Here is a 121,896-nt window from a genome sequence, read left to right as displayed (position 1 = left end):
AAATATAGAACCAAATCCTGTTCATAAAGGGGCAGTCTCCATTAACCAAAATGAAACGCTAAACATGTAGCCACTTTAAAAAAAAAGAACGTCCAACTTCACTTCTGAAAACAATGGTGCATATAAATTCATTCCAATAATTCCTGTGGGATCTTTACATTAATTTTTATATATGTATTTTTAAAAACATCCTATTGCAAGTGAGCAGGAGCGTTTGAACCCTCAAAACCCCAGCACCACCTGCTTCCCATTCAGCTATAGTAGCAACCAGTAAGGAGTAGTCATGCTGTTATGAATTATATGGGCCACTATGGGCAGGGCAACATGAATTGCAGGGCCAGTAGGTCACCCGCTATGTGTAAGATGACAGTGAGATGCTGGGCATTGGGCTTGTTTTTTTGCTGGGTGCAGGGCCTGCCCCAGCCTCGCCCGGTGCTCCTGGGGCTGTGGTGCTGTGACAAGCGTGGTCCAGTGGTCACGGGCAGCGAAACCAAATGTAACAGTGCCCCTGGACAGGCCCAGCTGATGGCAGGCTGGGTGGGCAGGCTGGTCTGGACCCTGCCCCTGGCATTGCTGAAGGGGGGAGAAAGGCCCGCCTCCTCTGGGCCATGAGGGGGCAGTGCCACTGCCCATCATACTCTCTGCAATGGTAGTTGGCTGCAATGGCTAGGCAGCCTACTCCCCCCCCCCCCGGAAGCTGATTGGCTGCAGCCCCTAAGGGCGCCTATGGCTCAGCCAGTCGGGCGTCGAGCTGAAGAGGGGAGTCTGGCGAAGAGGAAAGGAAGCCCCGCCCCTCATTGTCCCGCCCCTTTCCGCGCCCCCCTACCCGCCGCTGCTGATGCTGAGCCGAAGAGCGAAGCAGCTTCACGACGCCTCCCTGCTCCAGCCAGGGAGGAACACTAGGCGCATGCGCCGCCGCTCCCCAGGGCCATGCCGTACGCGCTCCCTCCGAAGTGGCGTGCACGCTGGGCACGCCGTGCGCGTCCCCCTGAAGCGGCGTGTCGGCCGCGCGCTCCACGCTGCCCGCGGTCTATAGCCGCTGCGTGCCGGGTGCGCGCCTCGCTCGGGCACGTGCCCAGCCCTGTCCCTGCGCCGCCTGCCGCGTACCTACCGGGCACGAGCACGCAGCGTATGCGGGAGCTCGGTGACGCGGGGCGTGCGGGCGCAGGCGCGGAGCTGTGCGTGCGCGGAGCGGGGAGTCGGGTTCAAAGGAGGAAACATGGCGGAAAACAAAGGAGGCGGTGGGGAGGGGGCCGCGGAGCCCGGCCCGGACGGTGGCGGCCAGGAGCCCGCGGCCACGTCCCCCTCCGCCTCCGCCCCGCCCGCGCCCGCCGTCGCCCCGCCCGAGGAGCGCGAGAGCCCCGGCGCGGCGGCCGAGAAGGGCCCGGCGGAGGCGGAGGCCGCGGCAGGCCCAGGTCCCGGCCCCAGCCCGGTGCCCCCCCTGCCGGCGGCCGCGCCGGGCCCGCTGTCGCTGCTGGACACCTGCGCCGTGTGCGCGCAGAGCCTGCAGAGCCGGCGGGAGGCCGAGCCCAAGCTGCTGCCCTGCCTGCACTCCTTCTGCCGCCGCTGCCTGCCCGAGCCCGAGCGCCAGCTCAGCGTGCCCGTGCCGGGCGGCGCCAACGGCGACATCCAGCAAGGTGAGGCCGGGGCCGCCCGCCCGCCCGCGGGGCAGGGAGCGGCTCGGACGGAGCCTCGCCCTGCGCTCCTGGGGCCGGGGCCGTGGGGGGTCCGGCTCCCCGCCCTTGGCCACAGCAGGTGGCGCAGGTCGGGGTTTGGCTCTAGACGCGCTGTTCGCGACTTGCCCGGGAACCCCCGGGCTGGGGATGGGCCGGGGTCCGAGCTGCCCGGAGATCCCTCCCCTGCCGTGTGTTTACATGCTCAGCACCTCGGCTTGGGGCTGGCACGTTGTCCCCGCTCAGCCTCCTTCGAGTCAGAATTGTTCTGTTCTTTGGGAAATACACAGCACAGCACATCCCTTCCAGCAAAGCGCCCAGGGCTGTCTGCCTTCCCCGGGCACCTAGTGCGGCTGCTGGGCCGTAAACTTGGTGGTAGAGGAGGTAAGGCTGAGCCTCTCTGAACAGAGGGAGAATCCCGAATCTGTCGTGTGAGCCTTTGGGGGCTTATTAGCTACAGCTCTGTTGAGAACTACCCTCTCATAGTCTCGAAAAATAGACTCGTTTAAGAAACCTAGAGAGCTTCATGGAGTCTGATTTTTTTTGTCAGTTTTGTCTTAATTTAGTTCAGTTTGGAACAGCCTTTGTTTGTAAGTAGCGGGGTAGGATAAGAATTAAAATCTATGCACCCTTATGCTGTTGTTTGGATGTATTTTGTTGGTTCCACCATTTAAAGAAAACGGTGTAATACGCAGTCGTAATTTTATGTTTGGTTTGGGAAGGATTGTGTATTTTGGGCTACCTTTAGTTTGCCAACCTGTTCATTCACAGACGTGCTAAAATTGCATCTTTGTGTTGTCATCCATTTTGGCACAGTTAGATGGAATGAGGATGGCAAAACTCATGTACTAGGTATGGTGGTTGTTTCCTTCTGTATACCCCTTTTTTTGAATGACCTATGCGATAGTACATATGACACTCATACTGTATGTCCCTGGAAGATGACAATCTTCGCATTGTAGTTAAACAGACACTGAAAACTTTCTTGGCTAGTCTTCTCAAAGAATTTCGTCTCTGGTAGTTATGATGTGAATACCAAGCAGGAATTTGGAGAACTTAACTTTATTTGAATCCTGATTACTACTTGGTTTCTTTCTAGAAGAATCTGCATGTGCTTGTTAGAGATGCTGTGTCCATTGGTATAATATTTCCATGCCCAATTAAAATTGGGATACACAATGGAATTTATTTCTAAACTTGATTAAAACTGAAAGTTAGCATATGTTTTGAAACTTTCCGGTTTTTAGATATTTAAATTACCGTTTTAAAAGCAGTTTCTACAAGTAGTTATTTTGGTTTGGTTATAAGGAACACTAACTTGGGGACATGTTCATGAAAGGGCCCCTTTTCCAGTTTTACAGCTGTTTAAAAAATTTGCTCATTTAAATGAAATCTAATGCACCTCAATGCAACTTTTTGTAAAACGCTATATATTTTCGTCAGTATTCAACAATAAGAAATTATGTAGGGCTGTCAAGCGATTAAAAACATTAATCATGATTAACTGCGTGATTAAAAAAATTAATTACGATTAACTGTGCTGCTAAACAGTAAGAGAATACCATTTAAATATTTGAATGTTTTTCTACATTTTCAAATATATTGATTTCAATTACAAAACCGAATACAAAGTGTGCAGTACTTACTTTGTTTATTTTTTATTACAAATATTTGCACTGTAAAAAACAAAAGAAATAGTATTTTTCATTTCACCTAATACAAGTACTGTAGTGCAATTCCTTTATCATGAAAGTTAAATTTACAAATATAGACTTGTGTACAAAAAATAACCGCATTCAAAAATAAAACAATGTAAAACTTTAGAGCCTACAAGTCCACTAAGTCCTACTTCAGCCAATGGCTCGGACAAATAAGTTTGGTTACAATTTGCAGGAGATAATGCTGCCTGCTTCTTGTTTACAATGTCACCTGAAAGTGAGAACAGGCGTTTGCATGGCACTATTGTAGCTGGCGTCGCAAGATATTTACGTGTCAAATGCGCTAAAGATTCATATGTCCCTTCATGCTTCAACCACCATTCCAGAGGCCATGCGTCCTTCCAGATGACAAGTTCAGCTCGATAATGATCGAAAGCAGTGCGGACCGACGCATGTTCATTTTAATCATCTAAGTCAGAGGCCACCAGCAGAAGGTTGATTTTCTTTTTTGGTGGTTCAGGTTCTGTAGTTTGCGCGCCTGAGTATTGCTCTTTTAAGACTTCTGAAAGCATGCTCCACATCTCATCCCTCTCAGATTTTGGACCGTACTTCAGACTCTTAAACCTTGAATCAAGTGCTGTAGCTATTTTTAGAAATCTCACATTGGTACCTTCTTTGCGTTTTGTCAAATCTGCTGTGAAAGTGTTCTTAAAACGAACATGTGCCGGGTCATCATCCGAGATTGCTATAACATGAAATATATGGCAGAATGCGGGTAAAACAGAGCAGGAGACATACAATTCTACCCCAAGGAGTTAAGTCACAAATTTAATTAACACATTTTTAAAACGAGCATCAGCAGCATCAAAATGTCTTCTGGAATGGTGGTCGAAGCATGAAGGGGCATATGAATGTTTAGCATATCTGTGGCACGTAAATATCTTGCAACGCCAGCTACAAAAGTGCTATGTGGATGCCTATTCTCGCTTTCGGCTGACATTTTAAATAAGAATCAGGCAGCAGTATCTTCCGTAAATGTAAATAAACTTGTTTGGCTTAGTAATTGACTGAACAAGAAGTAGGACTGAGTGGATTTGTAGGCTCCAAAGTTTTACATTGTTTTGTTTTTGAGTGCAGTTACTTAACAAAAAAAATCTACTTTTGTAAATTACACTTTCACAATAGAGATTTCACTACAATACTTGTATGAGGTGAATTGAAAAATACTATATTTTTTATCATTTTTAAAGTGCAAATATCTTTAATTAAAAATATGAAGTGAGCACTGTACACTTTATATTCTGTGTTGTAATAGAAATCAAAATATTTGAAAATGTAGAAAAAATCCAAAAATATTTAGTAAGTTTTAATTGGTATTCTGTTTAACAGTGTGATTAATCACAATTAATTTTTTAATCACAATTAATATTTTTGAGTTAAATCGCTTTAAATCGAGTTAACTGCAATTAATCGACAGCCCTAAAATGATGTCATTCTTTTCATCGCTGAAACTTTTCAGACATTTGTGTTCGCAACTCAAGCTGCTTATTTTTAATGAAACTTGGTTTGGCCTCAGTCTTCAATAAGAATGAGTGCTTTTGGCATGTTTGAAGAATTTTAGATTAGAAACAACATTAGATATTTGTATATGTTGTGCACATGGTATGTAATACACACTGAGATGCAGAGCTCCAGCTACATACATATGATCTAAAAAGTAGTGGTTCTCAACCAGGGGTATGTGTACCCCTGGGGGTACATCAACTCATCTAGATACTTGTCTAGTTTTACAACAGGCTACATAAAAAGCACTAGCAAAGTTAGTACAAACTAAAATTTCATACAGACAATGACTTGTTTATACTGCTCTATATACTGTACACTGAAATGTAAGTACAATATTTATATTCCAATTGATTTATTTTATAATTGTATGGTAAAAATGAGAAAACAAGCAAGTTTTCAGTAATGTGCTCTGACATTTTTGTCTGACTTTGTAAGCAAGTAGTTTTTAAGTGAGGTGACACTTGTGGGGTACAGAAGACCAATCAGACTCCTGAAAGGGGTACAGTACGCTGGAAAGGATCAGAGGCTCTCAACTACAGTATAAACCAATGAATACAGTAGTTCACCCTTTGTTTGCCTGCTGGTCCACCTTAACCTTGCCTGTTCTTGACACTGCCTATACATCTGTCCCATATGGTTATGTGAATGAGTGAGGGTTAAATTTGTGCATTCTGTGCTGTGTGCTCTTGTAGAGTGCACAACTTGAATTTGATATCTTTGGGGGTACAGGAAAAGAGTAGAGAACCCATCAGATGTTCTAGCAAATGGTATCAGAAGGTCCATCTTAAAATGAAGGTTCATTAAATCTTATTTGAAGGACTCTGATACATCTGTTGGCGTTTTTCTGAGGCCAGATTCTAAATCTTGCATGCTGTATAGGTTATACTGTACTAAAGGACGTAGATTATCAAGCCAAATTTTGCATGCTTTATCTAATAATGGCATGTTCAGATAAACAAGTGTCCAAGTATAGAGAATTAGTAAAGAGTAACTTCTGCAGAAAATAAATAATTAAGTTAAGGATGGAAAACAAATTCCAGTAACGTTCTCTTAAAGAACACTAGGCCATATTCTGTGCTGATGTAAAAGGCACCTTACCTGTTTGATGGGGCAACTTAGACACCTAACTGATGTGTAAATTGAGACGTGCAAACATCCAGTACTGTGGTTCATCTGGCTATGGGTATCTAAATTGATTCCCATGGATGGCTCTGAAAAATGTATCAACTGCATGGGCAAGGAAGTATACAGCCCTGTTGGAAGCTGTGGAGGACAGTGTGCAGCATTGCATTGTCAAACTTCCATCAGCCCAGCGGGTTCCCTAGGAGTAAAACCAGAGGGCTATAGATATTTGAACAATGCTGGTGTTCAATGGACACACATTCCTACATACTACAGATGGAACTAGCTAGATGGCAAGAAAATCATGGCATTTGTGGGAATAGAAAATTCTTGCACCAGAGGCAGCTACAGCATTGCTGAGCAGTGTGTGGTGCAATCATGGGCAATGTAAGCTACCTTTGCAGAAGCTCCTTTTCTTTCATATCTAATTCTGCAATCCATATGGCCTGTTAGCTTGCCATGAGCAGCTACTTTCCCTGTCAGCCTTGATAGTTAGCCATGCCCACTGCTACACCTGAAGCATCCTGTGCAACTGCAGGATACCACTTTCAGATTACATGCTCCATTGTGTTTATTTTACATGTATCTTAATTTACATCATGCTTAGATGATGTTTACAAGATTTTGCCCACCTAAGATAAGATTCTTAAGGGCTAGTGAAAACATTGGTTATATATTTTTTTTCTGGTAAATTTGTCCTGTTACTGTTGCTAGCTTGTTAATCTCATTTTTCACTCCTTAGATTCCTTAAAGGATCTCAAGTTTTAAACATTAAGTAGGATATAGGCCCATAATTTCACAAATTGGCCACGTGGCATGAGGGGGAATGGCTGGTTTTACTCTACCCTGGAGTGTAAACAAATACTGTAAAAGAGCCATTTTCATGTCTTTCTGAAAATGACTGATATGGGAGAGTTCCATTTTATTATCTAGATGGTAAAACAATGACCCAATCATGCATTCTGCTGTATTAAAGAAAGAAGTACTTTGAAGCATGCTTACCTTTGTCCTTCAAGTGATGCCTAATGCTGAGTGAAATACTTGGGGGTTTAATATATTTCACAATTGATAATGAGTTGAAGATATTTAAATGATGGAATGTTGGGTTTCCAAATCTAGAACAAAAATGAACCAAAAAGATACTTGTTTTTAATGTCAACACTTCAGTGCCTCATTGGGTGATGGTTGAGTTCCTGTAGTTGTTTTTACTGTCCAGATGGAGGCAGTTTTGTGCAAGGCTGGGTTACTGGTCATCTGCACAACTACTTGTTTACATTTTGACAGTGATATTTTAAATATGGAAAAATAGAAACTTTTTTTCAAATGAAAGCTTAAAATTTCAGGAAAGGAGAGCTCTCTTAACACTTGAAGATTCACTTTTATGTTTGTTTGTTTTGTTGCACCCATGATTTTCTTCTCTCCCTGAGAAGATAGTGAAATTCTCAGAACAACCTATGTTTCAGTGAGGTATTTGCAATCTGTTAAGAAGATTATCCCAGTATGGAGAATGTGCAGTTCTTCCAGCCCCTTATGAACACCACAAAGGGTCAGGACTTCATTAGGCTACTGAAATCTTAGCCAGTGAGCCCACAAGGAGAAGTTTTCTGAAAACTTTAGGAAAACATAGACACTGGGTTAAATGAAAGTGTGTATATAATCAGATGCATTAACACTTCTTGTGGTGAATGCTGTAATTTGCAACATTTAAATTATAATTGCTCTAAGAACTGTTACTTTTAATTTCTTGTCTCTTGTGTACACAGTTCCATTCGTAACATTTCATAGACTTTTGCATTTTGGGCATTTATATGACAGTGATGGACATCTAAGAAATGTGTGCAATATCCTTTTGTTTAAAAGGAAGACAAAAACGGACTGCACATGTCAAACTAGCACAGTCATGTATGTGATGTGACACTCAAATACAATGAACTGTTCTGTCAGCTTGTATGTAAGCATCATGCGTTCAGTAAAGTGAGACTCAAAGTAAAAACTTCTGTTAAATCACAGACTATTGAAACTGCAGAAATGGTTATAAATTAGTTTATTTGCATTTCATTTAGCTCCGACACTGACACAACGCTGTTCTCTCAAAGTACGCCGGGGTAGACAGATGAGCTAGCTCTGCCTGAGCTAGAGCACTACAAATAGTGTGGACCTGGTGGCACAGGCAAGCTACCTGAGTGCAAGCCTGCCTGACCCCTAGAATCATACTTGGGTGGCTAGTCCATACCAGCGCCCTTGCCGCAACATGCACACTGCTATTGTTAGGGTGCTCGCTTGAGCAGAGCTCGCATGTGTCTGTCTCCTTGGCCTGGGAGGCAGGTTCTCAGCTGCAGTGTAGACGTACCCTCACTTTCTTTCTTGTGCATAATTAGGAAGGTGGTGTGTGCAATGTTGGCTAAACTTCAGTGGAGGTTTAATTCTAAAAAATGTTCAATGAAATCCCTTCTTTTAGGTTTTGTATGATTTCTTATACTAGTGAAATACAAATTTCTGAGCTCTTTCAATTTAATACATTTTCATACATGAATCTGATTATTTTTAACCTGTGTGTTGCAAATGTCTAAGATTACTATAAATTACAGGTTCCCATACTTTTTAATACGTAAGTGTCGTGTGAGCCACCAGTCATTGCATTGATTGTTTTGTGGACAACAGCTTTTCCTGTTCACGATCCATAACATCCTTGTGGCAACTGCTTACATAAAAAAGTGATATGAGAGAGAAACATGAAATTCTAAGTGTCTTTTAATGAATTTGGCAACTGGAAATCAGGGGGAGCAGCCAACACCACTGACCAGTCATCCAGCTATCTATTGATGACACTTTGGGAACTTCTGATATAACTGATGGTTTTTTTTACTCCCTCTCAGTTTACTTTATATGTTTGATAGCACTTTGTGCTAGTCAGTTTTGCTATTTCCCATTCGGGTCCCAGCCTCAACTGGGCTTTCTAGGATCTAGTGCGATATCACTTCTTCGCTTTTGTGCAGGTCTTTCAAACAGCTACAAAGGAAGATCAATCTTTTTTTTAAAAGATCAATTGCAATATCATGAATATTGCCGGAGACATTTAGATGTAGAATTTGAAATTACTTTAAATTTTGTTTAGATGTCAGGCTGATGGTGTGACATTCTAGCGACCTGTGTGGGTTTATTTGAATGTCTAATCAATTCAATTAGCACAGGTATTTTGATGTGTGGCTATCAGATATGTGCATTTGATGAGCCTTGAAGCTGGCGAGAGAAATGATGACATATTATACATGTGCAAAACTACTTACTCGTTTTGGCTATCTCAACCAATATATCAAACTTGGCAAAATACTCATTCTTCAGAGGGCTACATGTATGCCAAGTTTCAACTTCAAAACGGAAGTTTGAGTTATTAGAGAACACAAATGTGTTTGAAAATATTTCCTGAAGTGTGTAACACTATTTTTATCATGCTTAGAAAAAAGTAAACAGCTGAAGGGATTTTCTTTAAATATTGTGATGAAAAATTCATCTTTGGGTTGAGAACAAGCATGGGACACTTCAAAGGGTAAATTTTATTACAAAAGCTGGTTGAAAATAGAAGCTTAAAATGGGGGGCCTTTGGATACACAGCTATAGCTCTTTAGGCCAGTGTTAACTAATATGGCATCTCCTATGTATCAGTGAAAAATTCTAAGCCACTTCTCTAAAGTGAATGTTCTTGGATATTTGCTATATTAAGTCAGTCAGTCCTGAGAATAGGTCTCTTCCAAAATGTGTGATCTCATTTGTTTTCCTTTTTTTCATTTTTCCATTCTGGGGTGTTGTTTTTTTTGTAAAGTACAACAATGAAGAAACATACAAAGAAATGTTATTCATTTTAACTTTTGGCTTGTATGTATGTGTAAATAATTACAAAGAATAGGTTACATAAATAAGCCACATTATTCAATACAATAAGAAATGTGCTTACTACATACAAGTAAAATGCATCTTTATGCAGTGAAGTCCAGGCTTGAATTCTGGATAAGCCTTATAAGAGGTACAAAACTATCTCTTCTGACTGGCCATACCATCTCTGGCTATGATCTCATCTGAATCCGTGCCTAAGCATGATGCTGAAGGGTATGTGTTCTGCTGGAGAACATACACTTTCTGCCAAGATGTCAAAGAAGGCCATGACCACATGTGATTGTTAAAGATATTGTTTCTTTTTGTAAAGAGAAGGAAATGTTAACCCTGTTGTCCTGCCTCAATTTACCTTCTATTTAGACGTAATAGGTGTGATAATACTGGGATGTTGAGGCTTTATGTTTGTAAAATATCTTGAGGTCCAGAAATGCAAAGTACTTGTGACAGTGCCTTGCAGTCTTGGGTCCTCTATCATTGTGCCTACAGTAATACATTCAAGAACAGGCTGCAGCATTCTCCTTGCCCTTTCCCCATATGCATACTCTCACTTTACCTTTCTTTGCTTTTTAAGAGGTCAGATTAGCTTCCTTTGAGTGCTTCAGCTGGTGGTATTCAGGAATGTAAATCAGTGTCAATTCTTCTTGGATTAAATAAATTTCTTGTCAGTTTACAGAAAAACACACCTGATACATATGTCATGAAGTTTTAAGTGGAACTGCATGTAAATTACAGAGTATAGGTATATGTTCTGTGGTCCAAGGAATATTTCAACTCCCTAGCAGTTCCAACTGCAACAAAGTGTTGCTCTGCAAGGCTGGATTTTTCCTTTCTAACACTTCTCCCCCTGCTTCCCAAAATCACTAAGGCCTTGTCTACACTGCCAATTTACAGTGCTGCAACTTTCTCGCTCAGGGGTGTGAAAAAACACCCCCCTGAGTGCAGCAAGTTTCAGAGCTGTAAAGCGCCAGTGTAGACAGTGCACCAGCACTGGTAGCTACGCCCCTCGTGGAGGTGGGTTTTTTTAGAGCGCTGGGAGAGCTCTCTTCCAGCGCTGCGCCGTGACCACACAAGCCACGTTAAAGCGCTGCCAGTGTAGACTAGCCCTAAATAAGTAAATTTCACCACAGGTGTTACATACAATAATGTGTTTAAACTAAATGACCTTGGCGCTTCCTCTGTGATCATGGGTTAGAAATAAATGTCAGTAAAGTGATGCTCTTTGGCTTATTGTTGCTGTGGTAAAGAGAGGATCTCAAACTCTGGTTTTCCCAGCTGTCAGTTAAATGTTTTTTGATGGAGATGTGGCATCAGGTCTTAGACTCTTTCCTATGGGGAAAAAAATGAGTTCCTTTAATTGTCTGAGTTAGAGGAACAACTTGAGTTGCTCCTCCTCTTTAGGGGAAAATTGACTTTGAATTCTGTTATGACCCTAATTGTGTCAAGAGGGAAAACTGGGAAGAAATTCCACTACATGTCACTAGTTCATGTAATCACTTACTTAATGGCAATGTCCATCTGTCTTTGAGTTTGATCCAGTTATGCAAGAAATTATTCAGAAAATGTATTCAATAGGAAAGTGGAGTTCTTACCTGTTCAGTTCACTGAGTCAGACTGACCCATGGGTCTGAACTCTTTCAGAACTCTTTCAAAGCCATGTCCATCTGTTATGGCACTGAACATTCGGTGTAAGGCTGCTTAAAGGTTGGACTGGCTAAAAAGACTTAAGAAGCTTCTGTAGTAGACTCTTCCTGGTGACTGTGAGAGACAAGAACATTTTCTTGATTCTCCTAATCTACTATATTTATGCTTGTTAAGCTTCTGGTGATTAGATTTTAATACTAAGACAGTGTAATTTTTATGTGGTGAAAGAGAATAATGGATGTGTGTAGTTAGTTTACTAGGGAACAGCAGAGGTAGTTGAAAATACTCCTCCTTGAATGCTCTAGCTAACGTTAGGCAGTGGCTATAGCACTCTAGTTGGAGCTGGTAAACATGTGGTATACTTTACCCTGCTACTTTTTAGAACAACAAAAGAAAAATTATAAAGGCCATTATTACTGGAAATATGCTGTTATATATTTACTTGTTTGGTTCCTTTGTCATACTTTGGTTTCAGATTCATAATATACTGCTTTATTTTGTGAATTGTAGTTGTTGCACATCATGAGTTTTTTAGCTATTGCAGTACCGTCTGCTTTATGCATGTTCATATCTAAAGTGACTATAACTGAAGTCTGCTATTGCATGCTACTTCATCCTGTTTCAGGAATGGGGAAATTTGAAACATAAAGAGGATCTGACACCATTTCTGTGTGATTGCAGCTAATTAGCTGTTACCCATTGTATTTAGTATTAACATCAAACTTAATGTTGAATTCTGTAATTTAAGCCCTTCCATCCGGGAGCTGTAAACATGATGGGACACCTGCTATCCAAAGTGAGATATAAGAGACTAGTATTGGGGAACATGCTAGTGAAGTTCATGGGAAGTGCTGCCTCCGCTGCTGTTAGTGTGAGGTGTGTGGGGTTTTTAAAGAAGGATGGTTCAGTGTGTAGGGCATTAGCTTAGGACTTGGAACCTAGGCTGGATTTAAGTTACTGCGCCACAAGATTTCCTGTGTGACCTTGGCAAGTCAATCACTCTGTGCCCCAGTTGCCCATCTTTAAAATGGGGATGATAGCCCTGCCCGGCCTCTTGGGTGTTGAGGATAAATACATAAAAGGTGGTGAGGCAATCAGATACTGCAGTAAAGAGCTACCATACAAATACCGAATACATTTATAGCAGGGTGCTGTCTTTGGACCCTTTTTTTAGGTGCTCCATCTTTTACATCAAATTCTGGCTCAGAGAGTCTGAAATCTGAAGTTCCAAACCCCCTCCTTCCTTACCCACATTCTTGCCTTTTCAGCAGCTAGAGCTTTATCTGCTCTCTCATCTTCAGAGCCTCTTGGCTGCTGTCAGAGGGAAGGGAGGAGGTCTCTGCTATACCTCCCTCAGCAGACATTGGAGCTGCTTTCCCAAGTAGTAGCAGCAGCCGGGTGAAACTGACATCATCCATGACATTTTCACTGGTGTTTGAGATAGAAGCCCTAAGGTTGATCAGAATAAACTTCATTGAAGCAGGCTGTGCACATGCCACATACACGGTGTACTGTCATTATTCCATATTTAGTATTTGATTAGGTCAGGTTAGCAACATTTTACATGAGGCAAAGAGTCTTGCCCAGTGCCTCAAGGAAGTTTGTGTCAGCGCAAGGAGTAAAGGGATTCCTAATTCTTGGTATAGTACTCAAGTCATCTGATTGTTTCTCCTCTCCAATGTTTTTCATTGGCACTGGTGTAATAGGAGCAGCTGAAATTATTTCTGTAGTGACTCTTTATATTGGACAAAATCTGTTGGATAGAGAAGTTTTGTGAAATGCTTTCTTCCTTTAGTCTAGAATTTTAAGTACTCTTTGGCAGAAGTCTTCTGTTACAAAGATGCACTGATATGCAGTCTGTTTGCTGTTGGATCAGATATCACTCTGGCTTGCTGAATCACTATAAAAATAATGAAATACAAAGTATTGTGCTGTTGTTTTAAGTGGCAGCAGCCTTTAAGGGGAACTGTCACAAAGTGTACTTTCCAGTTGAATTTCCAGTGTTTCTGTGATACTTTCTTTATGCTGTTAAACATTTAGTGGAGCTAAAAATTGAAGTCTCATCTAAAAGTAATTAAATTTTGAACAGGTAATATTCTTCTGACCCAGGGATCTTGGGGTGCCAACTGGCAGAGGGTACAGGAGGGGGGTAGTGACCTCTGGGTGACATGCCTCAGACATGTGCCTTTCAGGCAGGAGGTAACAGGCGCTTATCTCCCTGTCTGGTCATATGTGAATTGTGTATTGTCTGCCTCACAATGGAGGCCTATTTGCATACTGAGCCTGGTGCTAGCCAAGAGGTTGCAAAATCTACAAGAGAAAAACTATAGGAAGAAACAAAGCGGGGTTGGGGGGAGGTCTGTCTCCCTCTGTGTCCCCTTTATGCATGAAAACAAAGGCTGGGACTTTTTTATTTTGGGAGGCAAGGGAACACGCTGGGTCCTTCACCTAGAACAGGGGTCGGCAACCTTCCACACGCGGCCCATCAGGGTAATCTGCTGGCAGAAGAGACATTTTCTTTACGTTGACTGTCCGCAGGCACAGCCCCCTGCTGCTCCCAGTGGCCCTGGTTTGCCATTCCCGGCCAATGGAAGCTGCAGGATGGGGCAGGCCGGCGGACGGTCAACGTAAACAAAATGTCTCACGGCCTGCCAGCGGATTATCCTTATGGGTAGGGTTACCATACGTCGGTTTTTTCCCGGACATGTCCGGCTTTTTGGTAATCAAACCCCCGTCCGGGGGGAATTGCCAAAAAGCCGAACATGTCCGGGAAAAATACCGCCGGCCGGGCACTTCCCCTTTGGGGGCTCCGGCTGCTGTGCTCTCCCCTGACTCTTCGGCTCTGTTTAAGAGCCGAGCGCTACCGGCTTCGGGCAGCCCCCATGCCTCCGGACCCTGAGCTGCCGGCCGGGCACTTCCCCTCCCGGGCTCCGGGGGCGCAGGCATGGGGGCTGCCCGAAGCCGGTAGCGCTCAGGCAGCTCGGCTCTTAAACAGAGCCGAAGAGTCAGGGGAGGAGCACAGCAGCCGGAGCCCGGGAGGAGAAGTGCCCGGCCGGGGGCGCAGGGTCCGGAGGCATGGGGGCTGCCCGAAGCCCGAGCGCTACCGGCTTCACAGTTTGCCGGGCAGCCTCCAGACCCTGCGCCCCCGACTGAGCACTTTGCCTCCCGGGCTCCAGCTGCGCTGGGAAAGCGCCGGCCGGGGGTGCAGGGTCTGGAGGCTGCCCGGCAAACTGTGAAGCCGGTAGCGCTCGGGCAGCCCTTTTCGCGTGGCTGGGAGGGAGGAGGGGGAGTTAGGGCGGGGACTTTGGGGAAGGGGCGGGGAATGGGCAGAGTTGGGGCGGGGCTGGGGGTGGGAAAGGGGTGGGGCCAGGGCCCGTGGAGTGTCCTCTTTTTTTATTTTTTAAATATGGTAACCCTACTTATGGGCCACGTGTTGAAGGTTGCCAACCCCTGTCCTAGAAGGAGACAAGCTTTTCTGCGTGTCTATCTCATGAGAAGAGGCTCACAGCCAAGCCTGGCTGTAAAGTTCTTCAAGGCAGGGCCAGCTCTAGGCACCAGCAAAGCAAGCAGTTGCTTGGGGCGGCATATTTGCAGGGGCGCAAGAATCCAGCATGGGAGCTGAGAACCAACAGGGAGCCCTGGGAGCTGTAGTTCCTTGGTTAGCTCCCTGCCTATAGAGCCAGCCCTGGAGCAGGGAAAGAACTACATTTCCCAGCATTCCCTCGGCCGTTAGTAACAGGAAAGGGAGGGGGAAGGAGTGTGGAACTGAAACCTCATGCTGCAGCTTGCTGTGAATGGTAGGGACAGAGCCAGCTCTAGGTTTTTTGCCGCAGCCCAGCCCAGCCCTGGGCTCCCCCCTCTGCCCTGTGTTGCCCCAGCCCTGGACTCTCCCCCACTCACACCCCCTGCTGCCCCAGCTCTGGGCTCTCCCCCAGCCACACCTCCTGCCGCCCCAGCCCTGGGCTCTTCCTCCCCCGTGCACCCTCTGCCGCCCCAGCCCTGGGCTCCTCCCCCCCCCCCCCCCGCGCACCCTCTGCCGCCCCAGCCCTGGGCTCCTCCCCCCCCCCGCGCACCCTCTGCCGCCCCAGCCCTGGGCTCCCTGCCGCCCCAGCCCTGGGCTCTCCCCCCCCACCCGCACCCTCTGCCGCCCCAGCTCTGGCCCCCACCCCCTGCCGCCCCAGCCCTGGGGTCTCCCCCCTGCAATCCCTGCCACCCCAGCCCTGGCCCCCCCCGACCCCCTGCCGCCCCAGCCCTGGGCTCCCCCCCCTACCCGCACCCCCTGCCGCCCCAGCTCTGGCCCCTACTCGCACCCCCTGCCGCCCCAGCTCTGGGCTCTTCCGTCCCCCCCCCGCACCTGCTGCACCCCCTGCCACTCCAGCTCTGGCCCGCACCTCCTGCTGCCCCAGCCCTGGGCTCTCCCACAAAGAAAGAATTGGGTGGACTAAATGGACAGTGCCCTTCTCTATCTGAAGCCTAGCAAGGGAGGTACGTGGATCCCACTAGCATTTAAAATGAAAAGTAAGGGAGGGGAGGTTCTACTAGACTGGGCAGCTTTAGAGAGAGTACCAGACACATAGGAGGATTTCCACTTCTGAGCCATGGAAGCAGAAATTGACTTTTCTTTTCCAGATTTGAACACCCTCAAAATTCAGGAGTGCTCAAGCTCAATTTGGGCAGCTGTTACTTCATGTCTCCCAAATCAAATATACTGATCCACTGTAACTTGCTGTAGAAAAAGTAGAATAAATTGAGCAAGAAATGCTTCCCAGTGGTTATTAGGACTGGAATTGCTATTTTCAACAGCCATTGTTTTTTTTGTTTGTTTTTAGTTTTATTTGTTTAAAAGGAAGACCGTGATATTGCATTGGCAAATTCCCCATAGAAACAAAGAATGGAACAAAAGAATAATAAAGGCACCTCAACTTTTCCTCATAATATGCATCCAGATATCCTCCAATCACACAAGCTGAAAATTGTTGCACTTCACTGCAGTTCTGTAACCATATGGGAACCAATCCTGTCTGTGATCTGTGCACATCCAAAATTCCTGCTGAATGACATGCCCTGGGAGCGAGTTACCAGTGACCCAGGGCTGCGGCGGAAGGAGGGTGCAGTTGGGGTGGGGGAGGAGAGAGCCCAGGGCTGGGGTGGGGGGCAGCTAAAATTTTTTTTGCTTGGGGCAGCAAAAAACCTAGAGCTGGCCCTGCTTCAAGGACTTTGGGTATGCATTACTTTATCAGACATGAGTGTCTAGTTAATTCAGTCTAGGTTCTACAATGAATGTTACGATTTTTATTTTATATGTTACCACCCATTTGTTTCCAATACTTCTACTTACTTACAATACTTGTGCTTATCGCTAACCTATCAAGAAGCAGCAGAGCAGGGCCTGTGAAGCCTCGAGGGGAGTGCTTGTGTTACCCATGGCCACTAGGGTTAGGGAGCTGACCCCAGGCAGGCACAAACAAGGCTTCTTTACGCCAATGGCAGGTGGTAACAAGGTGCCTCACAACCCTGGGTATACCCCAGGAAGTATCACAGTGGCATAGTTGGCAGGAACTACACCCTTGCTGGTTAGCCAAGGGTCACAATCCACACACTTGTATACCAGATAGCACAGATACAAAAAGATTTAAAAGTGAGAAGGTTAGAAACAGGTAAAGAAAAAGATTTCCGTTTATTTTGGGTAAGGGAAATAGAAGAATGGAGAGGACAGAATGGATAAGCCAGAGACATATGCTAAGCATACCAGATCACAGTTGGGGAAAAACTGTGTGCAGACCGTGACTTGGAAGCTACAGGGAAAACCGGAGAGGGGATGAAATCTCTACTCATGGAATATGATAAACATCAGGGACAACTGATTAATCCATTGAAAGTGCCTGTGGTCGAGGGAGGCATTGGCTTAGGAAACCAGCCTGGCCCAAGTCCCAGTGGGGGCAGTCCTGCAGTTAGAACTGGACAAGATAGAGATCCAAAAACTGGAAATAGAAGAGAGAGCTAGAAAGCGGGGAAACAAAGCAGAGTGTCCAGGACAGGGAGATGCTAGCAGAGAAGCGAAGGTGACAGCCACAGACCAGGCTTCCTCAAGCTAAGGGCATGTGGTGGTAGCAAAGCACCTCACAATCCTGGGTACCTCCGGGAAGTCTGAGTTCAGAGTCCGTTTATATGGTCTCATCTAAGTGTTTGTATCAATTCCAAATTGTACTGTTAGTTGTTTCTTAGTGGGCGCTTCACTAGTTTTGGATTGTGTTAGTGCTGTGTTCTGAATCTTTTCATAAGTTTATTTTTGTGATATGAATGGCATTGCTTTTCACATGGAAAATTCATTACAGTTCCCCAAGTTTAGGTGAATACTGTTGTCAAGTGTGTTTAGACTGTAGTTCCTGCTGAACACATTATGGCAATTTAAGTAAACATATACATCTAAATTGTTAAGGATGAAACTCTTTAACAGGAAATAAGAAAGAAACACCGCTACCTCAATATAACGTGACCTGATATAACACGAATTCGGATATAACGCGGTAAAGCAGCGCTCCGGGAGGGCAGGGCTGCACACTCCGGTGGATCAAAGCAAGTTCAATATAACGCGGTTTCACCTATAACGCGGTAAGATTTTTTTTGCCTCCCGAGGACAGCGTTGTATCGAGGTAGAGGTGTAGTTGTGGGTTAGTCCTCTCTAATGTAATTGAGTGGTTTAAAATGTAACAATAGTACTATGTCAACACTTAATGCATCCTCAGCCAGAATTGTCAAGGAGGAAGCCTTGGTTACCTAGCACGAGTATTAATCTACTCCGTGTGAAACATAGCCTTTGTTAAAAATGGTAATTATATTGAACAGGATGGACTCTGGTGCAAATGTTTGAAAATTATTTGGTGCTCCCTACGTTTGCTATTCCCTTAGCATGTTGAGTAGGCATTCTGGGAATCAGCACCTTCTGTTACTGAATCAGTACTGCTAATATGAAATGGATTGTTTGCCGCAAAATTGGCAGCTCTTTTGCAGCCATCAAAGCTTGTGAAGTTCTGAAGCTTAAGTAGATGGTTTTTAGCTGAGAACAGTGACGTTTAAATTTAATCAATGTAAACAGATTTTTCAGCTTTCTAATTGTGTTTAATTTTTGTGTTTATGGGATTTTTTTCCATCTTGGATATTATGACATCTTGCTTATAAGCAAATACGTAATGGCCATTTATTCACATTTCTTCTTTGTTTTATTTTTAGTGACATTTTCATTACATTTTTCAAAAGTTTAATCCAAGATTAAATGTCCAAATAAAAGCAATTTAGCCAGGCTTATATGCTCAGTGTTTGGACTCTCATAATTTACTTTCTACACCCTACTTTTATCAATGTAGCAAATAAGTGTATTTTGTAGCCAGATGTCTTTTTGTTCTAATCTAGTTTTGCTTTTAGGAGCAAGAATTTTTTATTTTTTATTCTTCTGTTTGCACGGTAAGATGAATATTTTCCTTAGCAACACACTTAAATACTCCTCCTCTGGGAACAAGCTAAGGTTTGAATTTTACCTTTCTTTGTAGCATAGTGCAATGGTTTTACTTTGGGTTGAATTGTACATTTTGTCTGGTTTAAATTATAAGTAAAATTGGGTTTTTAAATAGAGAAAACTAGGTACCTTTAAGTTTGACTAATGTTGAGCTCATATTATCATCAGTACTTCACATTCTGTTGTCAGCTGGATAATCAGTTGCATCAAAAATGAGTCTAGGAGCAAGCTTTAAATAAAATAACCAAAGCTGCAAGGGAACATGGGAAACTTAACAATACTGAAATCATCTAGGGAAAAGAGAGGAAATGGCACAGTTCACATGATCTGTTCTCTCAGGAAACAGATTTATGGTGTTTATGGTTTACCAAAGAAATGTAAAGGGGGAATTCCCCTGAACAAGAAATTTGTCAAGGCACGTGGTCTTGGAATGGGGGAAAAGCATCAATTTATAACTAAAAATGGTCAGACTTAACCTGCTAATCTTCTTATACCACATTTATAGTCAAAAGGCTCTACTAGGATCAGAAAATTCAGCAATTATTTTCAAACAACTTCTCAAATAATCTTGTGCCCATTGGGCTAAAAGTCCTCTTTGTTCAAGGTTTCCTAAATGTTCACTGTCTGAGTGGGCAACCTCTTTCTAGGAAAAGAATCCTTGAGTGTGCAAATTTCTAGTAAAGAGATAAGAAAATCTTGTAATGAATCTTTTTGCTCCAAACTTTTTAAGAGGCTTTTAGCAAATATTCAGAGCTTTTCATGAAACAGAACATAGAAAATGGGATTTTCAGCTGAGTTATCTTTCCAGTTATTGTTTCCATAAACAAGACTCTAGAAACCCTACTCGTACTGATTATTCTCAAACAGCTAAGATGATCCTGGCCCATAGACTTATTCTTGGGCTAGCCTGCCTGAATTTCAACTTCTCTAGAAATCTTATTCACATTGGCTTGGTCTGCGAAATCCTATTTGTTTGCCTTGATTTACAGATTATGAAAAACCAGGACAGATGGGGGTGGACACACACACATAGTTATTGGGTAAAATGTATTCAAATAGAGCAAGGTGCGCTGGTTTGGATTACTCCGTTTGTGGACTGGAACTCTTTTTCCTCCTTTTCATACAAGTGTTTTACAAATGCCTTAAGTAAGAGCTTGACTTTCTCCTTCTTTTCCCCCTCGACCCCAAGTCAGAACATTGTGCTTGGTTGATAATGGGCAGGAGACTTACCCTAATGAATGCTGTCTTGAAAAGATTCAGCTAACTTTATCCCACAGCACGAAAGGTCTTTGTAGAATTCAGCTTTTTTTCTGGCTGTTTTTCAGATCTTCTAAAGCATTAAAGAAATAGAGAACTTTTTATGAAGTCATGGTGAAGAAGGCAGAATCTGAGTAATGAGTTAGATGCAGTTTATTTAAAAGGACAAAATTAATTTGAAATCTAGTAAATTTATAATTAAAAATACTTTTGGGTATTATACTTGCCACCTCTATGGTTTACGTAATTACATTTTTTATTAAAAAATTCTCTCCTGTATTGTGTGAAAGACCCATGCAAGCAGCTATCAGGGGAATCTGACTATTCTGAGAAAACATTGATGCTAACTATAGGCAAAATACTCATGTCAAATCACAAAATAAAATGAAAAATATGTTTAAAGACATTTTAGATGTTACTTGACAGTGGTAGGTAAAATTTCAGATGGGTACGATTTTTATGTCAATGTCTCTTTAATACCCTCCAATATAGGTTAGTGTGGGATTTTAGAACCTATTGTAAGGGTTAATGATCTTCTTTTCACTTCTATGAAAATAGGAATAGTGACTTTCCTTACTATTGTTTTGAATATTTTTGAGTCCTTCTGTAGTAAAGCCAAGGTTTTAATTTAATATACTCTGTTATCTGAGTTATAAACAATTAAAAGGGCTACAAAAAAAAGCTTCCTGCATTGACATTCTCTTAATAAAATCTTTTTGACCCCACAAAATGAATGTGTAACATGAGCTCTAAGCAAGACTTGACTTTCCAGCCTTTTTGCAGTTATCTAACAATGTAACGCTCCTGGTATATAGTAGAACTACTTCTGCTTGCATCTTTTCCTTCATCTCAACAAGGCTTTCCTTCATGTGGATGTTCTATCTTCTATTTCAGTCAAGAAGGTGAGGAAATAACTTCTATCTCTTAAAAATATCATTCAGATAGCTGAAGAACCGTTAAGATGTCCTTGCTTCTCACGCTGCAGTTTCAAGATTGTAATTCATTGTCTGATTAATGGAGGCTCAAATTCCCTTTCTTGGGTCTGGCAGCTGACTAGAAGGATAGTGACAATTCTTAGAAGGTGACAAGAATTCCCTTCATCCATCCTCCAGTGGATTCTTTTTTTGAGTAGTTTTAATAAGTCAGATCATTGTCAGTATGCAAAATCTACAGAGCAGTTACACAGGACTGAATTCCTTCATTAAACACTATGTACCCTAGTTCTTCTCACTCACAGGTGCCTCCTTCACCACACAGTTTTAGGGGCATATTTTCCCACCTTTCCTCCTTCATGATTGCCTTCTGCCCATATTAGTGTGTTAGGTGAATTACTCCTCCTATTGGGGTCACCTGACCCTTGTTAGGAACTTGTCACAAGGGATCTGGGAGTTTCTCTTCTCCCTCTGTTGCAGGCTTTGGAAACACTCTCTCTCCTGGTGCCATGACAGGGAGGAGTGGCTCATGATGCGAGAAGATGGCAAGTGAAACCTATCTCCATTTGAGTGTGGTTGACAGTGCCAGGCAGGCTTTCCCTACCTGCTGGATTGGTGACTCAAACCAAATTTTCAGGTAAGAAGTTATTCCTGCTCCTTGATTAGATCAGACTTAGCTAGGGTTACAGGAAAGAAACAAGAACCACTATTATCTGTGGTACTAATTTACATAGCAGCTGTGTGTTTTTGTGTATGATACAATGAACTCTTAAGGCATATCTACACTTTAGTGTAAGCCCAGGGTTAGAGGGACTCAACCCAGCTGACCCTGGGTTAGAGAACCCAGGGCTTTAGGGTCTACACTGATTGTTAACTCTACGTTCACAAATTTTCAAACCTGGGGTTCTGGCATCCACACTGCAGCATGCAGACCCAAGTCAAACCAGTCAGATCCCAGACTACCTAGTGGCCTCCCACAGTGTGGCTGCTCTAGCTATTTGACGGTGGTGCACTGCAGGAAAACGTCACTGACCACCCTGCACGTTACAGGAAGTTTGAACAGCCGCTAACACATTGTGCCAAGCACTCAGTTTGGTCTGTGATGGTTATAGCATCATCAGCTAGTTTGAGTCTATGTCTGTGTTCTGCTCCATCATAAGCTCTGTTAGGTGCCTTGGGTGGATCAGAAAACAGCACCACCACGTCCACCAGCACCTCAGGGAAACGGCCTGTTTCCTGAAAGCTCTGCCTGTTTCCTGACAGGAGAGAAAGTTGCCTCCTGTTGGAAGACTGGAAAGGAAAACCTCCTTGTGTTCTTCTGGCTTCATGATTAAAACATTGAGCCATAAATAGCTTAAGTACTAGGGGGAGGGATAGGTCAGTGGTTTGAGCATTGGCCTGCTAAACCCAGGGTTGTGAGTTCAATCCTTGAGGGGGCCACTTAGGCATCTGGGGCAAAATCAGTACTTGGTCCTGCTAGTGAAGGCAGGGGGCTGGACTCGATGACCTTTCAAGGTCCCTTCCAGTTCTAGGAGATAGGATATCTCCATTAATTTAATTTAATTTAAAATACACTTGTTTTTCTGTTAATTTGGTTACATGTTGTGGAAGTTTTGATGGTAGTGACCAGTTCCTCCTGTTTTTTCTTTTCTATAAAATAACACCATTTCCACATTTTTCTCATACAGAAAGCTTATCAACAACGTTTGGGAGAATGGAACTTGGAGTCTTAATAGTTAAGATAACACATAGATTTACTGATAGATATGTATTCTGACTGGAAGAATGTGGGACACAGGCTGTTGCATTTTGCATAATATTGCACAGGATATATGAAAACCACTATTATTGAAAATAATGAAATCTGAAACACGAAAATGACATTTAATGTGCAGGCTGAGCAGATAAAAACTTTTTTTAGAAGGACTCTGTAATCCGCTGAGTACATGAGTGCACTCTTACTCTGGCTCTAATGAACATAATCAAGAGTATAAATCTAGTGTTTCAAGGAAAGTTCTGATATATCCTCCATACCCATTACTTTGGTGTGGGCACTTCATGTGCAGTCACATCTTTGCTTATTTACAAGGTCCTTCTTGTGATCTGAAATTGTAACTTGTTGTTTCTACCTTTTCATAGGTGGTATGTTTTTTGTCTCTTCTTTTTAAAACATTGACTTTCTGCAGGTCACCCTAAAAATGGTGTGAAAATAGATTTTTTTCACATGGGATCTCAAGAAGTATTTGGCTCTTTATGTGAAAAACCCTTGAAGTACAACTGTTTTTCTTGAGTCTTGTGATATCACCCTAACCAAGATTACATATTTTTAGATGGCTAAATCCTCTAGAAACATTTGAGGCTTGTTTATTCCCCCCTCATTTAATTTTCACAGTGAGAACCAGAGGCTGTTTTTCAAGAAGTGTATTAAGCTGTGGGACCTGACTACAGAGAGAGCAGAGATTTTAGACCTCTGGTTTTATTAATTTTCCTTCCACTGTCTTGTGATTAGCCTAGGAGAACTGTAGTAAAACCGAGGAGGGATATGTGATCTGTTTCAGTTTGTCAAGGGGATGGTGTTCCACTGAGAATACTTGTAGTGGTAATTGTTTAGTGAAACCATTTTTTTCCTCTGTATATCTAGACTCTTGGTTTAAGTACCTTTTTGGAATTATCTCACATGGTTGTCCATCATTAACTGAATCTTGGCTTTTAGTATGAAGAAAATATCAAGGCTCTCCTCACCTTGGAGACTTCATTATATAAACAAGTGAACACTTGTACACCTAGACAATATGAAACCATTGGTTATTTCTGCAAATCAAACCATTGGTTATTTCTGCAAATCTAACCCTTGGAACAGTCCTGAGTTTGGGTTGATGCGATATCTTGTCATCCTAGATTATTTCCCCGGAATAAGTTCAGTTGCATGTGTACATAATACCAACTATACATATAAAACGAGGGGGTCTAAATTAACTGCTCTCACTCAAGAAAGAGATTTTGGAGTCATTGTGAATAGTTCTCTGAAAACATCCACTCAATGTGCAGTGGCAGTCAAAAAAGCGAACAATGTTAGGAATCATTAAGAAAGGGATAGATAATAGGACAGAAAATATCACATTGCCTCTATATAAATCCATGGTACTCCTACATCTTGAATACTGTGTGCAGATGTAGTCGCCCTATCTCAAAAAAAGATATATTGGAATTGGAAAAGGTTCAGAAAAGGGCAACAAAAATGATTAGGGGTATGGAATGGCTTCTGTATGAGGAGAGATTAATAAAACTGGGACTTTTCAGCTTAGAAAAGAGATGACTAGGGGGTGGGATATGATAGAGGTCTATAAAATCATGACTGGTGTGGAGAAAGTAAATAAGGAAGTGTTATTTACTCCTCATAATACAACAACCAGGAGTCACCAAATGAAATTAATAGGCAGCAGATTTAAAACAAACAAAAGGAAGTATTTTTCTCACAATGCACAGTAACCTGTGGAACTCTTTGCCAGATGATATTGTGAAGGCCAAGGCTACAATAGGGTTCAAAAAAGAACTGGATAGGTCCATCAGTGACTATTAGCCAGGATGGGCAGGGATGGTGTCCCTAGCCTCTGTTTGCCAGAAGCTGGGAATGCGTGACAGGGCATAGATCACTTGATGATGACCTGTTCTGTTTGTTCCCTCTGGGGGACTTGGCATTTACCACTGTCAGAAGACAGGATACTGGGCTAGATGGACCTTTGGTCTGATCCAGTATGGCCATTCTTATGTACGTCAAGAATTCTGAGGCAGTGACCATTAATTCTAGACTAATCTGAAAGCTACTCCCTCAAAAGGTAGATATAATAAAGTAAATTCATAGATTTCAAGGCCAGAAAGGGGGGGCGGAGGGGCATTGTGATATTCTCTTTTGACCTTCTGTAGGGCATGGACCATCGAACTTCCCAAAATAATTCTTAGAGCATAACTTTTAGAAAAACATCCAATCTTGATTTTAAAATCATGAGTGATAAAGAATCCACCATGACCCTTGGGGCTTGTCTTCACTACCCGCCGATCCGGCGGGTAGCAATCGGTCTATCGGGGATCGACTTACCGCGTCTAGTGAAGACGCGATAAAATAGATCCCTGATCGCTCTGCCGTCGACTCCGGAAATCCACCACGGCAAGAGGCGGCAGCAGAGTCGGCGGCAGCGGTCGACTTTCCCCCGTCCTCACAGCCAGGTAAGCCGACCTAAAATACGCAACTTCAGCTATGGTATTCACGTAGCTGAAGTTGCGTATCTTAGGTCGGACCCCCGCTGTAGTGTAGACCTAGCCTTAGTAAATTGTTCCAATGGTTAATGTGGTTAGATGTTTGGCTGCATGTGTGTGTTCTCCCTGTGTGCTGCCCCAGTTCTGCGCAGGCAGCTGGCACAGCAGACTTAGAGCAAACCGCCCAATGACCACAAGATCCGTTAAGGTACAAAGGCGCCAGGCCAGGTTTATTGTCGACAAAGCACCGTAATAGCACCTGGCAGACTCTACGAGGATGCTAAGACGTATGCACGTGACAATGGACGCAGCTCAGTGCATGGCAGGACTTTCCATTCCCCCCTCAGTTGGACAAAGCTACTCCCTCTGAGATGCATCTTTATACCCTGATACAAACAAGTTAGTACTGCCCCCGATGTGGCTAGTTTTTACCCATCACCTTGTACATGGGGGTTCGATCAAAACATCTCTATTACGTACTGTCATCCTGACCTGATCTTTTAGGAGGGGTCAGTGTGTTCCTGTTATCCTTGTGGAATGTTTTTGTACCATCCTTGATATCTGGATGTGTTTGTGTGAGTACTATGTGCTTAGCATTTCTTACGAATGTGTATTTCTGCAATATTAGCCTGTTCTTGCCAGATTTTGTGAGACGGTCCTGCCTCATACCAGGCCTCTGATACAAGGGCTTATGTCTCAGGCTCTCTTCCTACTACATTCCCCTGCTTTTTGTCTTTTTTTGTGGGAAGAATGTTTACCCATTTTCTTTCTTTATTAATCAGTTTATTAAATATTGCTGTGTTAGTATTTAGTATTGATACCCAGACACTGAACAAGATTGTTTTTAATAACATGTGCCTTACTTAGGATGCAGTGTTACTGATCCCAAAGTGTTACTGCTACTACCAGGGAATTTGTTTACCCCGTTTGTAGTTACTATGTAACTTAATTTTTTTTTTGGGGGGGGGGTTTGGTTTTTTTTGGCCTTTATGTTGTTTGCTGCCATTTGCTTGTTGATATTTATTTGTGTGTTGGTTAAACAGTTTAGCAATGTTATGCACATTGTAAATGGTGTACAACAATCATACAACAATACAACCAGAATTGCTAGAAATAGGTCATGCTAGAGAACATCCCTTCTTGAAGTTGGGTGGAGTGTTGTAATGCCCTACCAAAGTTCCTGAAAACAGGAAATTACTAATGTGACATCATATTATCTAGCTACATTCCCATTTAGTTTAAATACTGTATCTTCCAAAACCTTGCTTCCAAGTGCTTGGGCTTCTAGGTTCCGTTATTGATGTCTTTCTGCTGTGGCAGTGACTTAACTGATCTCCACTGAAATAGCAACATCATCTTTTCCTGAAGTTCCCAGCTCTGTTGTTAAATATCAGTTTGCTCACTTAAATATACAGGATATTTCATCTGAAAATTCTTCCATCTAAAACATGAAATAAAAATATTTAATTTAACTCTGAGGCATGACCATTCAAAATGTCAGTGCTTTATTCCAGTACTAACGTTAAGCTTATGTAGGGGACACATTTAGTCTGCTCTGAGATTTCTTTTCTTTTTCTGGTAGTTTCATTGCAATTCATACTAATTCATAGTATAGAACGTAGCAAGACTAATATAGCTAGGGTAATGGCTGACTTTTGTGCTGTTAAGGAAAACGCTGGTTTTGGGTTTAAAAATCAAAAGATTTTTAGAATATCCCCATGGTATTCTGGTAAATCTTAGTGGAAGCATGTGATTGAGGTTCTGTTGCCTGCAATATTGCAGCTAGGAACGGTCTGCTGGAGTACATTGTAGGCATTTAAAATCCTTAATGTAGTGTGGAATAATTGTATCCATATGATAAGAATTCAAATTGGAGAGTATGGAGACGAAGTCACTTGGTCTTAAGGCTCCTTTGACATTTAAATTTGTGTAATGGATCTGAGGTGTAGGGAAGGGATGCAATGAGTAAAATAGTTAACCTTACTTAGAAAGAAAAACCCATGTAGCCAAGACCAAGTCATTTAACTAAATGACGTACTATACTTGGATCTTGTTGGGAAAGTCTCTGAATGATTGCATCACAATTCATACCAGCTGGGCTTGGCCCCCCTGAAGGGAGGAAAGTCTCTTTAGTGGTGTTTGGTCCTTCATTCTAAAGGTTTGGGTGAAACTTCACCATGTTTGGCCCAGTGTGGGTTTGTTAGGGTGTTGATATTAATCCTAGAGTCTGGTTTTCACTTAGCCAATCACATTAAGCGCTCAGAAGATGGTTTTCTTTGTTCATTCTGGTCACTTGTCTTTTAAACCCACTTGATTCTGTCACATTGACTGTTATAAATTTGACTGTCATCATTTTGTTTCTTGAAACCAAGGGAATATCAAACATTTCTTTTCTGTGTTGCAGTTGGTGTGATCAGGTGTCCAATATGCCGCCAGGAGTGCAGACAGATAGACCTGGTGGATAACTACTTTGTGAAGGACACTTCGGAAACACCAAGTAGCTCTGATGAGAAATCAGAACAGGTTTGTTTTTCTACTTTTCTTACTGCAAGTTAGGTACTGTTTGGTGTATGTGCATCTTGTAGGTATATGTGATTGAGCATCTAAAGAAATGAACACTTTTACTGGACTTTACTTACATGCATATTAAAACCCCACAGGGAAATTGAATCTTTGTAAGTAACTATGTTGACTTGTTTTGTTCCTGCTTTTAGGTGTGCACTAGTTGTGAAGATAATGCTAGTGCTGTGGGCTTTTGTGTGGAATGTGGGGAATGGCTGTGCAAGACATGCATAGAAGCACATCAGCGAGTAAAATTTACTAAAGATCATATGATCAGAAAGAAAGAGGATGTCTCCTCAGGTAAGTTTGCTGATCTTTTGCCCAATCCTACCTGTAGTCTAGGAATAAAAACTACTTGGAGGTTTCTGGTGTGGGTGAGCGTGTGTGCCCATACAAACCAAGAGAGGAAGTATGAGTTGTATGTACTTATCTTTAGTCTGCGACTTCCCTGGAAGGTTTTAGAGAAAGATATGGGCAAGCCAACATGCAGTCAGTGAGCCTTGAAAGTGGAAGAAACTTGTACATGTTAAATAAATTAAAATGGCTTGTTCTGGTAATACTTAATACTGTTAAAAGGGTCTGTGAAGGAAATGCATGAGTATAGAACAGAAAAACAGGGCGAGGCTTCTATTTTTGTTTGGGTTTGGGGTTTTTTAAAAAGTGTGAGTGGTGCACCACCTTAATCAACAGAACTGATGTGTATTCTGAATCATACCAGATTACCTTAGTGACAAATGTATTTATTAACACTGAAGAGCTAGGACAGATATGGGAGCGTGAACTGGATTCTGTTTTGGCTAACTTCCAGTTGCAGAACCTTTCTGGTTCTATCATTGCTAGTAACCGAGCCAAACTACATTTCAAGATCCTAGGATGTATTTTCAGGGCTGGTAGTTTAAAAAAAAGGGGGGGGGGAGTGTAAAACAGGTGCCAACTCATCTGGTGGAGAGGACTGGAATACACCTTTAATTATGGTCTGTGGACCAGGGCTATGAAGTTTGTCATACTGTACCACCCTTTATACGCAGCAGGACTCCCACAGGAGGTTTACATAAAGATTGAGCATAGAATATGTCCCTTGTACAGAATGCCAAGTTACTATTGCATCAGTATCACTAAGTGGGGATGCAATTGGCAGCACACTTTCAGGACCATCACTGTTTCTGCTTAGTATCTTTCACCAATTACATGTGCAATTTCACGCCAAATTTGTGCACTCAGTTAGTACAGTAGTACCAGCAAACTGTCTAATTGCATATCTAAAGTATTGAGAAATGTGGTCCTTAATTTGTCATCATTAGGCTTTGCAGTTCACAACCTACTGAAATAAATGGGGACTCCTCTTAGAGCCGTTTTCGGGGTATGTAAAACTACTGCATTTTCATTTGGAAGGTTTTCTTTGCAAACGAGGGACAAAAGATTTTTAAATTGAAGCTTAGATTCTGCAGAATCTAAGTCTGTCATGTCGGCTGGTCAAATTAAGACAGTCAGTTGTTCTGTTCACAATAGTGATATCAAATAAGTTGAGAGTATGTAACTAGTAACCTCATGATGGCAGTTTTGGTCCCCTTTTAGTGTAGTTGCACTTTAAGTGCTTTCCAGGAACTCCTGGTCTATGCCAAAACTGTATTATTAATGACTTATAATGCTTAATATTCATGAAAATTGGTTTGATTATCCAAAAACTTGTAGTTCTAGCAGCAAAATTAAACTTTAAGAGGCTTTTTGATTTCTGCCTTAAATTTGACATTTACTAATTCATAAGATCTTACATTGGTAAATTTTCAAACTTCTGAATCTGACTAGGTGGCAGTGTGTCCAGGTAAAGCCACAACAGCATGGCTACCTAAAAAATGACATTCTTAATGTAACACCTACAAATAGCATGACTTTGTCAGGATGGCAATACAGCCAGATTTACCCTTCAACACTTTTCTGCGAATGTAGAGTGTTAGAAAATATCACTTCCATATTTAGGACTGTTTTAATACAGTCATCGTTCCCTAGAAACCGAACCACATAGTGATTCTTAGGCCTTGTCTACACCCAGCCGCTAGTTCGGCGGCTGGGAATCGAAGTTCCGGGTTCGATTTATCGCGTCTGGTCTGGACGCGATATATCGAACCAGGAAGTGATCGCCGTCGACTGCGGTACTCCAGCTAGACGAGAGGAGTACCGCGGCGTCGACGGGGGAACCGCGGCATCGACGGGGGAGCCTGCCTGCCGCGTGTGGACCGAGGTAAGTTCGAACTCAGGTACTTCGAACTTAGCTACGTTATTCACATAGCTGAAGTTGCGTACCTTAGTTCGAATTGGGGGGTAAGTGTAGACCAAGCCTTAGTGATATCAGCTGTGGTGAATTATTTACTCTTCATGTACTTGGAAGAAATTATCTATTATATGTTTGTGATGGTTTGTTAGACCATGTGAAATATATCTTGAATACTTTAAAATTTCTTTAGTGGAAGACCCAACTTTGTATTCATGTGTGCTGTCTTTTCTTACAATAACTTGCATCATGTAACAAGCTTCAGACAGTACTTGAGGATGCAAGGAAACATCCACTTACTACTTCTCTTTAATCCTGATCTGCTTCATCTTCCAAAGACTGCTTTTCCTCCACAAGTGTCTTCAAAGGGTCATTGGGCAATTTGGAATCTCAGAAAGAATTTTTTTGCCTTTTATCCTTTGCTTGTGTGTAAATTTCTATTATCCAGCCCAACTGCAGCTCAGATGACTAGATGTTGTCCAAAATGAAATTCCCTAGTAGTAGTGGTGGTGGTTACTTTGACATTAGTTTTCCCATTAAATGTGATTTACTGCTATTTTGTCAGGGTTTTAAAGAGGTAATTTAGAAGATCCCTGGGTTCTTGACAATACAAAAGTTTGGTGGGTGTTTGAACCTTCACATAATGAGGGTGAAATGACATGTGGCTTTACAGTCAAACAAAATAGCTTGATTTGGGGTTTTTTAAGGCAGGGAAGGGAAAGCAATCCTCACCCTTTTTTTGCTTAAAAGTAACACACCTTGAACTACTGACACTGTAAATATTTTAATAAGTACATATTTACAGTAATATGCACTGACTTACTTGAGAATAGGTTTATAATTATCCTGGCCTGACTTCTTAAGTCTTACCCAGCATGGCAGTTAGAGATTTTGCTCTTCAAACTTTATTTTAAAATGCAAAAATGGTTTGTTTTTAAAAACAGAGGCCGTGGGAGCATCCGGTCAACGTCCTGTTTTCTGTCCTGTCCACAAACAAGAACAGTTAAAACTTTTCTGTGAAACATGTGACAGACTGACATGCAGAGACTGTCAGTTATTGGAACACAAAGAACACAGGTACAGTTATTAACATGTTTTACCTCCTTGGTGCATTTTCTCAGAGCAGGAGGAAGTGAAATTAATATCAAGCATTTGTGTAATTAAATATTGCTGTATTTACTGTTCATTAGACTGAAATGCTCTCTTGGTGAGGGGAACTCACTAGGCCTCCTTTAAGGTCCTGAGTTCTACAGGTGAGTTAGGTCATAAGTATAAATTAATATTTTAGTCTCATCCTCATCTGTGGTGGATACTTATAACAGTCACACAATGCTACATGGCTGGCTGCCTGCTTATGTCTGGTGTAGCAAAGGGTCCTGCGACTTGTAAGGGTGGTGCATTGGTAGAGCTATGTGGGACATCTAGGACTGGATGCAGAGAATTGCTGGTCAGGGCTTGAGGTGAATTGACAGTAGAGGTTAAGGTATAAACTTGCCTGGCACTCAAGTGGAGCTGCCACTTTAAGGTGTACACAAATGAAATATAATAAAACATAAAACTGGCACAAACCTGGATTTTAAAAAGTGGTGCTTTGAATGGATGGAGGCTGTAGTAGTGAATGATGGGTGAGGTAGTAATTTTCTGGAAAGGTCATGTTTTAATATGATGCATACTGTATAATTTTTAGGCTAAATTACAAAGCTTATATATAAGGTTTGCATCATGGATGAATGTACTTGCCTAATACAGTGGGCTGAAGTCTGATCCACTTGTCTTGGTGTGTTGCTTGTCTGAAACTTATCTAATTCCAATTAAAAATGGTGAGGCTGGTAACATATAAAGAATGTAAGTTTTCCTCTCATTTTGTATTAGTCTTAAGAAATTATCTGGTCCACTGGAGAGAAGGAGCTGTTGAAGAGCATAAAGTCTTTGAAGTCTTATGGTTGTGCAGTGATTTGAATGATGCTGTTTGGGAATTTTGGTAAGTAGTTATGCAGTGGTGTAGTAAGGATTCTAATGTGCAAATATATATTTCAAGTAATCAACTATAGAAATAAAACTCTGCACGTTGGGAGCTTTAGCAGACCATTGCAGAACTGCTTACTGCAATCTGTCTCCAGACAGCACTTCTCTGTAAAGCTGCTCTTTCAGTTTATTTGGACAATGGTTTGAAACAGCTGATCTAGCCGTTTTTAGTACCTTTCCAGCATAGTCAATGACTTCATAGAACATTAAAGCAGCTTAATAGAGAACTTAACTTCTTTAACTTCTAACAGTTACTGACAGTTTCATAATGTAAGCAATTTTGGCCCAGGTTTTTTTCATGCTATTTGATTGTAAATAGCCTCAAAATACAATTACCAAGAATATTGACGTCTAGGATTTGTTGACGAGCTTTTGCTTGGTAGCCTGTTTAACATTTCCACCTGTTGTGCACTTAACACTAACTGATTAACAATCCATAAATAGACACATCTTGTTCTACAGTGTATTCTCTTCCATAAGACTTCACTAATAACCTGCTTTCAGGTGCCACTAAATAGAAACTTTTATTTAAAATATCTCTTTCTGGGTGCAGCTGTAAATTACAGATGGACAAGATGTCTGCCTCTACTTTAAAATAAAACTGGGATTTTGTTTATGGAGCTCTGTGAAATGTTTAAGCAAAATCATGTCAGGTGAACACACACACTGTTTTTAATCTCCTGCTTATTCCTCACCTGAAATCCTAATCCTCTGAAACACAAGAGGCTGTTGAATCACTATCTGAATAGCCGCAGGGCACACTGTTCAGACTCCAGAGAACTTTGAGGGAAAGAGCTTTTGGGGATGCTGTAGAAAGCTGAGATTATCTTGTGGCAATAGACTGACATGAACTAGTTGGTTTAGGTTCCTTCCAACCCAAATATTAGAAATTAGAGTAAAATCCAGTCGTTCTAGATAATTTAACGGCAGTGTTGTGCCAAAAGTTTAGCAATAAATAAACTCAGTAAAATTTCTTTTTTGCCAAAGGTGATTCTCTTAATCTTTTTATCAGAGACACTGCATGAGAACAGACAGAAAATTCCATGCAGATTGAGTGATTTTTTTTTGGTATCTGTGGGCCTTTAATATATATTTCAGGATTTGTAAGGTTCTTTTCCTTGTATATGGAAAATAACATTGTTATGCTAGTTTTGAGGGAGGAGGCTCTTTTAATTCAAACCTGTCCATTGTTAGTTCAAAGTAGATAGTATTTTGCCAATACAAGAACTAAATATACTGGTCTAAGTAGCACACTTCTTACTGTGGTTTCCTGCACAAACGTAGACCAGAAGGAGTTGAAGCAAGTAATGCGGTTTGTGCATACTTTAAACACTAGATGCAGACATTTCTCTGAATTGGTTAGACAGATCAGTTGCCCTTCTAGATTTCAAATGAGGCTCATTTACCCTTTCAATGGTAGTCTTTGAGCAGAGTATAAATTACTTTTGTTCCATCACTAGAGCTCCCTGACCTCTTGAAGAGTGCTGTAATTGCCTCTAGTGAGGGAGGGGAGAAGCATATTCTGGGGTTCTCTTGGTTAAGTTTCCTAACACTGTTGCTAAGCTGCACTTCAAAAGCTTGGGATTTATATACAACTAAGCCACAATAGAAGTAGCGAGTGACCCTCTGGCCTTTTTTATACTATGAAGTTAGGTTGAGGTAAGTAGCCTTGCATTGACCTATTTGTGCCTGTATTGATGCTCAAATTTGTCTCTGGCTGACATAAGTTCCCTGTTAAAATGATGCAATAAAACCACCTCCCTGAATGGCATAGAGATATGGTCTGTGAGTGTAGACACTGCATGGCCTGTGTTGGCCCTAACAGACTCCAGCAGCTGTCCCACAGTGCTCCGTTCCCTACAACAATGACTGCAGTGGTCACAAGGTTAAACTCTGCCCAGGGATCACAGAGGCTGGAAGGCATGCCCTTTAAGCTCCCCTGGGTGGTGTTGAAATACCTTTTCCTGATTGCCCCCCTTGATGAGCATACCTAGCGGTTTGCCATTGTGTGCAGCTGACCATGCCAGCTCTGTGCACAGACAGACAGGTACTAAAAGCTGTCCTGCCTGGAGTAGATAGGAAGTAATGGCTCTCTTGGTCCTGTGGGGCGAAGATGCTGTGCAAGAACAGCTGTGGACCAACCACAGGAACGTGGACATCTACAGACAGACTGCACTGGAGATGCAGGCAAAGAGGTACGACAGGGATCTGCAGCAATGCCATGTGAAAGTGAAGGGAGCGCAACAATAGATCTGATGCTGTGCCTCAGACCTGCCACTTCTACAACCAACCACTTGGCAGAGACCTCACCAGCACCCCGCCAGTCACTGTGGATACCTTGGAGGAGCCTGACACAGAGACCCCTGCCATGAACAGCGAGGAGTAGAAGGAAAAGACAGTGTGGGACTCCAGCCATGTCATGAGCCCTGGACCAGTTTGAGACTGTATCACAGTCTAGCCAGTCAAGTGCAGATTAGCCTGATGAAAAGGAAGGGGACTTGGAAAAGTGTGTGCATGCCTTTTTCCTTAAAATGTTCATTATAGCTGTCTTTTGGCCCACCCCCAAGTTAACAAGACAAAGGTATCAACTTTTCATTGTTTTGCTTGTATGAGAAGAGGTAGATTTGGCATGTGATTATCATTCTCTATATTTGGTTAGCTGGGATTTGTAGAAGACTTTGTTTAGGTACATAGGGATGTCCTTTGTATCCTCCTAAGAGATCTCAGTGGAACTTTCATCGAAATGGTCTGCAATCCTCTCCTGGAGGTTTCTAGTGATGACTCCCTTGTTTCTTCCTCCATGGCAGTATGCTTTCCCATGCTACCTGTGATGAGTTTGATTGGCACCATTGCAGTAAACAGGCTAGCAGCACGTGAGCCCAGGTGGCTTCGGGACACCAGTAGCAACTGTGTTCTCTGTGCCTTTGTGACCCTCAGCTGTGAGATATTCGCTAAAATCACCACCACCTGTGGAAAATAGTGCCAATATTCAGTGCTGTTGCCCTGTACTTGTACCCATGGAATAGGGATTGAAATTTTATAGCTTCATGCAACAGGAAATCCTTCTACCCCCTCACCCCCTTGTCTCTAGCGGGCCATACTCACAATCGCCGGGGCTGGAAAGCAAAGCATTGTCGGGACACTCCAAAGCCAAAATGTCGATAAATGTCTTATTAAAAATGCTTATGAGAACGAGGGATGGGAGTTTGGAAACTTCTCTCCCTTTCCCTTGTGACTGTAAATCCAATGACACATCTGTCTGTTTTTATCAGTAGTTGCTGCCGTTGCGGCCTTGAGGGGTGCCCCTCCACACCCACAGAACACCTCACTTCAGTGAGGTGGAGAAAAAAGACTAGGAGTGATGCACTCTGGGAGAACCTGCAGGCCAGTACTGCATTGGGCCATGAACAAAAGACTTGGAGCAATATGACCAAGAGCATGAAGCAAGACCGAGAGGACAGGGAAAAAGGCCTAGGAAATGCACCAGGACATAATGGGTATGTTTACACCACAAGTAAACACCTCTGGCTGGACTGTCAGCTGACTCAGGCTATGGGGCTGGTTAATTGCTGTGTAGACATTCAGGCTCGGGCATGGGCCAGCCACAGGTGTTTAATTGCAGTGTAGACATACCCAGTGGGTCTTTTCAGGCAGCAAACCCAAATGCTGCAGATCCTGCTTGACCTACATGTCCAAAAATACCTAGCTGTCCACCCTTTGCAGTCCGTGGAGAACTCCATTGTCACTGCTTCCTACATAACACGTGGCATCACAGGGCCCGTCATTACCCTTATCACTCCACGCCGGGGGACAGCACGGAAAACCACAGCTCCACATACACTGACCTGTGAGGACCCCGGTTGGTGTGCGTATAGCCACAATGGGTTACATTTGTTTACTCAAATGGACATAAATGTTTACTACTTTTATAATTTTAAATTTTCACCCTGTTGTTAAAAACTTGTATAACTCTGCTTTTTGTTTTGGTTTTTTTTTGCGTATTGATTTTCTGTATTGCTTTTTCTACTGAATAAAAGTTCTATTTTTGAAGAATCAAATTATCTTTATTCCAAACAATATTGCATATCAATTGTCAAAACACACCAAGCCTCACATAATCCATAGCTTCAGGAAAACATGCAGTCATATTTATCAATGTACAATAAGTACTACACAGTTCTTAGCAGCACCCAAAGTATTTACCACTTTGCCTCACAGCTATTACGCAGGACATAACAAGCAGCTATAACCATTGGGATATTTTTCTCACCAAGATCCAATCTAGTGAGCAAATCAGCCAGTGTCCCTTCAGTCTACCATTCTGCACCTGCTGAGCCAGTAGTTTAATCTTTCCTTGGTGCTGTCTGAGTGGCTGGTGTATAACTTCATAAGCTAAGGGAGCAAGGGGTAGACTGGGTTCCATTTCAGTATTGCCAATGATAGTCTGTTGGCTGGGAAAGAACGTCCCTGCTTACAGCTTTCTGAACAGTCCTGTGTTCTTACGGATGCAAGCATTGTGCACCTTCCCTGACCAGCCTACAGTGAAATCATTGAAGCGTCCATGATGATCCATGGACTATGGAACAGTAGCCCTTTCTGTTGATGTACCCGGTGGCACTGTGGGCTGGTGCCAAAATAGAGCTATTCCAGCTATCGCCCCAGTGCAGTTCGGGAACCCCCTTGCTGCAAATCCATCCACTGTGTCTTGCACATCGCCAAGAGTCACAGTCCTGCATAACAGGAGACGATTAATGGCCCTACACAGTTGTATGAAAATGTCCCCCACTGTGGGTTTTCAACTCCAGAATGACTTCCTACTGACCAGTAGCAATCCAGCGCTGCAAGTTTCCAACATGCAATTTACCACTCACTTCTCCACTGTCAGTGCAGTTATTCTAGTGTCCCAGGGCTGGGGCAAGTCTGGCGCGTAAATCCAGGAATGTCACCTTTTGCATCTGAATGTTATGCAGCCACTGCTTGTCATCCCAAATCTGCATTACAATGCAGTCCCACCAGTCTGGGCTCATTTCTCAGGTCCAGACAAGATATTCCCACCATCTGCAGCAGCTCCCTGAAAGCCATCAACAGCCTTGAATTGTTTTCTCGCTGTGTCCCTCAGCAAATTGTCCTTGAAGAAATCTTTGTGTCCTGGATTTTGCAGCACTTCCTTAAGGTCTGGAAAGACAGGAGAATCCTGCATCCTGTATTTGTAGCATTCATGGGGCTAGCTCTGTGGTTCCCATGCTTCTGTCAGAGGTTGCAAACACTGAAAAGGGCCTTGTGGGTTCATGGGATTTTTTTTTTTTTTAAAGGAGCAAAATTATGGGCTATATGGATGGCTTTATGGGATGGAGAAAGTTGCATGCTGGGAACTTGACCCTTAGCTCTCAGAGATGCCTGGGCGCAAGTGCTTACTGTCCCACAAAACATTGCAAAAATGTGCCCCAAAGGCATTGCATTGCATTGGAGGGCAGTGTGTAGCACACTGGGATACCTCATGGTGTATTGTATTTTACATCAACCCCAAGCACTCTTGAGGAGTACATGCAGCACCAATGCAAACAGCTAAGTATGCACGCACCCAAGCGATCTACAAATTTGGCAGGTGTACGCTGACGTAACTTGCGTCAACCAATGTTTGTAGTGTAGACATGGCCTTAGTAATGGGATTCATTAAGCAGAATCATGGAGGGTTGGGAGGAAGATACCTTACTAGCTTGGACACCTGATTGGAAAAGATCACAAAATCTTGAAAGTATTTCTTAAATTCTCCTTGCCAGCCTTAAATTAAATGTTCTGCTTTTTATGTTGTCAATCTTATCTTGCCGTGCTCTGCACTAAGGAGTGAAGCATCCCTAGTTTCTTCCCCTGTCTGATACTATAGCTGCTTGTCGTCTTTTCTGGTAATACTAAGTGAAGGTGCTTTAGAAGTGGTGTCTGTTCAGTCAGAGAGATTTGGTGTGTGGGGAGTTGTGAAGTAAAAAGGTCCAGAAGAACCAAACAATTCAGCTGTTAGAATGTAACTGCTTTAAATTTACATTACTGTTACTGAATATGAACGACACAGTGTAAAAGGTGAAATTACCTGTCTTAGGCGGAAGTCTATTCTAGCAGTCAGTATATCTTTAATTTTTGACTGGTCTTTATGCACTGTGCATCTTGTCCATACATATGTTTTCTTAATAAAAGAAAATAACTTAAATTTATTTCCCACATAATAGACTTTTAAAGGAGTTTTTTCAAATATTGACAAACGATAAAATGGTTTGTGAGCTTTATTCTGCTGTGTCCCCTTTACAATAATATCCTGTAGCTTATTATCTTGTGAACAGTAATGCTTCTCATCTTCTCCCAATGTATAGAAAATTTAAAATGGCGCACAAATGACTTCTAAGGATTCTCTTTCCTTGGGAGCTTTATTGTGCCATTATCAGAAGTATTGTAAATTGAGCAGGTTTTGGCTTAAATCACTACTTACCAGTAATTCTGCCATAATTTGTCACGCTTTTACTAGCAAATATAGGTTTAAATCCATACTGAGACGTTTTAGTTTCCGTGCACTGCTCCACAGTAATTGGTATCCTGTTTTGTGGCTTGGAAAGGTATCAGTTTTTGGAAGAAGCTTTTCAGAATCAGAAGGGTGCAATTGAGAATCTGTTGGCCAAACTTCTTGAAAAGAAGAATTATGTTAATTTTGCAGCTAATCAAGTGCAGAATAGGTAAGTACCTACAAATAATATTCAAGCGTTGATATTGCATTGTGCATTTACTAAAGCCTATTGTTCATACTTTTGTAGGCTCCTAATTCGGTGGTTTAAATTCTAGTTGGTCCCTATGTCAATTATACTGGATTTATAGTTGGAATGCTTTATACTTTATTATGCTTGTCCACGACACACTGTTGCAACTACATAAAAGTAGATGACCTTTTATGGAACTGCTGGTACTATCAAAGGTGTGGCATGATTTATTATAGAGTAAAATAACCTCTACTGCTCTGGTCTTGGTCAGTGAGAACTCTGTGGGGGTGAGAGACATACTGGCCATACAGTTTAATATATACATATTTCAGATTAGAAAAGACGAGCTGGAAATATTAAAATAAGAAACTAGAAGCAGAGAATTAATACTTCACACTAATTCAAGCAAAACATGAAAGAGCAGTTAAACATAAAAAGGTGGACAGAAAAGTCAAACCATTAAGTTATCAAATCAGGGTCAGACTTTGTGTAAACTTTCTCCTTTATTTGCCAAGAAATAAATTCTAGATGGTTTATCTGTAGCACTGGGTTAGCAATGTTTTATCTGTTAGGTAGAAAGTAAATAAGCCATACAATTCTGCGTTTATCATATAACTTTAAAAATACAGAAATTGCTTCTTTACTTTTTATGTGAGAAAAATTACTGTGTAGTATTTTGAGGCATAGTATAAAGTGATTGCCTGATAATACATTTCTCTTTTTTAGGATAAAAGAAGTAAATGAAACTAACAAACGAGTAGAACAGGAAATCAAAGTGGCTATTTTCACCCTCATCAATGAAATCAATAAAAAGGGAAAATCTCTCTTACAGCAGCTTGAGGTACAGTTAAGAACAAACAAACAAAAATCAGTTCACAAACTAGCTGTTTTAAACACCTATTGAGAACTTGCATTCCATACTTGAGTGAGAAGTTTATTCTGTGCAGACACAGGTGTTTCAGTGGTATGCCACTCAAGTGTGATATGCTTGGAGTTAAATCTCCTGTGATCTTTTCATTGATCTAAAATGCTATGGCTTTCTTAACTTGTACATCTGTGTTGTATAGCCCCATTTTAAACTTGCTCTTTTTCATAGATAAATGTCTGGAAAAAGCCGTCTCTGACCCAAAATGCCATGTTCCTAACCTAAAACATACTACTCCTGAAGTCTGTAAACTCTAGTCCTTTAAGAGGATCATGTGTACAGACTCTGGAATTAACATGACTCATAATATCACTGCTTATTTGCTTGCTTTTTTCACTTCCTCTCCCAACGCCTTATCTAGGAGTCACTCTCTTTAGAATGTCAGCTCTTAAAGGCAGGGATCTGCCTTAGTTTTTTGTCTGAAACACTTAACAATTGGTGTTGTATAAAGGGCAAATATTTGCCAATTGTCTATTTGCTCTGCAGTTTGTGAGAGTTAATACAGTCAGAACTGGATTCTCCCCTCTCCTTCTGCTCTTCTGAGATGGTAGTGGCAAAGGGGAGGTAGCTCAGAAGACTTCTAAAGTCATCCTCCTTGCTTGAGGCTATTCTTCCCTACTTAACCTAACTTGAGCTTATCAATATACCTCTGACTGTACAGTCTGTGGTTGGGACTGAAATTATTCTCACTCCGTAAGGCAGTAGCTGAATGTGGCTGAAATGTGATTCCTCTGTGTTCATAAATCTACTTGTCTCCACTAGGAAAGCTCCTCACTTCAGCTTCAGAACTCCTATATATGACAGAGTGCACTGCTCCCTGTTAAGCTGTCTCATAGATGTGGCTTGTTGTTACATACTTTTAAATTGTGCGTGCTGACAAAAGGCTGTTTGAAAGACACCAATAAATGACTCAATAAATTGCAATTAAAATTTACCAGCCCAAGCCAGGACCTACTCGTCTACTCCTACAGCTCTGTTGGCAAATGAATATTTTTCTCTCAGGGAACTGTCTTGGGGGCAGAGGGATGCACAGGGAAGGGAGAGAGACTAAAAGTAGGATTCTGCAAGGCTACATTGTGTAAGGAGCGTGTACGGCTACTTTGTACTGCAGTAGAGGTCTTAATATCAGATTATGTACCCTTGGAGTTGTGAAAGTCATCCTTCAGAATTGACACTGTAATTCCTAATAACTAAAAGAGCAGACACATTCCAAATAATGGATTCAGAAATCTGGTAGTATAGGTGTTGCATATTTTTACATAAATGTGTAAAGCACCAATCTTAAATTACGTAGTTTAATTAAACTCTTAAAGCATGTGATGTCTTTATAGAATCATAGAAATATAGAAGTGGAAGGGACCTCAAGTTTTTCCTAATGTCTAATCCAAATCTCCTTTGCTGCAAATTAAGCCAATTGCTTCTTGTCCTACCTTCTGTAGACATGTAAAACAGTTGACCACAGTCCTTTGTAATAACCCACCCTGTTATCAGCTGCTCCTATATCCCCCTCCCTCATTCTTTTCTCAAGACTAAACACACACATCTAAACTTTTTATCATTTTTGTTTCTCTTCTCTGGACTCTCTCAGATTTGTCCACATCTTTCTTAAGATGCAGTGCCTAAAACTGGACACAGTACTCCAGCTGAGGCCTCAGCAGTACCGAGCAGAATGGGACAATTGCCTCCCATGTCTTACATATGACACTCCAGTTGTCAAACCCCAAAATATTAGCCTTTTTTGCAACTGCATCACATTCTCATTCAATTTATGATCCATTATACTCTTTAGCAGTACTTTTGCCTATTAGTTATTCCCCATTTTATATTTGTGCATTTGATTTTTCCTTCCTAGTGAAGTACTTAGCACTTGTCTGTTGAATTTCATCTAGTTGCTCTCTGACCAATTCTCAAATTCATCAAGGTCATTTTGAATTCTAATTCTGTCCTCCAAAGTGTTAGCAACCTCTTGTAGCTTGGTGTCATCTGCAAACTTTAGAAGCATAGTCTCCACCCCATTATCCAAGTCATTAATGCCAACACAGAATAGGACCAGACCCAAAGAAGACCCACTAGATATGTCCTCCCAGTTTGACAGCAAACCATTGATAATTACTCTTTGAGTACAGTTTTTCAATGTGTTTTTCACCCCCACCCTTAAAGTAATTTAATCTAGACCACATTTCCCTAATTTGCTTATGAAAATGTCACTTTGGACTGTCTCAAAAGCCTTACTAAAGAAAGGTATATAACATGGACTGCTTCTTCCCATCCACTAGGCCAGTAAACCTGTCAAAGAAGGAAATTAGGTTGGTTTGGCATGATTTGTTCCTGACAAAATCCATGTAGGCTATTTATCACCTTGTTATTCTCTAGGTCCTTAAAATTGATTGTTCAACAATTTGTCCCAGTATCTTTCCAGGTATTAGACTTGACTGGTCTGTAATTCCCTGGGTCCTTTTGTTCCCTATAATTCCCTTCTCCAGTTCTCTAGAACTTCACCCTAATGGTTGTGAGACTGCTTCAGACAGCTCCTTAAGTAGTGTTTGTATTAATTTAAATGGAATAGATAGGCCCAAAAACTCAAAGATTTTAACATGACCCCTGAAACTGTCCAGCATTAAGCAGTTTTAAACGAAGTTTGGGATTTGATATACAGAGATCTCAGCCTGCTTAGCACCGTGGCAAACACCATTAAAAATCCTTTTTAACCTTTTATTAAAGATACAGAAAGGAAAAACAGTTATAGCATTTGAAATGTAAAATATCAAATAAGGCTTTCATGTTAACAACACCCCTTGTTCCCTTTCCCTTTAGCCATTTTGGAAGGAAAAAAGGGGAAATAAAAGAACAGCAAAGATTAAAAAATGCAGCTTCTGTCCCTGGTGTTGATTCACTTGCATTCTCACTGCTGGAGAAACACAGGCTGAGTATGCTGTCTTATCAGCTACTCCGAGACCTGGCAAACTTGTACCAGTATCAGGCTGTTTAGGGCATTGCTTTTAGCTGCCCCTTTCTGGTCACAGGCTCAACAGCAGTGTAGCAAAATGTACAGCCTTGGCTGGCTGAGCCACTCTTAATATACAGAAGGAAAAAGGAGAGATAAGATAGAGAAGAAGTAAGGTCAGGAAGGAAAAGGACACATTAGAAATGAGGAGGAGGCAGTCTCACATGCTAGGTGGTGGTCAGAGCCAGTGGAGGTGACAGTGTCATCTGGCGCCCACTCTGATCAGAATGATGAAGGCAGAACAATGTTGCACTGGATTCTGGGGTCCCAAAAGACAGCAGGGGTGGCAGCCATGATGGTGAAGCTCACTCCTTCCCCTTTCAGTCAGTCAGTGTTGCAGTAGCCTGTGTCTATCTGCATTTCCCCCCAAAGTCTCTCACTTTTTTTAAGAACCCCAGAAGGGAGTGGTGGGTGGAATAACCCACCCCTCATTATTTTGTTCACCAGTTAGGCCTAATTTCCGACACACCAATTTTGGTCCATTAATTTCCTGTCCCACACTTCTGTTGTTTACCAGGCATGATCTTAACACAGACCTTGTATTATATCAGTAGGCCTTTTTGTTTGAACTAATTTAGTCTTTTGCACATTTTTCCCATCAACATTTATTATTATAGGTTATTGTGACATTTTATAAACGTCGTCCTAGTTTCTACAGTTGAGCTCACAATTAGGGTAAATTTTTAGGCCCAGTTATCACAACGGTACCCTGTGGTGAATTTAATCAGGCCCTGCTCACATGAATACATCTAACTTATCTAAATACTCTTTTACCTGTTCTTTCTGTAGTCTGGCTTGTCTTCCTTCTCCTTTGTTAATATTAGTAGTGACCTGTTGCTGGGACTGTGTGCTGTCGTTATGGGGGAGCCTCTGCCTTATGGTGCTGAAATAGGCCCCTGGGGCCATTTGTTGCATCTGGGGGTGAGGGTTGTTGGAACTGGGGGGAGTCCTGCCCTGTTCTCTTTCCCACTACTGTACAGCTGCTCTAGCTGTAGCTTGGCTGGCTGCTCCCTGGGTTCCCAGTATAACAAGTGCTTTGGTGGCAGCATGCTACCAAAATGTTACTGACAACCCAGGGAACAAAGAGGAAATGACCATTTGCAGTGGTTCATAACTCTGCTAAACCCAAATAGAATTTTGTGGGACCTAAAACGTTCTTCTCCAACCTCAGGGCTTTTTCTCTCCTGAATTTTGAACACCTGCTGCAAAGAATTAGCCGTGTTAGTACTTCAAGAATCTTTCGTAAAGGAAAGTGTTAAGTAACTTAACGATGTCACTGCCAGCTCCTCCTACAATGTATATTGTTTTTAATTGTGTGCATTAGAATTTTGATATTAGTATAGATGTTTTTTAAATCTAATAACCTGATTGAGCTTCTGTTTCTTTGTAGAATGTGACAAAGGAAAGACAGATGAAGCTAATACAACAGCAGAATGACATCACAGGGCTTTCGCGGCAGGTGAAGCATGTGATGAACTTCACCAACTGGGCCATTGCAAGTGGTAGTAGCACTGCATTGCTATACAGCAAGCGGCTGGTAAGGAAACCTGCCCCTTCCAGAATTTAGAGTAGAGTATAGCAAAAATTTTGGGATCTTAATATGTTTGTGCCTCCAACCTTGACAAAAGAGAACTTTATGGTCAAAAGAATTTTCAAGACATGGTTTAGTTTCTCCAGATCACTTACAAGGAAAGGAGAGCCAGTTAATCACACTCCATCTAAAACTGTTGGCTTCATGATTTAATAGTAATAAAAACAGGTTTGCCAGTGCACTGACCTCTCTCTCCTTGCTGAAAGAGTTAGGGGGGGATAGTTGTGTGGTTGTTTCTTTTGTAGAACTTTGTGCCATCAGTGTTGTCACAGTCTCTGGGTAAACTGCCCCTTCTTGAGACCCTTTTCCAGTCCCCTGAGTACACCCTTTGAAGTGGCAGGACCATGGTTCTAGTTTTTGGAGTGGGACCCTGTGAACCAACCATATCAAGTTACACCCAGTGGTTGCCAGCTGTGATACTTAGGAGGCCCAATGGTCTTGATACTTGTGAGAGTTTTCCTTCAGGAGCCTATAGATAATGTTCAGTGACACAGAGATGTTTTTTTCAAAACAAAGGATGAATTTTGCACTAGAGAAACCAATTTAAAACAAGAGACATATGCACGTACTCTTACCTTAACTTGGCATTTCCCTTAAGCACCTAAGTGGACATAATTTAGTCTTTCTGCCACAGATCCTCCCGCCTTCTCTCGGGCACCAAGTTACAGCCTGTTTGCTGCATGCCCCCACGTCTGTCGCTCTTTTAACAGAACATGGTCTTTGAGCTCCAGATTCTCAACTGTGGCAAAACAGCTGTGTCACCAGGATTGTATCTCAGGCATGATCATAGCTAAAAACTTGACTCTTGTATTCAGTTGTTTACTAGGACACTTTTTACATTTCCTGTTTGATTTCTTTAACAACCCCTTTTGATCTAACTCTGTGCATTCAAACAGGGTAATATATTACATACACAGTGGCATATATGTTTATAAAAACTAATATAAATATTTCCCAGTTCTCCACAAGAATCATGGAGCTACATTTTCTTCAGTAGGAAATGCCTACTTTCTGACTGGAAAACAAGTTATAAAATGTTGGCTTTGGGAATTGAGGGACAGCATTGTGTTTAAAGTTGTCTTTATGAATGCAGAAAATCTGGTTCTGCTGGGGATTCATTTACTAAGTTAGACTGAAATTATGTTGTGCTTTGTACTTGCTGGTAAATTATTCTTGCTATTGGAGGATCAGATGGCTAAATAAGAACATGAGAACGGCCATACTGGGTCAGACCCATGGTCCATCTAGCCGAGTACTCTGTCTTCCGACAATGGCCAATGCCAGATGGTTCAGAGGGAATGTCTTTTGCCAGATGCTCTTCAAATTCTTTTTTCACCTGCCTAATTATACTTTTACACTTGACTTGCCAGAGTTTATGCTCCTTTCTATTTTCCTCCGTACAATTTGACTTCCAATTTTTAAAGGATGCCTTTTTGGCTCGAATAGCTGCTTCTACTCTGTTTAGCCATGGTGGCATCTTTTTGCTCCTCTTCCTTTTTTTTTTTAATTTGGGGCATTAATTTAATTTGAGTCTTTAGTCTGATCGTTTATAAAAAGTGTCTATACAGGTTGCAGGCATTTCAGTCTTGTGGCTGTTCCTTTTCATTTCTGTTTAGCTTCATCATTTTTGTGTAGTTCCCCTTCTTGAAGTTAAAGGCTACTGTGGTGGGCTTCTTTGGTATTTCCAACCCACAAGGATGTTAAATTTAATTATATTATGATAGCTATTACTGAGTGCTTCAGCTACATTCACCTTTTGAACCAGATCCTGTGCTCCACTTAGAGCTAAATCAAGAATTGCCTTTCCTCTTGTGAGTTCCAGGACTAGGTGCTCCAAGAAGCAGTCATTAATGGTTTCTAGAAATTTTATCTCTGCATTCTGTCCTGGGGTGATGTGTATATGGGGATAGTTGAAATCCCCCATTATTATTGAATTTTCTATTTTTATAAAAATAACAGGAGTACTTGTGGCACCTTAGAGACTAACAAATTTGTTAGTCTCTAAGGTGCCACAAGTACTCCTGTTATTTTTGCGGATACAGACTAACACGGCTGCTACTCTGAAATCTATTTTTATAGCCTCTCTAATCTCCCGGAGCATTTCATAGTCACTGTTGTCATCTCGGTTAGGTGTTCAGGAGTATATTCCTATTGCTATATTGTTGTTGTTCAAGCTTGGAATGTCTATCCATAGATTCTATGGAGCATTTTGTATTTATGATTTTTACTATATTTGACTGTGTTTTCTTTCATATATAGTGTAACTCCCCCACCAGCATGACCTACTCTGTCATTCCTGTATATTTTGTATCCTGGAATTACTGTCCCATTGATTATCATCGCTCCACCAAGTTTTTGTAATGTCTATTATATAAATATCCTCATTTAATATCAGGCACTTAAGTTCACCAATCTTACTATTTAGATTTCTAACCTAATGGCAGAAAGCATATCTGCTGTTTTATTGACTTGAAGAGGGGGAGATGCTGTGGAGCACACACCTTTCTAGTCCGTTAGCATTGGAGTAGGAATTTCAAGGTGAACTCATTAATATGAATTCCCAGAACTACTTCTGTGTAATGTTAGAAGTCATATTTTCTGATGCTATCAAAGGGTGAAAGTTCTTTAAATGATTCAACTGAAGATAGTTAGAACGTGTTGAGTTTAGAAAAAGTTCAAACTAACTGGCAGTATTCTAAGTAATTGTTACAGATCATCAAGCTGAATCACCTGGATTTATAATTTAGCATAATTTATTTCTAAAGTGAAGAGATACTCACATTTGTAAGTAAAATGTATGCGATATTTTCTAAGAGCAGAATATGGTAGCTATGCCCACTAACAAAATAGACCCTAAACCCTTGTGAATTGTATTTAAGGTTTCCTACATTATGATAAAAGGAGTAACTGTTTTTAGGCAAGCTTTTTCCCTTACAAACATAAGAATTTCTAAAACAGTAGTTGGATTACACATTTATTGTATAATTGGGTAGAAACAACTAGTTGAGAACATTTCCTGAAAGCAGGTGAGCAAACTTAAAGGTTAGAAATTGGACAGTACTTCATAATATTAGCTTTTTTGGTTAATCATTACTAATTAAGTCCTGGATTAATGAAAGAACAAGGGGCCTGAATATTTTGCATACTATCAATCTTGCATTCAGTCAGCACTAAACAGATGGTGTAGTCTGCTGGAAAGCTGGGAATCTTAGTGAGGCAGGCCATCAGACGTCTGAAATCACATCATTCTGATTACTGCTATTTTCCTTCATCTGTTTAGCACTGCTGATATGTGCTATGAAACTGTATGAAGTGAGTTGTATGGTGGATGCACTAACTTTTCACGAATAAAACTCTACTTGGATGATTAAGAGGGAATGCTATCCAGCAATAGTTTTCTTTGGCAGTGACCTAACTGACTACTGAAAGTCATAATTTTATGTGGTAACTGGCAGCTCTTTGCTGAACAAACTGTACACGTCTCACTAACATGTTCACTCTTTGCTCATACATTCAGTGTCATAATCAATCTTAATTTGTTTTGTGTCCCATCAGATTACGTTCCAGTTGCGTCATATTTTAAAGGCACGATGTGATCCTGTTCCAGCTGCTAACGGAGCAATACGCTTCCATTGTGACCCCACATTCTGGGCAAAGAATGTCGTCAATTTAGGTGAGAAAATAACACATAAAGTGTTTCTGGGAAGACTGGATTGTATGGGGAGTTTTCAATGTAATACTAGCTGGTATGAAACAGAATTAAATATTTTATCTTTTCTATAGTCAGACCCTAAAGGCAGTCATGATGGAAACAGCTTTGGTCACTTTGTATTCCATTTTAAGTATATGGTCACTGTAGCTGGTCACACTGATGCCTGGTGTCGTCTCCTCTTGGGCTGACCTTGCTTGCCTGTCCATTGATCCGGGATCTCTCTTTTCCATGCAAGAGTAAGAGTCTGTCTAGTTTTGGTATGATTATCCGGTCCATCAAGATTTGCCTGCCATTTGGAGATTGAAATGTACAAAACATTTGTGATGTGACATGCTGTTTGATGGTGCCTGCTGGCTTCGCTCTCTCTTCCTTTTACCAGCTGATGGAGACGCTCTTCTAATTGCTGAACCCAGACTTTTAGTTTGTAATTCTTAATAGACGTGTTCTGCAGACCTTTTCTTTTGGCAGGATTACCTAGTTTTAGATTAGGGTAAACTTGGTCAAAATAGTGAAGCCTAAATACACTTCTACTAAGTGGGTTCTCTACATTTCTGAAGTCTATTTATTGGCAGGTAAATATGCAAAAGTGGCCTTATAGGGATGAACTCTTTGGACTTCTTATTTAGCCGTGTATCGGGAATAATATTAGATTTGGTTTTATCCAATCACTAGACGTCTTACTGTGTTTAATATGGCTTGAGCCAGTATAACTCTTAAGAGGCCTGGATGACCCAGTTAACCTAGTTGACTGGTTTCAAGCTAGCCCATGTCCTATTGTCTCAAAGGTAAATGAATTAATACACAAAACTTTGTAAAGTAGTTTTGGTTGCTACGCATACAAAACCACAAGGCAAAGAAATGGAAAGTTGAGCTACGAAGTAGCGCATGGCTTGTGGGTGAAGGAATACAGGGCTGGCACCTCACAACTGCCTACACCACAGACCATGCACTGCAACTGTAACTTTGCCCCATTTTCAGCTATTCTTTTAACTGCACCCGGCTGCTAGACGTTCCCCCAGCACTATTCGTTGTGGGTGTTTGGTGTGATTGTTGTGATGAGAGAGAGAGAGAGAGTAAGTAGTTTGGAAAAGGGGTTATGTGTAAAAGGGTTAAGAAAGGTTAGCACCCTTGTGGGGTTAGAGTTAATGTTGCAGTGCATGGCCTATGGGGTCCATTAGTTGTGGTAGTAAGATATCTGCTTGTGGATTCAAAGTACGGGCTTATGTACTGGTAAGTGGCTTAACTTTCTGAGTTGTCACACATGGGGAGGTGGGTGTGGCAACACTAATTACTTACAAAAGTTTTCCAGTGATTAATTTCCTAATTTATGCTTATTTGGGGGTTGGCTTTAGAGCAGGTGGGCACAGGCCTTAGGGGTAGAAATGCAACAAGAGTATTTATAGGTTCATGCACAGCGGCTGACCATTCTCTGTTGTAGGACAAAATCTGACAGGAAAGTGTAGCTCTTCATGGTGAAGGTTTTGTGTGAACCCACTACCTGCCCCCCAGCCCCAAATCAACCAACCAAGTTTGTGTGTGCCCAGCCTCAGTCAATCAGGTTTGTGTGCACAACAAATACACTTTTACTTACCCTTTTAAAAAAAAAAACCTTTTCCCCTTGCACCAGTTCTCCTCAGGGGCTACCTCTCAGCCAGGTTTCGTGAAGATTAGTCAGCAATTAAAAGGACTATCAAGGAAAATTTCATCCAGAGCCCAAATTCAAAGGGTTCCTATTAACACCTTATGAAGAGAAACCAAAGAAAAGCTGCACAGAAAATTCAAAGAGCATAAAAACTAATCCTGTGTGAAATTCCACATTGGCTACCTACATTGATAAAAAAGCAGGAATTTATATCCCATTTTAAGCTCACTTTAGAGCAGAGCCCAAACTATTGAGTTACCATAAGATGCCTCCATAATATTCTTCCAACAGTGTGAAGTGAGTTGGTGGAGTTCAGTACAGTTCCTGGTGCATAAATTTCCACAGTGTATAAAACACTATCATATTCATAAGGCCCTACCAAATTCAAAGTCCATTATGGTCAATTTCACAGCCATAGCATTTGAAAATTGGTAAATGTCACATTTTCAGATGTTTACATCTGAAATTTCAGTGTTGTAACTGGGGGGGCCCCCACCCAAAAGGGGATTGTGGGGGTGGGTGGGTTGCAAAGCTGTTGTTGGGGGGGTCACAGGATTGCCACCCTCACTTCTGTGCTGCCTTCAGAGCTTCCTGCAGCTGCAGGAGGTTCTCAGAGGTGGAGGTGGGTCTGAGCTCCTCTTCCCCCCCCTCCCAAGAGTGGCTGTGCCGTTCCTCAGTGCAAGGGGAGATCAGACCCACCTCCACAAGCCTCCTCCAGCTGCAGGAACCTCTGGGCCTGCTGTCCAGTCCCAGAGCGTCCTGCAACAGGGGAGGCACCTGGAGGTGGGTCTGAGCTCCCCCTGAGAGTGGCTGTGCAGGGCACTCCTAGCAGCAGGGGGAGATTGTGACGCGTTTTTCACAGCCGTGAAATTGGTAGGGCCCTACATATTTAATTCTCTCAGCAGCAGCCAAGGATTTGAATGGACACAGAAAAAGCTACTCTCTTGTATCTAGAGGCAATCTCTCTCCAAAGCAGAGCTAAGGCTTGGTCTACACTTGATGGTTCTACCAATGCAGCTTTCAGGGGTGTGGTGTTTAGTTTTTTAGACAGATAGTTATATGGATACAAGTCCTAGTATGGCTGCAGTTATAGCAGTATAAAGGAGGTGCCTTATACCAATATAGTTATTCCCCTTCCTGCAGAGGAATAGCTATCCTGGTATAAAGCTCCTTTGTGCTGAGATAATTGTGCCCACACTAGGGGGATTGTTCTAGTGTAGACAAAGCCTAAGGCACAACAGATAGTGCCCATTCTGCCCAAAATGTACCTCTTCCCAAAATAAATTTTAAGACTTCAGTCAAAGTATTTCACCAGGGCCCGGTCTGTTGTTATAGAATCCTAGAATATTAGGGTTGGAAGAGACCTCAGAATCTCATTTAATCCAATCCACTGCTCAAAGCAGAACCAACATCAACTAAATCCTCCCAGCCAGGGCTTTGTCAAGCTGGGCCTTAAAAACCTCTAAGGAAGGAGATTCCACCACCTCCCTAGGTAATCCATTCCAGTGCTTCACCACCCTCCTAGTGAAATAGTGTTTCCTAATATCCAACCTAGACCTCCCCCACTGCAACTTGAGACCATTGCTCCTTGTTCTGTCATCTGAGAACAGCCGAGCTCCATCCTCTTTGGAACCCCCCTTCAGAGGTTATAGAGGATATCATTGGGGGGGGGAAAGTTTAGTGGTATAAATGTGTATGTAACTTGATCTGAGCTGCAATTATTGTGGAGTGATGCTGCTTTATCCTGCTTTAGTGTACAAACTAGGCCAGTTGAGTAACAATCCAAGCTCAGCCCTGGCTGGCCTGCGTTTAGACTAGATCAGAGATACTTGCAAATGGCTGTCAAGGAATCCACATTTTAATTTAGACTTAAATTGCTTTCTTACTTTCATGTAAAATACTGAGGAAACTGAAGTAAAAAGTTCAGAGATTTCTGTTTTGAATCTTTATCAGTCATTGAGTTAAGGTGGAACTTTTGTAGTTCACCAGCTTGCTTTTCCTCTATTCCTTAGGTAACCTTGTTATTGAAAATAAACCAACCCCTGGCTACACTCCTAATGTTGTAGTTGGACAAGTTCCTCCAGGAACAAACCACATCAACAAAGCCCCTGGACAAATTAATCTAGCACAGCTGCGGCTCCAGCATATGCAACAGCAGGTGTATGCACAAAAACACCAGCAGTTGCAACAAATGAGGATGGGACAACCAGCTGGGCCCCTTCCTAGGCAAGCAGGCCCTCAGATGTTACAGCAACAGGCAAGTTTCCTGAATACCTTACCTTACATTGCAGTATAACACTAAGGCCAGGTCTACACTAACCCCCTAATTCGAACTAAGGTACGCAACTTCAGCTACGTGAATAACGTAGCTGAAGTTCGAAGTACCTTAGTTCGAACTTACCTCGGTCCACATGCGGCAGGCAGGCTCCCCCGTCGACTCCGCGGTACTCCTCTCGTCTAGCTGGAGTACCGCAGTCGACGGCGAGCACTTCCTGGTTCGACTTATCGCGTCCAGACAAGACGCGATAAGTCGAACCCAGAAGTTCGATCGCTCGCCACCGAACTACCCGGTAAGTGTAGACCTACCCTGAGACTTAACTCTGCTTCTCTCTGACATGAGCAGATACCTGCTTATATTATACAGAATTAACTTAAAATGTATGAGCAATCCAGTCTTATGAAGTTTGACATTCTTTAAATAGGGCAATGACTGGCTTTTCTAGAGATTATGGAAATTATCAGTAATTGCACCTACTTCTATGGAAGAAGATTTGCTTCTCATTTCCTTGTTAACAGCAGGAATTGTTAAATAAAACCAAACCCTTGTAGCCTCCTAGGTTGATCAGCATGCAGACCATGCAGAGGGGTAACTTGAACTGTGGGGCTTTCCAAGCACACCAGATGAGAATGGCTCAGAATGCTGCTCGTATACCAGGAATACCACGCCATAATGGACCACAGTACTCCATGATGCAGCCGCACCTTCAGAGACAAGTATGTACTATGCATACCTTTTTGTGCCCCAGCATACCAAGCTTTCATTTAAAAGCATACTTAATTCACTGATAGCTATCTCCAGATTGGTCAGTTCTCATATAGATAAAAAAAGTGTGTGTTTGTGAATACATGAATGTATATATTTCAGCTGTATGGAAACTACACTTGAGTGGCTAACCTTTTTCATGTCACATGCTGTCTGATATTTCAAAGTTACGCAAGTGTGAAAAATCTAATAACTACTTTTCATTGTTTTCATTCTGCATTTTAGTCAGCTAAGAAGCTGAACCAAGAATGACTGGTTTCACTTTGTGGTGGCTGGGCAGCTGCTGAGTTTCTTTCTCAAATTATTGCATGAATAAAAATTGTCATGATTTTTGTAAGACATTTTTTTTAAACTAAATGTTACTCCTGAGCTACAGTGGGTATGACCCTATATCTGAAAAAAATGTGATGCAGACTTTTGATAAACATTCAGAATAAAAATATCTGTAATAGTGGGAGTTTCCTTAATTAGAAAAGCAGAAGAAGAATTTTTTTAAAACATATCTTTATTAATGCTTTTAAAACATCACAGCTATGAATATTGTGCAAATGCAGGCTCTGCTAAAGAAGTCTCTGGATTAAAATGCTGCATGTCTAAGAAAATACTCTCTCCCCCCTCTTTTTTTTTTCTCCTCTCCCCCCTCATGTGCAACAGTAAGGAACTAGACAGGAGGCCATGGGAAATCCACACTGTACACCAGTATCTCTAGCAATTCAGAGTTGTTGGTTGTCTTTTTTTTTTCCATTCCATTCCAATGTTCAATGCTGGTTGGTTGTTTACATTGCATTAGATTGTAATTTTCATACAGAAAAGTGACTCCATGTTTCCTGCAAACATTACTAAACTAGATTGAGAATAGCTAGTTGGGTGTCAGAGACCAGCATGTAGTTTAAAGTCCTACAATTTTACACCCAAGGTGAATATTTTGCTGCCTTTAGCCTTAACACAATATTTGTCTATTTTTCCTGACTCTTCCAACAGCATTCTAACCCAGGGCATGCCGGGCCCTTTCCAGTTGTTTCAGTGCACAACAACACTATCAATCCAACTAGTCCTACGACAGCTACCATGGCAAATGCAAACCGTGGTCCAACAAGTCCATCTGTTACAGCAATAGAACTTATTCCTTCAGTCACAAACCCAGAGAATCTACCTTCCTTGCCAGATATTCCACCCATACAGGTTAGTGCAGAAGATCAGCTCATTCTGCTATAGATGAGGTGATCACTGACTTTCCTTCATTAAGATATTTTTTCTTCATGTTTTTTGTATTTGCATCATTACTTGAAGATTTTGTTAAGGCTGTTACTGTTTGAGATCATTCTAAGTAGTAAGAACTGGAATTTGCAGTCTTGTGTTGGATATACCAACTGTTGAACCATCCAGCGCTGATCTACTCAGCTTTTAGTTACAGCATACTAATGGGGTGTGTGTGTGTGTGTAATGCTTGATATAAAAGGCACACTTGGAGTCACAAGAAAATGTCAGTCTTAGGTGACTGTTTTCAGTTACTTATGGCTTGTCTACACAGGAAAGTTATATTGGTATAATTATGTTGGTATAATTAAACCAATAGTTATTTAAATGCCCAAAACTTGAATGCAGAACTAAAGTTGCTAGTGGTGCCTCATTTCCTTCCAGAATGTGCAGAGTAGCTAAAAACAAACTCTGAAAAGAAGGAAATATTGAGTTAAGATTGCATTTTGGGGGTTTATTTTAACTTTGTCCTATTTGAGCCAAGCCCCAGCACACCAGAAAAACATACTTGTCACTGTGCCCTCTCAGCTGCTACAGAACATGTAACTATAGCATGTCCCCTTTAGCTATTCCATTACTGTGACAACAGACTGCCTGGAAACTCTCTTGCTTGAACAGACCCTAATCTTGCCGCACATGTATGTTTCACTCTTTTAGGTATGTCAGTTTGGCATACACTGACGTACAGTTTGTGCCAAAGTTTGTGAAAGTTTGAGTTACAAACTTCACCATTAACTTTTTCTGTATTGCTTCCCCAATACTAGCTGAGAGAAATCCTGAGCAACTGAGATCAGTTGGGGGAGGATCATAGCTATAGTTTAAGCCAGGGGTTCTCAAACTGGGGGTCGGGACCCCTCAGGGGGTTGCGAGGTTATTACATGGGGGGGTCACGAGCTGTCAGCCTCCAATCCCAAACCCCGCTTTTCCTCCAGCATTTATAATGGTGTTAAATATATAAAAATGTGTTTTTAATTTATAAGGGGGGTTGCACTCAGAGGCTTGCTATGTGAAAGGGGTCACCAGTACAAAAGTTTGAGAACCACTGGTTTAAGCCCAGTTGTGTGCACAAAAAAAGTAAAAGATCATTTTGTAAAATGCTGTTATGTTTTTGGGGTGTATATCTCATAATCCACTGGCTCAAATGACCCCAAACTTGGTCAGCTAACACTATCAAACACCCCTGTGAGACACAGCAAGCTTAAGATAGTGAGCACTTGGATTTTAGAGCACTTAGAATAGTCCACCTTTAAAACGAAAGCAATGCTGAAACTTAACTATAGAAAAACTAGTGCTCTAATACTGGTATAACTCCCCATGTGGTCACTCTCATTCCAGTATGAGTGGCTTTTTTTAGTTTAGCTCAAACCCCTTCCAAAATGATCTAAACTACATAAAAAGGCACTCTTATAGAATCAGAGAAATGTAGGGCTTGAAGGGACTTCAACAGGTCATCTAGTCCTTCCCCAATGCTGACATAGGATTTAATGTACCCCCGTGCAGGGGGATAAGCTATATTGGTATAACTATATTAGTTTAAATTCCCACCTTCGCTTACTTCAGGATAACTTTTCCATAGAGACAAGCCCTAACTTAACTAGAACCTATTTTGCTATTTGGTCATCAAATCAAGTAATTTACTTACCTAAAAGCATATCAGGAAACAGAGAAATGTGCAAAGGCTCAAGGACAGCTATAGTACATATCTGAGGTGATCAAATTGGTCTGCAGCGCTGAAGCTCATTATTGTTGAGCCACTGGAAAAGAAGAGCTCACTAGACTATGGCCGTGCAGTTTTAAACAAATTTTATGGCCACCAAGGTAGAAGAGTCTGGTGGTATGATATGCCATAACATAAGCTTAACTGGGTGACTTTTGGGTGTTTTGAAAATGTAAAGTCTTCTATAAATGCTGTGTGTACCTCTCCTTGTGATACCTCCACCAGATCTTTCTTCCTTTAGAGAGACAGGGTATAAAACTAACTCATGACTACTCTTACAAATATTGGCTTTAGTGAAATTGAGGGCGATTAAAAAAAAATCATGTTTTAGTCAAAATAGATTTTTATTGACGTTACTAGTTTTTTTCATTTTATAGTTTTAAATTGTACTCGTTTCTAATTTTCCTATGTTAGTAAGAATTCAAATTTTACATGTGTCTTTTTTTCTGTTGAAGTTTTCACACTTAATTATTGTGTCTGGTAAAAAAGAAAAGTCTAGTGTGTCATTAGCATCCTTACTGCGAGAACAACACAAACTCTCACAATATTGATAAGCAAATAGCTGGTGCTATATGTGCAACTACCCCTACCTTTTGACAAGTTGAACTTGCCCGGTCAAAGAAATGTGAAATGATTGGACCAGGCTATACTTTACCCTCAGGGCTAGCACCCTGAAGTCAGTGGGGTTTGTATTTCTAAGTCATTTAAGTGCTTTTGAAAATCCCATCCTTTTGTTCCTAAGTATAGATTTAAGAGCCAAATTTTAGGCTCCTATTTTTGAAATTTTGAGTCTAACAAAGTTATTGTGAACTTTTTTATAATGTATTGAAAGTCTAAACTTTTTGTTAACGCTGAAGCAATTTTATGTTGAAGTGACCGTTTTTATGCTACTAAGAGAGTTTGTAATAAAGATACAGTTTTAACCCTGACATGGAAACACTTCTGCGTATGCTTAACTTCAAAAGTATGTGTAGTCCCACTGAAGTCCATTCAACTATTCATGTGAGTAAAATTACACACCTGCCTAATAGAATTAGGGGCTTAGTTTTCAATATTTGCTTTTGCCTATAACAGTTTTTGTAAAATTCAAATAAGATAAATACTGGTAGGATAGCATTTTTTAAAAGCATTTATAATTTAATCATTACATATTTATAATCTGAAGTTGTAATATAAATTCTCTAATTGATTTAATCAGGGACCTAAAAAAAGTCTAATGCAGGGGTCGGCAACCTACGGCATGCGTGCCAAAGACGGCACGCGAGCCGATTCTGAGTGGCACGCAGCTCCCTGCTGTGGTCCCGGCCCCCAGCCCCACTCAGCCCCCCCGCCCACCGCTCTCCCCTGCGGGGGCAGGAGGCAGAAGCTTGGTTCTGCGGCAGCCAAGCTTCCCCCCTGCCCTGCTTCTTCCCCCAGCGTGGTGCTTTCCGGCTCCTTCCCTGCGCCAATCAGCTGATGGCCCTAGCAAGGGGGAGGGGGAAGAGCGGCAGCGTGCACACAGCTCTGTAGAGGACGCAGAGAGAGGTAGGGACGGAGCCTGGGGGAAGGGGGTGGAACAGGGCATATCCCTTCCAGCCCCCTGCCATGAGCCACTCAGGGCAGGGGGCTGGGAGCACCCCCACGAGCCGAGCACCCCAGCCTTCTGCCCTGAACCCCCCCACCCCAACACACACCCATCCCTCTGCCCTGTACCCCCACAGCCTCAGCGTTCTGCCCTGTACCCCCCCACACTCTCAGCCCTCTGCCCTGAACCCCCCCACCCCAACACACACCCAGCCTTCTGCTCTGCACCCCCCACAGCCCCCAGCCCTCTGCCCTGAACCCCCCCACCCCAACACACACCCAGCCTTCTGCTCTGCACCCCCCACACACACCCCAGCCCTCTGCCCTGACCCCTGAAACACCCCTCCCCACCCCCCCAGGTCTGGGGTCCCGGCCGCAGGCCCTGATCAGCCCTCTGCCGGCCTAGGTGAACAGAACCCCAGGCTGGCAGCGAGCTGAGCAGGCTGGTGGCATGAGATCAGCATTTTAATTTAATTTTAAATGACGCTTCTTAAACATTTTGAAAACCTTGTTTACTTTACATACAATAGTTTAGTTATATAATATAGACTTATAGAAAGAGAACTTGTTAAAATGTATTACCGGCCCGCGAAACCTTAAATTAGAGTGAATAAATGAAGACTCGGCACACCACTTCTGAAAGGTTGCCCACCCCTGGTCTAATGAATTATATTAGTCATTTTAAATTGCCTTGATTTTAATTGCTCCACTTTGGTGAAATTAGTTTCTTTCTTATACTATGAAGACATTTAAGTGAATAATTGAAAGGCGAACTTAAATACCAGGTCCCCTTATATGCTTGCCAGTGAGTCTTGACTATTAAGGCTAAAATTAAAGCATATCAGAGCATCACAAATTCTGGTACAGTTTTTTTATTAGGTTTTGTCGACAGTTCAGCGTTAACAGGTGTAAGAAATTAACTTGCAAGTACAGAAATGTTCTCTGAATGGAGATTGTAATCCTTAGAAGATATAGTAAATCAATATTGCTTATCTTTATTAAGTGGTAATAATTGTGTAAGTGTTTCCTCATAAGTACTGATGAGTTACACTGGTAGAAAACATTTTCAAATTTAAATTTGGTAAAACAGTTGTCAAGTAACCTAATATGCATGTATATTTACATGTGCAAATAGATGAAAAACTGTTAATGGTTTGATCTCATTTGACTTCCCCAGCTCAAATTTGGTTTTGTTTGATTTGTTTTCAGCTGGAAGATGCTGGTTCAAGTAATTTAGATAACCTACTAAGTAGATATATCTCAGGCAGTCACCTACCCCCTCAGCCTACAAGCACCATGAATCCTTCCCCAGGACCCTCAGCCCTGTCTCCAGGATCATCAGGTAAACTGGAATGAGGGTGGTAGTATTTTTGATATTTTAAGCTTAAAATCATTGGCAAGCAATTTTCCCAATGTACAAGAAAGTAATATTCCTCTCCTTTCTTGGTATGTTCACCCAGAGGTTCTCTCAACAATTTTTTTGGTGGCCTCAGAGTTTGGCCACCAACTCTTGCTGGTGGCCGCTCTGACAATTTTTCCTAAAATACTTAATTAACTTTAGGAAAAACAAACAAATATGCACATATACGTGTCCAAATCATTGTAATTTATTTAAGTAGGTTTTTTTGGCAGACTCAATAATAAAAATAATGTACAGTTGTCTTTTTTTTTTTTTATTGGACCTAAACAGAAACACAAATAAAATGCTTTACATGTTTTGCTATTTTTGGTTGATTTTTTATTTTTTTTTAAGACTTGCTATCTAGTAAATCTGCTATTGTGAAAAGTGATATTTGTATATTAAATATCACTTTTCACAGCAGATTTACTAAGTCCTAGGTGGGGAGGGAGGCAGAGAGGACCAGTGGTGATGTGGGGGTGAGCCCGGGGCTGGAGCCCAAAACACTGCGGCTGGGGGATGGAGACCGCTGCCACATGGCCAGAGACTGCCACCCACTACCCCAGGGCTGAAGCCTGAAGCCCAAGCCCGACTGCCCCTGGGAAGGTGGGGAACTCTAACTGGTTGCCTGCTGCTACAGTGTTTGTGGCTCCAGAATGGGGCTGGTGGCCCAGGGGGGAGGGGCAGCTGCTTTGTCCCCCCCGGGCTCCTCCCTTACCCCCCATCACCACCCAGGAGGCTGTGGCTACAAGAAATGCCCCTGATGGCTACATTTTGAGAAACACTTGCCTTTCCTCATAAATCAAACCCTCTAACACCCTGCCCTTTTCCCCCCAAATGATGTTTTTATGGGAAGGAAGTGCCCAGGGGAGGGATAGCTCAGTGGTTTGAGCATTGGCTTGCTAAACCCAGGGTTGTGAGTTCAAGCCTTGAGGGGGCCATTTAGGGATCTGCAGATTGGTCCTGCTTTGAGCAGGGGGTTGGACTAGATGGTCCCTTCCATCCCTGATATTCTATGATACCATGGTGATGAGTTCACATAAGTAGAAGGGAACACAGTATTCCAGTGGCCCAGAGAGGGACCAGCACCTTTCTGTGCTGTGACATTATACTTCTCAATGTTCCTCAAAAGTCCATTGGTCCTTTTTGTTACCATATCACCTTGCAGACTTAGATCTGAGTCCACAGTTCAGTTCGAATGATTTGACTTAGGATGGAAGAATCCCATGCACTGCTACAGACTAGGGACCGAGTGGCTAGGCAGCAGTTCTGCAGAAAAGGACCTGGGGTTACAGTGGACGAGAAGCTGGATATGAGTCAACAGTGGGCCCTTGTTGCCAAGAAGGCTAACGGCATTTTGGGCTGTAAGTAGGAGCATGGTCAGCAGATTGAGGGACGTGATCATTCCCCTCTATTCAGCAATGGTGAGGCCTCATCTGGAGTACTGGGCCCCAAACTACAAGAAAGATGTGGAAAAATTGGAAAGAGTCCAGCGGAGGGCAACAAAAATGATTAGGGGACTGGAGCACATGACTTATGAGGAGAGGCTGAGGGAACTGGGATTGTTTAGTCTGCAGAAGAGAAGAATGAGGGGGGACTACCTGAAAGGGGGTTCCAAAGAGGATGGATCTAGACTGTTCTCAGTGGTAGCAGATGACAGAACAAGGAGTAATGGTCTCAAGTTGCAGTGGAGGAGGTTTAGGTTGGATATTAGAAAAAACTTTTTCACTAGGAGCATGGTGAAACACTGGAATGGGTTACCTAGGGAGGTGGTGGAATCTCTAGAGGTTTTTATGGTCAGGTTTGACAAAGCCCTGGCTGGGATGATTAGGTTGGGGATTGATCCTGCTTTGAGCAGGGGGTTGGACTAGATGACCTCCTGAGGTCACTTCCAACCCTGATATTCTATGACTTATGAAGCTCCAGTCCATTCCAGGTTTTGTGAAGGGAACTTACTGAATTTCATTACATACCCCACTTAGGGAGAGATTCAGAGTTATGTAAGGAGTTTGCTATTTGTGCAATTCTTTTAGAAGTACATATAATTGTGAACGAAGCTTTAGTTCTGCATCTGAACAAATTACATTACTGAAATCACCTAACATTCCATAATGCAAATGGCCATTTCAAAAATACTGGACACAAGAAAAACTGGTTTCAGCAATTCCATACAGGTCTTTCCATCATTTAGGTCTTTCCCTGCAGCCCTCCAAGTTTACTTGGTCTGAATTGTGAGTTAGTGTATGCTTACAGTATAAATGTATTTTCTCTAAGTTTACATGCAAAACACATGCCGTGGGTCTCCCTTTCTGCTGACTTTATTTGCAATAGCCAGCAATCCAGCTGTGTTAAAACAGATGAGTAGAAAGTTGGTCCTGAAACATGGGTTGAAAATAAGACTAGAAACTTAAAACACAAGTGACAACTTTTGTTCAGAGACTTGCATTTATTTGCAACAGACGTTGGTGGCGATGACCAGATCAGGATAATTCATAGATAAAAATAAGAGGCATTTAGATCAAGAATATGGCTCTCTTTTATATTTGCATTAAATTAGGTAATCACTGGCATTCTAAATGAAAAGGCAATCGACAAACTAACGCAAACATGCCAGATTCTGTATCAGATCTGCTTTTCTGTGTTTGAGCCAATGACTTAAACTAGCAGTGGTTCTCAACCAGGGATATATGTACCCCTGGGCGTACACAGGTCTTCCATGAGGTACATCAACTCATCTAGATATCTACCTAAAGTAACTCCTCACTTAATATCGTCTCAGTTAATGTTGTTTCGTTGTTACGTCGCTGATCTATTAGAGAACATACTCATTTAAAGTTGTGCAATGTTTGCTTATGTTGTTTGGCCATGGGGCGTTGGAACCAGGGTGGGCCGGCAGCCCCCCATCAACTCCCTTCCACACACACCCCCAGCAACTCCCCCCTCCCTCCCTGCGCCTCCCGCCTGTAGCAATCAGCTGTTTCACGGTGTTCAGGGGGGAGGGGGGAGAGCGAGGATGCGGCGTGCTGGGGGGAGGGGGCTTGTGGGAAGGGGTGGAGTGGAGGCGGGCCTGGGGCAGAGCCAGGGGTTGAGCACACACACAACCCCCAACACTTTGGAAAGAACAGCAAGAGGAGTAGCCAGACGATCCACCCTTTTTCACCATCAGACTGCACCACATCAACCAAACTTCACAATCATCATTGCTGAGTACAGTATTAAATTGCTTGTTTAAAATTGTTTAGAACTTATATTGCATATGTATATAATGTCTTTTGTCTGGCAAAAAAAAATTTCCCTGGAACTAAACCCCTTATTTACATTAATTCTTATTGGGGAAATTGGATTCGCTTAACATCGTTTCGCTTAAAGTCGTGTTTTTCAAGAACATAACTACAACGTTAAGTGAGGAGTTACTGTAGTTTTACAACAGGCTACATAAAAAGCACTAGGGAAGTCGGTACAATTTCATAAAATTTCATACAGACAATGACTTGTTTATACTGCTTTATATACTATACTCTGAAATGTAAATACAATGTTTACATTCCAATTGATTTATTTTATAATGACATGGTAAAAATGAGAAAGTCAGCAATTTTTCAGTAATAGTGTGCTGTGACACTTGGTTTTTTAATGTTTGATTTTGTAAGCAAGTAGTTTAAGTGAGGTGAAACTTGGGGTACGCAAGGCAAATCAGACTGCTGAAAGGGGTACAGTAGTCTGGAAAGGTTGAGAGCCAGTGGATTAAAGGATCACTGACATTTAGCATCACTTTCATTTATGTTGTTGTAGAATACTAGTTACATGTAACCTTCTGTAGATATTTATGAAAAGTGATTTATACTTTTTCAGGGTTATCCAATTCCCACACCCCAGTGAGGCCACCCAGCACCTCCAGCACAGGCAGCAGAGGCAGGTAAGTATGTTCTTCGTTAACAATGTGTGGCTGAAAAATCAAATGTAAAGAACATGTTAAAGTTTAAACTAAAATCAACAGCAAGTCATTATTAGCTACTGTTATAACTGTGACCTCTTAATTGAAGGGAGAATGCATATAGGAAAATAATTATTGAAAAATTATGTTGCCAGATGTTTGTCCTTATATTTTGTAAAATGTAGGCATCAGAAAATTCACAGTAATAGCTTTGGCTTTGAAACATCTAAATTGTTTTAAACATGGAAATGTAGGCCTGGAAGGGACCTTAAGAGGTCAAGTCCACCCTGCGCTGAGGCAGGACCAAGTAAATCTAGATCATCCCTGACAACTGTTTTGTCAGTTACAATTGCAGCTAAGCTTTCCATGTACTCTTGTGTCTTTCTAGCTGTGGTTCATCAGGCAGAACTGCTGAGAAGACTGGCATGAACTTCAAGTCTGACCATGTGAAAGTCAAGCAAGAGCCGGGGACAGAGGAAGAGATATGCAGTTTCTCAGGAGCAGTGAAGCAAGAAAAAACAGAGGATGGCAGGAGGAGTGCATGCATGGTAAATTGTAAATTACCATGCTTTGTGAATTGCATGTTACCCTGTCCCCAACAGCATCTTTAAGAATTTGGAAATCCATAAATGGTGCCTAAGAGCCCTGGAGACAGAAGGGCAAGATAGCAGCCCCTACTAATGTCCCTGAACTCTGTTCTGTATGGGCCAGTTCGAAAGATGAGGGCATTTCAGTTTCCTTGATACCTCTGCTGAAACTGCAGCTAAGGCTGCCAACTGTGTTGATGGGTTTAGTGACATGGACATCAGTCTACTGGCAAAAAGACTGGGATTCCCCCCTTGTTTGATACATACATCAGATTGTAGCAGTTTTGTTCACTACTGAGCTGGGCTGGATTTGACCTGTCATTTGTGAAAGGCGTCCTATCCCACCAAGTGTTATGTATATTGCTGTTGGGTAATACAGCAGTGAAAGCTATACAGTAGAAACAAATCGGAGCTTAATCTCAAATTGGCACCTTATTTAGGACTTGATTCTGTCCTTTGGTGTACATGCTGAACAGCTGATGTGTTGAGCCAGAGGCAGGCTAGTCCCCAGCTGGTGCTGTCTTTGGGATCTCAGTAAAACCAACATCAAGGGTTTAGTATGTTCACTGTTTTTAATCTCTAGCTAGTAAAAGCTTCTGATAATTCACTGGCATGTTCTCTCAAGATCAATCTATTGAATGTTTGTAACTCTATTAAAGTCCTATGCAATTTAGCATAGAAAATAAGGTATACTTGTTCTCCATACAGTATGTAACTCAAATATCTGATAAGGAATTGCCAATATTTGTTTTGGGAAGCATTTTAATTTGGAGTGCTAGTAGGCAGCAGATGGCTTCTGATTCCCAGCATATGAGGAAAGATGAATTTGTAAAACTGATTTCTTTGCAGATTTTCATGCAGTAATTTTATTTCAGCTTAGCAGTCCTGAGAGCAGCTTGACACCACCTCTCTCCACTAACTTGCATCTGGAAAGCGAGTTGGAAGCATTAGGAAGTCTTGAAAATCATGTAAAAACTGAACCAACAGATTTAAGTGAAAGTTGCAAACAGTCTGGACATAGTCTTGTAAATGGGAAATCGCCAGTGCGAAGTCTAATGCATCGGTCAGCTAGAGTTGGAGGAGAAGGCAACAACAAAGAGGATGATCCAAATGAAGACTGGTGTGCTGTATGCCAAAATGGAGGCGATCTGTTATGTTGTGAAAAGTGCCCAAAAGTGTTTCACCTCACTTGTCATGTACCAACACTTCTCAGCTTTCCAAGGTACCAGAAATTAAAATAATGTTACTGGTGCCCAAAAAGAGCTTTGTGGGCTTATTCACTCAGTGAAACTCAGGGTCTGGAACCTCAATGCCCAGGAATAGCATAAAAATTTCCCTGCCGTGTACATTGTCTTTGCTCTTAAGATTTATTTTGCTTTATAGTTGTTCTGTGCTGATTCTGTCAATGTCAGTATTTTCCAGTGATTTTTAAAGTGGTGCACAGAGTGTTTAGTGGATACATGATTAACGCTTACACCCTGATAAATTCTACACATTAGAGGAGTCTTTAATGAGGTACAACTTTACTTTTGAAAGGCATAGACGCTGTAGAAACATCATAGTAGTCACGTAGTAGACGTAATCTCTGGTGGATTCCTGGACTAATGGTGTCTCTTCCTATTTAGTGGGGAGTGGATATGTACGTTCTGCAGAGATCTAAGCAAACCTGAAGTAGAATATGATTGTGACAATTTGCAACATAGTAAGAAGGGGAAAACAGCACAAGGCTTAAGTCCTGTGGACCAAAGGGTATGTGTCAAATACTGTAGGTATCTGCATCTAAAAACTGTCATCTTGGACTTAACTGATTGTTATTGGTCATCCCTATATTATCGCTGTACTTGTCTAGTAGGTTAAAATTTCTGTGAGCACACAACTAATCAAATATATTTAATTCACATTTAAAAGTTAATTTTATCTCCTAAAAGTTTTTAATTGGAAGCTCTTTTGTGGCTGTAACATGGATGTTTTAACCTACCTACATAACAATATGTAGATTTGATGCCTTAAATTCATGGGGAGAAGTACTGATAGGTATTTCTAAGAGCATATGTATGGCAAAATGTCTTGAGTGTGTCAGAATGATTTCTAGCTCTATATATGGAGAATCTATAAAGTGTTTTGAATCAGCAGTCAGAATAGTCCTTAGAACTTCTTCACCATGAATAAATTCTTCAGAGGAACTTACCAACAAATTGAAATAAAGAAATGTTTGAGGGGAAATACGGAAAACAATTATTTGAATGGAATTTCAGATTGTTTAATTCTGGATTTATGAAAAAATAGGTCAGACTTAAGTGTAGTTCACTTGCATTTAACAATATGAATAGTAACAGTGTCACTGAACATCTACTAGTTGCTCTGTTTTAATTTGGTTATTTAATGTATTGGCTTGTTCTGCAATTTTTGTTTTATTAACCCCTTTGGGGAAAGGAAAGCCAAAAAAGGAGTCAAGAGCTTTTATATTAAGTGTATTATGCTAGCCAAAGTAAAGGCACTCTTTCCTTCTCCAACAATATGCACTCTATAAATGTTACCTTTTACACTCTTACAATGAATGAAGAGGCTTCTAGGCTTGAAGGACTTCATTTTCTACTAGTGAGACTATATAATCTGAACCTATTTACATTAGTTAAGTACCAGCTTTTAGACTGAGGATTAAAAAGGGATATTCACTTGAAGTTTTTTGTTCCTTTGCAAGAAATGTGAACGTCTCCTGCTTTACCTATATTGCCATGAGCTGAGCATTGAATTCCAAGAGCCAGTCCCAGCCTCGGTGAGTGTCCTGCTGCATGAAACTATGGAAAAAATAAAATGTCGTCAATGTCACCAAAAGGCCACCCTTGTGACAAGTTTTGTTTTTTGGAATGAGTTGCTTGTTCTTGCCATACTTGTCATTGAGACCCTTCTGGAGTAAAACCAGTCTGAAAATTTCACTGGTCTTACCTAGCATGGTACTTCTGAACCATTAAACCGCTTACTTAAAAAAAATCCTTTCCAATAGCAATAACTGAATGGACTGGAGAGGATTAGGGATATCTTATAAAATATATTTTACCATTTATGCTTAGCAAGAGGTTTTAAAAGAAACTGTCAGCCGTTTGAATTAAACCAAAAATCTGATCTGCTTGACAGTCTTATATTTTGAGATGTAAAACAAGTGATTTTAATTATTCTAGAAAAGACAGTGATGGTCTAATATAATCTTTATACACAGGTTTCTTTCCCAAATACTAATAATCAGCACTAAAATATAACAAAATATGTTGTGTTAATAAAAGCTCTGATTGCCCTCTTTCCTCCCCCATAAACTGAGGTAGTTGCTTCTGATTGTTCCCTTGTGTGCACATTTTTGATACTCTGATAAGTAGATTTAATTCTGCTCCTTTTGTGAAGTATAAAAATTGCATATCAGTCTTTTTTTGGTGGTTTGTGATTAGATGTACGCTTTCTTCACAGATACCAAACTACTATAAAATTATAAAGAAACCAATGGATTTATCTACAGTAAAAAAGAAGCTGCAAAAGAAACATTCCCAGCACTACCAAACTCCTGACGATTTTGTGGCAGATGTCCGGCTGATCTTCAAGAACTGTGAAAGGTTTAATGAAGTATGTTAACTTCCAAACTGTAAAATTTTTTGGATTGAGATTTATTTAGGCCTGATTCCACAGCTGCCTCACTCAGAACTCCAACTTGCAGTCTGTGGGAGTTCCATGTCTGGAGCAGATGCAGAGTCGGGCCCTTTATAAGTAAATACAAACCAATTAATGACAGATCTTGCCTTTGGTTTTAGTTAGAAGGGGCTATAAAGTGCACTGAAGGAAAACTTTTACATGTGTTTGTGGGAAGTTGTGAACTCTTATGGATTAAATTCATGATGTGGGGGAGCAGTTATTTGCTAAGGCCTTCTGGCTGGCCCATCTTGACTGGATTGTGGCCGTTGCTGAGAACTGTGGCGTGGCATAAATTGGGTAGTCCCCCAAAATATTCCAAATTGTGTCAAAATGGAATATACTATTATTGCTTATCAATATTATGCCATAAACTTGTACTGGTAAGGAAAAAAGTGTATCTAGAGAGAACCCCTACTGGTTGTCTCTTCCTGAGCTCCCAGAGTCAGGCTTTCATAACTGTAAGCAGAGCCCCAAAAGACTTTCTATTAGTCCCCAAAAGATCTGGCAGTTCTCTCTTCTTCTGGCTCATAGGTGTCTAGTCTGGCACAGAAGCAGACGTTAAATTGGTAGCCCACACAGGGATGTAAAACTTTTCTGGGGAATGTGGATAGATGCGCCAGCAGCTGTGGGACGTTTGCTCACCAGTTACTGAAGAACTCGCTCACATGAAGAGCTGAAGTGTGTGATCCCTAGTGGGGAGGTACCACTTAAGGTGGTGTAGAGTATAGCAGTAATAAAGTGGAACAAAGAAAAGGAAAACTTAATCTGAATGTCACAGAAATGTCCTTGATGCTGAGCCCCTGGAATATGGAATAGTCCTGGAGAGAAGTGGGGGGGAATGACCATCTCTGGGACACTTAAAGCAAGATCACATGAAGGCCTGCAGAATATACTGTAGGGAATTGTCTTGCATGGGCCCTAGTGATGGTGAAATGACCTTGATAGTTCTCAGTGTGTAACTTCAGTTTTCTGATGTTTAAACAGCATTTCTGTCCTCTGCACAGAGAGAGGCCCTTTGGAGGAAACAAACCTACGTTTAAAACTGACTGAGCCTCACGTAAAATACTGGAATAGTGAAAATAACCATTAAAAACAAGTTTTAGAATGAGGCACATTTGCACAATAGACTTAGGCACAAGCACATGGGACTTGACCTCTTTATAACCATCTGTCAGGTGGAGGTTAATGGGGGAATATGGAAAAAGTGCATCTCTCAAAGCAGTTTGATCTAGGGAATGAATGAAGCCTCCGCTCTGGAGGAAACCACTTCTGCTGCTCTTAAGAAGTATAGTGTAACTATGGCAAGAGTAGCAGGAGGCTCCAGGGAACAGTGGTTCTTTAAAAGGACTCTTCAGACTTAGCTGTTTGGAGTCTCAAGTGCTGACTCTTATTCTGGAAGCTGAGGTGGTCCGACCACTCATGACTATGGATACAATTTTGTCACAGTAAAATTATGCATAATTCACAGCACGGTCACAGTTTAAAAAAAAAAAAAAAAGAAGAAGAATTTCATGCTATTATCGTGGCCACCTTGTGGACCCTCCTCCCGTGCATTAACAGTTTATTAGTTCACACTGATCTAGTCCTCTTTGAAACAGAACTTGATCAAAGCAAACTAACCAACTTTTAATGCAGGGCAATAGGGTCCACATGAAAAGTTGAAAAGTTCATTAATTGGATTTAATCTAGTCTCTAGTGTACAAAAAATGTGTACAGAAACATTCTTGTCAAAGGGGGGGAAGTTTGGTTGTAATTTTTTGTGGGGTTGGATTATTTGGAATTCCCTTTCAAAGAGGACTAGATCACAGTGAACTAATGAACTGTTAATGTGTGGCAGCAGGGTCTATATAAATGGCAAAATGTACAGTTCCATGACAGTGGTGGCCACCATGACATAAATCAGATCCTTACTCATGACACAGGTTCAAATACAGTTCCTGCATTTTTATAGCTTGACACATGAAGGTAATCAAAGTGGAAATGGATCCTGCAAGAACGCACTCTCATTTCTTTTATAGACAAGATTTATACAGGAGCTCTTCTGTTATGATTGAAACATAGACCACTTACCTTACTTTCCATGATGACATCCTGAGCAACTGAGTTTTATAATAAAGGAATGTTGTCATGAGCGTTTAGTATAATGTGTTTTAACGTGACCGGGAGCAGCTTATTATACGATAGTTTCATATCTTGCCAAAGGTTCACGAACCATAGATTTTGAACCAGCCTTATAAAGAGGGTGACCTATACGACATTGAATTTTAGAACTATACTTATCTGGTCATAACAATCTGTTTTTCCTGTTATGGCTAACTTTAGTCATCCAACCCTATGCAATCTCATAACTTTAGAAAGGATTATAATTTCATTTTTTTTGACTCTGGTATCCTTTTTAGATGATGAAAGTTGTTCAAGTTTATGCAGAAACACAAGAGATTAATTTGAAGGTAAGCGTTTCAGACCACGCACACTTGGTGAAGGGATGTGCATTACCAACAGGTGAATATTCCTTTTTTTTTTTTTTTTTATTTGCAGGCTGATTCAGAAGTAGCACAGGCAGGGAAGGCAGTTGCATTGTACTTTGAAGATAAACTTACAGAGATCTACCCAGACAGGACCTTCCAACCTTTGCCTGAATTTGAGCAGGAAGAGGATGATGGTGAAATAACTGAGGACTCCGATGAAGATTTTATACAGCCACGTAGAAAACGTCTAAAATCAGATGAAAGACCAGTGCATATAAAGTAATCTGATAATATGGACCTAAACCTATTGTAAAAACTGTTATTTAAGTGTTCCTGGAATATCATCATGCCTTCAGTGGTCATTTTGAAGAAGCTGATAGCTTTTAGACAGTATTAGATTACAAAAAATATGTGTACAGAAACATTCTTGTCAAAGGGGGAAAAGTTTGGTTGTAATTTTTTGTGGGGTTGGATTATTTGGAATTCCCTTTTCTTTTCCCGAGGACACTCTCGGCATGTTCTCACAGTTAGAGGTGGGTGAATGTTGATAAAGATGCAGAGTTGATATAGGATGCTCCTTGTACAGATAAGCGGACTGCCATACTGCTTAGTGAACTTTTCTGCAAGACTGGACCAATACAGCAACTGTATATCACTTTCACGATGGACTGCCGTCTAAACTGTAAGAAACTATGCTAAAACATCCCCTTTTGTGTGAATTTAAGTGTGAATTGCATCATTGCTTTTATCACCTTCTCATTTAAGTGATGTTGTAAGTAACTGATCTTCTGTGTTAATTCAGATATCTAGATTCTGCTTTCTTTACAACGTTTTATGTATAGAAACATTACAAATGATCATTAAACTGTTCTAAATTGGCAAGTGCAGGAGTGTGAGTTCTTAATACATGCAGGACTAGGCCTGGTTGCAATGAATGCTTTTCAGTAGGGTTCATGCATATTTATTAATGGAGTCCTATACACAGAACACTTAAATGCATTTCTTGTTGGAATTCTTAGGATTTTATTCTCTCTTCCAAATCCCTCTGCAGAGGCAGATAGCGCCAATATTAGTTATATAATTTTCTATACTTATACATTTAGACTGAGAAGATAACTGGTGATTTTCCAGTCTTCCTTAGTATCAGTTTCCGATAGACCACTATTGGCAAACAATAACCTGACTACCAAATGTGTAAAATTTTCTGTATTCACTTTGTCTTATTTGTAAATAGTGGACTGAAATTTTTTACAGCTCAGCAACATTTGCTGAGCTGTTTTTAAGCTTATATGTATTCTTACTAATGTTCCTATCAAGAACAGATTTGTAATATATGCTGTCTATTTCTAACATTGCATTCATATTGAGGTTCTATCTAATTTTATTAGAGAACCACTCAGAACTTTCTTCAGAAGCAGCTTATGAGTGAAATACCTAGAAAGATTAGAATAAACCTGTTGAAATTGGGTTACTTATCCAGCCACAAAATGGAGCACATGCACGGACCAGGGTTTGAAATTTTGAGTGATTTCTGGTTGAATTCGGAAAATAGATCAGTCCCTATCCAAACTCTGTATAAAGTAGGCACCGCTACTTATACCTTCCAATTTAAAACTGCCTTGATTGCAGCATTTGTGGGTAGACATACCAGCACAATGAACTGGTTAAACTTCCTCTACTGGCCTGATCTGCAAGGATTGGCACTAAGAAATGTAATTTTTAGCCTTTGTAGAGATGAATCTTCTGTTAGAATAAGATGAAACCGTCCTGTGTGTGAACGCAGACCAGATCAGGGTGACCAGAATGTAAATTTGCCATGAAATTTTGCTTAAATACAGCAGATCTGTGGCAAATTAATTATTTTCAGCATGAGCGATTCATATGACAAACGTTGCATGTAAAGAAAGATTTAACTTAACCATAAAGTAGAGGTAAATATTTTTAGCAAAAAATGTATTGAATCAACATAAATGATTCTCTACAAAATTCTTTATGCAAAACACTTAGGATTAATTTTCTGTTTGCATAGAAAAAAATAAATTCACATGTGACTAAATCCCTTCTAAAATATTGGAAGGGATTTGAAGGCACTTACAGCTTTGTCTTACTTCCTTAGGTTACCTTAAACATTACACTTGAACAAAATTGTTGGATCCTTTTGTTTTATTTTGTTCAAATGGTAACGTTTTCTCAAAGGATTTTGCCCCATTAAATGTAGTCATTATAAACCATTTCTGTTTGAATACAAAAAGTAGTTTCCCAACTTCTTTAATAATGTACATATGTACATTCACATAGTGACATTTTGTTAAATCTTTGAGTGTCAGAAGAGAAGGATGGGAAGTGTGCGTAGGAAATTCTAACCTTTTGGTAAGATTAGATCACTTAATGACTACACTCATCACCTATTCATTGTGCAGTTTCTAGTTTATCTCAGAAAAACTTGTCAATTTGAAAAGGAATATTTGCTATTAAATTAACAGTGGAAAATGAGATTTTGTGGATTGTCTTCAGTTTGTGTTGCTAGTTTTTATGGCATTTAAACTCTACATTCTGCAGATGTCTTAACATTTTGAAATAACCTCTCAGACACTTTAGATTTGTTCTCTATATAAACAGGTAGACTCACTATAAGGAATTTTGTTAAACTTTAAAGTAGCCTGTATTCCATTAGTTCCAGCTACAAACCACAGTTAGTGACGTTGAGCTTTGATCCTGGTCACAGTTTCAAGTTTTATTCTTGCACGTTATCCAGTAAACTTTAAAAAGTTGGTTTTTCCTTTCATCTCTGCAGATGACCATAAAGATTGCTTTTGATTATATGAAATTTTGAACTGTTGGCAAGAAATCTTAAATTTTCTTAACTTGTGTACAACAAATTAATGAGAACAGTCCAATCAAATAAATGAGAACGAAGAACAATTCAATCAAGTAAATATTTTTCATTTTTTCTTTCCCTTTTGGTACTCCAAATATACTAAGTCAGAGTAACTTTTTGGAATTAGCTAGGTTCCATTCATAAAGGATGCTGATGGATATATAAGCTACATTAACCTGCTTCTTACTCCCTTAGACTGTGATGATAAATTTATCCTACAACTGTTCAGAGTTCACTCAGCCAAAACGTATTTGTGCCGGGTTGCATATATTTTACTTAATAGCAAATCTATTAATTTTGTATTAACATCTGGAACGTTCGGAGCAGCCTGTTTGGCAGTTGATGGGTACTGAAGGATGTGTGTGCAATAGATGCAAATAAAAGTTGTGAGCTACATTGGAATTTAGAACATGCCTTACATTAAGGATAAGCCTTGTAGCAGATATTGGGGTGCACTGTGCATGCATCATAGTTTATCTGCACAGTTGCAATGTTCTAATGTGATAGCAAGAGGATATTTTGGCATGTGATGTAACTATATGCTCTGATTTTTAAATGCTCCTGTAAAAAGATCATTTGCATCTCACTTTTTGTTGTAAATGGTTCTGAGGTTTAAGTTAATCCAAAGAAGTAAAAGGTAACTTGCTTTGAAACAGGAGTGAAAAGTGTGTACAGTGTGCTAATTGTGGACTTCTCAATTACCTCAGCAGGTATCCTGCCATGTAATTACTAGTGATTAGTGTTAATTTAACCAGCTACATAGGTTCAGGTCTCTTACTTAACTGTGCCCTGGAATTAAATCGCCTACCATGTAATGTTAAGGCTGAGTTACTATCCAAAAAGGGTGTTCCTCTAACTTTTAAAAGTAGAAATGCTCTGTTAAGTGTAGATAGCTTGTTTCTTGTGAAATGTCACCATTAATATTATGTGGTATGGCACTGATGGTATGTCAACATACTCAACACTGGATCAGTGAAATGTTTTATAAACATTTCTGCAAGCTACCAGAACTGAGATCTTTAAAATTAACCCAAACTTACCATTCTGTTGTATAACCTAGTTTATTAGCTGATCCTATTTAAGCTTAGGTAATGGCAACAGTGTTTTAAAGTTGCGTGTATGATGTACTGGATGTGTAGGCTATTTTTCTTGTTTTCTTATTCTCTTCCTTGGAAAAAGCAATAAAACTGCTTTGTCTGTTGCCTATTAGCATGACAGGAATCCTTTCCTTTGGATAGTGGTTTTATAGGAAAGTTTGTATGCATATCACCAAGTCTAGCTTTTAAAACAGAGTGTGCAGGAGTTATTGACAATATAGTGTGGCATTTTATTTTAAAAATTGGGGAAAGTTACATATTTTTTTAAAAAGTAGGTGTTTGAGTAAATAATGGAGGTACTTTTTTAAAAAAATGTATATGCCACAGTTTACATAGACATATTTCAGACTAAACATATACATTGTAACTTCAGATATGGAAATTTCTTTTACTTTGTCAAAATGCATGTACAGTAACACTTCCAGCTTAATTCCTTGTGTTTGCCTACTCGGGTCCTCCTTTATATGCTTTTTAATGTATCTGAATCAAAATAGTTTTCAAAAATTGCAGTTAATTTGGATATCTTTATTGTAACTGAACTATTAAATGTATGAAATACAGTTTTGCCCTTTTCTATTGAATGATCTTTACAACTGAACGCTGTCTTCTTTAAAATTAACTGAATTTATACAAGGAAAGGTACTAAAAGAATTTTATAAGTCTGCTTATTATAGCATTCACTCGAGAGTGTGACCTAAATTTAAAGGAATAAAAAAATAAAATGCATGTCTGGTAATGGTCTGCAAATGTGAACATTTCTTAAGTTCAAAACATCCTGAAACATGTATATAGCCTATAAAGATCCTTGCAATTGCAAGCCTGTTTTAATTTTATATGTAAGCATACTCATGGAAGGGTTAAATTCACAGCAATCTCAATAATTTCTTGTTTCCAGCAATTAAACTGGTATTCTTTTTGCACATAGTTAACTTTGCTCATCCTTCAGTATGATTCTTCAAAAAGTGCTGTTTCTGTGGTATTGTATTATCTGAATAATCATATTTAACTTTAACAGTTACAGTTTCTAATTGTTCTGTTCCTGTGTTTTTTGCTGGTGTGTAATAAAGGCAACTTTTTTCTTTCATGGTTATTTAATACACTAGCTGCCTGTAAATATTTCTTGTTAAATGCTCTGGAATGTGGTGTAGAAGTTGTACTAGATCAGTTTAAAGCATTGTTTGAAAACCACTTTGTTTTGGTTATTTCTATTAAATTAGAAAAATGCAGAATTTTTCAATTTGAGTTTCTTTTTTGCACATCTGAACTAGACCTTCAGAGGGCACAAATGTATTGTGATGAGTCATTTTCACGATAGTGGGAAACAGTAAATACTTAGAACAGAAGTTTGTACAAATAAAAGTAAATTCCATTGTTGGGCAAGACTATCAAATAAAGAAGAGAGCAGTATCTGGAGCATGAGCTAGAACGGGACAAGGTGTAAAGCGCATTCCTAGCATGATTTCTTTGTCTAATGGTCCTTGTTTCTCTCGCTCCTTTGGCTTTGCTGTTGCCACACCTCTCCCCATCATGGTTTGTGTATTTACTCATTTTAAAATGGGACTAGACTGGATAGTACCAGAAGGTGCATTCTTGGCTTGCCCAATGCTTGTTTTGGAGAGGGCAGTCTCCAAATGGTAGCTAAACAGTAGGAACAGTTATCTAGAACTTAGTTCTGGCGAGTGTGAAGGAAGGAGGTTGCATGGCTTTGAAAGTTCTTCCTCTTGGACTGAAAAGGCTCTCATGTTTGAGTGCTATCTGCATGAGCGCTTGTAGAAAAGTCTTACGTGTGTGCACATACAACACCAGGAACACTTCAGCATGGGTAATAGCTGCCTGCTCATGACGGTGGTTGAGCCAGATAGTTTGGCTGTTATACCTTGCAATCAGCTCCATCCTATTTGCAGAAGAAAGAGGTCTTGGAAAGAGGAGAATCGTTTGTTGTCGTCTCAGGTATGACTACAGGCCTTGTCACATGCAGAACTAAATGCAAAACCACTCCTACTCATGTATGCCCTATTCAACCACAGCTGTTAGTTTTAAGCAAGAATTAATTCTGGTAAGTCCTGTGGTTGTGGGTTCTGCAGGTCAGACGATCACAATGGTCCCTTCTGGCCTTAAAATCTAGGATGGGGAAACACTTGGAAAAACCAAGTTCTCCACACGTGTAACACCATTGCTCCTGCGCATGCACACACACACCACAGCCCCACTGACTAAGTCTCCTATGGGTGGGCGGGATGGAAAGAGATTAATTTCTTCAAGTGCTTGGGTGGTGACCAGGTACCATGCAAGCACCTAGATAGAAGGTGCTCCATCTCTAGCACTAAACAGTGTTAACTTAAGATTTTGCTGAAATATGAGGTGTTCCTTCTTGCAAACACATCCATTGAAAATCTGTGCTCTCAGCTGAGCACTGTCCACAGACACATCTATCTGTTGTGGGCTGTAGTAGAAAGATGGGTGGATCTGAAAGCAAACTGTTCTTTTGGGTGAGAGTATTTTGCTGCCAGCCCTAGCATTTGTCTTTATAGAGATGACGTTTGTGTCCACTGTTTCCCCATTCCCACAAATGCATCTAGAAAGGTTTCCAATGCTGCACATTTTGAGATGCTGGCTCTGTAATCTGCCACTAGTCATAGAACTGTGGGGTTAGAAGGGACCGCAAAGGTCATTTAGCCTAGCCCCCTACCAAGATGTAGGATTTGTTGGGTCTACACCAGTGGTTCTCAGCGAGGGGTACACATACCCCTGGAGTACACAGATGTCTTTCAGGGGGTACATCAATTCATCTAGATATTTGCCTAGTTTTACAACAGGCTATATAAAAAGCACTAGCGAAGTCAGTACAAACTAAAATTTCATACAACGACTTGTTTATACTGCTTTATATACTATACACTGAAATCTAAGTACAATATATTCCAATTGACTTATTTTATAGCAATATGGTAAAAATGAGAAAATCAGCAATTTTTCAGTAACTGCTGTGACACGTCTGTATTTTTGTCTGAGTACTGTACTAAGCAAGTAGTTTTTAAGTGAGGTGAAACGGGGGTGGGGTACACAAATCAGACTCCTGAAAAGGGTGCAGTAGTCTGGAAAGGTTGAGAGCCTCTGGTCTAAACCATCCAAGGTAGATGGCTACCCAGCCTCCTTTTGAAAACCTCCAGGAAAGGCGCTTCAATGACCATCCCAGGCGTCAGTTCCATTGTCCCACTGTTCTTACAGTTAGGGAGTTTTTCTTGAGATTTAATCTAAATCTGCTAAAATGTCCTGCCTTAAACAGGCACCTCCCCAAGTGCTGAGCTTTGGGGGTGGAGGTTTTATTGTGCGTATCTTTCAACTAGTCTGTAAAGTTGAGTGTATTCTCCCCTCTGCATATTGAACACAGTCTCAGCCTTGTCAGTGCTTCTGCTACTTCTGCCAGACCATCTGCTCCATCTCCTACTGTGCTGTTCATTTGGCCTGCCCCTGTGGCTAGACTCTCATCTGTCAGTTTCAGCACCACCATGCCTGTCTCCATTCAATCCCCTGGGAACAGACTTCCTCTTTCATTCTAGCTTGTTTCTCTTAGGTGACCTTTGTCCTGGCTTGCTTCAGTGAGATTCAGAATCTTCCCTACATCAGAAAGGAGAGTTTGATTTCCAGTTGTCAAGGTTTAGGGCTTTTAACCCCCTACCTCCAAAACACCAGCAGTTGAAGACAGTTTTCCTCATCACAGGGCTAAGTGGCTGAGTTTGGAACCATGGCACAGTTACTGCCGCTGGCCGAGACACTCCAACATTAGCAAGAACTGTTTCCACGGAGAGAACATGCGATTTCAGAATGCTCTTATCCCCAGGTGAAGATTAGCTGGTGTCTGCAAAGTGCTGCCTTTTACTCATTCCCCTCCTTACTGCAGGCCGCAATTTCAGAGATCAGCGTGTTGTTGGCAGTTGTGACGGTTGAGTATTCCAGTGCTTGAAGGCCTGTATTCAGGGTTGGGTTGTGTGCCGCCATGCTCCTGGTCACACTCTCCCATAATACAGGAACAAAGCATATTAAACAAAACTCCTCCTGAGACTACTTCCTTTTATATGTACAAGAACATTGTGGTGGTGAGTTACACAGGTTATCAGTGAGGCTAATTTCTTAGCAGGCTTCAAAAATAACTGGACAATTACATGAATCAAAAGAACACCTAGAGGTGGGAATTAAAATAAAAAGTGATATAAACCCTTCTGCTTGAGGCTACTTCTCTGCTTTACCATGCAGCCTTTCAGAAGGGATGTGCCAGATTAGTGCTGCTGTGATCCATACTACCAGACGGACTCGGTCTAGACCATATACAGAGGTGACTCTGCTAGGGCTGCCCTGGCAAGGGCTAGAGGCTGATCCTGGCTTTGTCCCTGCAGGTGATCCATCCACATGGGCCCTGTTACAGTTGTCACTGTCTGACCACTAGAGCACAAGCTGTTCACAGTGCCAAAAAGAGAGCCCAGTGCCCAGCAGCCCATGGTCATCTCACATACGGGGGTAACTCGCTGGCCCTGCAATGTCTTGCTGCATGGCCTGGTCCATAGAGGGGAGAACAGCATGACTAACTCCCCTCCTCCCACTCATGCCTGTGGTGCAACAGGACGTCTGTGTTGTGCAGCTGAAGGGGCTGAGTTCAAGGCAGTATAGGGACCTCAGTGACAGAACTAGAGTGATAGTATTTAGCAGTGAAGTTGGTAATTTTCTAATATTTGGCTTTTCTGTTGCATTTTTCTTATGTGTACTTGTCAACAGAAGCTGGGCACGGCACTTATGGGTCAGTGTGCCTGAGGCTAAGCACCAGGAGATGGTGCCTGTGAGTAGAGAACAACCGACAGCTGGGAGTTCCAGCACCAGCATGTGATTGAAGCTTCAGGCTGAAGGCAGGGACAGGAGCCTGACCCCACCCGGCTTGCCCAGCTCAGCAGGGGTTAAAAGTGGTCCCCATCTAGCTGGCGTGTGGTTGGCCCGAGATGACCCAGTTCCACCTCCTACTGCTGCTGCCTCTCTGGGTGCAGAGCTGCTGGGGGCTGCTTGTGTCTGAACATGCCTTCAGGCTCCTGACCCTGAGTGCTTTCTTAAAAGAGACAGCACGCTCATACACTCGGCCATATACACACACACACTCTCCTTCACACAGTTCCCCCAACACACACACCAGGGCTCCTGCATCCAGGTCACTTTCCCCACCTGCGCTGTGCTGAGGCAGCAGGAGCTGCTGCTCTTCTGCCCTCCCCTTACACGGCCCACAGGGAAAGTGACCTGGGTGCAGGGAGCCTGACATCGCTCCTTGCTCTCCCCTCACAGCCTCCTCGGGCTGCGCAGGGCGGAGGAGCAGCAGTGCCAGCTGCTTTGTGAATCTAAGTCAGTTTTCCCATGTGGGTGCAGGAGGGGGATGCAGGGGTTAGGGGGGCAGGTGTTGGGGTGAAGGGGACATAGGAGGGTCAGTGGTTGGGATATAGGGGACAGTGCAGGGGTTAGGGGCACAGGAGGGAGGTGCAGGGGGTGTAGGGATTGGGGCAAAGGAGGGGGAGCATGCATTAGGCACAATGGAGGCACAGTGCAGGGGTTGGCAGGAAGGGAGCCTGGGGACCCCATGGGCGGCACCAAAATGCAAGTTTGCCCAGGGTGCCTTTTCCCTAAGGCTGGCCCTACCGAACTCCCACCCGTTCCCCCGGGATTGGCACTAGACTGTAAGAGTGGGGGGAAAGATTGTCTCTCACCATCTCCTTGTGCTGATCTCAGGGATGCCTACACCAAGAGCTCCTTTGCTGGGCCCCAAACGGCTTCACTCCTAACGTGTGAGGGTTGGTAACGCTGCTGCTGCCGTCCAGATGCACGCGAACACATGCACTGGGCTGAGGGCAGGGGAGGGTTTCAACAATCACAAGCTTGATCAAAAAAAACCCAAACCCATGATTTTGGGTCCACTATTTTATTTGGGGCAGGGAGGGTGAGGGTGGCAGCACTAGGCTGGGGCCTGGCAGGTGCAGGGGTTGGCGCAGCAGCCTGACACGCAGCTCTCAAGGTGAACACAGGGGTAGCTAGTGCTGGGTAGAGGCCTGGGAGGCTGCTGCCTGCCTGGGTGGGGACTCGCTGCTGTGTGTGTGGGGGGGATTTCTCCAGCAGAATTTGCAGTCCCCTCGTGACAGGTGATAGCCTCAAACCAGCAGCACCTGGCTAGTAGAAGGGGGTCAGAGGCTAGCACAGACTGGCTGCTAGTGTAGTGTAGACCTGCCATGAGGCCATCCCAGTCCCCTTCACTGAGACAGGCAATTTCCAAAGCCCAGGCCTAGGGAGGGTGATTTTGCTCCTCGTTAGTGCCTGTCTCACTGGCATTCCCTGGACAGGGACATACCCTTGTCGGGCTTGGCCCCAGCTGAACTGGTTTCCAGCTCAGGGCATGTCGCTGTTTCGTTGTGCACACAGGTCAGCCTGCAGCAGGCAGAGGAATGCAGGAACGTTCCTCACCCAGAACCAGCGTGCTGCTGCATGAGTGCCTCTGCTTAGGCCCAGGAAATAGCTGGGGCTGGTGCCCCCGCAGCTCAGGGCAGGACCCCCACAGCGCAGCCTGATGGGCCATCTTGGGGGCCCATGGTGACTGCCAGCAGCGTCTTGTGAGCACAATGCAGTGCCCGTGCAGACCTGCCATCCTGTGCACAGCGTCTCCCAGCCCAGGGGGAGAGTCCAGCGCAGATAGCAGGGGGGCTTGCTGCCAAAAGGCCATCTGTGCGCTGACCGGCTGTCTGTGCCCAACCGTCACCTTCCAGACGGCTGTCCTGCCAGGGCGAGGGGAGGAGCCATCACACCTGCCCCCATGGCACAGAACAGGCCTGTCCAAAGGGCAATCAGCCATGGGCTGGAACACAAGAGGCTTTTGGCTGGAGTCTGGCAAAGGCTGGGCAGGGGGAAGCAGGGAGAAAGCAGGCAGAGACAGGGAGACCCGGGCCCTTCCTGATTGAGGCCCCTCCTCACAGGGCAGTTTCCATGGAGCCAGCCCTGGCAGCCCAGCACATTATGCAGCCACGCAAATCCATTGGTGCCCTAGTGTCTGCAGGTGCTGACCCGTCAGTAATTGCTTCCCGCAGGGACAGGCTCAGCGGGGCCCAAGTGCCACATGGCCTGTGTAAGTGCTAGAATCACTGTTACCAAAGAGGGATGCACCTGCCAGTCACTCCCTGCAGAAAGGCACCAGCTGCCAGGCCAAGAGCAGAGGCTGCATGGGGCTGGTTGCTGCTCCCGCAGCAGGTTGGCAGTGGCTAGCAGCCCAGGACCACGAAGCACCAATGCTTTTCTCCCCAGGGTTGATTTTGACAGCAAGCAGGCCCATGGCGGTGACTGGAGCCAGGCTGAGCCCAGCTGGGTGTGCAGGCTGCCCCCATGTGGAGTGCACAGAAGCAGGGCCCTGCGCTGCCACGCTGGGCTGCTCTGTCTGCAGCCTGGGACTAAACACCTGCTCCCGTCCTGGCCTGGGGAGAGGCGCAGATTGCTCTGCTGCCCCCACCGCACTTCGGTCCCTCACTGGAAAGGGTGCCATAGCAATACCCTGGCTGCGCTGGCTTCCTCTCTGCCAGGAGCCTGCCCGCTCGGGCACGTAGCCTCCTGTGCCAGCTCCCTAATCCCCCACACGCACTCAGTAACCCTGCCCCCCAGCTCTCACATTACTCGGGCCATGCTTGGCCTGTGTACTGCAGGGCTCCCTCACACCTTGAGTCTTTGGCCTGCTTGGCTTTCACATCCGGGGCTGGGGTGCAGGTGGGGAGCCTGAGCAGAGATGCCCTGCACCTGCTAATAGTGGGGGGGGGCACAATGTAAAGGTTTGGCTGCCACCCCCTTACCCTCAGGCTCCCCTCCTAGAAAGCAGTTGCCTCTCCCTGCAGCTCCCAGCTGTTGCTCCTGTCTCTCCCCACACAGCTCTGGCTCCAGCAGCTGCCGCCGAGGGAGTGGGGCCAGCCACACCACATGACTGAGCAGGGCTGGCAAACACTGGCAGAAATCTTGGGGGGCATGTGACCCTGTGTCCTTTCCACCCCCACCCCAGCTGGATGTGGCTGTACAATAAAGACACCATTGAGACACAGGCTGTTGACTCTGAAAAAAGCTGCAGTTGGGTTGGACTGCACTTACCTACCTTCAAATCTTGTTACTCATACTGAGCAGGTGGGGGTACAGGCAGCAGGCATCCAGTGCTGAACGGGGGAGTGAACTCAGACTGTGTGTGCGCAGTACATGCCACAGGCACTCACGCAGACTTACAGGGAAGCCAAGAATGGGCACACTCGTGCCACTCCATTGGCACACAAAGCCAGATCCACACAGGGAGTTAGGTGCTGCCAAACTCCTGCTCAACTGGCGCCCAAGCTCACTTGGCATCAATGTTTGCTCCAAAAGTTCAAAAAAAGGGATTTGAACAATGGTGGCTTTCTGTTTGAAGCTGTTCCACTTTAATTAACTATTAATTGGCCCAAAGGAAGTGTCTAGTAGGGAAAGCCCTTCTGTGATGCAGTGGTGAGGATGCTCTGCTAGGCTATGAAGTTCCCTGGTTTAATTCCATTATCTGCCAGCTGGAGTAAAAGGATTTGAACAGGCAGCTCAGCCTTTCTGTTGAAGTTGTTCCACTTTAATTAACTATTAATTGGGCCAAAGCAAGATTCCGTTCTGGGAAGCCTTCTAGGGTGCAGTGGCTACAGTGCTCACTTGGTCTCTGAACTATGCTGGTTCAGCTCCCCTGGCTGTAAGCTGGGAATTTGAACAGGGAGTTGCCCTGGCTTTCCTGTTGACACTGGTCCACTTTAATTAACTATTAATTGGGCCAAAGCAAGGCTTAAGCCCTGGAACCTGTCTATAGTGCAGTGGTTACAGCACTTGCCTGGGAAGTTGGCTTACTTGGTTCAAGTTCATGCTCTGTTGGCAAAGGTGGTTCATTTGAACAGGGAGTCCCTCAGGCTTGCCTTTTGGAACTGTTCCCCTTTACCTAAGTATGAATTGGGGCAGCCCAGAACTCTTGATCACTCTATATTCCAGTGATTGGGTGCTTGCTTAGGAAGTGGGCAATCGTTGGATTTCCTGGTTTGAATCATGCATCTGCCCCTTTAGAAGGGGTTTGAATGGAGAAATCCTGTCTCCCAGGTGATGGAGGAGGTAGCAGATTCCTGTTTAGGTCTCTCTCCTTCACAGGAGCCCTTGAGTTCCTGGGAAAAGCACGTGCAAAGCTACCCCTCATTCCTCTTCTGAAAAACACAATGAGCTGCTCCTTGGGTGTTTTTAAGGCAAACTCACAAATGACCATAACCGGGCAACAGCTTCTGTGTATGGGGATTAGAATACAAGAGAACAGCAGCTACCATTTAGCACCAACAGAGGGAGCCCCTGGCATTCAAATCCCAGCATGCAGCCCAGAACTGCTCTGACTGAGGGCCCAAAGAAACTAGCACAGGTCTGCAAACGCCAGGCTGGCAACCATCAGGGCTAGGCATGTAAGACGCTTTCGTAACACCCCCTGCAGGTCTCCGGCGCATTGCTCAGGGTGCTGATCTCCCCTACGCGTATGTTCTGAGAAAGCTGCTCCTTTCCCCAACCTAGAACATGCCCATGGTGCTGAGCCTATGAGTGAAGGCTGAGTGCCCCAGCGGTGCCCAGGTCTGCCAGCCTCGCTGTTGGGATGCACATGTGTCATATGCAGAGTGATGTTTATTCCAGGTGCAATAAATATGTAGCCACAGCAAGTTTTCCTCTAAAACTGTGGCAGTCTCAGGGGTCTCCCAGTGCGGGGGCTGAGACCGCTTTGTCTTCAAAGTCCAGCAGCCCACACATGTGCCCTGTCCCTCACTCAGCAGCACTTGCCTTCCCTAGAATGGGGGAGGCACCATCTTGAGATCATACTGCCTTGCTTCGCATTGCCCCAGCCTCTAGCAAACCACAGCCATGTCGTGCACCCCAACAACTGGGGAAGGGAATGCCCACTGCAATGTATAGGGGGAGACTGGGATGAGATTCATGAGGAAATAAACCCAGAATACCGTCCGGGAGCCGAGCTCCGTATCCCATGGAACTAAGAACGACTCCTATTCAGTGAGATGCAGGCCCAGCGTTTGTTTGGAAACTCTGTGAGGGAAGAGCAAAGAGCGGGCCAAGCAGCTGCTGTAGTAGAGGGTAAGCATCTAACACCTGCTGTTGTCCCTGCCCAAATCTCATTCCTGAGCTGATGATGCAAGAAATGGAAAGGTTCCAACCCTTCCCAACACATATTAAACTATAAGATGCAGAAACGAAGCTCCCTGTGACCTGCAATACTCCGTTGTATGTGCTGCTGCGGGGGCACTAGGCCCTGTGGCCCTGAGCACAGGGCCCACCTCTTGATCAGTTTGTACAGCACCTAGCACCAGGGGTCTGGACTTGGCCTAGGCTCCCAGGCACTATTGTAAGACACCTAATAAATAATTGCACATTGGGAGGCACCAGGAAGAGCTGCAGCCACCCTGGGGGAGACGCTCCCTGTTACAGCAGGATGTGCCTGGGGATCCGTGTACTGTGAGTGCCGCAGCAATGGTCGGGCTGGTTAAGGATTGTTTTAAGAAGTGGCTCTGGTTCCTTGCCCTGAGGCTGGTGGTAGTTATTTGTATGCAAGCCTCCAGGGAGAGAAAAATTCTCAATGCAGTTTTTTGATCGTAATGTGCTGCGAAGCGAAGCACTGCCACCTTGTGAGCATTACTGTGCTGGGCGACTGAGTCTCAGGGCCTCGGTATCACTTCTACTGCAGGTGAGAATCTGGTGAAAGTGCTCAGTGTAAGGGCTTGTCTACACTGGCACTTTACAGCGCTGCAACTTTCTTGCTCAGGGGTGTGAAAAAACACCTCCCTGAGCACTGCAAGTTTCAGCACTGTAAAGGGCCAGTGTAGACTGCACCAGTGCTGGGAGCCGCGCCCTGCGTGGAGGTGGGTTTTTTAGAGCTCTCTCCCAGCGCTGTGCCGCGATTACACATGCCACGTTAAAGCGCTGCCTCAGCCAATTTGGGGGCCCCAGCAAGAATGCCGGAACCTGGGAAGAAGTAGGGGGGTGCCACCAGTGCCGGAGCTATGACCCTGCCCCCTGCTCCTCTTCTTCCTCCCCAGACCCTCCCCCCGGCCAAGCTGGAAGCCAGGCTGTGGAAAGAGCCACCCAGAGAGTCCGGACCGCTGTACCCTGCTCCCCGGACCATTCACCTGCTCTGGGTATTGGGCGGGGTGCCCAACAGCAGTCCCCAGCCTGTGTTTCCCCCCGGAGTACGGCCCAGGGCAGGTGGAGGGTCTTGGGCTCCCCGGGAGGCTCCTCTCTCAGCCTGGCTCTGGCTTCCAGCCTGGCTGGCGGGGGGCAGGGGTCCTCGCACTTTTAAAAGTGTGTGGGGGAGGGATGGCCTCCCTGGCCCTCCCAGCACCCATGGTGTGGGGGGGGGGCAAATATTCTTTGTACCAGGGCCTCAATAAATCTTAATCTACCTCTTTATGTAGATGAGACAGACAATGGCTGGGAGGGGAAAGAGAGCTGCCTTGTTTTGGCCCCAAAGCAGAAGAGACTTCAGCTCTCCCAGGCCGGAGTGTGCTCTGCTAGAGCACTACCACACAGTTCTATGCTGAAGCATCTTTTGTGTTTTTCAATGATCAAGGGAACTTAGCTCCAGACCCTGGCCCTGAGTGCCTGAGCTTCACACCTGTCTGCATTGCACTCTGTTTCTCCCAGGGATGTCAGCCAGGGTACAAAAGCAAGAGAAAAGTGGATAATTGGCCCTCTTCTGCTCAATTAACAACCCAGTTCTCACAGCTGTGAATAATAAATGACAGCAAAGGCAGAGATTCCTCTTTTCATTGGAGCTCACTCCACAAGCACTTTAACATTACTGACTCCTTAAAGCCAGGCAAGGGGGAGAAAAGCATCGTTCAAGCTCAGAGAAAACATTAAGCCAAACCAGTGTTGGTAGCTCTTGTCTACTAGACAGCTTCTGTCAGGATTATAACTGAGCTGAACCAAAAGGGTGGAGCGTGATTCCTGTTCTGGTTTATGGCACTGTTTGACTTCCACATAATCACATGAATGTAGGAATTGCCAAGCTGATCAGCCCAGGGTCCATCTAGCCCAGTATCCATCTCGGATGGGCCAGCTTTGGCTGCATCGCAGAAAAGTGCATGAAACCCCCTGGGGGGATTATGGGACAACCTGGCCATAGGGGTATTGCCCCCAAACTCACACCTCAGTTAAAGGTTGGCGCCTGTCCTGAAGCACAGAGCATCTTTCCTGGGCACTTGCTGACAGAAATGAAGGAACTTGGATCCTATATCTCCATGGAGCAACCTACATAGGTAATCAAAGCCTCAATAACTAAGATGTGGGGTTCTTCATTTCCTGTCCTAAATGTGTGTGTGTGTTATGGCTGTATGTTGCTGAAATAGCTGCCATATTTCAGCCCAGAGGTGGCTGCAGTTAAATAGTGGGTATGTTGACACTTGTACATATGGCCAGAAGACTGTAAAACAGGTTGAGATTAAAGGCTCTATGAAAAAAATGTAGAAAATTGTTAGAACTCAGATCAGAGCAATAAAACCAACTGACTGTGAAGAGCTGGAGCGAAAGGTGATAAGAGGTTTCCTCAAAGTCTGATGCACACAGTGCCTTATTTTGGTAACCTGTGCCGTTACATTCAGCAGCAGTTCTGTTTTGTTAGTATTTGGAAGGCCTCAGTGGCTATTGACTAGGAACTGAACGTTGGGATTGCCCGTTTTAAAAGGTATCAGGCCATGTTATTGGATTGTTACAACAGATCCATTTATTCCATTCCCCCAAAGCTGCAAAGACATTTAACTTTTGAAATAAGGGACTTTAAACCTTCCTTTTTGCAATTCTAGTCTGATGTGCTAGGGCTGCTGTCAGACTGGGAAAGAAAGGCTGGTGTCTCATGACCATGGGAACTGATAGCTCCTGAGAGAGATGTACATCACAAACCACTCATAAAAACTTGCAGTGTGTGGAAAGTGCTTTTCACTCCCAGGAACATGTTGAATTGTAAAGTAAATTTCCTCAAAGCACAGAAGAAGTGCTAGAAATAGCCTGAGGAAATAGCTTTCCAGATGCAGAGCTGTTTCATCATTAAGGAAGTGTCTGTGATCTGTTGTCAATGAAGATGATGCTTTGTAAAGATTCTTGGATTTTAGTGCTCATCTGAGCAGAAGAAACTTGCAAGTCTCATGTGTTGAATTTTAATAGCCTTTGTTGTCCATGTCGTTGGTGAATAGCTTTTTGTTTTTTATTCTACAAGCTGTTTGCCTTGATCAGTTCGGAGGGATAATTATTTCACAGTGTATAAATGTGTAAAGTGTCTCCTTTTCTCAGTTTTAAATGAGCTGTCATTTAATTCCTTTGGGCTTTGCCTCTGTATTAGCAGAGAGGGTAAACAGGAGCCACCTGATTTACCTTCTCTCTATCACTCATCTTGCTCGCCACTGTCCTGACCCCCTTTCTCTTCTCTCTAAACAGTTCAAAACATTTGAATCCCCATCTCATGCAGAATTTTTTCCAGGTGGATATTAATTTTTGTCCCATCTCCAAATCATTTCCTATGTTTTCCATGCCTGTGTGAGACGGGGTGACCAGAGCTGTACGCAGTGCCCTGGGTGAGGAGGAAGCTATTGATTTATACATTGGCACGGCAGGGTTTTCAGGATCCTTCCCCTCCCCATTTCGTACATAGTCTCACATTTTGTTTACTTTTCTGACTGCAGTTGTTGCACACTTAGCAGGGTGGGATGTCTCTGAACTGTCCACAGCGATGCGCATGACTTTTCCTGAGTGGTTACTGTTCATTTAGAAGCTGGCAACACATGTCAGTCAGTGCATCTCTGGAACTAGGGCAGTGCTGGATGGAAATGGCTTATCTCAGTAAGTGAGCGCTGCAGCCCTGCACCAGGAAGTTCTGTGGCTGTCGTTAGGAGGCGTCTCAATGTCCCCCTGGGACTGTCCGGGCTTGGCTCCCAGAATCCGGCTCCGACCCTGAATTTTGGCCCTCGGGCTCTACTGGCAACAGGGACTAGTGTGGTATCTGTGATGAAGTGGAAATGTCTGTAGTTGATGAATTCTGTGTGAGATTATGAACCTTGTGTGTCTGGATCGGGCTGCAAACTCCATTTTGAATTGCCTTTTGCCTTATCCACAGCATGTTTGCCTCCATTGGGCTGAAAATTCCAAAGGCAGGAGGCGGTATTTGACTCTAAGTACCCAATGGTTGGCAGGGGTGGCTCTATGTTTTTTGCCGCCCCAAGCACGGCAGGCAGGTGGCTTTCGGCAGCACACCTGCGGACAGTCTGCTGGTCACGCAGATTCGGCGGCATGCCTGCGGGAGGTCCGCCAGTGCTGCGCCATCGGCGTCCCCGCCGCCGAAGCCGCAGGACCAGAGGGCCTCCCGCAGGCATGCCGCCGAAAGCCGCTTGCCTGCCGCCCTCACAGTGACCGGCAGGCCGCCCCCCGCGGCTTGCCGCCCCAGGCACGCGCTTGCTGCGCTGGTGCCTGGAGCCGCCCCTGATGGTTGGACACTATTCACTTTGGACAAAAGACTGGTCCCTGCCCAGAGGAACTGGTTTAGCAAGGGACTGGTTTAGCCCCTGGGCAACAAAGTCACATGACAGCAGTGGGTGCTCATGTGGGGAAGCTGGCTGGGGGTCCTTCACCTGCCACAGGGGACTGGAGGTTTTAAAAGGGCAGAGGCTGGTCTGCTCAGGGGTCTTTCTCTCCAGTCTAGGTGGGAAAAGCAACCCAGAATGCTCCTGGGGCAGAGGGTCCCAGCCTAGATGGCCCCAAGGAATGTGGACAGTGCAGGGAATGCCCTGGAGTGGTAAGGAAACTGAGGCACGGACACGTGTGTAGGGTTATTGTTTTATAGGATCTGTACTCCTCTGTGCTTTACATGATTTAGTATAAAGAGCATAAAGGTGGTAGGCCCTGCACAGTGTCTGAGCGTGTGCTGACTGCGCGCCCCTGCTAGTGTTAAACTGGAACTGTAAACTTAGCTCCTTTGGGTGAAGTTCTGGGAGAGGAGGGTATCTCCGGGGGTCAGTGCTGGTCTAGAGGCCTAGGGCAGGTTGCTGAGGAGCCCTGTTTCACTGGTCTACAATTTTTGAGAAGTCGTCTGCTTCAGAGATAAAATGTGCTATTTATTATGTATTTTGATGTGCCGAATTCAAATATGACAATTAAAACAACTGATTGGCTACTGTTTCTAAGATATTTAAGTTTTTACATTTTATGTCTATGTATATTGTGTAGATAGTAGCGTTTTAATCATAAATTGTAAACCTAGGTCTTTTCATGTGTTTATGGTTGCTTTACATGATAATATTTCACCTGTCCTGTTTATGTAACACTTTAAAAATCAGCAAAAGGGTTATATAAATAAAATTTATTATGAAACAAAAGGCAAAAAACTATTATGTACATAGTTTAGTCCTATTCAGTGTCTACTCGGCACTTCTTGGCTTGTCTCTTGTATTCATTAAATGGAGCATCTCTTGTCACTGTCCAGCAATAGTCTGCAAGCATTGATGGGCTCCATTTGCCCTGATAGCGTTTCTCCATTGTTGCAATGTCCTGGTGAAATCACTCGCCGTGCTCGTCGCTCACTGCTCCGCAGTTCGGTGGAAAAAAATCTAGATGAGAGTGCAAAAAATGTATCTTTAGTGACATGTTGCAACCAAGGCTTTTGTATGCCTTGAGGAGGTTTTCCACCAACAACCTGTAGTTGTCTGCCTTGTTGTTTCCGAGAAAATGTATTGCCACTAACTGGAAGGCTTTCCATGCCGTCTTTTCCTTGCCACGCAGTGCATTGTCAAATGCATCATCTTGAAGAAGTTCACGAATCTGAGGACCAACAAAGACACCTTCCTTTATCTTAGCTTCACTTAACCTTGGAAATTTTCCACGGAGGTACTTGAAAGCTGCTTGTGTTTTGTCAATGGCCTTGACAAAGTTCTTCATCAGACCCAGCTTGATGTGTAAGGGTGGTAACAAAATCTTCCTTGATTCAACAAGTGGTGGATGCTGAACACTTTTCCTCCCAGGCTCCAATGACTGTCGGAGTGGCCAATCTTTCTTGATGTAGTGGGAATCTCTTGCACGACTATCCCATTCGCAGAGAAAACAGCAGTACTTTGTGTATTCAGTCTGCAGACCAAGCAAGAGAGCAACAACCTTCAAATCGCCACAAAGCTGCCACTGATGTTGGTCATAGTTTATGCACCTCAAAAGTTGTTTCATGTTGTCATAGGTTTCCTTCATATAGACTGCATGACCAACTGGAATTGATGGCAAAACATTGCCATTATGCAGTAAAACAGCTTTAAGACTCGTCTTCGATGAATCAATGAACAATCTCCACTCATCTGGATCGTGAACGATGTTGAGGGCTGCCATCACACCATCGATGTTGTTGCAGGCTACAAGATCACCTTCCATGAAGAAGAATGGGACAAGATCCTTTTGACGGTCACGGAACATGGAAACCCTAAGATCACCTGCCAGGAGATTCCACTGCTGTAGTCTGGAGCCCAACAGCTCTGCCTTACTCTTGGGTAGTTCCAAATCCCTGACAAGGTCATTCAGTTCACCTTGTGTTATGAGGTGTGGTTCAGAGGAGGAGGATGGGAGAAAATGTGGGTCCTGTGACACTGATGGTTCAGGACCAGAAGTTTCATCCTCTTCCTCTTCCTCGTCTGACTCAAGTGAGAATGATTCTGGTGCATCAGGAACCGGCAGTCCTTCTCCGTGGGGTACTGGGCGTATAGCTGATGGAATGTTTGGATAATGCACAGTCCACTTTTTCTTCTTTGACACACCTTTCCCAACTGGAGGCACCATGCAGAAGTAACAATTGCTGGTATGATCTGTTGGCTCTCTCCAAATCATTGGCACTGCAAAAGGCATAGATTTCCTTTTCCTGTTCAACCACTGGCGAAGATTTGTTGCACAAGTGTTGCAGCATATGTGTGGGGCCCACCTCTTGTCCTGATCTCCAATTTTGCAGCCAAAATAAAGGTGATAGGCTTTCTTAACCATAGTGGTTATACTGCGCTTTTGTGAGGCAAAAGTCACTTCACCACAAACATAGCAGAAGTTATCTGCACTGTTCACACAAGTACGAGACATCTCTGCTCACTTTGGCTAAACAGAAATGTGTCCCTTTGCAAAATCAAACACTGACAAATAAGAGAGCACGACACTGTATGATTTCTAGAGCTGATATAGGGCAATTTGTTCAGCAGAGTGATGTATGCTTCGTTATGATTGCATCATCCATGACTTCTAGGAATAACATGATGCAATTCATATCATGTATGACGCAATACCAGCTTCAGATTGCATCATTCATTGTTTTGCCTAAAAAGCAAGTACTGTCCAAACCCAGTCATAGATTTATTCATAGATCCAGTCAAAGATGTATTTTAGTCATTTCTGGTTTAAATTGAGATCCCTTCCCTTTATAACTCACTTATCCTCCGCCATTCCCAAGTCAAGGGTCGTATATACTGACCCAATAGCATATCTTGAAAACTAGAGCCAATCAACAATTTTAAGCATCATTTTCGTTCTCAGTGACCCAGAATTAGTAAAGTTTGACTACATTTATTTCAGAAGCATTTTGGCTGTAGAGCCGTGTTTCCAGAAAAGGCAGCAGACTGCGGGCCAGTGCCCAGGCCAAGGGAGGAACCAGTGCTGCAGCCTGCTAAGACTCAGGAGCTTAACACAGTGCAGGGGGGCCAGGGCAGAATGGAGGGTGCTCGCTAGCATCTGGGACAGCATCCGTTTCCTGTGCCCCGAGGTGGCCCTTGTGTGTCTATGCTCAGGCAGTGGCTGCTCTGATCTGGGGACAGGAGCCTCACCAGCCCTTGGCTGCCAGGGGCAGCAGCTTGAGAGCAGGATTGTTGGTTTTGAAATGTGTTATGAGCGACCTTGGGGGCCAGGGTCTGGTGGCGGCTGAGTAACGCACTGAAGGGGCGCTGGTCAGTTTGTGGGGGGCCTGGCTTCCCCTAAGTGCCAATCACTGTAGTGATGACTTTTCTTGGCCCATTTTTGCTGCGTCATTCAGCTGTAGATGGGGCTGAGGTGGCCAAACCCAAACTCGGCTGTCCCAGCACAGATTCTGCCACTGCAACGGCCTCTGACAGGGCCCTGGGCCTGACTGACATGTATGGGGCTGGGGAAGGGCCGTGAGGCCTTGCTGGCTCCTCACAGTGAGACACCTGCCTCATGCATGTACAGACCTGGGCTCCGACTGGTCGCTAGAGGGGCTCAAGGTGCTGGCGATTCGCTAGCATGTCCTGGCTCAGTGGGTGCATCACCCAGGAGTGCTGGGCAGAGGCTGGTATGAGCCACCCAGCAGCATCCCTTCAGCCTCAAGGGTCTCTGGCTGCTGTCCCCTGCTGGGCAGGTACCCAGTGACCACAGGGAGCAGAGAGAAGGCACGAGACACCTGCCAGACGGGGCTGGGCACAAAGCCATGCAGAAGGCCCTGGGGGAGGTGGCTGAGCCCTGGTAGACAGGCCGCAGCCGTGAGGCTGCACAGAAAGTCCTGCTGCATGGTTAGCATGAGGATCCCCTAGCACAAAGCCTCATTCGCTTGGCATTAACTCTTTGTTGGCCATTTCTGTGGCTGAGCCTCCCAGAGCTCTCCTGAGCAATGCAGCCCACCTAGCCGGCATTAGCACATGAGAAAAGACTTTCCAAGCCCCATAGGCAAACACAGCGGGACGCGGAGCAAGCAGCAGTGGCGCCATTATTGGGCTGCTAGGGCCAGCTCAGAACTCCTGACCTCAGCAAGCTGGGGATGGCCCAGGTGTCCTTGGCTGCATGTGAAGAAGCAACACTTTTATTTAACAACTCCTCTTTGATAAAATGATGTGTTAGCCCTAAATCACTAGGGGCCATAGTCATGTCCTGCAGCCGCTCAAACCTGCACAATCTGATTTCTGCCCTGAGTCTTGCTTCTGATTATACCACTGGGGACCTTCTAAAAACTGTAGCAGGAATTAAAAATAGCAGTTAATCTGGAGTGTGATTTCTTCCAAGTGCTAGTTCCACAGTCTCCGCCAATCAATGCTGGACCAAGAGGCTCGTTACAGTTGCATCGATTCTGTTCACAGTCAGATGCTCCAGTCAGAAAGTTTTTTGCCAATCCTGCTTTATTAGCCAAGAAAGGATTTTCTTTTCATTCATTATTGAAAGGCTTGAGTTCAATAAAGCACAGGGTTTAAAAGGAATAGAAATTTGTGCCTTTGCCTTAGAATGGCAGAGGAGGAAACCTCCCTCTAATGGAAATCTGATGCTGGCTGAAGAGAAGAGTGCTTGGACAGATTCCTGCACTTGGAGGAAACATTCTAACAAGAGGCTGGAATGGCTTCAGGGGAAGCTAAAAAGCAGAAAGATGCGCTTCATGCCAAACTATCTGGTATTAAATGTAGCAAGGAGGGAGCCTGGATATTGAGCAGGTTCTCACAGAGTGCTGGGCGTTGGGGCCAGAAAGGAGCTTCAGCAAGCCCAACCTGCTGCCCCTACTGACCAGGGTTCTCCCCACGGCTGTGTGCTCCACTCTCCTGCTCCCACGGCTATGCTATCCACTCTTCTGCTGAGCATTTCCATCAGTGCTCCGAAGGGAAGGCTCTGGGCCTTGGTATAGTCACCAGAGGAAGAGGCAAAAGCCCTGCTAGTCTCACTAACAAAGGCTTGGGACAATCTGTGCTGGAAGCGATGGTCTGAAAGGCCTTTTCCACCTGTAATTTCTGTCCCTTGGACGCATACAGGTCTCGCTGACATTCCTGAGGGCTGAATAAACCTTGCTCATCGTATTCCTCGCTTAGCACCTTGATCAGTTCAATATAACTCACTGCATCCAAAGACCTCCTTATATGAGGTGCTTCTGACTCTGTCTTCACCATAATTTCTTGCTAACCTGATAGTTAACTTTCACTGTTAACTTTTATATTTATTTTATTGCACTCCTTAGTGAGCCTGCTTGGCTGACTGATTTCTGGGGCTTGGACAGAGTTCGGGCTTTGTATGCAAAGCCATGAAAGGTCCTGAGTAGCTGGGTCTGTCTGGGTTCTTGTCCTACACCGATCACCATAGTAACTGATTGTCTTTGCAGGGGCATTGCACAGTTTAGCCAGCTACCATCCGTCCTTCCAGTCTGTCTTTCTCCTTTTCTCATAACCTTTGGGATGTTTAACAATTTAGAAAACTCACAGATTTAAAAAAATCCCTGAAATGAGTCGCCCCAGTGCATTCTGGGTTGAGTATATTAATTGCAGAGACATGCACTGACCATTCAGAGCAGGTAATGCTTGCTGGATACGACAGTGCCGGAGAGATGAGTGCTACCTGATGCTGGGATCCTCTGGCTCTTCAATTATCACCTCCAGGCCCTAATTACAACGTGTGGAGAGTGACTTTAAACCCCCACTCTGTGGACTAGCTGAGGTAATTGGGGCACTCCCTGTTCCCGTTGGCTCTGACTGATGTGCCAGTTCACCCTGCTGAGGCTATTTCTTGCCATTGGTTTAAAATGAGGTTTTCAGATTAAATTCGGAGCGAGGTGCTAGATGCTGACCTGGGGCCCAGTGGTACACTGGGAAGGTGGGGGGGGGGGGGGGGGAGGGGAGATGGGAACAACTTCCTCTTCTGCCTCTTGTCTTTCTGCTGCAGAGTCCACGTTCTGTGATTCTGCAAACAACGCTGCACGGATGGCTGAGCTGCGAGTCTTCCCACTCTTGTCACTGGGGAATCCTCAGTCTCTGGCCCTTTGGAAGCTCTTTGGACCTGGGCCTCTCTATTTTGTGTATTGCACAGTGCCCAATTTGTTCCTGGTGCTAAGCAAGTCATAACCACTGCAAGCTGCCTGCTGAGCTCTCAGAAGGGAGTGCCCTTCCCAGGGCCACAGTCCACACTCCTCAGACAATGCCCAGCAGCTTTGATTTAATGCCATTAAAATATCGCCAGGGAATTCAGTGTAAATCTCCTCTCTCTCTCTCTCTCTCCAATGCTCAGCCAGACAGTTGGCCGTAGCGATTGTTCGCCATTTGGTCCATTCCTGCACAACCGCGAAGGCTTGACAGCCTGAGTCCAAAACCGGAACAGACTTGATGAACCCATGTAATGGGGGCCTGCCTCTGGGCCGCCTCCACGCATTGGTTGGTGGAATTTTATCCCAGAAGTTACCAGCCACCCGGAGAACAGCATTTGCTGGAACATCTTGTGGTATTCTTTCCTATCCGGAGAGCAGGCTAGCTGCCCAAGAGGTGAAGTCAAGTGACACCAGCTTACATTGCTTGCCCCTAACTCACAATAGCCTTTTCTGTTCTCAGTATTTGTTCACCTTTTTACAAGTCCTTTTGAATAGGTGTAAGCAGGGGAATGGTCCCACTGTCGTGAGGAACTTCCATGGCCTATACACTACCCTGGTGGAATTGGCTAGCGAAAGGATCTGAGAGCACCACGGCGGGGTGCTCTCTTCGCCCCGGCCACGTCCCCGACCCACTGCTCATTACATAGAGTTCAAAGCAAACACGACTGATTAAACAGCAACCAATAAACAAAATAAGGAAAAACGGGCTGGTTAAAGGAAACCACGTCACCCCCTGTCATAACCACGGCTGCTACTCTGAAACCTATAAAGGGAAGGGTAACAGCTCTCCTGTGTACAGTACTAAAATCCCTCCTGGTCAGAGACTCCAAAATCCTTTTACCTGTAAAGGGTTAAGAAGCTCGGGTAACCTGGCTGACACCTGACCCAGAGGACCAATAAGGGGACAAGATACTTTCAAATCTTGGGGGGGGGGAAAGGCTTTTGTGTGTGCTCTTTGTTTTAAGGGGTGGTTCGCTCTTGGGACTGAGAGGGACCAGACATCAATCCAGGTTCTCCCCATCTTTCTAAACAAGTCTCTCTTATTTTCAAAATTGTAAGTAAAAGCCAGGCAAGGCGTCTTAGATTTACTTTGTTTTTCTCAACTTGTAAATGTACCTTTTACTAGAGTGCTTATCTTTGTTTGCTATACTTTGAACCTAAGACAGAGGGGGTTCCTCTGAGCTCTTTAAGTTTGATTACCCTGTAAAGTTATTTTCCATACTGATTTTACAGAGATGATTTTTACCTTTTTCTTTAATTAAAAGCCTTCTTTTTAAGAACCTGATTGATTTCTCCTTGTTTTAAGATCCAAAGGGGGTTTGGATCTGTATTCACCAGGAGTTGGTGAAAGGAAGGAGGGGGGAAGGGTCAATTTCTCCTTGTTTAAGATCCAAGGAGTTTGGATCTGTATTCACCAGGGAATTGGTGAAAGGTTTCTAAAAGCTTCCCAGGGTAGGGAATGGTGGCAGCGGACCAGAACTAAGCTGGTAGTTAAGCTTAGAAGTCCTCATGCAGGCCCCTACATTTGTACCCTAAAGTTCAAAGTGGGGATACAGCCTTGACACCCCCTCTGTGGGCCGGGGATGCCACCAGCCGCCTCTGGACTGCAAGGGAAGGTCAGTCTGTCCCTCGCACGCCCCAGGCCCCTGCCCAGGCCCTGGCCGTGCTGCAGGGACGCGGCGGGTCGGCCACTTGCTCTGGCCGGGGCCGCCCTCAGGCTCTAGGTGGCAGGGCCCCTCCCCCCAGCGTTGCCCCCTCCCAGTCCGGCCTGTGAGACCCCTTGGCTGGTGACCTCTCCCTGCGCTGGGCCCTCTGCCTGGGGTCCCCCCTCGCGCTCCCCAGCTGCTCACCGCACTCGGCTCCGGACGGCCCCAGCTCCTGCCTCAGCGCGGCTGCGGCTCTGCCTCCAGCGCTGCTCCCCGGGCTGCCCCTCTGGCCGGCGCGGCTCTGCTCCCGGCCCAGCTCTGCTCTCTGGGCTGCTCCTTTCTGGCTCTGCCCCCGGCCCAGCTCCGGCCCCTGCTCTCCCCTTAGCTCGGCCCTGCGCTGCCTCAGGCAGCTCCAGCCCACTCGGAGGACGGGACCCCAGACTCCTGACTCCCTCATTGGCCTGTCTGCCCTGTCAATCGGGCTGACCTGGAGCACTGACCTCTCCCCATTGGCCCTGGGGACTGTCAGTCTCAGGCTCCTGATTTCTCATTGGCCCTGCCCCTTTCCTTTGGCACTGGGCGACCACCAAAACCCCCACTCAGTGTCAGTGAGGGGCCAACCGTCCCCTTCGCAGGTTTCTCAGCAGCCCGTCCGGGAGCTGCCTGAGGTCGGGAAGGCGTCCCAGAGGGGCTGCGCTTCTGGTAGGGAGCTTCTGGGGCTGGCAGTGTTTTGTATCATGTATGTAAACAGCATGTTTCAATGGGACTGCGCGCCTGCCAGCAGTCCTGGCCTTCCCGTTGATGGAAAAAGGCTTAAGGATGTAGGCCTCTTGCCTCTTTTTGATATAGGCCTCTTGTTTCTTTCTGATATAGGCCTCTTTCTTATGAGACAGGCCTAAGGATCCAAATAAAGTATCTAGCCTTGAACTTAATCACTGCATTTAATCATGTCAGTTATTCGCTAATTGGCTCATTTGGCTTATAAGTATATGCAGCTGCTTTCCCATATATCCCCAAGGCATTCAGTGCCGAGGGTCAAGGGATGTACCTCGCTTTTTCTTCAAAATGATGAATGTATCCGCAACAGATGTCTCTTGTATCCCCTTCCCCAAAATAATACATGTATTCTGTGTAACCTGTCATCTATAGGTCAGCATAATGACGTAAAAAGGATGAGAACTGAGTTGTTTGTTACTGATTATAAAAAGGGCCCATGTCGCCCATGTAAGGTGTGTCTCCTTTGGCGCGAGCCGAGGTGCACCCTCTCAGCTGACTGACAAATAAAAGGATCGGTACCTGTCTTCTTGTCTCTCCGTGCCTCCTTGGTGTAATTGGGTAAGCTCCGGGGAGAACGGGCCCTATTTGGCCAACACCGTCCGCTCAGCCCAGCAGCTGCTCTAACTAGTGATCCAGCTCTTCTTCCCTTTAGGACTTTCTAAATGGACAAAGCAGCCGTAATTTTTACCGTCACTGTAACTTTCTCCTGCTGCCCCCCTGGAGCACCGAGCTCTGGTAAAGAGCAGGAGAGAAGTTCCCCAGACCTGCCCCAATTGGGGTGTTGGTTGAGGACCAAGATTCTGATGCTGAAAATGTCTGGCTATGTCAGAGCCCGCCGAGTGAGAACACAAGTTATTGGGTTGCAATTTTTCCTGTTTGTTCTCAGGCCAGAAATGGATGTTCTCTAACAAATGAGCAGTGAAAAGGGGCTACACAGTTATGACCCTGGGAGACTTCCCCTCAAAGGAACATCTGTTACTGGGGATGCAAGAGGTAAAATTGGGCTCAGCATCAAATCCACCAACACTCCTGAAAATACCAGGCTTGCCCTGCTCTGCTGTGCCGACTGGGTAGCGCTGCTCCCCAATCAGACACTGGAGTGTATAAATGACAATACAGGCCATGCTCCCATTTCAACCTTAAGCACCCTTTTGCCAGAGCACTGATCTGACTTCTTGTCAGCTTTATGGGCACAGACTATTTCATGCCTGCCTGCTCCCCCCACGCTGCAACCTTGATAAATCTTCCACGCTCTTACCTCCTACACGATCTCTCGCTCTTTCGGTTTTCTCCTCAAGGATGCAGGCCAAAGGGATTGTGGAAATCAGCCCCGGTGACTGTGTCTAGGTGTGTTCTCTGGTTTGGGCAGTGATTTATGTCTCTATGGCCTTGGGGCATTTTATAATGTTACTAACGTATGGGTCTTGGAGGAATCAGGCCAAATGTCATTTAAATGAAAGCAAAAGAACGTTAGTGGCCTGTTTCTGAAGAAACATCGAAACTCCATGAATATTAAAGTCACACAGTGGGAGTAACTGTGATAATCGGAAATTAGCTGCCTTCCTCATCCCATGGGAACCATTTATTTTTATAAACTTCGAAATTGTTTTCAGGAAGTTTAAACAAAATGATGTTAGAAAACATGAAGGCAGCGAAGCCTCATTAATATTTCATCCAGCTCTGAAACTGGGATTTTATGTGAGGGGAAAATCTCTGCCCTGTAAGAGAGAAAATATTGCAGACAGAATAATTTAGGGAGTCCAGGGACCTCAATAACTATCACAGGAGTTGGCTGGGGTCCCAGCAACCGCGTGCTTGTTCTGGAGAGGAAAACAGCAACTACATTTTAGACAGAATTGATTTTCAATATTTATAAAGTTTTATGTCTGTTGCTGCATATGTGGAAAAATGGCTTCCCCGTTCGTGCTGGATGTTTTCTGGAGCTGGTTGTGCAGCCCTTTTTGGGGCAGAACATTTCTGAAACCCAGGTGCTGGATTTTTGCTAAGTGTTGGGCAGAGCTAAAGCTGCAGGAAGAGGGTGGTTTTTAGTGTGTGACGTTGCGAGCCATTGCGGGGCAGGAGAGCTGCTTTTTCTTTAGTTTTGATAGAGCATCTATTCTAAACTTTCTCCCTCCTGCAGAGTCTCTCCCCCAGCAAAACTGCTCCTCCTCCCCTCTTAGCATGGAAAATACATATCAGAAATATACAGTACAAACGTTCAAATTAACACCAAATGGACTTGAGCCCCTGTTAAAAAGAAATACTGCATAGTTGGATTCTTTTTATTTACCTTCTTATCTTTAAGGCTTTAGGGTTCACACGGGGAGAGGCGACACACACACACACACTCCCGTACACCTCTCTCACATGGGCGGGGGGATGACCGACCAACCTGACCCTCCCTGCCCGGCGCTCTCTGCCCTCCATGCCTGGGTGGGCCCCTGGGACGGACCCGCCTCTCCTGGTACTTGGTGCCACATCTTCCCGAGGCAACATGTGGGGGGCAAGCAGGGTCACATGCCCCCCCTCCACAGATTTCTCCCAGGGTTCACATCTCAGAATGTGTCCAGTAGTAGCCTTTTGGCACTGTGTGGGAGGGGAGGGGAGGGACAGGAGCTGCTTCCAGCTGCTGGGAAGGGATGACCTGGCCAGTATATTTGTAGAGCTCATCTCTTTCCCGCTCCCCTGTGGCTGGAAGCAGCTTGTCCCTTCCTGCCCGCACAGTGTCAAAGGGCAGCTAACACCTCCAGGCTGCTGCTGGCCACCGACATAACCTATCCGCCTCCTGTTCTGCCCCCCTCTCAGCTACAGCATGTGCAGGAAGGGGTTAAGCCCTAAGGATGCATTGTGCTCCAAAGCAGCGGTGAAAGGGGGTGAGTGAAGAGGATGCAAAGTCCCTGCCTGGGGGGCTGCTGTGGAGCCTGCAGGGTCGGAGCGCAAACAGGCTGGAAATCGCTTTCCCCACCCCCCACTCCAGAGATTAGCTGAGGGGCAGAGAGGCTTCCCTGTGCCAGTGCTTTGTGGGGGGTTGGCACATGCAGGGCTTAGCTTGAAGGTATGGGGCACCGGCCCAGCCAGAAGCAGTGTGGGAAGGAAGGAGCCTGCCGGCCAGGCTGTTGATGAGCTGAGTGCTCCGACTAGGGGCTGGTTCTCTGCACAGAACTGGGAGTGGGACGTGCCCCGCCAGGGGGGATATGGAGGAGCAGTGGGGCTGGGGTGTGTGAAGGAGCAAAGCAGGGAGAGGACAGCGAGAAGGGGAGCATATAAAGGGCCGACAGGTGGGCAGCAGAGGAGACACATAACCTGCCTGCCCACACTCACCAGCCGCCACAGCACTGCAATTCAGCGTGTTTGCAATCCACACGTTTCAAGGGAGAATTAGCAATAGTCTATCTGTCATTTTTAAAACCTGCTCTTGCCCAGAAGAGACTCAGATAGGTGAAGTACAGTTTGGGTGAATTGAAAAGCATTAAAAGTGTGTAATCTCTGTGCTGATTGATTACACCGGAGTGCCTCAGCTATTTGGACACTAGCAGCAGTTGAGCTTCAGGATAACAGACAAATAAGATGAATCAACTGCTATTCACACTGAATTAAAGAGGCTTTGTTGTGAAAGAAACTGCTAGAGGAGGCATTCTCATAAATATGGGCCTTTCCTTAGTGTTGGTGTCAGTAATTAGCAGATATGGATAGGAGATAGGCAGTGTATTATCATGATTTAAATGAATGGTTTCCATTTAAGACGAACAGCCAATCAGACGTGAGATTTATTGCTTCATTGAAAAGAAACCCAGACAGGCAATCCCAGAGTACTAGACAGAAATGAATATTATTTAGTTATTGGCCCAGTAGGAATGTTTAAGTGCTGATATACTTGCTACATTGCATGAAGTGACTGCTTTTGTATTTTTATTATATTGGCTATTTCATTTCAATTTTTAAACTTGGGGGCCATAAAAGACCACATTCACATGCTAATAACTTATAGAACATTCCAATTTCACTCTTACCTATGACGTACTGTTCTGCCGCGACTCTGAGGAACTTCAAATTGAGGCTTATTGAAGACAATAAAAAGAGTGCCTTATACTGGAGCTACTGAGATTTTACAGAAATTGAAGAAGCAGGAGCAGTGAGAGTTTAGTTTCTATCAGCCATTCCCCCTATGTCACCGTTCCAGGCGGGAGAGTTCTGGTGGGACGGAGTGCTGAGGGCATGAGACTTCAGAGACGGAAAAGGCCTCTTCGGTCATACTGACTTCCTCTCCTTGGTGGCCAGAACGAGATTGTTCCTTATGATCAGCCCACTGCTCGGAATCACAGCCTCATTTTAACAATAAATTTCCCTCCCAAACCACATGCACTTACCAAGCTGACAGGTTTCAGAGCGGTAGCCGTGTTAGTCTGTATCAGCAAAAAGAACAAGGAGTACTTGTGGCACCTTAGAGACTAACAAATTTATTTGGGCATAAGCTTTCGTGGGCTAAAGTATTACTAAGTTGTAAGTCTTCTGCAGAGCCAATGACGTGCACACCTCTGAATAACTCCCTCATGCCTGTGATCCTTGTGGACAGCTAGCCCCCTGGGAGGCTGTTGGGCAGGTGGCCATGCTGTGCGGACGACTTTCTCCATGGACTTCAGTTTCCATGTTATCGCTTGATCCTGCTACTATGTGCAGGCTGAATAATCATGTGGCTTCAAATGGGGAATTGCACACTAGAGAGGAACCCTTTGCTGGTATGAGTGGGGGGAAGATCAGAGGCTCTTTGCTAATAGCCAGGTGAGTTGCTGACATGGCTGTATGCAGGGCTGGCGCTTCCATTTAGGCGACCTAGGTGGTCGCCTAGGGCACCAGGATTTGGGGGGCGGCAATTCGGTGGCGGGGGGGTCCTTCCGCGCTCTGGGTCTTCAGCGGCAATTCTGCGGCGGGTCCTTCACTCGCTCCGGGACCCGCCACCGAAGTGCCCCGAAGACCAGGAGCGCGGAAGGATCCCCCACCGCAGAATTGCCGACGACGACCGGGAGCGTGGAAGGACCCCCACCTAGGGCGCCAAAAACCCTGGCGCCGCTCCTGGCTGTATGTGCAGGGATGGGGTGAAGGGATAGCTGGCCTCTGGCAGGATTATGGCTCTGCCCCATGGCACTGTGTTGCAGACACATGGGCAAGGGCAGCTAATGCCTAGTGTAAGATTTGTTTTTCAGAGTGGGGAGCAGGGACTCCTCCGTTCTGCATGCCCAGCATGTATAAAGAGACTAGGATTGGCCCCACTAGCCAAAGGAGCTGGATGTGACACCTCCTCCCATAGACAGAGACGATAACAGTGCAGAACTCCCCTCCCCATTCTGCCATGGATAATCTGCCCCAGTGGCCCGAGGCAGGCAGGGAAACAGGCCCCTTGCCTGCAGTGAGCTCTGCTCCCATGCACTGCCGACCCTGTCACTCCTGAGTGCCACTGACAGAGGTGTTCCCTGGCCACTTGAATTATCCGCTGGCTGCAGGGCTCGGGGAAGGGGCAGGGGGCTCGGCCAGGCAGCGAAGCAGGGTCCTGACTGGATTTGATGCAGCGGAACTGAGTTCCGTGCACGCACTAATGTGCATTTCAGAGACACAGGGCTTGATTCTGGGGCTCTGCATTCGCACACCTACACAACTGACAGCTCTCTGAATAGCCCCCCTTGCACATTTTGCATTGAACTTCTGACACCGCTGGGGCACAGTACAGCTGGACTGGCACCCCCCAAGGAGTGGATTGCTGAGCTGTGCCAGATGTACGGCAGGCTGCATGCCAGCTGCAAATGAGAGCAGGATGTTAGGGCCCTGATCGGAGCAGGATGTCCACAATGCCAGGACTATAAATCGCCTGCCCTAACTGCAGGGGAGGGAGTTTGCAGATAGAGGCTGATTATTTAGGAATGATTGCAGAGCTAGACACATATGGCGCAGGGCCACAGGGGCTGGCCCTGAATCTTTTCCTGCTGATAGTTCATCACATGTTTGAGCAATGACGGCTCCCTGGCTCGGAGTGCTGTGGTGGTTCATGAGGAAATCAGCCAGGAGAGCACATTTCATAGGTGGCCTTTAGTTTAGAATGAGCGGACTGTATAGAAATCTGGTTCATCAATGCGCTGGCTTTGGGGCTCCAGGATCCAGCACTGCATTATGGCACATCATAATGGCACCATCTAAGCATGGTCTGGAAATGTTTGGCTAATGTATGACTGCTGTGTGTGTACTGCATTAGGCTTATAGAACAGATGGAAAATAGCTTCCCTTGCTAAAAACCAGCTCAGCAGATGACTCAATCAGAAAAGCTGGAACTAAGGTGAGCTTGATTTACCTTCTTCCCAATGCAACCCCCTCCCGGCAAGGTGTTTTGGCCTCCCTGTTATAATGTTTAATTGATGGAGCGCATTAGAATCATAAAAGTCTGTGTTTCAGTCAGAGGCAGGGAAAGCCAGGGCTCAGCTTTCTTTGCTGCTTTGTAATCAACCTCAGCGCAACAGTAGCAGCCTCCAGTTCTGCAGGAAGGAACTCAATCACGCCGTCAGGGGAATGAGCTCTGATTGCAGGCAGCAGAACCGGGCACAATGGGACAGCTGCAGACTCCAAGAGTAGCCACTGATGGCGTGTAGACCGTGCAGGGGGAGGAGAGGCCGAGCTGTTCAGCAGGCATCGTAATTACTGTGGTGGGAAGTTTGTAGTGCAGACACGCCCTAAATCTAACACTTTGCTGACACAGCAGAGACCTAGGTGGAGATGGAACTTCATGCCCGCGCAATTGGATGGGTGTTGCAGCACCAGCTCACATAGAACAAAAGACAGTGGGGGTGATTGGGCTGAGAAAGTGACCTGTAAAAAGGCTCCAGCTCTGAACATGGTGACTTCAAATGCTCTGCTGCGGAGTGGTACAGCTGCTTTGTCAAAGCTGTGGCAGGGAGCTGGGTCCAGAGGCAGGCAGGCCAGCACTGCTTTCTGTGGCATGCCGCTGCTGTTGATTAGTAATACTGGGCAACAGGGAGCAAAACTGCCCTGACTGCCTCCGGACCCAGCACCCTGCCAGAGCCGGGCTAGTGCCCAACAGCCTCCGGAGTCCCAGTCTTTGCTGTCCCTAGTCCTAGAAAATGAGGCTGAATGACAAATAGGGTGAAGTCAGGAGGCTCCTCGGCCCTGGTGATTGTGGTGGATTTGGGGTGAGATCCCCATGTGAGTAAGTGAACAGAATATGTGCGCGCATCCCCTCGCATACTCCCCCCACATGTGACAATTCACCGGTAAGGAATACCCTTTAAGTCAGTTAACCGGCAGGGAATGCAGAGCAATGTGGAGCAATGCGGCACTCTCATAATGCTGGGAAACCCAACAGCAGAAAAAGGCATGTAGAGGGCTTGGACTGAGAGGTCGGTGCTGGAGAACTGGAGCTGAGGAACAGGACTGCAGTGGCTGAGTGGGCTGCGCTGGGGAATAGAGCGTGGTGAAGGAAGGGAATCTGCCCAGGAAGAGGGGTGGGAGGGCACTAGCACTGGAAGGGGAGGAATTAGATGGACAGCAAACAGAGGGGATGGTAGGAAATAGGCCAGCAACAAGCAGCAGCAGGATCTTTGCTCTCCGTGGAGAGGACAAGGCAGCAGCCAGGATACACAGGGCCAGGACAAGAAGTGGAAGCACCTTCATTCCATTTCACCAGGAGGAGCGCCAAGGGCAGGTGACCTCCCCTCTCTGCCGGGTGTCTCTGCATGGCGCATGCAGCACGACTACATTGTGGTGCAGCGTCTGGCATAGGAAGCTCCCTTTGCCTATGCCTGGACCCCTATTATCACCTAACGCAGATCAGTAGCGTTCCGGCTTTGGATGGAAGACAATAACAAAGAGAAACCACGTGTGTCCTACATGCTTGGGAACACGTTGTATGAAGGTACTTGGGCTCTATGACAAGTTACCTGACTGCAAGCTTGCACTGCACTGTATCCACAAACTAGATTGCCGGTATGTCCTTGGCTTAGTGTAAAACACAGCATGGATCCTCGCAGGAGGGCTCTTCTCTGGCTGTTTCTGATCAGGATCCAGAGGGGACATTCCTAGGTTGTTTAAAAAAAAATCACAGCCTGGGTTAGCAATATTTTTGCTTGTGAGGAGGGAGAGCTGCCATATTTCCCATCTAGTGTGAGTGTGTGTGAAGGAGGGAAGTGTAAGCATGGCTAGAGGAGCGCATATAGCATGGAAATGACTATAAAAAGGCAGGCTGTAAAAAGAGATAAAATCAGAAATTAGTGGCTGTGTTAGGAGTTCCCTGTGGGCTGGGAAATGACGAAAATACCATTGTTAGTGAGGAAAGAGCAACAGCGCCATTGCATGAAGTTGGAAACACTTGGAAGAAGTGCCAGCTTCAGGAAGGGAGCATGGCTTCTGGGAAACTCAAGTTAGATCTGGCCAGTGTGGAAACCACCTTAGTCTGGTGACCCGCCATGCAGAGAGCAGAGACTCGGATGTACAAAGACCTAGCACAGGCAATACATTTGCATAAATGGGAAAAGGGGCTCTCCTGAGATGTCAAGCAAAGCTAAACGCAAGCCCAGGACCCAGAGCGGTTTCCCTACATGCATAAGGAGCAGAGCAAGCTCCTTGCAGATGTTGTTCTCTGCTGGCTGAATGTTGTCTTGCGTAGCATAGGGAGGGAGGCACTGCAATTTCACCTGGTTTCAGAAAAGCTCATGGTGTTTGTTTCCCCATGATGATGTTTTCAGGTCCAAAGTATGTATGTCCCCCACCCCCCTGCCCAGTAGCTGCACATCAGATAATACCGAGGAGGCAGAAGCAGCATGTCAGCCTTCCCATTTTGTTCCCACCAGTGTTGCTCCGTTACTCCTGTCTCACACCAGTGCAAGAGACAGCAGAATCAGGCCTACAGAGAGCACGCTGCCTTACGGAGTGATCTGAGCACAGCAGTGCAATGTGAAGGACCATGTGCAGCTGCTCCCTACGCTACCTGCTCAGTGAGTAACCGACTGAGGACAGCAGCTCACATCCAAAGGCTGTGGCGCTCTCGGGTGGCTGAATGGAAAACCAGGAACACCCCCTAGGTGTGTGCCCTGGTGGCATTCCAGCTCCATGTGCAGGGACAGTGCTATGGACAGGGTCCAAATGTGCCATGGGTCTTACGAGCCAGATGACGACTGCTGATCCCACCCCAGCCAGAGTGTTCCATGTGACCTGTTCAGTGGTGTAGTGGGGCGAACCGCCCCACTCCCTGAGAGTATGGGCTGCGGCAGGCCAGTGGGCCTGCGCAGACAGGGAGCCAATGGGAGAAGAGCTTATTGGGAGCCAATCAGGGCCCCGGTTGGAGGGAGCCAATCAGGGCCCGGCTCAGCCCTATAAAAAGATGGCTCAGGGAGCAGAGAGGCAGTCTGTCCCAGGCCTTCGAGAGGGGAAGGTCTATCTCCAGAGCTGGGAGACTAGCACCCGGGACAGCGCAGTGCTGCGCAGGCCCCGGGGGAGCAGAAGGGAACTCCAGCCTGATGTCTGCTAGGCTGCAGGCCCTGAGGGGAAGGGCCTAGCCAGTGCGAGGGGCCGTAGGGGAAGCGGCCCAGGGAAGCAGACAGACGAGTGGAGAGAAGGAGGACAGCGAGGCTGCTGCCAGAGGGTCCCTGGGCCGGGACCCAGAGTAGAGGGCGGGCCTGGGTCCCCCCCCCCCTTTCTCCCTTGCAGTACATATAGCCATCGGCCGTAGGGAGTGGCCATCATAGACCCGCCAGATCCCTGACAAGAAGGGATTAGACTCAAAGGGTGTGGTTGGACTTGGTGGCTGGAATGTAGAACTGCTGATCACCCAATCCCTGGAAGGGGGTGTGGATGGACTGAGGGGCACTGCTGGAGGGCAGTGGTCCGGAAGAGGACGCCGCGAGTTGGAGAGCGACATGGGCTCAGAAGCCAACCAAGGGCAAGAAACAACGGGCGGGACACCACTGGGAGAGGGCGCTCCACTGGACTGAGCTAATTCCCAGAGGCAACCAGTAGGAGGTGCCGCGGTGGTGAGTCCCAACCCTGTAACAAGCTGTGACAGTGCTGGGTGGGCAGCCTTGCATCATGGGTGGAAATTATGCTTCCCTGGTGCAGACTCCGATAAACCTGTGCTTCCTGGTGCACGTGAGACAAATGGCTGGGAGGTGCCATCATTTGGTTGATCAGCCCCTGCCAGGGAGCCAGTGACTTTCCCAGTAAGCTGTGTGCTGCATTCCAGCTGGTGAGAGATCTGCTACCAGCCAAGAAGCAGCTTTCTGTGCTATAAATGCAGCTGCTGCCAAGGCAAATTGCACAGTCTATGGAGCTGGAACAATCTTGGGATGGGGGACAGGTCTCTGCACTAGCTCTTACTTTTCATTAGTGACATTAATTTTCCTATTGACCAGGTGGGTCCACAGCCAGGAGATGCTAAACCAGCTACACACTCCAGCTAATGACTGAGGGCTTGGAGATAATTGCTAATCTTCAGGAAAACGCTGCCCCGGGCAGCAATGAGCCTGGGGTTTCTGTCACACTCTGGCTGCTTGGAAGCTCTGAAAGCAGGAGTTTAACATTCCTTCGCTGCAGGTGTTGAAGGCAGATGTCCTGCACCCACAGCGTGAGGCCCTGTGTCTGCAGAGGATAGAAAGGGGAAGAGAGACAGAAGGGCAGCTACTGGCATGGAGAAGCAGTAGATGAGATCAAGCAGCATGGACTGATCCCCCACCCCAGGCAGGGCCGGTGCTACCATTAAGGCAAACTAGGCGGTTGCCTAGGGTGCCAAGATTTGCCTGGGTCGCTCCACTTCTCCCGCCTCCCAGGCTTGCAGCGCCAATCAGCTGTTTGGCGCTGCAAGCCTGGGAGGGGAGGAGAATTAGAGCGGGGGTGGCGTGCTCGGGGAGGAGGCGGAGCAGAGGTGAGCTGGGGTGGGGAGCTGCCGCACCGCTCCCCGGGAGGGGGGAGCTGACGCTCGGGGGGGCACCTTGGGGGGGGGAGCTGCCGCTGGGGGGGGCACCTCAGGGCGGGGGAGGGGGCGCAAGGTGGAAGTTTCGCCTAGGGCGCGAAACTTCCTTGCACCGGCCCTGACCCCAGGCCCTGGGAGGCTGGATCAAAGGCAGGTAGTTGATTGGGATTCTTCTTCTTACGGCTGATGTAAATGGAGAGCAATAACTATAATTTTACATTCAGATGGTTAAGCGAGATAATTGCGTCTACAGTAGCAGAGTGTATCGCTGTGATGCCTCTTTCATATTTGTGAATCGGGCATTGAGTTGTTACATGTTCCAGGGTCTGTTCTGGGTGACCAGTCACACACTGGAGAGTCTTTAATTTTCCATTTGTGCAAATATCCACATCTGCCATGGTTTGCGTGGATGCGCTTTAGGGTTGCCCATGAGCTTCGTGGGAGATCGAAACCAGAGATCTTCTGCGTCGGGTCTTTTACAAAGTGCTTATTTGTAACTTCAACAAACTCCACTTGGCTTTCCAAGCTTCACAAGGGTTGAAGTTGCATTGTTGAAGGTTAAACAGGTGGGTCCAAAAGGGCTTACGTGACTTCAAGCGATGGTGAGGGACATTGTTAAGGTCCTGGTGGATGGGAAAACATTCGTTTTCCACTGGATTTCCTGAAGGGCTGCAGCATCTTGGCGAATGCATGGGGAAGCAATGGTGTAACATTTAGGGGGGAGGGATAGCTCAGTGGTTTGAGCATTGGCCTGCTAAACCCAGGGTTGTGAGTTCAATCTTTGAGGGGGCTACTTAGGGATCTGGGGCAAAATCAGTACTTGGTCCTGCTAGTGAAGGCAGGGGGCTGGACTCAATGACCTTTCAAGGTCCCTTCCAGTTCTAGGAGATAGGATATCTCCATTAATTAATTAATTTTTTTATTTAACATGACCGAATGTGCAGATGCTGGATTACAGGGCCCGGGTGTGTTCTGGAGGGTGGCAGGTTGTCAGGCTGCTGTCGCAGATGACCACAAGCCGTCAGTGTTTTGGAATCTGTAAATCCCCAGGAGGTGGGCAAGGGCGTGTTGGGCAAAGCTTTGCTTTGTTGTGAAATAAAACAAATAATCTTAATAAAAATGCACCAGCCTGAGGTTTGTCCCCCCCCAACTTTGCTGACTGCTTTTCCCCAGGCTTTGTCTGTCTCACCGGGTTAGACTGGCAGCTCTCTGGGGCAGGGTCTGGCTCTATACTTGTGCACAGCACTTAGTGGAAATAGACCCCTATCCCGTTCAAAGGTTTTGTGGTGCTACTGGAATAGACACAGTAACCAACCCGGGCATTTTTGCTGCTATTAAAGTGAGTGGTGAATATTTTCTGACAAAAAGAAAAGTGCTGGTTAGCAGCTTCCAGAATATCTAAGCAGCTGCAAGAGAGATGGGCTGTCGAACAGCCACAAATGCTTCCGCCTGCATTTACTCCCGTGGGCCCAGGGCCTGATCCTGCAAAGGGAGCCGATCCTATGGGCCAACTTCTTGGCAGCGCTGGGACAGAAATCAGTCTGGGGGTTCTCCTTATTTCCTGGGCTGATTCAGGCCTTGGTGGATAAGTGCAGAAGGCTGGTTTTGTTTCATAGATTCTACAGGCAGAAAGGACCATTGTGATCAGGGCCAGCGCAACCCATTAGCCGACTCGGGGGGAGGGATAGCTCAGTGGTTTGAGCATTGGCCTGCTAAACCCAGGGTTGTGAGTTCAATCCTTGAGGGGGCCACTTAGGGATCTGGGGCAAAATCAGTACTTGGTCCTGCTAGTGAAGGCAGGGGGCTGGACTCGATGACCTTTCAAGGTCCCTTCCAGTTCTAGGAGATGGGACCTAGGCGGTCGCCTAGGGCACTACAATTTGGGGGGCGGCGACCACAGCGGTATTTCGGCGGTGGGACCTTCCGCCACCTCCGTGGGAGGCGGCATTTTGGGGTGGGACCTTCCGCCGCCTAGGGCGGCAGAAAAGCTGGCGACACTCCTGATTGTGAGCATCTGGTCTGACCCCACAGCCCAGAGAACTGCCCCACAACAATTCCTGGAGGAGAAAAACAGCCAATCTGGATTGCTAAGCACATTCGTCAATTTTAAGCTATCCATCTGTTTTGTTAGTGACTTGGGGCCCAGCACAGGCACATCTTCCTCCCAAAGCTTTGCAGTCCCCCTTTACAGCATCTGGATTTATTAACATACAGGGATCTTCCCACGCCTCTGGTTCCCTTCATTCCTTATGGTGTTAATCCTTAATGAGTTTACTGGAGCGGGCTGTAAATATTTATAGTTTATAGACCACCTGAAAGTGCCAGAAAACTGTCACTGCTCTGCACCCTTCTTCTGAAACGTGGCTGGATTCCAGATCTTTGATGAGCAATTCACTGCCTGCCCTCATTAGAATGGAGATGAGGAAACCAAAATGGAATTCAGGGGCTCCTTGGGGTGTAAGAATAAACTTTTATTCAATATCAACAGCCTCCAGGAGTAGCAGGACAGCGGCCCTGCAGTCACTGCACAGCATCAGATCCCTGGCATAGCTCCATGTGAGCGATGCAGCTGAATTAACTTGTCACTAATTAGGCTTTGAAATTTTAATGACAGGGGTATGGCACTAGCATAAATATCTATATCTTCTAAACATGGATAGAAGAAACAGCTTAGCTTCTCTTGGCTGTGTGTGGGTCTGTCTTGTTTTACGGTAAAATAGCCAGCTCCTGAGATAGCTCAGTCTCTGCTATGTTGATCATGTCCAGTGTCTTGTTTCTAGTTGTAAAAATTGGAGTGGCTGCTGCTGTATTTTATTTATAGCAACCCTCCCCCAAAGAAATGATAGGCCACAAGGAATAAACATGGTACTTTTACACCATTCCCCTGCCACACACAAAGATCAGAAACTGGTCCGGTAAAACTCTCCAGGAACTAGCAGGCTGCTGAGGGTACCCTGTGCAAAAGGACGTTCAGGCAATTGTACGCTTGGTACATAAAGTATCGAGACAAAGATGACTCCCTTTCCAGACTGAAACATTTATCACAAATTCACACACACACCCTCCCCTGAGTTCAGTGATGCTTTTGAGCCAGGCTAGCTGGCCTTGCTGCGGGGTGGGGGCAGTTTAGAGCCCAGAATCTTTTTTCACTCAGGCTGATAACCTGCCCACTTTGCAGTGAGGACACCAGCTGACTCCTCCAATGCCTTCCCACAGTTGTCTGTCATTCTGTGCATATGGGGACAAGTTCTCCCACAATTCAGGAGTGGCTCAGCTCCCTGCAGCCCAAAGAACCATGGGCTATGCTCCCAGGGTCCTGGCAACTCTTCTGGGCAAGCGCAGCACCAGTGAGGACACAGTAACTGGGCTAGGGCTTTGCAGCGGGACAGCTTGCCCCTGGGCTAGGCTAACCATGGGCTCAGACCTGTTGCTGATCACCCAAGTTATCTCTGCAGCACCGACATGCTCTAGGTGACTTGTCTGAGGTCCCGCATTGAATCCGTATCAGGGAACCCAGGTAGCCGGACTCTTGGTTTCAAGAGAGCTGCTCCCTGAAAGTGCCGTGCTCTGCCTTCTCCTCAGCTGAGTGGCGCATCCCGCTGCGAGACAGGAGAAAAGGCCGAAGGGTGGCAGGAGGTGAATGAGCTGATGCAGGGGCTGAGCTGGACTCTGGGCTGGACAAAGGGCCCTGGCTATTCTCACTCCACCTGTGGTGAGGGAGCAGATTCCTGCCAATGCCCTTAACAACCTTCAATTGCTGCCTCGCTGGGAGAGGCACAGCCCACAGAGCACAAAGCAGAATCCGGAGTCTCTGTCGGGGCTTTGGGTTCTTCTGGCCTCCGCCACCGGCATGTTATTGATGCATTAGTGACCAGCCAGCGAGACACCTTCTCCTCTCCTGTCTTTGATCCTGCCCATTGATCTCCTTTTGCGTTCGTTTGGAACCTCTCCAGCTCTGTCGATAGCAGAGACAGACTCAGTGGGCGTTGCTGGCCGTTGGCGCTGTGCGTATCAGGTCTGGCCCAGCACAGGCCCATCTTCCTTAAGAACCTTCTTCTTCCTCAAATGAATTTGGGGCCGAGGAGCAACCGGACAGTCCTGGAGACTGAGGGTCTCAATTTATCCATAGAGCTGGCAGAGCCTGGGCTGTGGCCAGCGCATTCCTCCACCCGGGCACGCACTCACGGAAATACAAGCACATACAGACACACATGAGCGCAAACCACACACTTGTTGACCTGGATGGACCAGGAGGATGTCCTTCCTGGCCCAGCCATGCTCAAGGTTGGGGAGTTTAGTGGAAGTGCCTGAGAGATGGAAAATGGTTTCTCAGTGGATTGTAATGGCAAATGTCTATCTGCTCTCCATTCTGGATCTGCTGCCAGCTCCGCCTGAAAGCAGCTGTAATATGAGCTCTGACAATGACAACCGCCCAGACGCGTGTTTGAAACTTCGCTCCAGGGCTTCCGCAGGCTTAGCGAGATGAAATTACCCCAGCTGCTTCCGAGGGAGCGCTTGGGATTTGGAGAGAGGGAATTATTCCGACTCTAATGATAGTTCTGGACTGTAAAGCCCGGGCAGAGCCGAGTGATGAATTTGCAGAGCTGGGGATTTCCTCCCAGTACATATATTTTAGCAGAATAAAAATAACCCTTCTGCTGCAGTCAGAGTAACTACCAGCTAGAGAGTGGCTCTGGGCAGGGGGGTCTGCTGGGGCTGAAGAGCAGCTCCCAGGTGGCAGGGGTCTGGCAGTGAGGGGGTCAGGCCCATGGGCTAACACTTTCCAAAGTGGGCCCAGATTTTGGGCACCTGAGCAGAGATGCCTGGGGCCTGAGCATCAGAGGGACTGGGCCCCTCCGGCTCCCACTGACTCAGCTGGAGCGGTGGGTGCTCACTCAGCACCCCGGGAAGCAGGTCTCACGCTGGGCCCCTAAAATCTGGGGCCACTATGGAGAGCTGGGGCCTTGATGTCTATATGGGGCAGCCAAGATCCTTTCCAGACCCAGCCCTCTGGGGGTGCTGGCCGGGGCACTGGGATTGTAGGGCTGCTGGGGGCTGGCTCATTCCCTCACATCCCAGCTAAGAGAGGATGCTGGGAAGGGACGGATCCTGGGGCACGGAGAGGCACGAGGCTCTAATGTGTAATATTAAATCGCACACAAACGTCTGCTCGGAGAACGAGTCCAAGACTGGGAGCCCGGAGAGCTGCCAAGATGTTGGGAACAGGAAGAGCTGAGACAGATCTTCTCTCCAAGGGGCCTCTCCGCCCTCTGTGAGCAGAGGAGACAGCCTGCCTGTGTCCCTGGGCCTCTGTTGTGATGGATAACTGGCCGCTTGGGGTTTGCCAGCTAATTATACCTACTGTCAAGGTATTTCAAGGTAGTAGAAGCAGTTTAGCTCTTTGACAGTAATTACTGCTAACTGGCTTTGGTTTGCAACACGTGCAAAGCTGTCCTTGCATTGTCAGGGCCAAGGAAATGGGCCCTAATGGGGCTCGGGGTTGGCTGCAGAGCTGCTGTGCACTAGTGAGGGTGTCCTGGGCTTTGCTGGGTGCTCGGATTGCCTGGGAAGTTAAAAAGAACCGCTGTGGGAAGCCTGGAGCGGCACAAGCTGGGTGTGGCGTGGCGTGGCATGGCAGGCAGGCTCCTGAAAGGAAGAGTGGGGTTACTGTTAATGTTTCCAGGCCAAGGTTCAGGGGCGGGCGGGTGGTGCCTGCCTGTGAGAGAGAACAGGGTGCGCTAGCTTAGCTGTCTGGTCCCAGGCTGATGCTTTCAGAGCCCTGTACTTGCAGCTGTATGTGCTGGCTTTATAGAGCCAGACGTGCTAGGGGCCATTCTTTAAGATCCACCCCAGATTTCCCGGTAACAGGAGCTCTTATGTTCCATGGGCTGTGGGTATTCCTATTGCTCTTCCTTTTCCACTAAGCTCCTCTTTGCCCAAACCACTCGACCCTTCTCCTGTGCGACAGGTCGCCCCAGGGAGCTGCTGGGCCTTTCCATCTGGCTTGGCTTGGAGCTGCCTGGGAGACAACTTAGTGCAATGCAGAAGGACTGCAAGCAAACGCTTCTTCACTGCAGCCCAGGCTGGCTCAGAGAGACTGTTTCCATTGGGGCTGTGAGAGGAAGTCGGCTGAGCAAGGATGCCAAGGGTGCAGCAGAGACTGTGCTATGCAGTGAGCTGCCAGGCAGGCTGGGAATGATCCAGGGCTTCTCTCTAGTGCGCCCTGCTGGGCCAGCCAGAGTGAATGCAGCACCTGTATGTGCTGGGAGGGCACGTGGCAATTTCCTCCCTCCCAGAGTGGGACACTCTAATAAAGTGACATGAGTTCCCAGGGGTTGTTTTTTTTTCTGTCACTGAAAACTCACCTAGCAGCAGGATCAATGTAGTGAATGTGCCCAACAGCAAAGCAACAGCACGACCATCCGGCCTCATTAGGGAAGCAGTGAATGGACTGGGAGGAATGTGTCTCTTCGCTTTCTGAAATGAGCAAGAACAGCGACTAGAGCTGGGAGTTTGGCATTCAATTCCTTCCAACTCTCCATTTGCTTCCCTAGATCTGCCATGTGCAAGCACTTGAGTCACGTGATCTCCTAGACACTGACCTGGTTCTGAGGTGCAAAGGGCAGGACCTGTGAGGCGCGCTGGGGCTGCACCTCCTGGCTTGCGACACCCTGAGGCCATACTGCAGAGCTGGTTATTTCCAGGCCTGGCTGGCTGCTCCTGAGGCGCTGGGCCACTTGGTGCCTAGACATTCTGTGTTGGAGTTTTATATTGTGCTGAACTTTCCAGGGGGTGAAGGTGGCAAAAATGAATTGTACAACTGACGTTTGCAGCACAATCCTCTTCAGCGCATGGCGAATGAGCTTGGAGTCTGACAACTGGAAGTGTTTGGAGATCATTCCCTGTATGTGGGGAAGAGAGACAGATTTCAGCACATTTTCTACCGCAAGTAGTAATCAGTCCATCCCAGTCTGGTTTGCTGCATCCCTATTCATGTGGAGCACAGAGACCTGGGAGGCAGCACTCCTGGGAACTCAGAGTGACCCCCAATTTCACGGCCAAAAAACGGATTCTGAAACCTGCCTCTGAGTTGTCTTTTCCCAAGACACAGTGGAACCAGGAAGGAGGAAAGGAGGAAGAGATGAAGGGCGAGAGGAGAACAGAGGGCGGAAATAACACCTGGGTCCAGTTACCTGGGGAGCTAGGGAGGAAAATGATGGTGCAGTGGTGATCTTTGTGTAGCTGCCAGTCTCCCTTGCAGCATCTGGGGTGGGCTCAGTTGCTGTTGTTTCTCACTCTTTTCACTTCAGCTGTTTGTTTCCCTCTATCTGCAGACTCCCCGCTAGTTAGTTTGTATGAGTTGGTGGCTTAGAGGTGCCCAGGTTATTCCTGGGTAGTCACTTGCCTTGTTGAACTGAAATGCCCAGCAGAACAGCAAGTGTGTTCTCCGCAGCACACACCAGGTGGCGCCCGTGGCTGCAGTTTGTTGGGCTGCCTTGTAACCCCTCTGTGGGTTGTAGGAGTTGGTACCGCAGGATCCCTGCATGGAGAACAGAAACAGAATTCTACAAAACCAGGCGTTCAGATACTTGCTGTCATGGTTGCTGGGGGGCTGCACCTCTCACCCTTCTTGTGTGTCTCAGCACGCCCACTCCAGGTCTTGTCAGCAGCTCTGAGTGGAGTCACACCATTCTCCGACTGGGTCCTGGGTTGCAGCCCCTGGGTACTAGCTATGGTGGCCTCAACAGGCCTGACCGGTTTCCAGACCCTGCGGGCAGTGACAGGGGTTCGGTTAACAGTGACCAAACAGCCTCCTTCCAGCAAAGCATGTTTGTTTCGAACAAAAGCAGTTCAGAGAAAACATCTTAAAACAGTAAGCCAGTCTGGACACCTGGCTGCTAACTATTTCCCTGCGGCTTGCCTTCCCTGCCTCTGAGAAGGCCCACTCCATCGGTCTCCTCCGGAGACCTGGCCACCTGGTCAGCTTCTCACAACTGATCTCACTGATCAGGACACTTTTTAATTGTTTGTAGGCCTTTGATCTGCAGAGCCCCCAGCTCTGGCAAAACGCGGTTTACAGTGGGTTGGAGATAGGCTCTTTGAAGCCAGCAGCTGGACCCCATTGTTCTCATCTGGGAAGCCATTGTGCTGCTTGCTGTGTGTTCTTCCCGCAGGCCTCTTTAGCTAGATTGGCGCAGGGAAGGCATAGAACCCAATAGGATCACTGCCCCTGCCTGCCCTGCTCACATACAGGTTATTACCCAGCAGCTCCACTTCGGCACATGTGCCTGCCTGGGTGATAACTACAACATGCTTTTCTTTTTCTGATGACTTGTGCTTTGGGTTTGATGTTCCTGTAAGGTTCATGCTGCAGCGAGGAGGGAGGGATTCCAGCTCTGCCACATGGCCTCCAGGCCCATAAAAATCCCAGCCAGCCGGGGGAAGAGCTACACACTCCTGCTGGGGAGAGTCCACTTCAGAGCCTACAAGGCAATTGATGTTGGGGGGGGTTCCCAAAGCGCTTGGCAGAAGCGAGATGGAGCAGAGTTGGGTCAATGCTGAGCCGTTTAAAAATCTCACCCTAAAACAATTGCATATTGAACCATGTCCCTAGTTACTCCTGGGGGAATTCTGTGCCAAAAAAACCAAAAAATTCTGCACACAATATTTTAAAATGCTGCGTATTTTATTTGTCAAAATAACAATATAATCACACCAGTTTCAATTGACAATACAGACAACAAAGATGATTCAGGAAATGTTTTTTGACAAATAGATTCCTTACTAGGCATATTAATACAGAACTCTGAGTAATAATTCATTTAAGCTACAATACAGAACCGTATTTCCCGCACCCCTCAGATGCAGTGCAACGGCTTGGGGGAGTCAGGGGTAATGGAAGAGCTGAGGGAGAGGGAAGTAAATTGCTGGGAAGAAGCCTGGGTGTGAACTTGGAGGGTTGTTGGGTATGGGTGGGAAAAGTATGGAACAGGTGTTTGGGGGGGGCAGGGAGCAGTGTTCCCTCTAATTTTTTATGCCCATGTGCAGAATTAATTTTGTTATGTGCACCAATATGGAGGTGATATGTGACACATCACCTTCATCTGGCTGTAGCAGAGGGTTGGAGTGTGGGGGGATGAGGGCTCTGGCTGGGGGTGTGGGCTCTGGGTTGGGGCTGGGGATGAGGGGTTTGGGGTGTGGGAGGGGGCATGACTCTGGAGCAGAGTGTTGGGGTGTGGGGAGATAGATAAGGGCTCTGGCTGGGGGTGTGGGCTCTGGGGTGGGGCTGGGAATGAGGGGTTTGGGATGCAGGCTGCCCCAGGGTTGTGGTGGGGAGAAAGGACTCCCCTCAGCCCTCTCTCATCGTAGCAGCTCGGGGCCATGGGAGAGGTGCCTCTTCCCGGCTGCAGCAGCTCTGGCGGGGCTGGGCTGGGCCAAGGGAGGGGCTCCTCTCCCCCGGCCATGACAAGTCTGGGGCAGGTCCGTACTGGGGCCATGGGGAGGGGCCCCTCTCCCCACCGCAGGAGGTCCATGCTGGGGGAGAGACATCTCTCCCTGCCATAGTCCTAAGCCCCTGCGCGGGGCTTAATAGGCAGCTACATGGCCGCGCAGCTTAGAGGGAATTTAGGCAGGGAGGGATTGTTAGGGAGCTTCGCCCGTGCAGACCCTGGCTGACCCCTAGCCTCTCCCATTCAGTCAGGCATATCTGCCCCTGTCTCTATGTGTTCCTGCACCCCTATGTGGCCCTGCACCCCCTCACCCCATCCGGCTCTGTACCCCCTCCCCATCTCCATGTGTTTCTGTGCCCCTGCCCAGCCACTCCCCTGTCCCTATGTAGCTCTGTACTCCCCATAACCATGTGGCCCTGCATCTCCCTCCACCCATGGCTCTGTGCCTCCACTCCCATTCAGCCCCTGCCCCGGTCTGTCCTCCCCCACTAACCCTTATGAGCCCCTGTCTGACCTCCCCAGCACTCCACGCTGTCTGTCTCCCATAGCCCGTTTCCTGAACTGGCCTGCAAAGAAGGCAGGCCTCTTTCTCTTCCCTCACTGCTGGGGAGCTACTGCTTTGTTCTACCTCCGCAGCGCCTTCTGGTGGGCAAAAGGCGGAACTGCAGCAACATTTTGGCAGAGGCTTTTTCTGCGCAAAAATTAAAAATCTGCGGGGCTCATTAATTATGCACGTGCAGTAGCACAGAATTCTCCCAGGAGTACCCAGTACACCCAAGGGGTAGGCTATGGGGGAGAGCCAAGGCAAGTGATCTGGACAGTCTGCTTCTCAAAGCCTTTGCACAGCTTGACCAGGGAATGTCTTTTGAGAGGAGCCAGGGAACCCTGGTTACTGCAGAGAGTGCAGTCACACATAGATTCAGAGGGGCCCGTCTGGTCCTGTGGGCGCTGAACTGAGATGCAGGAGATCTGGGTTCAGCCCCAAGCCCTGCCAGCAGCTCCCTGTGTTACCCTGGACAAGTGACAGTATCTCTGTGCCTCGGTTTCTCCATCTGTCAGATTGGTGCGGTAACACTCTCTCCCTCCCAGCTTCTGCCTAGGGCAGGTACTGACTTGCCATGCGTGTGCAGCGCCCAGGACAAACGGGACCCTGATCTCTGTAGTGGCCTCTAGGTGATACTTTAATACAAACCCTCACACAGAACATGGAACCTGCTAATCAATGCTCTGTCATCCAAATCAGTGACTGCGTTTCATCACAGCCTGGACTGCTGAACTGGATTCATCACATGTGCGTTTCCCTACTGGCTCTGTAGCACGTGGTACAAAGAGATGCTGTGCTCCGATAAATTGCCCCTGATCATTCACAACAATTTCCCCTGTGTCACTTGACACTGAGACTGAAGTGATTTTGTCTATTGGGAACGGGCTGTTGAGAAATAATGGTACATGAGCTTTAGGCATGCGTGCGTGGGCCAGAGGCAATTACTGGCACAAACAGCGATATTTTAATGCAGCCTTCCACCTGGCTCAGCACCTCTTCTGCTGGCCACAGGTCTGATCTGCGGTGTGTAAGGAGGGGAGCAGCCTGTGAGAGCAGGAAGCAGAGTCTGGTCCCAGCACGGGGACACCACCTGTAAGGCACACGTTCATAAGTGACTTAGGACTAAGGCTCAGCACTGCAGTGTTCGCTCGAGTTCTCTACGCTCACCTGAGCCCTGCAGCCAGCACCGGAGCAGCACGGAGCAATAGCATGAGCAGCGCAAACCACAACGGTGTTCGCTCGGGCACCAGCAGCACTTGTGCTGTAACCCCCCCAAGAGGAGCTGGCTGGCTGGAATTTAAAGCAACGCTGTGGTGGAGCTAGAGATTGGCGGGGGGGAGGGGGGGGAGCAGAGGCAACACTGGAGTTATCCCTCAAGCTGACACTGCAGGGAGGACAGACCTTTCGCCTGGGAGCTCTTTTGGGCAGGGACCAGCGTTTTGTGTTGTTTGTACAGCACCGAGCATACTGGGATCCTGACAGCCCTGGCTGGCCCTAGCATGCTTTGCTTCCCCTGCAGGCTAGCCACAGGCAGACGGGGGGGGGGGTCAGCACTACTGACACTGCAGCAGCCACCTATCTGTGGTACCCTCGAGCACCAGGCACCATGCATGGAACCAGGGCTGCTGCCCTACTCACACTGTCCGGTTTGGTGCTGGTCGTTGCTGAGAGAGGTGTTGAGATAGACGGGAGGGGATACGCAGGGTGTCTTCTACTGAGATGGTGGTGGGGAGTGGGCAGTGAAAGCTGTGTCTCTGCTTGAGCTCTCTCTCTCCAGCTGCGTGACTTTGAGCTCTCTCCTACGCATCTCCCTGGGTCCCATTCCTGGCTCTGCCACAAACTCCCTGTGTGACCCTAGGCAAGTCACTTAATCTCTCTGGGTCTCAATTCCCCATCTGTACAGAGAGGATTACATCCTTCCTCCCTCCCTCCCACCCTTTGTCCATCTGTCCACATGGCCTGGAAGCTGTTTGGGGCAGGGACTGTCTCGCTAGGTGTCTGTGACCTGGGGCCTGTCAGTGCTGCTGCAATACAAATAAAGGTTCTGTCCAGCTGGGGACGAGTGCGTGATAACTGCCCTGAGCATCTTCTGTGTTCAAACCACTGCCCAGGCATGAGCTAACTCCTCCTCGCTCCCCCCTGGGGCACAGGTTGGTGCATCTCACCAGCCCAACTATACATATGCGGAAGGTGAGTCAGAGAGGTGCTGGGACTCACCCAATCCCCCAGCTCCCCCGAGGCTGAATGCTTTGGGTCTTCCCTAAAATAACCCTCTACCCCACATTTTGGGATGTTTTGATATGTGAACATTCACCAGTTATTATGCTCAGAGCAGAAGCTAATTTCTCCATTCATGCCACATGACTGTCATCAGAGGCCCTGTAGAATGACCAGCACCTGGAGAGGAATGAACTGCAGGTCTGTAATGGTTTTATCCGGCTGTTATCCATTAGCGATTCCCATGAAGAGTGGATCCGAGTGATGCGAATGTGCCGTTCGCTGAGAGCACGTTAGCAGATGCTTGTCATTTATTACCTATTTCTTTTTTCATCAAATGAATATTTTTAAAATTCTCAAGCATTTGATGTTAACGCTGGAATTCGCTTGTTTGCTGTTTTGTTTCAGTTACAATAGTAACCAGCTGATTTTCAGCAAAGGAACAGATGGTTCCTGCTACTCAGCCTCAGCCGGAGTCCCTCATATTGTCTGTTGTGACCTCACCAGCACGGTTTGGCACCCCACTAACCACAAGGTCACCTCTCAACAAACATCTTTGTTTCCTGACATGACGAGTTCAGTTCATTTCCTGTGACTCATTCGGTTTTATCCCCAAGGGAGCAGTGACACCAGCATCCTTTCGATGGTGCAGTGAAAGCCGCTTGCTGCAATCTCACATCACTGGAATATTCTCTCTGGTCTACGTGTATTGACCTTAGATGGTATAATGATGGGCCGACTGCACGAAGAACCATGCCAGTTCTGTTTGTGGTGGCCATGTGTTGTTGTTCCCCGTTGCCTTTGCTGCTGTCTGACACGCCATGTCCTTGCTGTGTTGCCGGGAGGGGTGCAGTAGCAGATACCTGCCCAAAGACCCCTCTCACGCTGCCTCTGGGAGTGCTGCCCTGGCTGAGAGAAAGGTGGGTCCAAGAGAGCTGGTCTCCAGCCCAGCGAGGGCTTTAAAAGTCTGCAGCCAGGCGCTGTCGGGGAGTCAGCGCAGGGCACAGAGCACGGGGGGATGGGTTTGCTTCGGTCTTTGCTGCCCGTGTGGTGCATGCTGGGGTAACTGCAGCTTCCTTCAGATTTTCATGTTCAAATGGTTATTGGCTCCATTGGCTTCTTAGCCTCATCTGAGAGACCTGCAACAGTCGCACTTCGCTGGGCTCCCTAGAAACAGTCTTTGCATCTCATTCCCCTGGAATTTCAAATACTTAAACAATCATCCCTATTCCTGAAGCCTAACCATGGCATGAAGAAGGACATGTATCATGTGTTAATAGCACCAGGAACCCAATCTATGCGCTTCTTGTGTGCCGTCCCCTATAAATCTCCTTTCCAGAGCTCAGCACTGGCTCCCGGAGAGGTTTGCTGCTACCTGCTCACTGCACACGCTTCCCATCACTGCGTGGTCTCCACCCAGCCACCAGGGAAGCTGGGGACAGCAGCAGCTGCAGTCCTGCAGTGCAGTGATACTTGTAGATGCTGCATGGGAAATTTTCCCTGGAAGACAGGAAATCCCGCTAACATACGTGTCTTAACAGACACGGGGAAACGTTATGTGCTAACTACTTATGCTAACCAATCTGTCACAGCTTGTATTTAGCTGGGACACTCTGCTCACCTTTCCCAGCCCTGAGGAAGCGCGCTGGGTGGCCCGAAAGCTCGTCTCTCTCCCCAACAGAAGCTAGTCTAGTTAAAGATGTTCCCTCCCCCGCCTCGTCAGTTAATAATAGGCTGCCCGTGGCATAATATTGCTCCTGGGCCAGGCTTGGTTTAACG

At 45.2% G+C, this 121,896-nt stretch overlaps 1 protein-coding gene across 1 annotated transcript; it reads left to right on the top strand.

Moving 5' to 3' along the window:
- The first annotated feature begins 1,219 nt into the window (after positions 1-1,219).
- TRIM33 (tripartite motif containing 33) lies at positions 1,220-70,505 on the top strand. The gene is made up of 20 exons (XM_065402595.1): positions 1,220-1,637; positions 27,912-28,030; positions 28,222-28,369; positions 31,283-31,415; positions 38,966-39,082; positions 39,830-39,944; positions 44,423-44,569; positions 48,179-48,296; positions 51,990-52,234; positions 52,807-52,971; positions 54,002-54,202; positions 58,767-58,899; positions 62,809-62,872; positions 63,279-63,438; positions 64,353-64,699; positions 65,103-65,226; positions 66,179-66,253; positions 66,937-67,089; positions 69,555-69,605; positions 69,694-70,505. Exons 1-20 carry the CDS (start codon positions 1,220-1,222, stop codon positions 69,904-69,906), a joined length of 3,246 nt encoding a protein of 1,081 aa, XP_065258667.1. The 3' UTR covers positions 69,907-70,505.
- Positions 70,506-121,896: the final 51,391 nt, after the last annotated feature.

The sequence above is a fragment of the Emys orbicularis genome, chromosome 4 (genome assembly GCF_028017835.1).
Source record: "Emys orbicularis isolate rEmyOrb1 chromosome 4, rEmyOrb1.hap1, whole genome shotgun sequence".
NCBI classification, from domain to species: Eukaryota; Metazoa; Chordata; order Testudines; family Emydidae; genus Emys; species Emys orbicularis.
Note: the sequence above shows the minus strand (reverse complement) of the source record. Positions and strands in the feature narration are given on the sequence as shown.

Bases quoted from the DNA above. Each gene is read 5' to 3' on its own strand.
- TRIM33 (XM_065402595.1), top strand. From the start codon at position 1,220: ATGGCGGAAAACAAAGGAGGCGGTGGGGAGGGGGCCGCGGAGCCCGGC. The intron at 48,297-51,989 runs GTGAGAAAATAA...TCTATTCCTTAG, and splicing joins AAAGAATGTCGTCAATTTAG to GTAACCTTGTTATTGAAAAT. The intron at 64,700-65,102 runs GTACCAGAAATT...CTTCCTATTTAG, and splicing joins ACACTTCTCAGCTTTCCAAG to TGGGGAGTGGATATGTACGT.